The sequence below is a fragment of the Somniosus microcephalus genome, chromosome 12, assembly GCF_052327205.1.
Source record: "Somniosus microcephalus isolate GS21.2 chromosome 12, FLI_Smic_1.0, whole genome shotgun sequence".
Lineage (NCBI taxonomy): Eukaryota > Metazoa > Chordata > Chondrichthyes > Squaliformes > Somniosidae > Somniosus > Somniosus microcephalus.
In genome coordinates, this window is record NC_140998.1 from 133,843,029 (window position 1) to 133,987,207 (window position 144,179).

Genomic DNA, 144,179 nt, shown 5'->3' on the forward strand with positions numbered 1-144,179 from the left:
CCGGGTCCCTGGCGCTGTGAGGCAACAGTGCTAACCACTATGCCACCGTGCTGCCCACATGGTGGCATAGTGGTGTAGAAAGGACACGACGAGTGAAGGGCTTTTCGCTGTCTTCAACTTGGAAGGTAAAGGTATCCGTATTCAGGTCCCAACTGAGCCCAAGGCTGCGCTGTAGAGGAGGTAAGTCAACTCCAAGGTCCAGGTCCTTTAGGTCATTGGCGTGGTCTTCTGAGGCAAAGACTTTCTGCACGAATGAAATGAAGTGGTCCTTTGTATCCGGCTTTCTTTCCAGCGTGCGGCGGAGAGAGATGAGTCGATTGAGTGCCTGTCCTCGGTTGTTAGGAAGCCGTCGTCTTGGAGTTCTGAATGGTAGAGGAGCGACCCAGCTATTGCTACTGCCCATGAAGACCTCTTCACCCATGTTCTTTATAAAGAGTTTGTCTTCAATGGAAGGAGCTAACTTGTCATCGTCACTCATCCCTTTGAAGACTGCCTGGCCAAGATGATCCTCTTGCTTTCCGTGTTCTGGTTGCTCAGTAGGATCATCAGAGAGAGAGCTTGGAACCTGTATGCCGTATCTTTCTTTCACTTGAAAGCTGTTGGGGCACGGATCAAAGAGTGAGGGGCGACCATTCTCCAGCACATTTGTATGGAATGTGTTCACTTTGGCAGGTCTGTGGGCGTTTCCCAGACAAACATCACCGATGATGACCCACCCTAGGTCAAGTCTCTGAGCATAAGGTGAGTCGTGTGGACCATTTATCTGTTCGTGTACCTTGTGGATTCTCAATATGTCTCTGCCTAGTAGAAGCAGGATGGGAGCTTGAGGGTTCAACGGTGGAATCTGGTAAGCCACTGGTTTGAGATGAGCATGATGAAGCGCTGCTTCAGGTGTAGGGATCTCTGACCTGTTATCAGGCACCTGGTTACACTCTATTAGTGTGGGCAGAGGCAGGCTCGTCTTTCCATCAAGGGTCTCCACTACGAAACCACTGGCCCTCCTTCCTGATGTCTCCACTAGGCTGGCACAAGTTTTCAGTGAATATGGGGAGCTGTTTCCTTCTATGTTAAAGTGGTCAAAGAACTGAGACTTGGCGAGTGATCTGTTACTCTGATCATCCAGCATGGCGTATATCTTTATGGCTTTCTCTTGCTGTCCTTCAGGGTAGACCGTCACAAGACAGATTTTGGAACAGGATTTGCCGCTGATGTGTGCTCCGCAGACCTTGGTGCAATGTGAGGCTACTTCAGGTGTCAGAATGTCTTCCTCTTCCTCCCCGCCATGCTCTGCTGCGGCGGTAGAGGCCGTTGAGACCCAGGGGGCTGGACCTGGGTGGAGTGCTGTGTTGTGGCCTTCGCTATTGCATTCTGCACATTTGACGGCCGTGGTACAGTCCCGTGCCAGGTGAGTTGAAGAGGAACAGCATTTATAATAGATGCCACGTTCCTTTAAGAACGATTTGCGATCCTCCAAAGTCTGTTCTCTGAAGCTCCGACACCTCCTGAGTGGGTGCGGCTTGTTGTGAATGGGGCATTGCTTGACGGGGTCGTCCGTTTTCCCATCTGCATCGTCGCTGGAGGAGGTGGTGGACAGTGACATTTCAGTTTTATGAACTGACACTGGAGTTCTCTGGTTGTAGCTTGTAGCAGACTGTGCTGTCTTCGGTGGCCCAGGGCTTTGAGTGGAGAAGAAAAAGCTTGGGTCGTTTCTTATTTTAGCCTGCTGGCAGATAAACTTGGCAAAAAAGGAGAAAGGTGGGAAGGGAACGTTGTGATCTTCCTTATACTTTGATCCCTGAGTTATCATCTTTCCTGCAAGTTGAATGGTAACTTTTCAACAATGGGATTTATTCCACACGCCGTGTCAAGGTACAGAAGACCTGGCAGACATCCCTCAGTTTTGGCTGAGTCAATTTCCATTAGGACGTCACCTAACTCTCTGAGCTTCAGGCGGTCTCGATTGAGGATCTTGGGAAAGTTCTCCATCTTCTTAAACAGTGCATTCTCAACCACCTCCGGGGAGCCATAGCTCTTGTCCAGACGATCCCATATCCTCTTCAACCCCCTTTCCGGGAGGTTAATGTGCACAGCTCGAATTCTCTTGGCCTGCTCAGAGGATTCCTTACCCAGCCATTTAGCGAGTAGGTCGATTTCTTCGCTTGCTGACAGGTCTAACCCTCTTATGGTGTTCCAAAAAATAGACCTCCATGCTCTGTAGTCTTCAGATTGGTCGTTGAACTGTAGCAACCCGGTGGTGACGAGTTCACGACGTGCGAAGAACCTCATGAAATCTGACATGCCTTGGGTCTGTTCGTAGTGAGGTAGAGCAGCTGGACTGCGATAGGTCTGCAGATATTGTGAACGATAATGATGGGTTAGCCTTTGGTCTTCTGGTTGGAACTTGTGTTCATCCTCTTCCACAGTGTTTTTGTTGAGCTCACAACGGCACTGAGATGCATGGCCAGGCTCCTCCTGTTCATGTATTAACTCTGGAACAGGCTCTATGTCGGGCATTGAAGAGTTAACAGTTTGTGACCTGGAGTGGCTTTGTATGTATTCTGTGGTGCGTTGCACTGGATCTTGGTGAGGGAGATGAAGGTTAAGGTTGCTGCCTGTTGCTTCACCTTCAACAGCTGCTTCAAGGACTTCTGCCTCCGCTAGAGCTGCTGCTGCCTCTTTTTCCATATCCAATACGGCTAAGGTTGCTTCAATACGTGCCTTTTCCATTTTTATGTCCATTTCCCTTTGAGCAAAGGATATCTTTGCTTTGGCTGCTTCGGCCTTGGCTCTGGCCATCGCTGCTGCTGCACCAGTAACAGACCTACTTGAATGCCTGGAGGAGCCAGAACAGTGAGATCTGGTCTCCTCTGCTTGTTTCAATGGTGACTGTTCCTCCATTTCAGCTTTTGTGACTGGTGTCTGGAATGTGTGGCTTCGGAGATGCATTGAATCGTGTTGGTGTTGAGTATCTGTACCTTTAGTAGATTCGCCCATGGGAAAGGTGTCTTTTCACTGTTCTGTCCTCCTCACGACTATGATTCGACAGACAGCTAAACCCTCATCACCAAACAGGAGGCTTTGTTACTTTTAATCCAGTTTAATGACACAGGGTGAAACTACGAAGAGAGCAAGAAATTACAACATTAAATAAGGCCGATTGATATTACAATCACGATCTGAATACACAAAATAAACCTAGGATAGTAGAACGAAACATTACCACTATAACTCAACGGTTCTATTACAATTTGAGGTAAATCTGATACAACAATCAAAGGTCTAACGCATGAATGCCAGGAGAAAGACTAATAGCCAGCCACATGGAAACTCCACAAAGTGCAATATTTTAACTCATCTGGCCACAAATATCAAGAAATGGCGACATAGATCAAACATAAAGACATCTGATAAAAGGCTACTTACAGACAATGCCAGTCAAAGGGAGAAACTGGGAAGGATGGCGTTAGATACTGTATACATCGCCAGCCATGAATTCTGGGCTCCCTCGTGGTTGTGTTTTACTTTCACTTTCTCATCATGTCACATGACATAAATCAACAATAAGGAGGTAAGTAGTAAAACCACTAGGGGGAGACAAAACACAATACTAAAAGTCTCATGGGGACATAACAAGTTGATTAAAGAGGACATTGAGTCCATTCATATTTCTAAAGGTATTGAAACTTCACTTTATAGTCACAACAATTGTTTATTAGTATCTATCAATTAAATATAATCTGGGGCACACACTTTAATGTTTTACCAATCAGTAAGCACAGAGGTATGCAAGCTGGCTGGAGACAGCCTACTGGCACCCATTGTATGTCCTCCTCAGTACTCTGGAGAAATGTGGCCCACCAGAGCTAAGGGCCCTTTGGCTTCAACCAAGGTTCTCAAGGACATAGTTAATTTCTAGAACTGAACAAACTTACCAAAAATTTCTGAAGAAGAAAAGGAGAAAGGAAGGGAAGAGGCACTATGGAGCAGGCCTCCCATTCCAGGAATAGTCCAAGGTGTTAGCTTCTGCAGTTGTGTATGCTGCTAACTCAGCACATAATGCATTTGAGGAATACAGTGCAAGAATTGCTTCTTAGTTGGAGGGCCAACCGCCAGCACATGTAGGAACATGCAAGGATAATATTATTGACTTATTAGCGCTGTTTGCTATATTTTGCATTATTTCAGTTGTAGGGGGTGGTGTGTGCCCAGTCAGCTCTGCCCCTGACTGTCTCTGAGCGGTTCGAATCGCTCCCACACCCCTGGGTTCTAGACACCGGACTTAGGTACAGGCGACGATACAGAAAAAGAGTAGACAACTGGTTTGGTACAAGAAAACCGTAATTTTTACTAAAGGCACAATAAAATCACAACACTGAGAATTACTAGGATAATTATAGGCATATAAAATTACACTTATTCGGGAATGGGGAACACACGGCACATCGAGGGAACAAACACATTAAAAATCCCTCTAACCTTGTCCCACCCCCAATACCTAACTAGATTAAACTATGAGGGGCCAGGGATTTATGCTCACCAATGGGGTTTCCTTGACAATTCGAAACCTGTTGATTGAGCCGGTTGTGGTCTTGGGGTTCGCTCTTGTTGTCCTTTGGGGCCTGCCGTCATCACGTGGTCACAGGGCGCGGCGATGGAGTCGTCTGTGCAAAATACCCTCCTTTTCCTCCGTTAGAGAATAGGGAGTAAAGTCTTTCGTTGGGTACTTCACCTTGTAGGAATGGTTGTTCTTCTGGTGGTGGTTTGGTCGCCGATGGTTTTATTGCGGTTGGGGCTCGGTTGGCGGTTTATATTGTCACTTTGATCTTTCTACCCATGCTTCAAACACCAGCTTATAACTAGGCCGGGGTGTGTACCCGCTCGTCCCCAATGCTTCTTTTTCACTGCCCTTCTTTGCCTTATCGGTTTTACCGTTCGTCTCGTCTCATCTGCCCTTCTCTGCTTTATTGGTTTTGCCGTTCGTCTCGTCTCGTCTGCTCGTTTGTGGCCCCGTGTGTCCTGTATGCATTCGATTCGGGTCCCGTTCTCCTCCCGTGTTTGGCCCCCGGTGTAGTAATGGGTGTCCTCGGTGTCGAGCAGCGCGGGGAGGGAGAAGAGAGCCCGCGACGAGGCACAAGGCATGAGCAAGAAGCAAGAGAGAGCTTGGCTACCGGTGGGCCTACAATTATACCCGGTTCCTCACCCCTTATCTGTGCGCCAAATCAGGTCAGTTCTTTGTTTAATCTTTGGCGGGCTCGTCTAAAGTGATTACAGTCATCCACTTTAATGGCTTTTGGGGCGGTTGTCTCCTGGTTTAATGGCTTCAATATCCTGGCTGTTTGTTATTTATGAATTTTAATCGTCTTTTCCTGGCTTGGTGGCTGCGTTGCGCTGTTACCGATTATTTATGCAAAAAGTTAATGGCCTCAAGATTAGGTCCACCCTGACTTGATCTGTTCCAAGATGAAGAATGCATATTCTGTGTTTATCTAGCTGTCTGGCTTCACAAAGTCTTCCACAGATCCATGCATGTTAGGTTTCGTTTCAGGTTTTGAAAGGGCCTGCCTTTTGCAGGGCCTTGCTTTTAAAATCCTGTACGTTTTGGTCACACAAAAAAATTCAAACAGGTGTATCTCCCTCCACCTTAACATAATGTTCCTTCCAGGTCCTTTGGTTTCGGAATTCTAGTATTTGGCCTTTTCCCTTGCACTGAGTGCACACCAGGTACAATACTATTCCCAGCTGGCAAACCACGAGGATGTGGGAAGCCAGCCTAATCCACGAAGGGACCTCTATGTTTTCAAAAATGTCCCACCAGGGTGGAACTACAATGTCCAGTATCTTGGCCCCTATCTCTACTGTCTTCTGCTCCAGAGTGTAGAAATGTTTCTGGGAGAGTATTACTGCTTTGAGTATTTTGGTAAGATGTTCTGGGAGAGGGGGATTTCGTAGCTGAAATGCGCTACATACTTTTGCAGGTTGGTGAAATTCTCTTTTACAGTGAGGTGAACAGTGGAGGGTTCAGGAATGGGGACAATTCGTTCCTGGGCCACTTGAAGAACTTCTGCCTCGGGTTTAAAGCAGAAACTGCTGTCACTTACCAGACACCAGCTATGCTGTCCATGCTGGTAGTGGGGCGCACCTGTGGTGACACAATATGTCCCACCTCCTATATATGCTACCTGTGGGGGAACATGGTCTTGTGCCATTACCTCCATGGTACAGTTTATAGGTTTGGCGCCAGCAGCTTTAAACCCGCACTGTGGTTTAGAATAGGCGTTCAAGTGCTGGGGACACAGTATTATGTGTGCTCCCCGGCCCCGGCACCCCGAGAGGTCAGTACCTGTCATAGCGTGCTTCCACTTTATGACATGGGGTGGGACCGCTGTGAAACGGATGTGTGCACCCCCTTGAATGACTCCAATGTTCTCTACCCTGTATACCAGTGCGGGTCGGGCTGTCCCACCCATGACTAGCATCCTTACTACTATACCCATGATAGTATGGTTTGAACGTCCACAATCTACTGGGACTGGGTAGGCCTCAGAAGCTAGCCGGAGTTGGCACGGGCTCAATGCATTCTCAACGGATGGAGTGCTGCGAGGTGCTTGTTGCTGATCCAGGAGGGGACTAAACCCTGTTTTAAATCCTCCAGATTACTGCGGCCCTCGCCCAGCAACCATACCCCGTACAGTACGCACACCTCGTTCTGAGCAGCCTGGTCAGAAGCATTTCTGTCCCCTCTTATAAGGGCATTTACAGTCTTTGCATGCTTCTCCAGCTCAGCAATTATTTCTTTTAAATGGACTGTCATGGCCTGGTCCTCGTGTAACTCTGAGCCTACTACCTTGTTTTCATCCATCAAGATTTTCCTCAATTGTGTTTTTAAACCGTTTATCTGTGTCTGCAATTCTATGTCATCCAAGCTGTTGATGACAGAGGACCCTGTGTTAAACGTAGTAAAAACATCATTTCAGGCACCCCTTCTTTGTCTCCCCGCATTACCAAAAAACTCATTTTGTGTGGTGTATGTTAAGTATGTGTATTGTATTGAACAATTAACACAAAGACTTAAACGTATAACTCAAACAGGTCTTTACTGGTTGGAGGTAGGGACTACACGTAGGTCTTTACTTCATGCCCACAGGCGGGAACTGAGGGGAGATCAGTACCCACAGTACTATTTATACCCCTATGGCCAGGAGTGGTACTGCATATCACTACGCCCTACAAGTAGTGCAGTCCTGTCCATAGGTTTAAAGTAGCACACATGTTACATACACAACATTCCTCCCTTCTTAGCTTTACAGTCATCTCCCCATTTAACATAACGTAATAACATATATACATATATAACTTCAGGTTTACATAACAGAATAACATAGATACATAGATAACTTCATGTCAAAACAGATCACAGATTCAGTCTCTGCGGAAAACAGTTCACAGATTCAATCTCTGCGGAAAATAGTTCACAGATTCAGTCTCTGTGGTGTAGTCGGTTCACGTTGCTGGAGTGACTCATTCAATAGTCCTTCCATGGATTTAACAGCTTGAACTTCCGAACTGATTTGGCTCCGTTTGGAGGGACCACGTGTGTGATCTGGTAGGGGTGATAATGGTTCAGATGGTTATCATCTTCTGCTTCGTCTTTTCCTTTTCTGCTTCTTAGAGACTCTCTGGGCTCCCCTGTCAGCTGCCAGCTGTAGCGCCACCATCTCCCTATGTTCCTTAGACTTTAAGTGATTCATCCTGATTTCTGCACTTTGGGAGTTTTCATCACAAGCTGGGCAGACCAGGTCACTATAATATTCAGTGTCACTCAATAGGTCATGGTAATATTCGGTGTCGTCCTGATCTAGGCCAGCGAGAGGGTCTTCTATTTCCTCCATACCCAGCTGGGCGTTAGCCAGCTTTTGTTCCAAGTCCAGACATCTTTCCTGAAGAGACTTCTTCATGCGTACCTCTTCATCCAGCTTTTTCTGGGCTTTCAGCAAATCGTTTACTAATGACCTCATTTGAGATTTTACTACTTCAACTTCTTTTGGAGATTGATTGATCGGACTATTCAATCCCTCTACCGGAGCAGCTGTTTCAGCGGTCTGTTGTTCTACGTTGACGTGAGTCAGCGTACTTTTGGCATCCAAGGGCTGCTCTGTTGCAGTCATCTCAGTCTGTGTTGCCACCTCAGCTCTTCCAATAACCTTTGAGAGCTCCGAACCCCTTTCGTTTGAATATTGAAGTTCGTGTTCAAGTTTTTCCCATTTCAGAGTCCTGTCCTTCAGCATATGCAGGAGTTGGCTGATCGTTAACTCCTCTGACATCAGACGTTTTGTGTGCTCCTGCTCCATTTGCTCCAGCAGCTGCTTCTGTTGTCTTTCCAGATGTTCCCACTCTATATCAAAGAACTCTTTCGTCGCATTCATCTCTTGCTCAAAACGGCGAATCATTTGTTCTAATTGCTGTTGCAGTTTGAAATGGAGTTGAGTTCGAGCCCGGTGTCCCTCAGAAATGTGCATGTCAGTAGACTGGACAGACTCAGAATTCTCTATCTCAGTGGAATTCTGTGCTGAAACTTTGTCTTTTGCACACGGGTTGGTCTTACCATCATCAGTTTCAGAGTCTGGGTTGATTATGTTCACCGAGTTCTCACTCGTTATTGTTTGTAGGAAATGCCAGTCGATACTCATTTTCCTAATCCACTCCCGTCCTAGTAGTGGAGGACCTCCTTCAGATAGCACATATAAGTCCATTATTTGACTTTCTTCGCCCTTGTGGACCACTGTGACCTCAATTTTCCCGATGGGGTACACTCTTTGCCCCGTGTATGTTTTCAATATGAGCTCCGTATCCTGTAGGGGAATATGTTGGAATAACCTTCCATAATCTTTCTTATTTATGACCGTCAATGCCGATCCAGTGTCCAATTCCAGTTTTACTTGGACTCCTTCTATCTGAAGAGTGACCCAAATTGTCTGGAGGTCTGCACCCTTACCAACGTTGAGTACCCTTAAGCTAGCCAGTTCAATACTGCTTAAGCCAGCCAGTTCATTACTGCTAGCGTCTGAATCGGACTCCTGTTCGGCCACCTTGTGTACTTTTGCGTATTTTCCTTGCGGTGACTTCTTGTTGCTGGTCTTCTTCCCTGACCTGCATACTCTAGCTATGTGTCCAAGCCTACCACAAGTTCTACATTCTTGGTTTTTAAACCAACACTGGTTCTGATCATGCGTTGTCTTTCCACAACGATAACATTTGCCAGAACTCACACCCAATTTGTGTGCACTGAGCTCCGGTGACCGTAGCTGCATTACTGCCGTGCCTCTCGCTGCGGCTTCATGTGCTGCTGCCATAGTGGCCGCCTTCTCAAGCGTCAGCTCATTCTCCTCGAGCAGTCGCTTTTGTGTATCCTGTTTAAATAAACCACACACAAATTTGTCTCGTAGTGCATCTGTCAGTCCCGTTCCAAACTGGCAATATTTCGCTAATTTACGCAATTCCAGCAAATATTCAGCATTGCTTTCATGCTGTAGCTGCCTTCTGTCGTAAAATTTAAATCGTTCCGCTAGCATCAGCGGCGTGGGGTTTAGATGATCTTTCAGGACAGTAACAATCTCATCGAACGTCTTATCCGCCGGTTCATCTGGTGATAACAGGTGTTTCAATTGCCCGTATGTCTTCGCACCCATTAAATTTAATAATGTTAGAGCTTTATCTTGGTCACGAATTTTATTGGCCTTACAATAATTTTTTACTCTTTCAACATATATGGCCCAATCTTCGAGGTCACTATCAAAGGTGCTAATATTCCCGTGTTTAGGCATTGTAGATTTGCAATTTCTCAGATTTTATTTTCTTTACTTGTTATCAAAGATGGCGGCTTCCCGCTCTTGCCGTCGTCCTCCGCCCACAAAATGGCGGTTTTCCCGCGCTTGGCGGTCTTCACCCGTCCCCCGACGCCGTCTCCCTTCAGCCCCCGAGTGCGGCCCTTATCTTCGCCGCGATCGCCCGAGTGCGGCCCTTATCAGCGGATGCGATCGCTGGATCGCGAAGTGGCTCCCGACCGAAGTGGCTCTCGGCCCTTATCTTCTGTGCGATCGATAGCCCGCGCTGTGCACCGCGGCTCTCGCACCTTGAGCTTCTGCAGCCGCCGCGCCTTTCAGTCCGAGTGCGGCCCTTATCTTTGGTCCCGATCGCTGGCCCGCGCTGCGCCTCGCACTTGAAAGCGGCCCGGCCTTATCTCCGATCGCGATCGATGGCCCTTATCTCCTCCGACTTCCCCAGCCCTGTCTTTGCAGCCAATGCTGCACGGCTTACCCCACCACCTAGGTTGAACAAGGAAACTGCAGAAAGACTTCTGTCAGTCGCTGGAAGCTGTCAGGATGGCTGCTGCACTCCAGTGCTCAGTCGCTGATGGAGGCTTCAGAGTCCTAAAGCCTGTCGCTTCTAGTGGGGTGGTGAGGTTTGAAACCTCTCTTCAACTGCCGCAGGGTAAGAACCTGACTCGTCGCCAGTGTTAAGTATGTGTATTGTATTGAACAATTAACACAAAGACTTAAACGTATAACTCAAACAGGTCTTTACTGGTTGGAGGTAGGGACTACACGTAGGTCTTTACTTCATGCCCACAGGCGGGAACTGAGGGGAGATCAGTACCCACAGTACTATTTATACCCCTATGGCCAGGAGTGGTACTGCGTATCACTACGCCCTACAAGTAGTGCAGTCCTGTCCATAGGTTTAAAGTAGCACACATATTACATACACAACAGTGTACTGTTCCGTTTTGTCGACATTGGCAAAATCGAACTCGTAGAATTTCCTAAACATCTCTTTTAACAGGGCCTGCTATAGCTGTTCTGTCTCTTTGGGGCACCACTCCGGTAAGTGTACCTCGGTGAGGTTTAAAATCACGGAGGCTACCGCGTAGTGTACCCCTTGGTATAGCACCTGTTCCGTAGGCACTAGTACCAGCCCATTCCCTGGTCCCTTGGTGGTGGCAGGGCACCCCTACCTGTGTGGCCTTGCTGCCTGGGTCATGGGCAGGGGCTTTTGGGGGCGGGTTACAAGTTCAGTGGCATTCACTGGGATCGGGGAGTATGGAACCGCACACGTCTTCAGGCTGGAATCCCACTCCACCCTCTCCCTGGCATCCTGCCACTGCTGGTGGAAAATGATGGATATGCCTGAGGGACAGATCTTCTCTGACCCCCACATACAGACATAAATCCCCTGATCTGGTTCCCACCACTTGTCCCAGCACACACTCAATCCCCCGTGAGCCCCTGTAATTGTCCGGTGGATATTGTTCCCCAACCGTTCCCACCTGACTGCGGGGATTCCCATATCCTTGCTCAGTTTTCTGAGCCACCACCACCTATCCAAAGGAATTTGTCCCTTGCATGTTAAACATACACGTTTCCCTACGGTGACGCTGACCTTTGTGGTAATGACCTGTACCCTGGGGCACAGGAGGGAGGCCTCCCCATACGTGAACCCGGTCTGGCTGGAGTACTGAGTCGAATTGGACCCCAGCCACCCTGGCCACCTTCCCTCGTGGAAGTAAACGGCGAGCTCCTCCACATCCCGTTCGCCACTTCCATCGGTAACTATCGGTGCTCTCTCTCCTGAGCACCCATAGATGTGGGATTCCTCCACGTCACCTCGCTTTCCAATGCTCATTCCTATCAGGGTGAGTAGGAGTACGCCCCCCTTCATCTTGAAATCCTCTCTGCAAAGAGATACAAGAACATATAGCCAGGTCCCGAGGAGATTCTCTGGCTTGGGTGAAGCATAGTCGAGTCTTGCGACCTCGACTCAATATAAACACTCTTAAAACTACTACTATTTAAACTACCCATCACCTCGTTTAAACTTAAACCAAACACCCAACCTTAATAATACCAAACTTAAAATTACGTAAACTATGTACATCTGCCGCCCGTCTCTGGGCGGCCAGCCTAATTCCTGTTTGGGCTGCGGCACACCGCTCCCTTCGGTGTGGCCGCACTGTCCTGGACTTTCGATCCCTCGCAGCCTATGGCTGCTGGCTGGGGACCTCTGCCCTCAGACCGACCCCTGGCTCGGGAGGCTGACCTTTTAAAATGGGGAGCCGGTGACCACGGTTTCCTTGGCTGGGGCGTTCGTGGGGACCTTCTGGGGACTTTGGCGGGTGGGGTTTTCCTGGCTGGTGGTTCTTTAACCCGAGCCACTGCCCCCTCTGGTGCGGTCTGTGGACTTACCACTACTGCTGGCTGGGGATCTTCATCCTCAGGCTTTACCTCTTCTGAACCTGGGCTAGGGACAGGTAACTCTTCGCAGCCTGGCGCTGCGGGCTGAGGGTCTTCGCCCTCAGGTCCCAAATCTGGGTCGGGGCGGGGTCTTCGCCCTCAGGTCCCTCCTCCTCTAAACCTGGGTCAGGGGCGGGGTCTTTGCCCTCGGGTCCCTCCTCATCTGAATCCCAGAAGAGTGGGGGAGTGTCCCAAGCGGTGGGCGGGATGGCCCTCCCCTTAAACAAGCCACAGCGCCTGCCTGTGCAGTCTGTGAACTTGTTCCCGCTGCAGGCTGAGGATTTCTATCCTCAGACCTTGCCCCAACTGGCTGTTCCCTTTTCTCGGGCTTAAACAATTTGCATTGGTTAATGTAACTAGCAGCCTGCCTTAAAGTCTTGTCCGCTGCCCTGAACGGGCCTTCTATGGACTCCCCATTCTTTCTCCTTACCGGGACGGCCTTAAGGACTGGATCTTGGGCTTGGACCTGCTTTAGGTCCGCGGCCAAAGCTACCCCCTGTGTGCCTCCCTTGTCCCGGATTGCGGCTACCGAACCTGTCCGGTAGGGGTCCCAAGACTCTCCTTCCCTAGCCCTCTGCTTGGCCACCTCGTTGGTCCTTTGATTACCCTCCCACGTGGTAGGGAGGGATCCTAAATCTATGGCCAAAGGTTTGGCCATTTCCCAGCCTGCTCGTTCCTTGTAAATCCCATTAGGCTAAATGGGACCTTGTTAGACCTGGGTGGATTGGTCGGGTCTTCTGAATGGACCACCGTGCTGGAAGCTCCAGTGTCCACCGAATATCTCCCCTGCACCGTCTCCACCCGCATCTTAACACAGAGCCTGCTACCCTCGTCGTTTTCAAAGGGACACAGGTCGACAGGCTGCGCCGGTTCTAGTCAGGGCTATGGGTTGGATGGGGCGGATGGGGTCAGAGCACCGGTAGCGGCTGCTACTCTCCCTTGGCCAGCCATAGGGACCTCATGGTGTCCAAAAATGACTTGACCACGGCGGGAGGGATCCCTGCCTCTATCTTTTGGGCTGGGGCTGTGGAATTCTTTCCTTTGTTATCTTTCCAAGGGTTTTTATACTCCTTCCTCCAGTGTCCATCCTTCCCACACCCGTAGCAATTGAGCTTTGTGCTCGAAGGGTTATTCCCTTCCTGATGCCACTCCTCCCTGCCCTGTCCGGGTTTTACCTCATGCACCTTCCCCTTAGGTGGGTGTGCATCGGTTCCCCTACCGTTCTTATAGGCTAGGGTCAACTGTCTGATCACCGTAAGTTCGGTGGTCAGGGGATTCCATGGGTCGAACCAGACTTCTGCCTTGGCCCAGACCTGTGGCAAGCTGTTTGCCACCAGGCAGCGGAGCCAGTGGGCCAGGTGATCCCGGTCCAGGAACGCCCGGTTAGGTGCCCCTGTACAGGCACTCCTATATACCGGCCATAACCTGTCCGCGAAAGCCTGCGGGATTTCCCCTGCGAGCTGCACTGTCTTCTCCACACGGGAGAAAAGACTTCCCTCATTCATCCCCATGGCCTCCAGAACTTCATCCCTGAGCTCATCATACCCGCCCTGCCCCCTCTTACACTCGTCAGAGAGGGATTGGAGGAGCTTACTCTCCAAAGAGAACAGCAGCATTTTAGCCTGCTCAGCATCATCGCATTCGTTGATGCTGGCAACCTGTTCCACTTCCCTGAAGTGGACTGAGGGGTCCCCCTTTTCGGTGAGCTTTGGGATATGGCTCACCATAGCCCTAAGCTGTTGGGTGCTGTAGGGTAATATGAACTGGTTTTGGAGGGGTCCCTCTTTCTCGCCATTAACGGGTGGGCCGAACCTCCGATGCCGGGCTGGGCACATCGGACCTGTTTCCAGCCTCTTTTGCGGGGGTTGTTCCACCTCCGCTTCTACCCCTGACTTCACCCCCCCTTGCTGCCAGACCTCGCTAAAACCTGGCGCTACAGGTGGTAGTCGCGGGACCTCCTGTTCCTCAACCGGGTCGCCCCTTGGCACTACCTGTGGTGTCTGAACCGTTCTCCCCTCGTTCCCTGTGAAATCCGCCTGGCCTGCCTTTGGGCTTATGAGGCACACCATGCCCTTTACCTTCCTTAGAGCCAGGCTCAGATTCTCTATCTGCTCCTTGCAGGGGCCATGATCTGCATCTTCAAACCCCTGTTCGCTTGCCAACTTATAAGCTGCATTTACTCCTTTTACTTTCTCCTCCTGCTCTCTTACTTGTCTCACTAGGCGGGCGTTCTTTTCCCGCAACCTCAACTCATTACCCTTGGCTTCGGTGACTTGGCACTGTAGGTATTCTAACCTGGCCTTATGTTCTCCCATTAATTGTACCCTTTCCTGATTCAGGGCCTGCAATGCTACCAGTAACTTCTCCCCTGCTAGAGCCTTGTCCTGGACCTCCAGGGCTGACTCCCTTATCTCGGCTGCCTGTGCTGCAACGAGCCTGTCCAAAAGCTGGACCTGCTTTCTGAAGCACATCAGCCAGACTGCCTTCTCTAGGGATTTCTTGTGCTCCTTCCCTTCTGTCCACTTGGCTGCGGCATCTACCGGATGCTCAGCCTTTAACAGATTGGTGATCCACTTCTTTGTGATATTCACCTTGCTGAACACATAATCAGAAATCCTTTCCTCCATCATGGTTTGCTCTTCCGAACCATTGTCTACTGCATTGCACCCCTGTTGCCGGTGTCCTGCCGCAGTCGCCATTTCTGTAGGGGGTGGCGAGTGCCCAGTCAGCTCTGCCCCTGACTGTCTCTGAGTGGTTCGAATCGCTCCCACACCCCTGGGTTCTAGACACCGGACTTAGGTACAGGCGGTGATACAGAAAAAAGAGTAGACAACTGGTTTGGTACAAGAAAACCGTAATTTTTATTAAAGGCACAATAAAATCACAACACTGAGAATTACTAGCATAATTACAGGCATATAAAATTACACTTATTCGGGAATGGGGAACACACGGCACATCGAGGGAACAAACACATTAAAAATCCCCCTACCCTTGTCCCACCCCCAATACCTAACTAGATTAAGCTATGAGGGGCCAGGGATTTATGCTCACCAATGGGGTTTCCTTGACAATTCGAAACCTGGCGACCATGGCAGGACACAGGCAACAGGGGTGCAATGCAGTAGGCAATGGTTCGGAAGAGCAAACCGGTTGTGGTCTTGGCGTTCGTTCTTGTTGTCCTTTGGGGCCTGCCGTTGTCACGTGGCCACAGGGCGCGGCGATGGAGTCGTCTGTGCAAAATACCCTCCTTTTCCTCCGTTAGAGAATAGGGAGTAAAGTCTTTCGTTGGGTACTTCACCTTGCAGGAATAGTTGTTCTTCTGGTGGTGGTTTGGTCGCCGACGGTTTTGTTGCGGTTGGGGCTCGGTTGACGGTTTATATTGTCACTTTGATCTTTCTACCCATGCTTCAAACGCCAGCTTATAACTAGGCCGGGGTGTGTACCCGCTTGTCCCCAACAACAGATTCATCGTAACATTTCAGTAGCAACTTAAAGTAGAGCATTATAATTTCAGCCTTGGCTTAGTGGTAGCACTCTTGTCTCGGAAGGTTATGGATTCAAGTCCCACTCTAGAGACTTGAGTACAAAATCTAGGCTGACACTGGTGCAGTACTGAGGGAATGCTGAGGGATGTGCCATCTTTTGGATGGGAGGTTAAACCGAGGCCCCATTTGCCCTTTCAGGTTGGACATAAATGATCCCATGGCACCAAGGTTCCCGCGTGGCCATGTGGCCGTGCGGCGGTTTGGAGGTCCTGTGCAGGCCGCTCACTGACTTTTACATGGAAGAAACCATACATGCACGAAATTTGAATGGACTGCGCAGCCAGTTAAACGGGGGGGAAAAAGTTAGAGGGACCATGCATGGCCTCTATTTTGAAGAAGAACAGGGGAGTTCTCCCCAGTGTCCTGACCAATATTTATCCCTCAACCAACACTACTAATACAGATTACCTGATCATCATCACATCGCTGTTGTGGGAGCTTGCTGTGCACAAATTGGCTGCCACATATCCGACATTAGAACAGTGACTACGCTTCAAAAATACTTCATTGGCTGTAAAGCGCTTTGGGACGTCCTAAGGCGTGATATAACAATGACAACAACTTATATATTTATATAGCGCCTTTAACATAATAAATAATCCTTTTGATAATATTTAATCCAAATCTATTTTCGCCATCCTCTTTCATCCTACTATCAATGTATTTCAAATGGGAACAACTTGGGCTATAAAATCATCCAGCCTGGGATTGAGAGGCAGTGGGTGCCTTCGCCAACAAGCCACGAATCAATCAGGCCACAACAGCAACTTTCTTATTTTAACTGGCAAGTGAGTCCTTATACCACAGCAGTTAGTGAGAGCGCGACTTTGTTGCAGAGAGGCGCTAGACCTGCGACCCTGTCATCTCAATGATCAGAGCTTCCTGAACCTGCAGCCTATTTGGCCGGAAAGGGGTGGGGAGGGGCAACCATCTGCCAAACTCTGTTTGAGTCAGCAGGTATAACCCTGGATGATTGGGCTGGCCAAGACCAGAAGAGGCAGCACCTTCACCTGCACAGGGACCGAGGTAAGTGTAGTGTATGTGCTTTAAGTCAGAACTACATTTTACAGCTCCTGTATACTGTAGTACCGGCAGTAACCACACCGGTATATAAGCTGTGCGCATGCCTCTGTACCCCAGTCTAGAGATGACCCTCCTCCAGTAAAGACCTGTTGTTTGTTTATGTACAGCATCCGTGTAATTATTTATCCACTGAACCACGGATCTAACAGTGGCGACGAGTGTTGATGCAAATCTACCTGCAACATAAAAAAAAAGAAAAAAATAGTCGAGTCCAGGAACACGGGCGTCGACCGCGAGCAACCGCCCAGCAGTCAGGCAGAGATCCAACTTCGCTGGGGAGGCTGTGGAGAGCCGGGCTTGGTTCCCCAGCCACAACGAGCAGTAAGAGACCGACGACAGGTCCAGAGCAGACCCTTCCCGAGCAGCGGCGGCTGGAGCCGACCGACGGCAGAGAGAGAGAGCCGGGCAGCGTCGACGGGGTAAGAAAGAGGGTGAAGAGAGCAGGGCGCAGCCGGGGATTGATCACCGAGCGGCGTCGAGAAAAAAAAAATACTGCAAACCGGAGAGAGAGAGGGTAAGAAACAGCCAGGTTATAGACTGAGCGGCGTCGACAAATATCAAGAGAAGAACGCGCAGAGCACAGCCAGGGATCACGGGCTGATCAAGGTCCGCGGGGCGAAGCAAGGGGAGACGCCATTGAGCTGCGGAGAAGCAGGGAGAGCGCGGGAGACGCCATTGAGCCGCGGAGAAGCAGGGAGAGCGCGGGAGGCGCCATTGAGCCGCGGAGAAGAAGGAAGAGTGCGGGAGATGCCATTTTGCGAAGCTGCAGCGGAGAAGACGGGCGAGCGCGGGAAGGAAGGAAAGCGCGGGAGACGCCATTTTGTGCCAGCGGAGAAGAAGGGGAAGCGCGGGAGGCGCCATTGGTGATAGTTAACGCACAACCAAGGATGCCGAAGAGTGGCAGTATCTCTACGTTCGACAATGAAGTCGAAGATTGGGCGACATATGTGGAACGTATTGAGGTGTACTGCAGGGCGAATGAAGTGCCAGATGCTAATAAAGCACTGGTTCTGTTAAATTCCATGGGTGCAAAAACTTATGGGTTACTGCGAAATCTAATAACCCCAGAGAAGCCGGTAAACAAGGATTTTGGAAGCATAGTAGAAATCCTACAGGACCACTTAAGCCCCACACCGCTGCTGATAGCAGAACAATTTAAGTTCCATAAAAGGGACCAACACAAAGACGAAAGCAATGCTGAGTACCTAACGGAACTGCACAAGCTATCGAAATACTGCCAGTTTGGAGCGGGACTAGCAGACACGTTAAGGGACAAGTTTGTGTGTGGGCTACAAAGTGAAGGAACCCAGAAACGGCTTCTATCAGAAAAGGACCTTATGCTGGACAAAGCTTTCAATATGGCAGTATCACACGAAGCAGCCGCAAGGGGCGCTGCAGAGGTACAACGGAGACCGCAAGAATATGGCACCAACGAAATGACCTATGGAACAGGGAAGTGCTATCGCTGCGGCAGAACAACACATGACCAGAAAGATTGTTGGTTCAAGGACCAAGTGTGCAGACAGCGTGGGAAAGCAGGACACATAGCAAGAGTCTGCAGGTCTGGGAAGAAAACCAACAGTAAGAAATCTCCACAGGAGAAGTACAAAAAGGTACACCAGGTGATGGACAGTGGTTCAGACGAACAGAAAAGTGACACAGACTCCGGAAGCAAGGAGCTGGGTTGTCTGAAACTACATAATGTAACCGAAATAGAGGATCACCAGACTATCTGGGTTACACTCAAGATAGACGGAGTCCAAGTGGAAATGGAATTGGACACAGGGTCAGCTCTAACAGTCGTAAATCAAAGAGACTACAAGCGGCTATTTTCACACATACCCTTGAAAGCTACAGAGATTGTCTTGAAGACGTATACGGGGCAAAAAGTCTACCCCAAAGGAAAATTAAGGGTGAAAGTGACATATAAAGGTCAGGAAATACCTAAAATGGATATATATGTATTGCCAAATGGAGGACCACCACTGCTAGGACGTGAGTGGATCCGGAAGATACATTTAGATTGGCATTCCATACAGGCACTGAAGGTGGAGGCCAAAAAGGAATAACAGCAACAATTAAAATAGAGGATAATGCAAGCCCAAAGTTTCTGAAGGCCAGACCAGTGCCTTATGCGATCAGACCAGCGGTTGAAGCAGAGCTGGAAGGGTTGGAACGTTCAGGAGTACTGTCCAAAGTGGACTGGAGCGAGTGGGCTACACCCATCGTCCCTGTAATGAAGAGGTCGTTGAGTAATACGCCTGGGGAACCAAAGAAGGTCCGCATCTGTGGGGATTTTAAGGTGACAGTGAACCCAGTCCTTCACATGGTGCAATATCCGCTTCCACGAATTGAGGATATTTTCGCCTCGCTATCTGGTGGTAAACGCTTCACCAAAATTGATCTAGCCCAGGCTTACTTGCAAATGGAGGTAGAAGAAGCTTCGAAACATTACCTTACGATCAACACCCATAAAGGTCTCTATCAATACAACCGGCTGGTGTTTGGAGTAGCCTCGGCTCCGGCTATCTGGCAAAGGGCGATGGATCAGGTCCTGCAAGGGATTCCAGGGACCTAGTGTTATTTGGACGACATCTTGGTCACGGGCGAAAATGACGGTGATCACCTCGCTAACTTGGAGAAGGTGCTTGCCAGATTAAAGGAATATGGGCTACGAGCTAATCGCCACAAGTGCGAGTTTTTCCAGAAACAGATCTCGTATTGCGGCCACGTCATCGATGAAGAGGGGTTACATAAGTCCCCTGACAAGATTGAGGCAGTAGTCAAGGCTCCAGCACCGGAAAATGTGTCACAACTGAGGTCGTTCCTCGGGCTGGTAAACTATTACCACAAGTTCTTACCAAATTTGTCTACAGTACTACACCCGCTGAACACCCTACTGCAAACAGGGGTACCATGGAAGTGGGATGACGAACGTAGACGAGCTTTCCAGAAGTATAAAGAATTGATCACATCAAAAGAGGTGTTGGCCCATTTCAACCCAGCACTACCAATTCGTTTGGCATGTGATGCATCACCCTACGGCATTGGAGCGGTGCTGTCGCACAAATTCACAGACGGGTTGGAGAGGCCAGTGGCCTTTGCGCCTCGGTCACTAACCTCAGCCGAGCGCAACTACGCCCAGATTGACAGGGAGGCCCTCAGCCTAGTATGGGGAGTAAAAAAATTCAACCATTATCTGCATGGGCAGAAGTTAACCTTGCTGACTGACCACCAACCACTTGTCTCCATCTTTAATCCTAAGAAGGGCGTGCCAGTAATGACTGCACAGCGGTTACAAAGATGGTCCCTGTTTCTAGGGGCGAATCAATATGAAATCGAGTATAAAGGCACGAAACAGCATGGGAACGCTGATGGGCTATCGCACCTGCCACTGCCTATGGTGGAGGAAGCACCAGCAGTGGACCCTATTGAGATATTTTATTCGTCGATAATTGAACGATTGCCAGTAACAAATGCGGATATAGAGAAGGAGACCCGCAATGATCCGACGCTGTCACGGGTATATGAATTGACGGTGAGGGGATGGCCAACACATGGCGACTCACTGTTGCCAGCATTCTCATCCAGAAGAGAACAGCTGTCAGTGTGCCAGGGGACAGTGATGTGTGGATCCAGAGTGGTGATTCCACCCAAGTTAAGGGAGAGAGTGCTAAAGGAGCTACATGAAGGTCATCTGGGGGGAGTAAAAATGAAAAGCCTTGCTAGGGCTTATGTGTGGTGGCTGGGAATCGATCAACAAATCGAAGACCTAACTAAGAGCTGCTTAGGATGCCAGAAGGTCCAAAATGCACCACCACATGCCCCTCTACACCCATGAGAGTGGCCCTCCTCTCCATGGCAACAGGTGTACATTGATTTCGCTGGTCCATTCATGGACTCAATGTTCTTAATAGCAGTGGATGCTCATTCAAAGTGGCCTGAGGTGATAAAGATGTCTTCAACCACTACAGAGAAAACGATTGCAGTCCTACAGACCATATTTGCCAGAAACGGTTTGCCAGAGCAGATCTGCTCTGATAATGGACCACAGTTTGTGTCCGACGAGTTCCAAAAATTCATGAAAAGGAATGGGGTAAGGCATTACACATCCGCCCCGTATCATCCAGCCACCAATGGATTGGCTGAGAGGTTCGTACAAACCTTTAAGAAGGCGATAAAGGCCATGTGCGACGAGGAAATTCCACTACAGCATAAGATGGACAATTTCTTATTAGCCTACCGAAACGCGACACATGCAGTTACCAACCAGACCCCGGCCATGATGTTCTTTAACCGAAGGTTGAGATCTCGTCTGGACTTGCTCAGACCAAATGTGCAAAGAAATGTTGAGGACAAACAATTCCAGCACATCAACGAGAAGCCGACAAGGAGTTTCAATGTAGGGCAACCAGTCTTGGCCCGTGACTATCGAACAGAGAAGTGGCAACCCGGAACGATATGTACAAGGCAGGGGCCATTAATGTACACAGTGGATGTCGGGGAGAACATTGTGAGACGCCACGTCGATCAGATCTTAGCGTCACAGGAAGGCGTCAACCCCATGTCTCGAGTACCTGGGGATGAACCTGACATACCGGTAACATCTACTTCAGACCCAGTAGTAGTGGAACCCGATGAACTACCCGATGAAAAGGGGTCAGAATCGCCTCTGCACCAAGAACAAGAACCTCCGGAAAGGCGCTATCCCGAAAGGGTCAGGAAGCCGCCCCAAAGACTGAATCTATAAATGGACTTTTGTTATTAAATGTACATGTAAAAATGTAATTGTTATTTGAATATTAAGGGGGTATTATTAATCTAAAAAGGGAGGAATTGTAGTGTATGTGCTTTAAGTCAGAACTACTTTTTACAGCTCCTGTATACTGTAGTACCGGCAGTAACCACACCGGTATATAAGCTGTGCGCATGCCTCTGTACCCCAGTCTAGAGATGACCCTCCTCCAGTAAAGACCTGTTGTTTGTTTATGTACAGCATCCGTGTAATTATTTATCCACTGAACCACGGATCTAACAGTAAGAGTAACATTTTCTTTTATAAAGCTGACTCTTTTGATTTTTGAGGCATTTGAAAAGCCCATGAGGCCCAGATAATTAAAATTAACTTCTCCCCACCCGCCCCCCCACACCCCACACACACTCACAGTAGTGAATAAATAAAACAAACTCACAGCAAAAGAAGTTAAAGCAGTGTTAATTCAATCTTTTAAAAATATAACAAGATTGGAGGTCAGAAGGGTAAGTACATATAGAGATGCTCAGATAGTCTACGGAAGAAAATTGCTTATGTGCTGCTGCGACGATAGAACATTACACCAAGCTGAGTGACTGTCAGGGATGAATAATGTAGGATGTAAGGTTAGATAGATATTTTGGAGTTTCAATTGAATTAACTATGGGGGATGGGGAACAGGGAGAAATTTTGCACAACCCTTAATTTGAGGAGATTAAGTGGACTGGGCAGAGGTGAGCAGCAGAGAGTTTGCACGAGTTGTGGAAGAAATTGGCTTTGTGATCTGAATGGCCGGTTCTTGTTCTATGCTTTTACATTTCTTATATCACCAAATGAGACAACATCATCTTGCAATCGTCTTGGGTGTCCTGTGTCCAAATATTCTGTCGGGTTTCCAAGACCTTTTCCTGATCATGCAATGCTGTTGTTTCATTTTATGTGCCCTATATCCTGTTTAACACCAGTACCTGTTTCAGAGTAGTGCCAGCCAGCAGCATTGAGTTACAATGCTGGATCTGTACAAGGGCAGACTGGAGTTCTGTGTGCCCAGGCTTAAACATATGCGCAGGCCCCTGCTCTGAACATTGGTGAAATAAAAGTTAGGCCGACCGTTCAAGTGACTCCCCAGCAAATTTTCAACCCCTACCCATAGTAAGACATACTATAGAGCAGCATAGGTTTCCCTATGGAGATTCCTCGATATGCAATCTTAATGAACAAAAGGAGACCAGAAGGGAGCAAAAGAGAACGTGGCAGCATCAAAGAACGATGAGGCCAACCTGCTATTGCCCCCCATCATGAGCTTAAAGGCCCTGTAAATCTTACGAAGAAATGGGTGAGTGCAATGTACTATCACATGGTTTATCACATGGTTTAGTATGAGCATGTTCAGTTCGCTCTGGCCTAGTAAACAAGCACCTTGACTATCAACTCATCATGTCTCTGTCCTTCATTTGTTCTACTCACATATATTACATTTTTGGCAATGAGAATGGGATCCCAAAGCCATTTTTAGGGATCTTGGAAGGACACAGTGTTCAACCTTTGAGTGGAAAAGTTTAAGGTGAATTTGTGACACCTAAACTGAATTTTTTGTGATGCTTTACTGTTAATGCTGATCCAGAATTGTCTGTGCTTTGCCTTCGCGGGTATGTATACACAGCAACAGCGGCGTTGATTCTCACAGGTGAGTCACTGTTCAACGGGATCGGGACAACCATGGCCACGCCTACAGGATTCATCGGAAGCCTCGGCATGTATGACCGAGTCGCGAGCCATTCAGTTCTTACATTGAGTGGATGAAGATATTTTTTAAGGCCAATAACATTATTGAGACCGAAGGTGCAGATGAGAATGTTCAAGCTCAAAATAAAGTGATTTGTGAACGTAAAAAAGCAATTTTTCTAATGGAGATCGGGCCAGATGTCTACGGAACATTGACAAACCATATGACAAACCATGTGAGGAGCTGTGCCTTTGCAGACTTTGATTCAGAAAGGAAGCCCTGGAATGACCTGTGACAGCTCCTGCACACTGACCTGCAGCCCAGGTCAACTGCTGCCACCGACTGTCAATGTCACTACAGCTCTCAGCTGTTATGTTGTACTCCTTGCAAGCTGCAACATGGGACTTCTGCAACATGATCCATGCATCCAGACTTGCATTCGCCAGATCATTGAGACCATCTTCAGGAGAGCTGGAGAATTCACCCACTTTTGGGATGACTCCTTGGCAGCAGTATGACAGGGCCTTTCGGTTCTATCATGGTATTGGTTTCCTCAAAGTTCAGGATGCAATAGTTGGCACCCACATTACACTGCAGGCCCCCACTGTGAACTCATTGAATTTCTTGAATAGAAAAGGAATCTGCTCTCTCAATGTTTAAATTGTTTGTGACCATCTATAATGAATTCCCAAGGTCAACACCAAATTTGCGGGGAGTAAATCTGACGTATGTATAACGTGGCAGCAAATTGCTTGCACTAGTAGAGTAAGAACATTAATCAAGTTAATTATTGGGGGTATCCACTGAAGATTAGTAGTACTCCAGGTGGAGCTCCTACCTAACATTTTTACTAACACTGGTCTGTTTCATTTCAATGAAGCATTAGTTGGTAGGGTTTCATGGAGATGTCCTTTGACTACCAATTATTATCCACCGTTAAAAGTTTGTTCTATTAAAAATGAAAGGCTTTTGGACTTGTAAGAGGGTAAGTACTTTACATTAACAGTAGTTATCTATATAATATTGTTCTCCTTTAAAGATTTCAGCATGTATGCACAGAAGCCAGACAGTCCTGGATGTGAGAAGACTGAGCTGTCAGACTTGCTTCAGTGGTAGCACTCTCGCCTCTGAATCAGAGGGTCAAGTCCCACTTCAGTGCCGGGAGTACTGCACTATTGGAGGCGCCGTCTTTCAGAAAAGATGTTCAACTGAGGCCCCGCCTGTCCTCTCAGGTGGCTGTATAAGGCCCCATGGCACTTTTTGAAGTAGAGTAGGGGTGTTCTCCCCCGTGTCGTGGCCAATATTTATCCCTCAACCAACATTACTACAACAGATGATCTGATCATTACCTCTTTGCTGTTTGTGGAACATTGCTGTGCTAAAATTGGCTGACGTTTCCTACATTACAACAGTGACTTCACTTCAAAAGTACTTCATTGGCTGTAAAGCGCTTTGGGGTGTCCTGAGGTTGAGAAAGGCGCTATATGAAAGCAAGTTCTTTCCTTCCTAATAGCTTTGCCTGTTGCGTACTGTTCTTTTCTTGTGCAATCATTACCTCTAACATACCTGCCAGTTGTTGCCAGCACAGTTCACTAGCCAGGAATGTTACCTTTTTAAGAGCAATTAAACAGTTAATAAAGTGCTCAGTCCTGTCCTTCCTGCACTCACTTGTTGTCTATGATCCATACTATCTTCTCTGTTTTGTTGGCCAACAAACACTATTCCCTGTGACCATATGCATGGCCCCCCCCCATCCCGTGTGAAGGTTTGTTGCGCCACTCACAGTCACGTGAAAATTAAGTTAAACAAACTAAAAGCCTATTTCACAGTAGAGCTGAGAATAAGGCATTTGTTGAGGTTTTTAATGTAATACATTTGTATAATACAAATGGTAAGTGGTGCAATGCTTAAGGTGGCTCCAGTTTGGCAGAGAGTTAGTACGAGATCTCTGTCACCTGCTGGTAAGGGACCTGAAGCCTCCACCGCCCTTTCAGTGCCTGTAAAAATAACAATGGCACTCATTTTTTTTGCCACTGGAGGGTTTTAGAGGGCCTCAGGGTACATTGGCTGCATCAGCAAATTGGCAGTGCATAGATGCATCAACCAGGTCACTGATGCCCTTTTTGTCAGGTCCAATGACTAGATCATTTTTTCAGTGGAGCAAGCGTGTTCCTTGGTTATTATCATCTTGCTAGCTTGCCAAGGGTGCAGGTTGTAATTGACAGCACCCGTGAGAGTCTGTGAGCTCCAACAGATAGAAGGGTCCCTTACATGAATTGTAAGGGGTACTATTCAATCAAAATCAAATAGCGTGCGGATCACTGGCATGAAATAATGCAGGTGAATTCCAGGTTAACTGGCAGCTCACACACTGCTTTTATCTGTCGTCAACCCATGATCCCCCAAGGGCTAGGATACAAGGGCAGGTTGCTAGGGTTCCTTGGCTACCTATTGTTGCTGTGTCTCACGACTCCCCTAAATACACCATCGACTGCAGCAACGCTGCTTATGCTTCCACCAGAATCACCATGGAGAACAGCTTTGGCATCTTGACGTAGAGGTTCCGGTATTCGGATCATTCAGGGGGAGTCCTGCAGTGCAATCCTACAAAGGTCTCTAGGATCATCGTGGCCTACTGTGCTCTCCATAACCTGGCTATTGACAGGGGCATTTACCTGGAGGAGGCAGAAGTGGATTAGGCATAGGAGATTCAGGATGACTCACCAGATGAGGAGGTGGAGAGAGCAGAAGGCAATGAAGCTTATACTGATAGAGCCATCCTGAAAAACCTTATCATGGAGACAGTCTCTGGACCATTTCAACCATTTCATCGCTTCTTCCTTGTACAATAAAACATTCTTGAGAAGCCAAACCATTATCCATTTATAACTCTTCCGCCAACATTACACATACTGCAGAAACCTGATTGCTTGGATTTATAAAAATACTCTGCACGAAGCATCATCAGGATCCAAAACATTTATTTCACAGAATTCCAGTGTTTCACAATCATTCTAATTCCTTTCACTGTGATGTTTCCCCTGTCTAACAGTGGGTGTCTTTTGTGCTCGGTGAACTGATGTGGTGCTTTGTCTAAATGGTTTCCCGAGGCAGGAGGATGGGCAGCTGTGCATCACTATCAGGCTCCGAGGTCAAAAGTGGCTGTCGCTCTGTGAATTTGCACACCAGATGGGCTGGCTTCAGGCTTCAGCATGTCTGTTGATGCAGGGGTCGCTTGCTTTTGCTTGATGTTAGGCTCCTGCACTGTCATTGGTGGGGGAGGGGTGAGTGAATGATAGCTGTGGAAGTGGAGCCATCTAAGGAGAGAGTAGCAATGTCCACAGTCTGTTCCAACCATCTCTTTCTCCCAGCGCCTCTGCCACTCTGCCCATAGGTCTGCTCCATGACAGGATTGCCATGGTGCGTGCTGGGCATTATTTCCTCCTTGTGTGAGATACGTCTTCTGTGAACCTGTCCATACAGTCTGCCACAGTGCATCAGGGGGCCTGTATTTCAGCAGTCTGAGCTGACAACAAGACTCAGCTGCTGGGATGTGGGGTGAGAGGGGACGGGAAGGGGGCACAGCAGATGGCCATGTAGCTGCCTCTGGCTCCAAGGATATCTGCATGTTTTTAATACTGTAAATCAGCACCTCATACATGCGGGATGTGGACTCGCCACACTTGCCCCATGGTGTGAGGCTGCCAGGCACATCACTCAATCATTGCCACAGTCTATCAGGCACTGAAAGCATTCTTCACAAATGCAGGGTCATGAAGATCTGGCTCCACTGCTGGAGGAGGCTCCTTTGTACTCCAACGAGGGACCTCCCATTTTTCCACCTTCTCTTAATGTTCCTGTTCTTCAGTGTTCAATGATTCCAGCTTAGTGCTCCCCTCATACTCTTTATCTCCATCACCAACTGCTCACCTCCTCCTCGGGCTGTTGCATGCCAAATTTGACGGGGTGCCTGATGAGTTGCCCCTAGCAGGCTCCATGGAGGGTCTGGCCTCTGAATGTTCCAGGGAAGATCATAAAAAGGGACAAATATAAAGGTAAATTAATATTTAGGTGAATGTGTATTCAGGAGCTTCATCATCACTCATAATTGCATGGGAAGGTCCTGAAAGTTGACAATTTCAGTTGCATTAACCAGGACTGGGAAGGAAAGAGAACAATAAACCCTGAGTGGGAACTTGCCATTTCACCATCTCCTGCCATCTCTCTCATTGCGTTGATGAAACTCTACTAGTCTTTCCTCAGATGGAGTGACTTCCTGAACTGTAGCAGGTCCTCCTCCAGTAGCTGTGGCCTGCCTTGTCTTAAATGTCACCTTCTCCTGCCGAAACATATAACGACTTACTGCAGCATCATTACCCCCCACAACAATTGCAGTGCTTTTCCACATTCCATTCTGAAGTAGTTGTAGTTACTGTGCTGCTGCTTTACTGATCTTTGCTGTATTAGAGCCTTAGAACAGTAAGTAGTGCAGATGGAAGCAGGAAGTTACAAAGGGACATAGATAGATTAAGTGAGTAGCCAAAACTGTGGTAGATGGAGTTCAATGTGGGAAAGTGTGAGGTCATCCACTTTGGATCTGAGAAAGACAAATTTGGGTGTCCAGGTGCACAGATCACTAAAAACTAGTGCACAGATACAAAAAGACTAATGGAATGTTGGCCTTTATCTCAAGAGGGTTGGAATACAAAGGGCCGGAAGTTATGCTTGAGCCTTGGTCAGTCCGCATTTGGAGTACTGCGCTCAGTTCTGGGCACCGCACCTCAGAAAGGATATATTGGTCTTGGAGTGGGTATAGCTCATTTTTACCAAAATTATATCAGGGGTTAAAGGGATACATTTTGAGGACAAGTTGCATAAACTTGGGTTGTATTCCCTTGAGTTTAGAAGGTTGAGGGGATGATCTAATTTAGATGTTTAAAATGAAAAAAAAAAGATTGATTGAGTAGGCACAAAGGGCTGGATTTTGTCAATGGGGAGCTTTTGGAGGCGGGACTCCCACTTTTTGGGTTGTAGTCCCGCCTCCATCGACTTGTGGCCAACCCACACTATTTTCCCTTGATTGACCTTGTTAAGCCCGCCCAGCGGGCTCAGCAGGCCAATTAAGGGATACCTGGTTACTGGTGACGTCAGCGATTGACATTTCATCTGTCAAGAGCTTTTGACAGATGAAAAATCAGCGTTTGACAGCTCTGTGAATCTGTCAAACACTGACAATCTGTCTTCTAACTTGAGTCCTTCTACTCAGACTCAGTTAGAGAGCTCTCCAGACCAGAAAGCAGAGGCTGCAGCTTTTGACAGTTCAGCGGCCATTCTGCTTTCTGTGCCAGTGGGCTGAGGGACTCCTGAGAACTGAAGGAAGGAAGTCTGCAGGAGAAAGTAAAGGTAAGTAAAACTTATTAAAACACTTTACACTCACCTCACACACTTACCTCTGCACACATGCACCCATCACTCGCCTGCACAATGGACATCTCGACCCCTCCAACCCCTGCAGACCCACGGTCCGCCTCGCTAACTTGGCGTGGTTCGGAGCAGTCGGGAAGCCCACACTTCAGGGCTAAAAATAGGGATTAGGCAAAAAACTGCCTGTTAACTACCTGTTAACAGGCAGTTAATTGGCACTAATCCCCTTCCGGCTTCGGGGAGGCGGCTCCCAGCACAGGTCGGGTCCCAGCCTCCTGGGACATTGGCATGGAGGCGGGTTGGGGGCGGGATGGGTTCCTGCCCCCGATTCTGCAATTTTCCCTCCACTCCTGCCTCCAAACCCGCCTCCTCGGGGCTTGGAAAATCGAGCCCAGAGAAGCTATTTCCTCTGGTGGGGGAATCCAGAACAAGGGAGCACAATCTTAAAGTTAGAGATAGGCCAATCAGAGCCACACAAATTGTACCGGAAACATGTAATTCCCCCAAATGGCTGTGGATGCTGGGTCAATTTAAATTTTCAAGACTGAGATCAATAGATTTTTATTAGATAGGGGTATTTACGGATTATGGATCAAAAGCACTTAAATGGAGTTGAGGTACAGATCAGCCATGATCTAATTGAATGGCGGAACAGGCTCGAGGGGCTGAATGGCCCACTCCAGTTGCTATGTTCCTTGCAAATACTTGTTGCAGTGAGTTTGGTTTGTAACGACAGAGTCATTTCCTATTGTGTATGAGATTGCAACCATTACTACATGATGCTATTTTAACTGGCTCTTTACACTGAGTGATAGACAATACTAGGTAGTTGCCACATGGCCGACAAGGGGGCCATTTTCACCTTCACCCGTTGGGTGGTAAACTGGCAGAGGGGATCACCCGTCCATTATAGAACCCACCCAATTTTCATTTCCATTAGATCTGGTCTGCCAGTTAACCGCCCAAGTGGTAAAGGTGAAAATTACCCCTGGGCATTTTTAAATTAGTGTAAAGGTTCACATTTACTTTCCCCCTCCTGATGAGGTCATTCAACTTATTTCAGCACTGCGCCCATGTCCGTGGCACGGTGCTGCTGGTGTTTATGCCCTCGGCCACCTCTTGCCATGCCCTGTGTGCCTTTGCCTTCATGACTTTCCTTCCATGTCAAGGAAGTAGGGCAGCTCCCCCTCTGCTCTATTGCCTGCACCAGCTGCTCAATGGCCTTGGCATCAAAGCAGGGTCCTCTTATTGTGACTAACCCTCTTTGGATTGCAAACTGTTTTTTAAACTGTTGCCACAAAATCTTGCTGCTTTGCACTGCCACTTTAAAGAAGGATCTTCTGACAAAAATCCCTTCTGTCTGCAGCTGTAGGTTTCAACATGCACACCCAGGCTCAGGCTTTATGGCTCCCTCCACTGGCTCTCCCAAAGCTCCAAGAGTCTCCAGCCCCTTTTAAGTAACCATAGGCTTTTAAAGGCTGCAGCAGTGCTTTAATCTCTTATGCCCTCACGACTGTGCCCAGTGGAAGGCCTGAGCACCTGCCTATGTAACGCCCATGACATGCAAATTAGCCCTTAAGAGGAAATTAGGGTGCAGAGAAGTGATGTCAGGTGCATCGCAATTCGACTGCGTTGCCCACACCTCGGGCTGGTTTCTATGAGCCCCAGGAAAACCGGTCGTATTCAGTTAAGCAAAGTAACTGGTGCCTGCATTTCACTATTTACCATTCTACTTGGTTACAAATATGCCTTGTGGATAAGGCAAGTGGTTAGTTATGGAAAAAAAGTGCGCAACATTGTAGGGCAATAAATTGTTGATGTGATGTTGACAGTTCAGCTGTGCAAGATAATTCTAGCTGTTGGCAGGAACATTCAAATCCATCTGGCAGAAGTTTCATTGGCCTTTTCAGAGGCTTGAGCAGAAACCTCACACTCACATTGACATTTCATGAGCAGGTAGGGCCCGGAAAGCTGTGCACCGACAGATTGGGGACGATGGGGTGGGCAAAATGGATTTTTGGGAAATTGCACTCCCCAAGTGCCAACAAAAAAATTGAGGAACTCATCGTGGGATAACAAATCCCATGGCCGGTCTTAATTATAAAACTGTAGAATGGAAAAGGACCATTATGTATGTTGTGGCAGATATATAGAGTGGCCAACCCTCCAGGACTGAAGACTGAACTCCAGGGCACTGCTGCGATCAAACCTGGAGAAAAATCATCAGTACACTAAACAAATAGTAACTTTTTAAAAATACATTGGAGATTGGAATAAGGGCTGTTGACTGAAGTTGAGAATCATCTAATCAGGTAATGAAGAGTCTGTTCGCTTCTCAATTGGCGTTGGGAAGGTGCGCTGCGAGGATGGACATGTTGGTAGAGGCGGGACTGTGGAGCATGGGCGGTCATGTGATGAAACTTTCAGGAATATGTGCAACCAGAGTTGGCAACCCCAGTTATGTAAAGTAGGGTAGAAATGGCTGTCCCATTAAAGCACCTTCTGCTTTCCTTCAGTTGTATTAAAGAATTCAAAATATGATAATCTAGGGACATTCAAGCTGCCGCATACATAACATAAGAACATAAGAAGTAGGAGTAGGAGTAGACCATACGGCCCCTCGGGCCTGCTCCGCCATTCAATAGGATCATGGCTGATCCGAACTTAGACTCACGTCCACTTCCCTGCCCTCTCCCCGTAACCCCTTATTCCCTTATCAGCTAGGAAACTGTCTATCTCCGTTTTAAATTTATTTAATGTCGCAGCTTCCACAGCTCTCTGAGGTAGCAAATTCCGTAGATTTACTACCCTCTGAGTGAAGAAGTTTCTCCTCATCTCAGTATTGAAAGGGCAGCCCCTTATTCTAAGATTATGCCCCCTAGTTCTAGTCTCACCCATCAGTGGAAACATCCTCACCGCATCCACCCAGTCTTGAGATGTTCTTTGCACTTTTAAATTTGCACCCTGGCTGGCTAGAGGTTTTTGATCACCATTCACACTGATAACATGGACTCATGGAAAAGACAGTATGAAAACATTTGCATTAATATAGTGCCTTTTAGGCCCTCAGCACATCCCAAAATGCTTCACAGCCAATGAAGTACTTTTGAAGTGTAGTCCCCACTGTAACATATGCAGCAGCCAATTTAGTGCGTAGCAAGGCCCCACAAGCATCAGTGAGTTAAATGACCAGATCATGTTTTTTTTTAGTGATGTTGGTTGAAGGGTAAATATTGAGGAAAACACCAGGATAACTCTCCTGCTCTTCTTCAAATAGTGCCCAGGGATCTTTTATGTCCATATGAGAGAGCAGATGAGGCCTCATTTTAACATCTGAAAAGTTGGTACTCCTTCAGCCTCGATAATGTGCTCATCACTGGAGTGGGGCTTGAACCCACAACTTTCTGAGATAACAGAGCAACCACTGCGCCTCGCCTGACACCTAAAGTAAAGGGGAAATGTGGGAGAAAAAATACACTGTCAATTAAGAACATAAGAATTAGGAGCAGGAGTAGGCCATGTGGCCCTTCGAGCCTGCGCCACCATTCAACAAGATCATGGCTGATCTTCTACCTCATCTCCACTATCCCCATATCCCTTGATTCCCTTTGTTCCCAAAAATTGATCGACCTCTGTCTTGAATATACTCAACGACTGAGCATCCACAGCTCTCTGGGGTAGAGAATTCCAAAGATTCAGAACCCTTTGAGTGAAGAAATTTCTCCTCATCTCAGTCCTAAATGTCCTACCCTTTATTCTGTGACTGTGACCCCTTGTTCTAGATTCCCCAGCCAGGGGAAACATTTTTCCAGAACTAACCCTGTTAAGCCCCTTAAGAATTTTATATGTTTCAATTAGATCACCTCTCATTCTTGTAAACTCTAAGGAATATAGGCCTAGTCTACTCAATCTCTCCCCATAGGGCAATCCCCTATTCCTAGGAACCAGTCTAGTGAACCTTCGCTGCACTCCCTCTAAGGCAAGTATGTCTTTCCTGAGGTAAGGAGAGCAGAATTGTACACAGTACTCCAGGTGTGGCCTCACCAATGCTGTGTATAATTGTAGTAAAACTTCTTTACTCTTATTCTCTAATCCCTTTGTAACAAAAGCTAACATACCATTTACTTTCCTAATTGCTTGCTGTACCTGCATGTTAACTTTCTGTGATTCATGTACAAGGACACCCGGGTCCCTCTGAATGCAAACATTTCTCAGTCTGTCACCATTCAAAAAATATTCTGCTTTTTGTTTTTCCTACCAAAGTGGATAACTTCACACTTCCCCACATTGTATTCCATTTGCCATGTTCTTGCCCACTCAGTCAACCTGTCTATATCTCTCTGCAGCCTCTTTGCATCCTCCTCACAGCTTACTTGCCCACCTAACTTTGTATCATCGGCAAACTTGGCTATGTTACATTCAGTCCCTTCATCTAAGTAATTAATATAGATTGTAAATAGCTGAGGCCCAAGCACTGATCCTTGATGTACCCTCCCAGTCACAGCCTGCCAACCTGAAAGTTAACAACATAAATATCCTCAAACACTGTACAGGTCTGCAATATCTTCTGATTCAGTTCATTATCTTTCTAAATTTGACCACTTCAAAGTCAAGTCCGTGTTATATGACATAGGGAGTATATAAGAAAGTGACATTTTGTAAAAAACAGATAGTTGAAATGAATCTATGAACTTTTCATTGTTTTCTGTGCATCCTTATAGGGAAGACTCAATTTTACTGCTCTGGATGGTCACTGCAGGGTCACAAGCTTTCTCAAATTCAGGAAGTGTAAGGCGTTCCATCGTGTTCTCCACAGGCACGTAAATCATTTTGGCACCTAAAAAGAAACCAAAAATTATTCCTTCAGCAATTCCGTTTTAGCTAAAGTGCAACTGCGGCAAATTGACACTCTTGTGTGATCATATGTAACTGTGTGTTCTGGACTCATTTTGCACCGTTAAGATATTCATCAATACATGTAAAGACAACACCTGTCTTGCCGACATGGTGCCTGAAATCCCGTCACAAAGCCGGACATCGATTGATGAATTTGCCTAATTTATCAACAGATGTTTTCAGTTGACACATCTGACGTTTTCAGCATTGTGAACAAACTTTCAGATTTTTTCTTATTTATTTCCTGTTTCCTCCCATTACCATTGTCTGGGGGTCTGTTTTCTGGTTGCTGGTAGCCCTCCCTCACCTCACCAAAGTGGCCTTTATTCATGTGTGAGCCTCGCCAGTAAATGCCAAGAATGGGTACCGTATGATCTCTCATACAGGAGGAAGCAGCTGATTGGGTGAGTACGGCCAGGTGAGTATTTATACTACTCCATAGTTTGATAGTTAAGGTTCATAGTTTATAAAGTTTAGAAGATCTTAATTTTGTGGTTATAGTTTCTAAGGTCTCTGTTGTGTAGTGGGGAGTGCTAGGAAACAAGGGCCCTTGAGTAGATCATTTAATTGTAGTATAATTGGTGGTATTGATTTAATTAAAATTAATTAAAGGGTAAGTCATGGCAGCAAAGCTCGGCCTCGTGGCATGCTCCTCCTGCACTATGTGGGAAATCAGGGACACTTCCTGTGTCCCTGACGATCATGCGTGCGGGAAGTGTATCCAACTGTAGCTACTGGCAGACCGCATTGTGGCACTGGAGCTGTGAATGGATACATACTGGAGCATTCGCAATGCTGAGGAAGTCATGGATATCACGTTTAATCAGTTGGTCACACCGCAGGTAAAGGTTGCACAGGCAGGAAGGGAATGGGTGACCGCCAGGCAGAGTAGTAGGTGCAGGCAGGTAGTGCAGGGGTCCCCTGTGGCCATCCCCCTCTCAAACAGATATACCGCTTTGGATATTGTTGGGGAGGATGGCTTATCGGGGTAAGGCAGCAGCAACCAACTTCCTTTCTCATTACCACCCATTGAGCCAGGGAGCAAAGAGTTGGAATAAACGGGTCTTTTTCCGAGTGGAAGGCAGTGACTAGTGGGATACCGCAGGGATCGGTGCTAGGACCCCAGTTATTCACAATATATATTAATGATCTAGACGAGGGAACTAGATGTAACATCTCCAAGTTTGCAGACGACACAAAGCTGGGTGGGCGTGTGTGCTGTGAGGAGGATGCAGAGAAACTCCAGTACGATTTGGACAGGTTGGGTGATTGGGCAGATGCATGGCAGATGCAGTATAATGTGGATAAATGCGAGGTTATCCACTTTGGTGGCAAGAACAGGGAGGCAGATTATTATCTGAACAGCAATAGATTGGGAAAAGGGGAAGTGCAATGAAACCTGGGTGTCCTTGTGCACCAGTCGCTGAAGGTAAGCATGCAGGTGCAGCAGGCGGTTAAGAAGGCAAATGGTATGCTGGCCTTCATAGCGAGAGGATTCGAGTACAGGAGCAAGGATGTCTTGCTACAGTTGTACAGGGCCTTGGTGAGACCACACCTTGAGTATTATGTGCAGTTTTGGTTGCCTTATCTAAGGAAGGATGTTCTTGCCATGGAGGGAGTGCAGCGAAGATTCACCAGACTGATACCTGGAATGGCAGGAATGACGTATGAAGAGAGATTGGGTCGATTAGGCTTATATTCGCTAGAGTTTAGAAGAATGAGAGGGGATCTCATTGAAACTTATAAAATTCTAACAGGAGTAGACAGACTAGATGCAGGAAGGCTGTTCCCGATGGAGGGGGAGTCCAGAACCAGGGGTCACAGTCTAAAGATAAGGGGTAAGCCATTTAGGACTGAGATGAGGAAGAATTTCTTCACCCAGAGAGTGGTGAACCTGTGGAATTCTCTACCACAGAAGACAGTTGAGGCCAATTCATTAAATATATTCAAGAAGGAGTTAGATATATTTCTTAAGGCTAAGGGGATCAAGGGGTATGGGGAGAAAGCAGGGACAGGGTACTGAATTTGGATGATCAGCCATGATCGCATTGAATGGCGGAGCAGGCTCGAGGGGCCGAATGGCCTACACCTGCTCCTCTCTTATATGTTTCTCCCTAGAGATACCAGGCAGGCTGGCTCCTCTGATGGCCCATATTATAGGACCCTACTCAACATCGCTACAACAATGGTATAAACCAGCCTGAACAGAGTGAGTACAGAGCAACATCATTCTGCACCAAACCTTGAAAAGGACAGCACCCTGACTCAGTGTCATCCCCAAACACCCTCTCCTCCCTTGCCTGATTAATTGCGACACACTTTTAATCCCGAGTGTGCAGTGCTCTCCAGGTAAGTACAGCTATGATGACAACAAATGCCTGTCTCTGTAAGTACCATGTGAACAAAATGTAGAATGACTTAACAAAAAATCAAACTGAAAAAATGTAAAAAGAACTAAGGTCAAATGAATTGCCATTATTTACCAGGAATCTGCTTGCTATTTTGAGGAGGGAAAGAGACAAATAACATCAAAGTTTAAAATATTGCTACATCTCACATTCACCACATGTGCCTACATCCTGAATTTCTCTATCACAAACCAAATAGTGAGAAACGTACTTTGGTTGTTCTTGCCTGTAAATCTTAGGAAAGCTGTTTTATATCAAACTATCCCCTTCAATTTCCCCTTAATCCATAGTCTGTTACTTTCAAAGTCCTTTCTCAAAACCAGTTTGGGTATTTTCCATGTTTTAGTTCTGCTGTCAGCCCTGGTATGATCCTTATCTTGGCAATACAATCACGATTGCATCCTTTTTGTCTAAGGTCTGACAGCTCTTACTGCCAAGCAACCATTATAAGCTGTGCTTACCCATGGCATGTGCACTGACAATGGGAAGGGCTGGCCTCAATGAATTTTACGAAGTAGCTCTTCCCCCTACTTTCCATATGTTCCCTGCACATGGCTGGCTAATAGTGTGAAGATTTTAAAAGCTGGCTAGGCAGTAGCTCTTAAAGGGCTGCTGTTTGTCATTAAAGGGGGGAGGACTCTTTGTCAGCATTACATGGCAACAGGAGAAGCACAAGCATTGTTGTGAGGACAGGCAGGGAGCAAATTCATTGTCCAAATGTGTGCAATTAGGGCACTTTTGAGGAGTCATTGGACTTTTTGCTGCAGGAGGTGCTGCAAAGGAGGGTGATTCTCGGAAAGTCCCCCTCCTGTTAATGTACAGGTCCAAGCTGCATGGGTGGAGGTAGTACAGTGAGCTGATACAGGCCCAAAATAAGTCAATTTACTTCATGAGAACATAAGAACATAAGAAATATGAGCAGGAGTAGGCCATTGGGCCCCTCAAGCCTGCTCCGCCATTCAATAAAATCATGGCTGATCTGATCTTGGCCTCAACTCCACTTTCCTGCCCGCTACCCATAACCCTCGATTCCCCTGTAGTTCAAATATATGTCTATCTCCGCCTTGAATATATTCAATGACTCCGCCTCCACAGCTCTCTGGGGTAGAGAATTCCAAAGATTCACGACCCTCTGAGAGAAGAAATTCCTCCTCATCTCCATTTTAAATGGGCGAAGTGCAAAGGTAAATTTCACCCTTTGCTTACTTTATTACTACTGGGGTATGGAAGACATGGTACAAATGTAAATGTTCACCTGATTACTCTCAAGGAACTAGCATGCAAACCATGGAGATAACCTTTCCACCATTTCTGCATACACTTTTAATGCATTAAAGTTGCCGGACACAATTCTATTGGAGTACCTCAACAGTTCAAAGCGATGCTGTGAAGGAGTTCTGCCACCACAAATAGATTGTATTTTGCATTGCAGTGTGCTCACATGGAACAAGGTACACTGAACACGGGGGTGGGGGTGGGGGTGGGGGGGGGTTGGTGTTGGTGGTTAATGTTTGGAGTGCTCTGGCAATTTCTGGTCTTCATAATTTGAATTTGCTTCTATGCCAACGTTGCCCATAAGAGGGAGGACCAGGATAGTTGGTAGGGCAGCTAGGACTAGACAGACTAGATACAGGAAGGATGTTCCTGCTCCTATCTTCTATGTTTCTATGTTTCTATGTCAAACCAGCTTGTACAATTTCAGGAGATGGCCTTGGCTCTTTTTGGTTGTAAATCTCTGGAAGATATAGGCCAGGGCAAGTTTGAAGGGGTGGTGTCACGTCACAGCAAGTATTCTCCATTTATTACTACCATTCCCTTCCTCTGTCTCAATCATCACTGCAGGATCAAACTGTGAACAACAGGAGCATGATGCACAATATGATTTGCAACCTTGCCTCTCTTTGACGTTATTGCATCAGAGATGCTTACCAATTCTATTTTTCTTATAGGTTCTTCCCAAGATTATGACAGAAGACAAAGTGGCACCTTGGAACTGAGCACATCACAGCGTCAAACACTCCACCTGTCCAATGCACCTGCACAGAGTCCGGCCACCTGTGGAATCTAGATAGTGAGTTTGAAAAAGGAACAGCAGGAGATGCACCTCTCCCAAGTGAGGAGGAGCAGGTGGAAGTGGCAGGAGAACAGGAAACATCTGGCCAGGCCGCATTTCTCCACTGTATGAGCAAGGGGTGGTATCATACTGGGCCTGCCTTCAGGCAGGAGTTAAAGGAGAAGGAAAAGGGCTTTATGACATCCTTTAAATCCACCATCAGCAACTTGCGGCTGATAGTGAAGATTATATAGCACTGTACCTCCATATCACTGCAGTCATACGTAAAGGAATTACTCAAATGCAGAGTACCATGGAGCAAGTGATAGCTTTATGGATATCTACAGAGATGCCCCAAAGCACAGAACAATCAAATGCAGACCCAGTATCTCTCTCCAATGCAGTAATGGCTGCGATTGACAATTTGGGCATCCACTTACAGATTTGATAGGATGGCGGAATCACTGTTATGCAGATAATTTCAAGTCAGCTGGAAGAGGATGAGGAAGAACAAGAGGAGGAGGTCGATATGGAGGGATATGGTGCGCAGGCCACAAGATTTGCCCATTAATTTGTGATCAAGAATTACTTCCAGCAATGAATATATCTGTGCCCTCAGCAGTGTTGTCATTCCAATGAGAACATAAAAGTTGTTTGTCCTCAAAGAACATTCAGCACATTATCTGCTGTTGAAGCTCAAGGGCGATCTTTCAGCCTCCTCCCATCATTTGTTATCTTTCCAAAACCTTCCCCAACAAAGACTGCACTGAGCAATAAGATGATCATAGTTTATTTCATGATACTTACAGTAACGCAGTGCTCAAATTCCTATCACCGTGCTTCCCCTATAAGGGAAACCTATAATGTGTGCTTCTTCTACTGTGCAATCTTGTGCTTCATGAAGTGTTGTCTGAGTAGGAAGAGCGTATGTGGTGGCAGGTTGCTGTTGGTCATTGTGGGCCTTAAGAGATGGTAGTGGTGCTAAACCTCTGGATACAGAGTCTGAGATATATCCATTACTGGAAATAATTCTCAATTACAGATTGACAGACAAACCTCATGGCCTACACATCAGATACCTCCATGTTGACTTCTTCATTTTCTTCATCCTCTTCCTGCTGACCTACAGCCTACTCTTCATCCTGACTTCTCTTTTGATACAAAATTATGCAATATGTAGCAGATGGTTATTACTTTGGAAACCTTGGCTGGAACAATATGCCAGCTGAGCATTTCATATAACAGAATCGTTGCATCGGCATACCTATGGTGTGCACCACAGTTACTTGATTCATGGCATGGGCCTTATTATATCTGTGCTCTGTTGATGCGTGGCTATTTTTAAGTGTTAGATATTGGGAAGACTGAAGCCACTGTCTACAGTCCCTGCCTCAAACTCCATTCCCAAGCCACTGACTGTATCGTTCTCCCTGGCCACTGTCTGATGCTGAACCAGATCGTTTGCAATCTTGGCGTCCTATTTAACCCTGAGCTGAGCTTCTGACCCCACACCCTCTCCATCACCAAAACCGCCTACTTCCACCTCTGTAACATCGCCTGTCTCTGCCTTTGCCTCAGCTCATCTGCTGCTGAAACCCTCATCCATGCCTTTGCTACCTCTAGACACGACTATTCCAACGCTCTACCTCCCACCTTGCACCCTCCGTAAACTGTTCGGTCAATGCCACTGCAGTAAAGTGGAGGCAGCAAAGATGAGCCCCCTCTGACAGGTAGCACAGGTCCGGTCAATAAATATGGGTTCTTGGGCATTGACAGGTGCACACATACCACTTGAGGTGTCATTGAACCTGAAAATTTCACTCCCTCATGAAATCATCTTCTCATCTAATTATGTACCATTAGTGGAACAGCTAAAGGGATTCCCATCCTCAAAACTTTGTTAGTTGCAAGTTGTAATGCAACATCAATTAAAAAGACTGCAGGAGAGTCCAAAAAGCTATTCAAAAATGTAAAAGTGTAAAATACAAACAAATAACAACAATTTTCTACCAACTCCCATAGCGGCAGCCTTGCTTTAAGGATTATACTAAAGCAGGCCAGGACAGAGGTGGAGTGATGAGCCTATTTATATGGGAGAGCTGCGCAGTAGGTGCATAGCTTGGCAAAAACTCATGAAATATAAGCTTGTGCTTACTTGATGGGCTTGGCTGGCAAATTCCAAGGGCACGAAATCTGGAAGAGTGCAAATTAGGTACATGAAGACACGTGCCCAATATTGAATCCGTCCACTCACAGTAAGGTGCTAAAATCAGGGCTATTAAGAAAAGAACTGGTTTACAAAAAAGGACTGGATGGCACATTGAGCTAGAATACTATTCTTTCACCAATACACGGCCTGTAGAGACATAAAACATTTTTTCCCTCTCTAACAGCTGTGTAACAACACACTGCTAAGACATCATTTGTACAGTAAAGCACATATCTCATAGAATGGTGCAACTGAAGAGTCTCGATTGAATTGCTAATAGACATGAGTAGACAAAACTGTCCATAAATCTGGCAATGACCTCACTCAGCGGCGACAAGCATGGCTGGTGTGGAAATAGAATGATCAGGCCATGTAGCAAGCCAAATATGGAAGAGTTGAGAGGTCAATCATAGTTTCTGTGGTCTCTTAGATCTTTGCACAGGAGGGCTAGTTGTGGGAGCATGGTCACAACCAGTTCATCCTTGTGGCAGCAGCCCCTCCATCCGACAGAGCAGAATGGGAAGTGTAGGGTATTGCATGCTTGGCATATGATTCTGTATCACCCTGCTCCTATATGGTGAGGGTCAGCTTCCATTATTCTGCCTATTCTTTCTCTGTTGTCGAGTGGTCAAGGAGTTCCCAGAGTCTTGTTAGGATTTTAGTTGTTTTTATTTATTGGCGGTGTGTGTTTTTTATTATTGGGGTGGTGGTGAGAGATTTAAGTTGTGGAAATATAGCTCTAAGAAAATTGGTCTGGACTGGAATTTAACCAGTGCTGCTAGCTCCTTGTGATAAGCTTTGGATTTGAAAGCAGTTGAATAGGCCATGTGTCAGCGAGGTATTGATATATCATCATGCCACCCTTGTGGAATAGCTGGCTCACCCTGGTGACACCCATCTTAAGCCAGGGTCTGAAACTACTGAAGATATCTTCAGTGGAATCCATGCCTGTATGCACTATTATGGGGTGTGTCTGGGCCCCTGTCAATCTATTCTGCTGTTTTCCACAGAATTGGCAGAGAAAAGCCTCTGCCATTTAAATCTCTTGTATCATTATGATCTGACGCCCGCAATTACTCAGAGAGTTATCCGGCAAATAGCTGAGCCATAGAAAGGTCCCAGGTTTGATCCCCAGCCAGTGCTGAATTAGCTGCACTGAACCAGAGCAATAGTTAAGGTGGTGCAATCGATCTCAGTGCCCCTGAGTTGGAGATTGGAAAATGTTCCAGAGTTCCCACTCTCAATCTCTATCCAGTGGTGGCAATACATGCACTTGAGCACTGGGTGAGATCAGGATCAGCTTTGGCTGTCACGCTGTTTGTGGTCAAATACCCTTCAAACAGTCACTGTTGAGGCTCACACATTAATAATAGATGAGATCCTGGAGAGGAACTGGCACTTGTGGAACTGTGCTCAGTAAGGAGAGGAGAAAACTGGCAATCAGTTAATTCGTAAACCCTCAGTTGATTGGATTGGTTTTTCCAAAAAGTTTTCCTCCACCTTCCTCTGCTGCTCCTCCTCTGGAGTTGGTGACTCTTTTTGGGATCCAGTTCCACAGGCACCGGTACCCAACTAGCCATTCTTCATGTGAGAGCCAGACTGTGAGTATTGGCACATTATTTGAGCATGGGGGCATTAGAGTAGAGCCAGTTTCTGTACTCATCCAAAGTCCACACATGTGTAATTTCTAGCTAGGGTCACTGGATAACAATCAGGGGTGGCAACTCTGACTAACTTCTCAATTTCAGCACTCCCACCGCCGTCCAGCAGAGCTCATGTAACTCAACGCAGACCAGGCATCACACTTGGAGCCTTACTGGTCTCCATGGCTCAGTGTATTCATCCACTGGGTCATTGGGGAGCTGGTCAACTGGATTCTTGCATGAACTGTTAATTTATGAGGGACACTTTAGGAAGGGTCTTACAATGCCTTGGAGAGGGTGCAGAGGAGATTTGACAGAATGGTACCAGAGATGAGGGACTTCAGTTATATGAAACATAGAAACATAGAAGATAGGAGCAGGAGTAGGCCATTCGGCCCCTCGAGCCTGCTCCGCCATTCAATGAGATCATGGCTGATCATCCAAATTCAGTACCCTGTTCCTGCCTTCTCTCCATGTCCCTTGATCCCTTTAGCCTTAAGAAATATATACAACTCCTTCTTGAATATATTTAATGAATTGGCCTCTACTGCCTTCTTTGGCAGAGAATTCCATAGGTTCACCACTCTCTGGGTGAAGAAATTCCTCCTCATCTCTGTCCTAAATGGCTTACCCCTTATCCTTAGACTGTGACCCCTGGTTCTGGACTCCCCGACCATCGGGAACATCCTTCCAGCATCTAGTCTGCCTAGTTCTGTTAGAATTTTATAAGTTTCGATGAGATCCCCTCTCATTCTTCTAAACTCCAGCGAGTACAAGCCCAATCGACCGAATCTCTCCTCATACGTCATTCCTGCCATCCCAGGTATCAGCCTGGTGAATCTTCGCTGCACTCCTTCCATGGCAAGAACATCCTTCCTCAGATAAGGCGACCAAAACTGCACACAATACTCAAGGTGTGGCCTCACCAAGGCCCTGTACAACTGCAGCAAGACATCCTTGCTCCTGTACTCGAATCCTCTCGCTATGAAGGCCAGCATACCATTTGCCTTCTTAACCGCCTGCTGCACCTGCATGCTTACTTTCAGCGACTGGTGCACAAGGACACCCAGGTCTCGTTGCACTTCCCCTTCTCCCAATCTATAATAAACTGCCTTCCTGTTTTTGACACCAAAGTGGATAACCTCGCATTTATCCACATTATATTGCATCTGCCATGCTTCTGCCCAATCACCCAACCTGTCCAAATCATACTGGAGTTTCTCGGCATCCTCCTCACAGCACACACGCCCACCCAGCTTTGTGTCGTCTGCAAACTTGGCGATATTACATCTAGTTCCCTCGTCCAGATCATTAATATATATTGTGAATAGCTGGGGTCCAAGGACCGATCCCTGCGCTACCCCACTAGCCACTGCCTGCCACTCGGAAAAAGAGCCGTTTATTCCAACTCTTTGCTTTCTGGCTGCCAACCAGTTCTCTATCCAAGTCAATACCTTGCCCCCAATCCCATGTGCCTTAATTTTACACGCTAATCTCTTATGCGGGACCTTATCGAAAGCCTTTTGAAAATCCAAATACACCACATCCACTGGTTCTCCCTTATCTATTTTACCAGTTACATCCTCGAAAAATTCCAGTAGATTAGTCAAGCACGATTTAACTTTTGTAAAGCCATGTTGACTTTGTCCGATCCGGTCACTTTTTTCCAAGTGCTCTGCTATTACATCCTTTATAATGGACTCTAGCATTTTCCCCACTACCGATGTCAGGCTTACCGGTCTGTAATTCCCCGTTTTCTCTCTACCACCCTTTTTGTACAGTGGGGTAACATTAGCTACCCTCCAATCCATGGGTACTGTTCCAGAGTCTATAGAATTTTGGAAGATGACCAGCAATGCATCTACTATTTCTAGGGCCACTTCCTTAAGTACCCTAGGATATGGAGAGACTAGAGAAGCTGGGTTGTTCTCCTTAGAGCAGAGAATGGCCTCCTACACTGTTCCAATGAAGCTCAACGTAAGCTCGAGGAACAGCACCTCATCTTTCGATTAGGCACTTTACAGCCCTGCGGACTCAACATTGAGTTCAACAATTTCAGATCATAAGCTCTGCCCCCATTTTTTCGGACAGAAGGTCCTGATTCTGCTATTCCCATTTACACTTCTTCTAGACCCATCTTTTGTTTCTTTACTTGTCCCATTACCATCCCCTTTTGCCTTGCACCATCATCCCTTTTGTCATTTAATCCTGCCTGCCTTCCACCCTATCACAGACCTTCCTTTTTGTTCTTTCCTCCCACCAGCCCCCCTTTCCCTGCCTCTGTACTTGCTTAAAATCTGTTACATTTTCCAATTCTGATGAAAGGTCATCGACCCGAAACGTTAACTCAATTTCTCTCTCCACAGATGCTGCCTGACCTGCTGAGTATTTCCAGCATTTTCTGTTTTTATTTAAGGGTAAGGAGAGATTTAATAGAGGTGTTCAAAATGATGAGGGGTTTTGATAGAGTAAATAAGGCAAAACTGTTTCCACTGGTAGGAGGGTCGGTAATCAGAGGACACAGATTTAAGATAATTGGAAAAAGAACCAGAGGGGAGATAAGGAGAATTTTTTTTTTATGCACTGAGCTATTATGATCTGAAATGCATTGCCTGAAAAGGTGGTGGAAGCAGATTCAATAGTAACTTTTAAAAGGGAATTGGATATATAACTAAAAAGAAAAAAAATGTAGGACTATGGGAAAAGAGCAGGAGAGTGGGACTAATTGGAGAGATCTATGATTCTATGAAAAAAAATTGGTTACTTACTATGTTCCTTAGTTCTCTTTATCCTTTCATAACTTTGATAGATCACTACAAGAATGAGTGCTTCTGAAAGTTGAAACACCAAGAAAATTAATGGAAATAAGTAAAGAGCACCAATATCTTCTTGGCGGAAAGCAACTTTCAGGATGGTGGCACACAGCTGAATATTTTGGCATCCAGTTTCCATAGAAACTGTCCGTTTGCACCTGTAAAAAGAGAGGAAATTCGATGAAAGAGATTTTCTGGATAATGATCTTCAACGTGCTACTACAATTGGATCGGCCATTATGATGGTTCAGGGAACTGTGCTGATGAGGCTAGAGTTGCTTATATGAATAGACAGAGAATTTACAGCAAACAAAATAAGCCTAGCAGATTGAAGGCGGTACACTCTGTTCCATAAGTACTGGCTGGATTCAACAAAATGATAGCACACAAATTACTGTCGGTGATATTATCATACAAGTACTTATTGCGTTAACACCTCCATTTAAATAGCAGAGGGAGGAATTTGATAGGAGCATGTTAATGGTACATATGATAATATCACTGACTGATTTCCAGCTCTGGTCCTTTTTTCATAATTTTCCTCCAATTCTGACCATTCTTTTGGGCTTCTAAAAATGTCCCTGTCGTTTTGGAGACGTTGGGGTAGACCTTGACTTTGTGTGATAATGTAAAACGGGTGATAGCGAACCGGCAGCCCCTTTTACATCTTTCCCCATTTTTATTTTCATTGAAGTCAACTGACTCCAGATGGGGTCTGACCAAGTCTCTGTATAACTGAAGCAACACTTTCTTCCATTTCTATTCCAGACCCCTGAAGATAAAGGCCAATGTTCCATTCGTTGTTTTGATTACTTTTAGTACCTATGCACTAGTGATTTGTGTGCATGAACACCTAAATCCCTTTGCTCCGCCACAGCTCCTAGTCTGTCGCCATAAAGAAAATATTCCGATTTGTCTTTCTTGGATCCAAAGTTGATGGCCTCACACTTCCCCACATTGAATGACACCTGCCATAGTTTTGTCCACTCACTTAGTCTGTCTATTTCCCTTTGTAATGTTCTGCTCCCATCTACACAACTTACTATGCCTACTAACTGAGTGTCTTCTGCAAACATGGATATACAACTTTCTATTCCTTCTTCCAAGTCATTCCCCTCAGGGGTCAACTGACGCAGATATAAATCGATGTGTTTTATTTTAGAATTAGCTTCTACTTTTCTTGGAGTCAGGAATTTTCTCTGTCATGTGCTCCGAGCTCTCCTACTCCGATACTGCTGACAACCCCTACTGGATGCAGACATCCACCTTGACATACAGCTAGCGTCTATTTTACAACCAGGTGCTTGTTTCTGCTACATCTCAACCTGAAAGGTGTAGCTAAGCCTGTGGTGGCAGGTTGCTATTGGTCATTGTGGGCCTTAAGAGATGGTAGTGGGGCTACACCTCTGGATACAGAGTCTGAGATATATCCATTACTGGAAATAATTCTCAATTACAGATTGACAGACAAACCTCATGGCCTGCACATCCGATACCTCATTTTGACTTCCTCATTTTCTTCATCCTCTTCCTGCTGACCTACAGCCTACTCTTCATCCTGACTTCTCTTTTGATACAAAATTATGCAAATCAAAAATCAAATCAAATCAACTTTTATTGTCATTGTTAGTGCACAAGTGCAGTCCAACGAAATGTAGGCTTACGGCTCCCAAGAGTGTACATTTGGATTAAGACATTTAAACATTCAACATACATTTGGCTTCACAGAAATCACAGAAATCACAGAAACCCCACAGTGCAGATAGAGGCCATTTCGGCCCATCGAGCCTGCACCGACACCTATCCCACCCAATCCCCGTAACCCCTACACCAACACATATCCCACCCTATCCCCGTAACCCCACGTATTTAATCCCCCTAACACTAAGGGTCAATTAAATTTTTTTTTTTTTTTATCATAGCCAATCAACCTAACCCGCACATCTTTGGACTGTGGGAGGAAACCGGAGCACCCGGAGGAAACCCACGCAAACACGGGGAGAATGTGCAAACTCCACACAGACAGTCACCCGAGGCCAGATTCGAACCCGGGTCCCTGGTGCTGTGAGGCAACAGTGCTAACCACTATGCCACCGTGCTTGGAGTATATTAACATAAATATGACCATAATAAAGTGCATTGGCAGATGTGTAGGCTTTAGAGTTTATTTGTGGAGTTCAGTAGGATGACAGCCCTGGGAAAGAAGCTGTTCCTAAATCTGGTCGTACGGGTGCGAATGCATCTGTAGCGTCTCCCAGATGGTAGGAGGGCGAACAGACTGTGGCTGGGGTGGGTAGAGTCTTTGATGATGGACCGTGACCTCCGTAGACAGTGTTTCTGGTATATGTGCTCTATGGTCGGTGGCCGGGTGCCGGTAATACGTTGGGCAGTTTTGACTACCCGCTGCAGGGCTTTCCGGTCATAGTAGCTACAGCTGCCATACCATACTGTGATACAGTTTGTCAGGATGCTCTCTATAGTGCAGCGGTAAAAGTTAGAGAGGATCAGGGGTGACAGATTACATCCCTTCAGCCTCCTTAAGAAATATAGGCGCTGCTGGGCCTTCTTCACCAGAGAGGAGGTGTTGAGGGACCAGGAGAGGTCTTCCGTGATGTGGACTCCGAGGAACTTGAAGCTGTCCACCCTCTCCACCACAGCCCCATTGATGTGGATGGGGGTGTGACTTCCGCATTTGGACTTCCTGAAGTCCACAATGATTTCTTTTGTTTTCTTGGTGTTAAGGGCCAGGTTGTTATCGGCGCACCACTTCACGAGATGCTGGACCTCCTCCCTGTAGGCTGACTCATCATTGTTGGTGATCTGGCCTACTACCGTGGTGTCATCCGCAAACTTGATGATGGTGTTGGAACCATTAACAGCCACACAGTCGTGGGTGAAGAGGGAGTAGAGGAGGGGGCTCAGCACACATCCTTGTGGGGCCCCCGTGTTCAGGGTCAGTGGGGGGGAGGTGTGGTTACCTAATTTGACAGACTGGGGTCTGTTTGTTAGGAAGTCCAGGGTCCAATTGCAGAGGGAAGTGTTCAGGCCAAGAGTTTGGAGTTTGGTGGCCAGCTTGTTGGGGACGATAGTGTTGAATGCTGAGCTGTAGTCTATAAACAGCATTCTGATGTAGGTCTCCTTACCACCTAGGTGATTCAGTGCCGAGTGTAGAGCAGTTGTGATTGCATCCTCCGTTGATCTGTTTGCACGATAGGCAAACTGGTGTTGGTCAAGGGAGGCAGGAACACTGGCTTTGATGTGGGCTAAGACCAGTCTCTCGAAACACTTCATTATGATGGGTGTGAGTGCGACAGGTCGATAGTCATTCAGACACGTCACAGCCGTTTGTTTTGGCACAGGAATAATGGTAGCGGTCTTGAAGCATGTAGGGACTACTGCCTGGGCCAATGACAGATTGAAGATGGCGGTGAAGACATCAGCCAGCTGATCAGCACATTCCTTGAGTACCCGTCCAGGGATGCTATCCGGTCCAGCAGCCTTTCGTGTGTTCACTCCGCGTAGAACACCCCTTACGTCGGAGGTCGACAGAGTGAGCACCTGGTCTTCCGGGGGTGGCAAGGCTTTGGTAGCCGGCTCCATGTTGTCCCTGTCGAAGCGAGCGTAGAAGTTGTTAAGCTCCTCCGGAAGGGAGGCATCGCTAACCGGGGGACTGGTGTTTTTGCCCTTGTAGTCAGTGATGGACTGGATGCCTTGCCACATGCGCCGGGGGTCCAAGTTGTTGCGGAAGTGATCCTCTCCGCAGTGTCTGTTTCCTTTTGGCAGTCCTGATACCCTGTTTTAGGTTGGTCCTAGCTGCACTGTAAGCCGCCGCGTACATGTAGCAGATGGTTATTACTTTGGAAACCTTGGCTGGAACAATATGCCAGCTGAGCATTTCATATAACAGAATCGTTGCATCGGCATACCTATGGTGTGCACCACAGTAACTTGATTCATGGCATGGGCCTTATTATATCTGTGCTCTGTTGATGCGTGGCTATTTTTAAGTGGTAGATATTGGGAAGACTGAAGCCACTGTCTTCAGTCCCCGCCTCAAACTCCGTTCCCAAGCCACTGACTGTATCCTTCTCCCTGGCCACTGTCTGATGCTGAACCAGATCGTTTGCAATCTTGGCGTTGTGGCGACACGCCACCACTGGACATAATCCGCTCATGGCGGCACGGACAGTTTAAGCAGACGCCCCCAGCCGGGGGCCCTTTCCTCCAGCAACTTGTTTCCCGCAGGGACAGGCTGCCGGGAGCACTTCCTGTCTGGGGAGTATTTAAGTGGTTGCACGGGCTTTTCCAGTTTCTCTTTGCCATGAGGTTGATTAAAGCAGTTGTGTTTCACCAACTCTGGTCTCGACTCCCACGTTTGCCGTGGTATCTCAACACTGGTGACCCCGACGCTCAGGACGAATCCTAAGTTAGCATGGCGGATACAAACGCAGTCACGGTTAAACTACCGGACTTTTGGGAGAACCTGGTCGAGGCCTGGTTTGTTCAAGCCGAGTCCAGATTCTGGCTGAAAAACATTACAGTCGACGCCACGAAGTACGACTACCTCGTCGCCTCTCTCACCTACGCCACTGTCCCCAAGGTTTGGGCAGCGCTGCAGGATCCACCAGTGGAAGGCAAGTACGAACATCTGAAGGCCGCGCTCCTTAAAAAATTTCAAGAGTCCTCTTACCAGCGCAACTGCCAACTCCTCGACCTCCCCGGCCTTGGTGACACTTCACCGTCGGATCTGCTTTCCCACATGCTGTCCCTCTCGGACGACAAAAACCCCGGCGCCCTCTTTCGCACGCTTTTCATTCGGCAGCTCCCTGCCAGCATCCGCCCGCTCATTGTGGAGTCTGGCTCCACGGACCTGAATGAGATAGCCGCAAAGGCCGACCGGCTGCTCTCTGCGCAGACCGCCCGCGACATCGCGCCCAACCTCACGGCAACGACCACGTGGTCTCCCCGGCCCACTAGGCCCGATCGCCCTTCCACTCCGGGTCACTGCTACTACCACACCCGTTTTGGCACTAGGGCCCAATGCTGCACGCCACCGTGCACTTTCAACCCCCCCCCCGCACCGGCCCCCACGATGGCCGCGGGGCAAAAGGGGCCTCTACTGTACGTCACCGACGACAGCACCAACCGCCGATTTCTGTGTGACACAGGGGCCCAGCACAGCATCACCCCCGCCTCCGCCCTCAAAATCCAACACGGCGCACGGGGTATCACGCTGGCCGCAGCCAATGGCTCTGACATCCGCACATACGGCACCCGCATGGTCACGCTCGACCTCGCAGGCCGCTGCCAGCGCTGGGAGTTCCTCACAGCCAGGGTCCTCTGCCCACTCATCGGCGCCAACTTCCTACGCGCCCACGGCCTCCTTGTCGACATTCCGAGGCACCGCCTCATCGACATCAATACTATGGACCCCATCCCTGGCGCATTCACCCCGGCCCGTTCGGCCGGCCTGACGACCTACTGCCTCGCCAGAGCCACGGACGACTACTCGGCATTTCTAGCCGAGTTTCCCGCCCTCAATAACCCGACCTTTTCGGCCAAAGCCGCCAAACACGGTGTGGAGCACTATATCCCCACCACCGGCCCCCCGGTTTCTGCCCACGCCCGCAGACTCAACCCGGCCAAGCTGGAAATCGCGCGGGCCGAGTTCACCACCATGGAGCAACTCGGCATCATCCGCCGCTCCAGCAGCCCTTGGGCCTCGCCCCTCCACATCGCCCCCAAGCCCGGCGGAGGCTGGCGCCCCTGCGGGGACTACCGCCACCTCAACGATGCCACCACCCCCGACCGATACCCGGTGCCGCACATCCAGGACTTCTCGGCCCGACTGGCCGGACGAACCGTCTTTTCCAAGGTCGACCTGGTGTACCACCAAGTCCCCGTACACCCCGCGGACATCCCCAAAATGGCCATCATCACCCCATTCGGCCTGTTCGAGTTCCTGAGGATGCCCTTCGGCCTCAAGAATGCAGCCCAGGCTTTCCAGCGCCTTATGGACTCAGTCCTCTGGGACCTGAATTTCCTATTCGTCTATCTAGACGACATTCTCGTGGCCAGCTCCTCCCAACAGGAACACCTCAAACACATTCGCATCCTGTTCGGGCGCCTAGCCCAACACGAGCTCATCCTCAGCCCAGCGAAGTGCCAATTCGGCCTAGCCGAGATCGATTTTCTCGGTCACCACATCACCCCTGCTGGGGCCGTCCCCCTGCCCAACAAGGTGCAGGCCGTCCAGCAATTCCCCCGCCCCAAAACCATCAAGGGCCTCCAGGAGTTCCTCGGGATGGTGAACTTCTACAACAGGTTCATTCCCAGAGCTGCAGCCCTCATGAAGCCCCTATACGACTCCCTCCGAGGTAAATCCGGCAAGATGGCCGTAGCCTGGACCACTGACACGTCAGCCGCCTTCGACGCCACCAAAAACGCGCTCGCCGACGCCATCCTGCTCGCGCACCCGAGGGCCGATGCCCGGGTCGCGCTCACCACCGACGCCTCCGACCATGCGGTCGGAGCCGTGTTCGAGCAGTGGGTCAATGGCGCGTGGCAGCCACTTGCCTTCTACAGCCGCCAACTGCGCCCCCCGGAGGTCAAATACTCTACTTTCGACCGCGAGCTCCTCGCGCTCCACCTGTCGGTCCGCCATTTCAGGTTCCTCCTGGAGGGCCGCCCCTTCACCGCGTACGTGGACCACAAGCCGCTCACATACGCGATGGCCAAGCACACCAAACCCTGGTCCGCTAGGCAGCAACGCCAGCTCGCGGCCGTGTCCGAGTTTACTACGGACATCCAGCACGCCTCCGGTAGAGACAACGTTGTCACCGACTGCCTTTCCCATCCCGCCATCTGCGCGAATCACCTCGCGGTTGATTACGCGCAACTAGCAGCGGCCCAGCTCATGGACCCAGACCTCCTCTCGGTGGCTACCAGCCTGCCAGGGCTACGCCTAGCCAAGGTCGCGCACGGGCCCGAAGCCACGGCAGTCACTTGCGCCGTCTCACTCGGCCAACCCAGGCCGGTCGTCCCTGCAACCTGGCGCCGCCGCATCTTCGACGCGCTACACGGGCTCTCCCATCTGGGTTCCCGCGCATCCATCAAACTCCTCTCCCAGCGCTTCGTCTGGCGCAGCCTCAGCAAAGATGTTTGGACTTGGGCCACCTCCTGCCTCGCCTGCCAACGGGCTAAGGTACAGCTGCACACAAAAGCACCCCTGGGAGACTTCGAGGTACCCAGCCGCCGCTTCGACCACGTACACGTCGACATCTTCGGTCCTCTGCCGCCATCGCAAGGCCAAACTTATCTCCTCACGATGGTCGACCGCTACACACGCTGACCTGAGGCAGTGCCGCTGACCTCCACCACCACAGCCGACATCGCCAGGGCGTTCGTTAACACCTGGGTCGCAAGGTCCGGCGTACCAGCCGACATAACCTCCGACAGAGGCGCCCAGTTCACCTCTGAACTCTGGACGGCCACAGCACGCAACCTCGGGGTGACGCTCCACCGAACCACGGCGTACCACCCGCAGGCCAATGGGCTGTGTGAACGCTTCCACAGGTCACTCAAGGCCTCACTCCGCGCCGGCTTGCAGGACAGTACCTGGACTGACCGCCTACCGTGGGTGCTACTAGGCCTACGCACCGCGGTCAAGGAAGACCTCCAGTCCTCGGCAGCGGAGTTAGTCTACGGACAACCACTGCGCGTACCAGGCGAATTCCTCCCGGAGGCTACCACGCCTTGGTCGGCCGAACAGCAGCGGCTCAACTCTTTCTCTTCCGCTCAACAGTTCGCCCCACTTCCGGTCAACCGACACGGCGAACTCGCACCTCACGTCCCGCCAAACTTACAGCAGTCACGCTTCATTTTCGTGCGACACGACGCGCACCGCAGACCCCTGCGACCCCCGTACGATGGACCGTACGAGGTACTACAAACCAGGGACAAGGTCTTCAAGCTGCGACTCGGCGACAGGGTCGACACAGTCTCCATCGACCGGCTCAAACCAGCACACACAGAACCAGGGGAACAGGTCCCCGTGGCCCGACCTCCAACTAGAGGCCGTCCCGCCAGCAAGCCAGCACAGCCGGCGGCAAACCGCCCGGCCCCTCCAACTAGACCGGCGACCACTCAGAGCCGCTCCGGCAGAACCATTAGACCACCATCACGACTCGTCCACTCCTCCTAAGCGGATTCTGGGGGGAGCTCTGTGGCGACACGCCACCACTGGACATAATCCGCTCACGGCGGCATGGACAGTTTAAGCAGATGCCCCCAGCCGGGGGCCCTTTCCTCCAGCAACTTGTTTCCCGCAGGGACAGGCTGCCGGGAGCACTTCCTGTCTGGGGAGTATTTAAGTGGTTGCGCGGGCTTTTCCAGTTTCTCTTTGCCATGAGGTTGATTAAAGCAGTTGTGTTTCACCAACTCTGGTCTCGACTCCCACGTTTGCCGCGGTATCTCAACAGCGTCCTATTTAACCCTGAGCTGAGCTTCCGACTCCACACCCTCTCCATCACCAAAACCGCCTACTTCCACCGCTGTAACATTGCCTGTCTCTGCCTTTGCCTCAGTTCATCTGCTGCTGAAGCCCTCATCCATGCCTTTGCTACCTCTAGACATGACTATTCCAACGCTCTACCTCCCACCTTGCACCCTCCGTAAACTGTTCGGTCAATGCCACTGCAGTAAAGTGGAGGCAGCAAAGATGAGCCCCCTCTGACAGGTAGCACAGGTCCAGTCAATAAATATGGGTTCTTGGGCATTGACAGGTGCACACATACCACCTGAGGTGTCATTGAACCTGAAAATTTCACCACCTCATGAAATCATCTTCTCATCTAATTATGCACCATTAGTGGAACAGCTAAAGGGATTCCCATCCTCAAAACTTTGTTAGTTGTTAGTTGCAAGTTGTAATGCAACATCAATTAAAAAGACTGCAGGAGAGTCTGGCCTGCCAAAGTGAATTCACATTGAATGACATCTGCCATAGTTTTGTCCACTCACTTAGTCTGTCTATGTCCTTTTGTAATGTTCTGCTCCCATCTACACAACTTACTATGCATACTAACGGAGTGTCTTCTGCAAACATGGATATACAACTTTCTATTCCTTCTTCCAAGTCATTCCCCTCAAGGGTCACCTGACACAGATATAAATCAACAGCCTAGAAATTGGGTATAGCCCCGCTTGAGGCGTTAGAACTGGCGCTGCGCAAAGTTTATAGCCAGACGAAACTTATCGCCGCCTGACGCGATATTGGGTTGCATCGCCCCCAAAGGGGATTGAGGTGCTAATTCAGCCGTTGCACGGTGCTCTTAAGGTGCAAAAGTTCAGGCGCTACTCAATATCGACGCGGACGGGCGCAGCTCAGGTGATCTCAATTACAGGAAAGCACGAGACCTCCAGGCGCCGGCCGGCTCTTAAAGGGGTGGGTCAGTCAGCCTGAGCTTCAACACCCAATGCCCTGTAGGCCTCAGAATCGGCGCTCGCTCTTGTCTGGCGGTACAAACTTGTTCAGCATGGAGAAGGTTAGACAGAGAGCAGAGCGCTTCAGCACTGAGTCTCTGGACCACTTGGTGGCTGCAGTTGAACACCGTCGAGAGGTCCTGTATCTGGATAATGGCAAGAGGCCGAATCAGAAGGCTTACCGATGATCTTGGAGGGAGGTTGCTGTGAGGGTCAACTCCAGCAGCATGGTGACCAGGACCCCTGTTCAGTGCAGGAAGAAATTCAACGACCTCACACGGATCGTTAGGGTGAGTGATGGTTTAGCGAACTTGTGCTTCCCTCCATCTGCAGCTGACTTCGGGCACCCTGCTGCAATGATGCCCCAATGGCCATCTGTCAGCATGCACCCATGGCCCTTTCTGGGCACACACATGGACAGATGTCTCAAGGCCTCATGTAAGGGCTCTTGCACCATGGGGGGCATGCGATGAGGTCTCAAGGCCTCATGTAAGGGCTCTTGCACCATGGGGGGCATGCGATGAGGTCTCAAGGCATCATGTAAGGGCTCTTGCACCATGGGGGGTATGCGATGAGGTCTCAAGGCATCATGTTACAGAACCTCCCCTTCTTTCCCCTGCAGTCCAAGCTGGCGATGATTCGAAAGGAGCAGCGTCGAACCGGTGGCGGACCTCCACAAGTGGTCACTCTCACGGATCTGGAGGAGAGAGTGCACCAGATACTTGGAGGATGTCTGTCTGGTCCTGTGACCACTGCATCTGCCGACCCCATTACCGACAGCGAGGGTAAGACTCTCACCTTTTTCACCTGTTGCCTTCCACTTGGTCCCCCGCCAGCATGCATCCTCAGTGTGCAGCCATGTCAGAGCCTTGCCGCAATCTGGCATGCCTTTCAGCAAAGCTGTCCTTTTGCTAAAGCCACTCTTCCACCTCCCACTTTCAGATGAAGCAGCACCAACTTGGGCTCAACGCGCTGAAGCTGCCAGTGCGAGTGCCACCGGAGGCGAGGACCAGGAGGAATCCGGACCAGCCGTTGCAGAATCCGGGGAGCTGACACATCTACAGACTGGGGATAGTAGTCCCCTGGAGGGGAGGGGGGGGTGCTCTGAGGAGGATGAACCAGTTGCCGGACCAAGCGGCATGCAGCAACGCATGGGGGATAGGCAAGTTCGACCACCGTCTCCCCGGAGGGCAAGGCAGGTCATGATGACTGCTGCACAGAGTGCAGATGAGGTCCGTCGCCTGGCTGAGATGAGCAAACAGGCTCGGGTCAGACACACGGAGCTGATGGCTGCAGTGGAGAAGATGCCTGAGTCAATAGATTCATTGGCTAGGAGTATGTTGGACTTCGGGGCAACAATGGAGAGGACTCTCCAGGGCTTTGGGGCAACATTGGAGAGGACTCTCCAGGTGTTCGGGGAAACAGTGGACAGGTCTATCCAGGGCTTCGGGGCAACAATGGACAGGACTATCCAGGGCTTCGGCCCAACAATGGAGAGGACTGTCCATGGCTTTGCATCGGCTATGGAAAGGACTGTTCAGGGCTTCGGACAATCCCTGGAAAGGTCTGTGCAGGGCTTGTCCGAGGCAGGGGAGCAGTCGGCACCTGCCTTGTCCGAAGCAATGGGAAGAACTGTCCATGCCTTCTCCGAAGCACTGGCACCTGGCACACAGGTCCTCACTGTTGCCACGCGGTCACTTGCTGGGCTCCTCCACAGCCAGATTGACGCAACGCGATCTCTCACTGTAGCCACCCTCTCTGCATCAGTTAGGATCACCCCGGGCCCTTCCAGTCCCATACAAGGCCAGGAATCAGTGGAGCATGCGATTGTGGTGGATGAGCCGAGCCGCTCCCCTCAGATAGCCAGTGTGTCGTCCGACCATGGTGCAGGTGTCCTCTCTCGGCAGGAGACCATTGCACATGCCAGCGCTGGGACGCCTGCATTGCAGCTGCCACCACCTGCAGGCCACACTGCTTCCAGCCATGGTCACATCAAGCATCCTGCGTCCACACCCTCCAAGGCCAGAGGTCGGCCAGGCCGTCCCTCAGGGGCTTCTGCGCTTCCAGACAGTGAGCAGGCGTCCCCCAGCCTTCAGGCCGCCACTGGGGTCCAATTACGTAGGAGCAGCAGGGAGGGAAGGGGCCGGGCGCGAAAGAGAAGTCGTTCTCCCTCAAGGGGCCAGTTGTAGAGGGAGGTGCTGAGACGTTTGTTTGTCCAAATTCAAGGACACCCTCACCTGTTGTGATATTTGCAGAAGGTTTGTTGAGTTTTGCGGCTTTGCCGAACAGTTCACAGTTATTTTGAAAGTTATGATTTCTGTTGACATTATGTTGTTTAGCTGTAATGAAAGACTTTTGTGCCAATAAACAGAAGTTTCAATGTGGCATGGTGCATGTGACTACTTTCAGTGATGCTGGCATTCAGAGGCCCTCAAACATCCAAAGTGCGCATGAGTTAAGACTCTCATCATTCCGCCACAGGGGTGTCGACAGGAGTCCAGATGAGCCTCTGACGTATGGCCCTTCCACTTTCAGCAGCCCTTCCATCTTCCTCCTCCTCCTCCTCCTCCTCCGCCTGCTCTTCCTCCTCCTCCTGCTCCTCCTCCTCATACTCCTCCTCCTCCGCCTGCTTGTGCAGGGTCCGAGAGAAGGTAATGAATTGACGCCTTTGCCTATAAAGGGCATCTGTAACTTGCCAGATGCAACAGTGGACTGCAGCCTGAGCGACAGTCGCATTGTCCCCAATGGCTGACTGAAAGGATCTGTTGGCATAAAAATGGAGGCCATCAGTCAGTTTAGCGATCATGGACAGAGAGGTTCTGCAGCGTTCACGCGGCTGCAGATCCTGACCAAGCAGGTGGCACAGATCAGTAACAATGTCCCTCCAGAATCGGAGCCTTCCCAAACACTGCTCCTCCGACATGTCAAGGCTTGTCACCTGCTGCCTAAAGACCCTCGCAGCATCCCGTCGGATTGGCCGACCTCCATTGCCCCTCCTCCTTCTGGCCAATCCCGGTCCTCTCTCCCGCCATCTCTCTGCCCCTTCACAGTGTTGGGCGATGAGGCCGTCGCCCTCCAAACAAGCTCCCATTCCGATGCCAGTTGGTCAAAAGGCTTTTAGGTGTAGTGCTGCAAGTGCTTCGGACAGGGTTGAAGGTCCCAAGTACTGTAAAGCTAAATTCCCAGAACTCCGCTCCACATTAGCTCGCCAACTCTCTCTAGCAACGATCGCAATGAGCAGGCCAAGTGGCAGAAGATTCTGCACTAGAGCTGTCCCCTTTAAATAGCGCCCCCCTACTCCGAGAAGGGCCTGTTAGCCCTCCCTCGAACTGTCACTAATAGCGCTGGGCGCTAAGGCTCCGGGCGCCACCCAATATGCGCTCAGGCGCTCCTAAAAGGCGTTGCACACTGAAATGACGTCATGAGCTGCTTGCGCTCGCGGGCGCGCGCAAACACTTAACGCAGGCGCTAAATGTATAGTCAATATCTGAGTTGTCGCTATCTTCATAGCGTCCGCCCCAACATAGGGCATCGCCCCAATTCTAGGTCTCTTTAGGTGCTCAGCGCTGGCGCTACCAACCCAATTTCTAGGCCAACGTGTTTTATTTTAGAATTAGTTTCTACTTTTCTTGGAGTCAGGAATTTTCTCTGTCATGTGCTCCGAGCTCTCCTACTCCGATACTGCTGACAGCTCCTACTGGATGCAGACATCCACCTTGGCGTACAGCTAGCTTCTATTTTACAACCAGGTGTTTGTTACTTCTATATCTCAACCTGACAGGTGTAGCAAAGCCAATGATTGCACTTCCATTGTAATTAGTGCATAATTTAAATATATGCAATATAGCTTCTATTCCTCAGTTGGCGGATCCAAAACAGCGGCATAAAATAAGGGAGAAAAGACAACTATTCCGATTGTTAAGACAAAACTATTTGTACTGCAATTAATTACGCATGTTACCTTTCAGGTAACCTGCATAAACAGGAGAGGGCATATCCTAAAGTATATCCGATAGTGGGCATCAGTGCTGTGGTGGCAAGCAGGCGAGGGGAGAAGAGTATCCACAGAGTGTCCCCAATTGACATTCCTGACAAGATGCCAATTATTATTGCTGTGATGAGAAGAATAAACAGGCCAGTCTAAAAGAGAAACATGTGAGATTAATATAACAGAATACCTTCAACGAAACAATCTGTCAAAGGCTCAAACACCAACAGTGTGTCTCTAGTTGCTGTAGTGGCACAATCAGTCCCCAATTTTAACTCAAATGAATTCTGCAACTTCTCAGAAGCCACTTATGCCATTTCTGCAGTGGGTCACTATCTGGGGCCGTTTGCCGGAATGAAACATTAACCTGGCAATTGCTGCTGGTGATGTTAGTGGGTAAACACATATTGAGCTCAACAAGTTCTTCTGTCTGCTATTTTAGTCCATTTATTTTAAGTAGGTTAGTGCCGCCTTTAAAATAGTGGACAGGAATATGATACAAACACACTAAGTACTTGTCTGCTAATATTGCCAGCAGCAATTTGTAGGTTAGTGCATCTCTCAAGAGAGCAGCCTTATGTCTCATGGTGACTTTTGCATGTAATAAAATCATAGACCCTCAAAATCTTAACATTAAAAGTTATTAGAATATTGAGGTTCTTGCTCTTCCCTGTTACAAGAGGGATTGACACATTACACCTTACCACATATTCATTGTAGGAGGAAAGAAAAATAAAGAGAAATGTCTTTGACCAGGAGAATGGTCAGCACAGAATGTTCATGCGTATCTTCAAAAGAAGGCAGTGCTGGATCCTATTATTATTAATATGATTATTTACAATGATTTGAATGTGCAAAGGGCCTAACACCAGTTTGAAGCGTGGGCCTTGGATGCCAATTTACGTGCCTACACCAATTTTGCCTCCTGTCTCCTAATGAGCATGCACTTCCTGCCCACTGTATTGAAGGCTTAGTTGGCCATTTCGTGCTCAAAAAATGGGCGCTGCACAGTCAAATTTGTAGACCATTGTTATTTAAAAAAAATCTTGTCTAGAGGGAAAAGAAGCTGGGACGGCCTGTCCCATCCTGTGGTAGTGTACAGACAGGTAATTAAGGAGCATTGTTTAGGATGGCTGTGATGAATTCCACAAACCAGACTTTCACACCCTGGATACAAAAGATTTAAAAGGGAATCCGTCTCTCGTGCTGCTCTATTCCTTAGTACAAAGACCATCACATTTTGGAAGGCAGAAAGCACGGTAGCAAGTGATGACAGTGGAGGCCTAAAAGTAAAAAAAAAAGGCCAGATAAACACAACCAACTTCTTCCCCACAAAATAGAACAACTGAACCTTTCATTATTTTGTGAAGTATGCTGTCAAATAAATTATCGGCAGATGGTTAATGACTGAGATAAAGTGTATATCATGAAAGGACTGGACATCAATGTTATAAAAGCAAAAGGAAAAGTCTATGATAAACACTTAAAATACGATGGGGACAAGATCGACTGCAATTTGGGGAATGATCTGCTGTGATCTTACTGTGTGTAAAAACCAGTCCAAATTCCAGACATGGGAAGTGGGTGAGTTTTCTGCCTGCCAGCCTGGACAAAGCACAGCTTTGGGAAAGTGCCCGGTGGCTGGAATTCTGGCCAGCGCACCCTCATTATGTCCGGTTTAAGCTTTGCCTTCAACATTAACTGTGACTTTGTACTCACCCTTTCTTTAGAACACAGGAAGAATCAGATTTTGGGGGAAGGACACAGATGGGACAATGTTTCCTAAAGCCCTGCCCATCGAGAAATCTATGTCTGCGAAGAAGGTTTTCACTCCAGTTACTGAATCCAAGAATTTGATGCACTTGATTGATAAATTATAGTAGTCACGGTGATCCCATCATAATCTGTTTGACGTTCAAGGAATTTTAGATAAATTAGTTAATCTCAGGGAAGATAAAGTGCCAGGGGCTGATGGGATGCGTCCTCGGATTCTGTCGGAATTGAGGAAGAAGTTTGTAGAGGCCCTAGGAATTATATTTAAGGGCTCTATTGGGAGTGGATGCATGCCAGAGGATTGTAGAATGGCCAATGTAATACCCATTTTCAAAAAGGGAGACAGAGCTAAGCCAGGTAATTTACATCTGTGGTAAGTTTGCTGATGATAAAAAGCAAGGTGGGAAAGTAAGCTGTGAGGAGGACACAAAGAGCTTGCAAAGGGATATAGACAGGTTACGTGAGTGGGCAATAAGGTGGCAGATGGAGTATAATGTGGGGAAATGTGAGGTTATTCACTTTGGTAGGAAAAATAGAAAAACAGAATATTTTTAAAATGGTGAGAAACTATTAAATGTTGGTGTTCAGAGAGATTTAGGTGTCCTCATACAGGAAACACAGAGGGCTGGATTTTACCAGCCCTGAGGAGGTGGGTTTGGAGGCGGGACTGCTGGGAAAACTGCTCCCAACCTGCCTCCAACCAATCTTCCTGGGAGTCGGGTACCCGATTTGCACAGGGACCCGACTCCTTGTGGCGGGAAGAGGATTATAGCCACTTAATTGTCTGTTAACAGCTAGTTAACAGGCAGTTAAGAGGCTTTTTCCCATTTTGAGACTTCTGCTATGGGCTTCCCGACGTTGGAGAACCCTGCCAAGGTAAGTGAGGTGTGCTGTGGGTCTGTTGTAACGTTTGTGTATAGATGACAGCTGTAGAATTGGTGTGAAGGATGCAATGAGATACTGGTGAGTATCAGAGGTAAGGAAATGTTGGGAAAGTCATTTTTAATGTGTTTAGATTTTTCTGTCAGTGACAAGCTTTGAAGTGTTTGTGTGGCCTCACCTCAATGGGAGAAGTGACAGAACGCTTCTGTACCCTCACCTGCAGCTGTCATCTGTTTTATCCTAAGGAGAGAGTCATTGGAGAGCCTGGGTGAAAGGGCTCACCTTTGTACAGTGATTGTCAGTGTTTGACAGCACCTCAATGCTTTCAAACACTGTCAAATCATCTGTCAAAAATAAATGCTTCATGTCCCTTTAAGAAAACCAGCAGATGAAGCGTCATCAACTGACGTCATCTGACACTTGCTTTCCCTTAATTGGCCAGCAAGCCCGCAGGGCGGGCTTAACAAGGCCAACCAAGGGAAAATAGTGTCTGTGCGTCAGACATCACTGGGGGCGGGACTAGAACCCAGAAGGCAGCAGTCCCACCCCCAACTCATCTTGGCAGGTAAAATCCAGCCCAGAGAGTTAGCATGCAGGTACAGCAAGTCATTAGGAAGGCAAATGGCATACTGGCCTTTATTGCAAGGGGGTTGGAGTACAAGAATGAGGAAGTCTTGCTGCAATTGTACAGGGCCTTGGTGAGACCACATCTGGAGTACTGTGCACAGTTTTTATCTCCTTATCTAAGGAAGGATATACTTGCCTTGGAGGCAGTGCAATTAAGGTTCACTAGATTGATTCCTGGGATGAGAGGGTTGTCCTATGAGGAGAGCTTAAGTAGATTCGGCCTATACTCTCTGGAGTTTAGCAGAATGAGAGGTGATCTAATTGAAACATATAAATTCTGAGGGGGATTGACAGGGTAGATGCTGAGAGGTTTCCCCTGGCTGGAGAGTCTAGAACTAGGGGGCATAGTCTCAGGATAAGGGGTCGGCCATTTAAGACTGAGATGAGAAGGAATTTCTTCACTCAGAGAGTGGTGAATCTTTAGAATTCTCTACCCCAAAGGGCTGTGGATGCTGAATCATAGAATATAATCAAGGCTGAGATAGACAGATTTTTGGAGTCTAGGGGAATCAAGGGATATGGGGAGCGGATGGGAAACTGGAGTTGAGGTTGAAGATCAGCCATGATTTTATTGAATGCTCTTAATTCTTATGTTCTTAGGGAAAATGTTGGAGTCTTTAATTAAGGATGAAATTACCACATATGTATATAAAGAGAAAGTAATTAGAAGCAGCCAGCACAGATTTCAAAAGGGACAATCCTGCTTGACAAACCTCATAGAATTCCTTGCGGAGGTATTAGACATGGTAGATGGGAAAAGTGCAGTGGATGTAGTGTGCATGGACTTTAGAAAGGCCTTTGACAAGGTTTTTCACCAACACCACATGGGAGATTACTAAAGACGTTTAAGGTTATGAAATAAGGTGAGGAATAGCAAACTGGATTAAAAATTGGTTAGAAGGGAGAAAACAGAGAGCTAAGAGTAGTTTTTCAGTGTGTTTGGAAGTGGGTAGCATTGTACCTCAGGGTTCAGTTCTAGGACCCCTTCTGTTCACTGTGAATATCCATGATTTGGATATTGGCTTTGAGGGAGTGGTCTCGATATTTGCAGATGATACCAAAATTAGTAGGTATAGTTAATTACTTAGAAGACCAAAGCAAACTGCGAGAGGATATTGGTAAATTGGGAGAATGGGCTAAAAGGTGCCAGGTGGATTTCAATGACAGTAAGTGTGAGTTGATGCATTTTGGTAAAAAAATAACAGCAGTAATTCTACTCTGAATGGAAGTAGATTTGGTGCTGTGGACAAGCAGAGGGGCTTGTGCGTACAGATTCACAGGACATTAATGGCAGCACCTCAGGTTGATAGGCTGTAAAAAGAGGTATTCTAATTCTAGGTTTTATCTCAAGAGGTACAGAATACAAAAGTTAAGAAGTAATGGCGAGCCTATATAAAACCTTAATAAGACCTCAGATAGGGTACTGTGTGCAGTATTAAGGCTACAGAGAGGGTACAAGACAGATTCACTAGGATACCGCCTGGTATGCGGAGATACCAATTCAAAGAAAGAAAAATTGGGGGGGTGGTGGGTGGGATATTCGTGGCCGCCACGAGAGTTGCCGGTGTCACCGGCATCTTGGGTTAATGGCCGCCGAAAATAGGCGAAGCACGACTGGAGAAAAATTCGCACTGGGGGCTAAAGATTTTTAGCCCAGTGCTAACTTACTGTGTAATGCCCTCCTGGTGGCGTTAGTGTAGGCATGGGAGTCGAAGTTCCCGTCCTCGAGCGGCGTTCCAGCTTCCAACAGCCCCTGGAAGTGAGGCTATGGAGTTCGCAAGGAATTGTGGGTAATTAAAAGGGCTATGAATTAAAGGGGTAAAGCCTTCAGAACTAATAAAAATGAAAATGAAGTGAAAAAATGCAGTTTTCAGCCCTTACTGGCTTAAACAAAAATTAAATTAAAAAGAAGTCCCGAATAGGAGTTTTCAGCTGAATTCACTTCTGAAGCTCAAAAAATGGGAAAAGTGCTTCAGCACTAACACAAATGGCTCAGCAAGCCAGGGAAGGGGCACCCAGGGTCTCGCACACAGCACTCCAGCTTTGTACAGGGGGCCAACACTGCAAGAGAGGTCCTCTACCCACAGGGGCCAGGAGGCCCTCCAGAAAGAAGGATGTGGTACCAGATCATCGAGGCCGTCACTGCCAGCAGTGTCGCCCCCCCCACCATGACCTGGCTCGAGTGCCCAAAGAAGCTTCATAACCTCAGACCAATGGTCAAGGTCAGTGAATGCATCTTCAAAAGCCGTCTCCTACTAACTGCACTATTAGCCTTGCACACTGCACGACCCCGCCCCCTCCCCCTCCCCCTCCCGCCCCCCCCCCGCCCCCCCCCCCGCCCAATCATGCACCTACCAACAATCTGTACCAATCACGAGGCACATCTCCCATTCCTAGCCTCAACTCACCCCCTTGGAGGAGACGGTGCTGGCCATTCTCGGCAGGGGCATGGCTAAGCCCTTGTCCAGTGGCAGGGCTGAAAGGATACAAGATGTTGGTATCATCATACGTTATCCTCCTTCTGGCATGCACCTCTTGTTTTCCTGCCCTCCCCTCACCACAACTCCATCCTTGTGCCTTCCTCATTTCACACGCCCAAGAAATGCAGCCTGCCCAGCCAGTGGGTGACCAAGAAGAGGAAGAGGAGAGTGAAGAAGAAGAAGCAGAAGAAGAAACACCGTCACTTGATTTGATACTCCCAGCCACCAGCTCCTCAAGGTTGACAGCAAGGCCATTTGCAATGTCGCCCACTAGTCATGCTGCAGCCACTGGGGTAGCACTCCATGACATCACGAGGATAGGCAAAGGCACACACAAAACAGTCACTAAGAAAATGCATAAGGGTGATGAGTTGATTTTTTGATGTCATATTGGATGGATAGATGTATAAAGTTGGATTGGAAAGTTTGGTTTATGGTGGCTTTTATTTCAGCATTGTGACCAAGAGGATGCTGTGATGGTCAGTAACCGAGGGAAGGTAAGGTGTGGGACTAATGTTGAAAGGAGAATTGGGGTTGTGATCACTGGTACCGCAGGCGGATGATTCCATCCCGGATATCCTGGCCACAAAGGGGCTGTCGGGGTTGCATCCTTCCTTCAGCTTCCTCCTCTTCTGTTTCCACCTCTTCTGCTTCCCCCTTTTCTGCTTCCCCCTCTTCTTCCATTTTTTCCTCTTCTGCATCTTCCTCTTCCCTCTGCAAGCAGATGCTGCAAATCTGAAATTACAGCATAAAAGGATGGAAATACTCAGCAGGTCAGGCAGCATCTTGACCTGATACATGAACTCTGTTTCTCTCTCCATGGATGCTGCCTGACCTGCTGAGCATTTACAGCTTTTTCAGTCTTCTCAGAGGCCTTCCTTTACCATCCGAGGCCTTGCAAGCATCCAGCAGCATTCCCTGCACACTTAATTTTTTTTAACATCCATTGCAGCAAACCACTACTTCAGTAAAATAAAAAAAAAGTCCAAAAGCTTAAATGCAAACTTACCTGAAAGATGTATGTGTCCCTTTAAGAGGAGCTGACAGCACCTCTGTCAGTCTGCTGCACGCTGGGTTTACATGGTGAGCTTAGGACCCAGCGCTGAACTCAGCACAAAGGTCCAAGTTTGCTGTGGTGATGTTAAGTCAGTGTTGCACGTTGACTGACGTCACCACTCCCTCATTTTAATTTACAGGGCGATACATCTAACCGGCAGCGCTGCTGGGCCTGGGAAGATGGAGGATGCCGCAGGACCCACCACCAGCTGACAAAAGAGCGGCGGCCGCCCTGTTTTCGCCAGCTTTTGTCGGTAATGGGTGGTGTAAAGCTCCCGAATTTTTAGCCCTGGGTCTTTTTTTTAGAACAACACAAACTCGGGGTGATATAATGTAAGTGTTTAAAATTATAGAAGGATAGCATAGGCTAGATAGAAGAGACTGTTTCCAGTAGTTGAAGAGTCAAGAACAAGAGGCCACAGATTGAAGAAATTGGGCACGTGAAACGTCTTCACAAAGAGTTGTGAGGCTGTGGAATTCAGTTCCACAGTTAACTATGCCAACATTCAATTGGCCAATGAGGGAGATTGCCACAACATATACAATACATGTTATCATTAAAAGATGTCATTAGAATGAGGATTCATTTAATTTATGAACATTTTTGACAGAAAATAAACAGAAGTGATAGCATGTTGCAATACTGACAAGTATCTTACTTTAGTTATGGTCTTTGAGTACTTTGGATACTTGTGATTGAGGAAAATGCCAATGCCACAAGGAATGAGCGTTAAGACCAGGGTTATGGAAATCTCTCTGTATGGGACTTTATTTTCCAGCGATAGGCCTTTGCAATACAGATAAAGAAGAAGGGGCATCATGCCAAGTGCCAGCACTGTAGAACATGTGGTCATCACAATACTGCAAGGAGAATAAGGGAGACAATATTAGACAAAGCTTTAGCAAAGATCATGCAAAGACAATTTAGTTGCCACTTCTAAAAATACAATGTTACTGATTCTAACAGTGGTCGGTAATATTTATCTCTGCATTGATAGTGCAATCTGTACAGAGGGACTATTTCCTGTCATACCTAGCTAACATAAGTGAATGGATTTAATAGGAACATATATTTTGGGGGTGATTTTAACTCACCCCACCCGATGGAATGGGGCGTCCACGCAGTTCACATTATCTCCGAATATTTACCACCCCGTTCTTGCTCTATTCCCGCCCGCTGCCACTTTAACAGGTTCAGGTGGGACCCTCATTAGTACATGCAAATCAGGTACCTGCGATGTCATCGGACCCCAATGGCATTTTAACTGCTGATTGAGCAGGGCAGCCCTGCTCAGTAAAACCTATCGGCGAAGAAGCAGAGGCCCTAGAAGGTAAGTTATAAGCTTGTCTTTGTGAGGCCTGGAGAAGCAGGACCCACAAAGAAATTCTGGGCCTCTGCTGGCCCGGGCTCCCTCCCTTCCTGCCCATAAGACCTTGCTGAAACCCCCCTGCGATTTACCTGAGTGACAGCGGGTGACATCTGGGCTGGCCGATCTTTGCCTGCTGGCTGCCAGCCAGCTGCCACAGATAGCAGGATGTAAATGAAGCCCGAGGAACAGTGTATTAGGAGGCTTCGCTTCACCAAGTAGGTGGTCACAGAACTCTGCCACCTCCTGCAACTAGACCTTCAGCCACAGACCAGGGCGTCCACAACTATCCCAGTGGCAGTCAAAACATAGAAACATAGAAGAAACATAGAAGATAGGAGCAGGAGTAGGCCATTCGGCCCCTCAAGCCTGCTCCGCCATTCAATGCGATCATGGCTGATCATCCAAATTCAGTACCCTGTCCCTGCCTTCTCCCCATATCCCTTGATCCCCTTAGCCTTAATAAATATATCTAACTCCTTCTTGAATATATTTAATGAATTGGCCTCAACTGTCTTCTGTGGTAGAGAATTCCACAGGTTCACCACTCTCTGGGTGAAGAAATTTCTCCTCATCTCAGTCCTAAATGGCTTACCCCTTATCTTTAGACTGTGACCCCTGGTTCTGGACTCCCCTGCCATCGGGAACAGCCTTCCTGCATATAGTCTGTCTGGTCCTGTTAGAATTTTATGTTTCAATGAGATCCCCTCTCATTCTTCTAAACTCTAGCGAATATAAGCCTAATCGACGCAATCTCTCTTCATACGTCATTCCTGTCATCCCAGGTATCAGTCTGGTGAATGTTCGCTGCACTCCCTCCATGGCAAGAACATCCTTCCTCAGATAAGGCGACCAAAACTGCACACAATACTCAAGGTGTGGTCTCACCAAGGCCCTGTACAACTGCAGCAAGACATCCTTGCTCCTGTACTCGAATCCTCTCGCTATGAAGGCCAGCATACCATTTGCCTTCTTAACCGTCTGCTGCACCTGCATGCTTACCTTCAGCGACTGGTGCACAAGGACACCCAGGTCTCGTTGCACTTCCCCTTTTCCCAATCTATTGCTGTTCAGATAATAATCTGCCTTCCTGTTTTTGCCACCAAAGTGGATAACCTCGCATTTATCCACATTATACTGCATCTGCCATGCATCTGCCCAATCGCCCAACCTGTCCAAATCGTACTGGAGTTTCTCGGCATCCTCCTCACAGCACACACGCCCACCCAGCTTTGTGTCATCTGCAAACTTGGAGATATTACATCTAGTTCCCTTGTCTAGATCATTAATATATATTGTGGATAACTGGGGTCCTAGCACCGATCCCTGCGGTACCCCACTATTCACTGCCTTCCACTCGGAAAAAGACATGTTTATTCCAACTCTTTGCTTCCTGTCTGCCAACCAGTTTTCTATCCAAGTCAGTACTTTACCCCCAATCCGATGTGCTTTAACTTTGCATGCTAGTCTCTTATGCGGGACCTTATCGAAAGCCTTCTGAAAGTCCAAATACACCACATCTACTGGTTCTCCCTTATCTATTCTACCAGTTACATCCTCAAAAAACTCCAGTAGATTAGTCAAGCATGATTTACCTTTTGTAAATCCATGCTGACTTTGTCCGATCCTGGCGCTGTTTTCCAAGTGCTCTGCTATTACATCTTTTATAATGGACTCTAGCATTTTCCCCACTACCGATGTCAGGCTTACTGGTCTATAATTCCCCATTTTTTCTCTATCACCTTTTTTAAATAGTGGGGTTACATTAGCTACCCTCCAATCCATGGGAACTGTTCCAGAGTCTATAGAATTTTGGAAGATGACCAGCAATGCATCGACTATTTCTAGGGCCACTTCCTTAAGTACCCTAGGATGTAGATTATCAGGCCTTGGGGATTTATTGGCCTTCAATCCCGTCAATTTCCCTAACACCATTTCCCTACAAATACTGATTTCATTCAGTTCCTCCCTCTCATTAGAACCTGTGTTCCCCGACATCTCTGTGAGTTTATTTGTGTCCTCCTTTGTGAAGACAGAACCAAAGTATGTATTTAATTGTTCTTCCATGTCTTTGTTCCCCATTATAAATTCCCCTGTTTCTGACTGCAAGGGACCTACGCTTGACTTTTACCAATCTTTTTCTCTTCACATATCTATAGAAGCTTTTACAGCCAGTTTTTATGTTCCCTGAAAGCTTACTCTCATACTCTATTTTCCCCCTCTTAGTTAATCCTTTTGTCCTCCTTTGCTGAATCCTAAACTGCTCCCAATCGTCAGGTTTGCTGCTTTTTCTGGCCAATTTATATGTCCTCTCCTTGGATGTTATGCTATCCCTAATTTCCCTTGTTAGCCATGGTTGAGTCACCTTTTTTGTTTTATTTTTATGCCAAACGGATGAACAAATTCTGTAGTTCATCCATGCGATCTTTAAATGTTTGCCATTGCCTATTCAACGTCAACCCTTTAAGTAACATTCCCCAATCCATCCTAGCCAACTCGCACCTCATACCATTGTAGTTTCCTTTATTTAAATTCATTACCCAAGTCTCTGAATCAACTACTTCGCTCTCCATCTTAATGAAGAATTCTATCATATTATGATCGCTCCTCCCCAAGGGGCCTCGCACAACAAGATTGCTAATTAATCTTTTTCATTACATAATACCCAGTCTAAGATGGCCTGATCTCTAGTTGGTTCCTCGACATATTGGTCCAGGAAACCATCCCGGATACACTCTAGGAATTCCTTTTCCACAGAGTCAAGGTGACAGTGGCCCTCAATATCTTCGCCAATGAATCCTTCCCGTCTGCAGCAGGATACATAGCTAACATCTCACAGTTCGCTGCCCATCGCGAGGTTACTGAGGCTCTCTATAGCAGGAGAATGGATTACATTGGCTTCCCGATCACCAGAGAGAAGCAGGACGAACATGCATGCATACATAACCACAAAGGCTACTACTCACTTAATGTCCAGTTGGAGTGCAACCACACACAGCGAATCCGCAATGTGATTGCACGCTATCCTGGCAGCAGCCACGGTGCCTTCCTCCGGCGCCATACTCTTCCAGCCACCACGTCAAGCTCGCGTGTGGCCGGTCGGAGACAAGAGCTATCCGCTCTCTACCTGGCTCATGACTCCCCTCTGCAAACCCAACAATCGTGCCCAGCACTCATATAATGACAGCCATGCTGCCACCAGGAACATCATCGAGCAGACCATCGGCCTACTGAAGCAATAGTTCCACTGCCTTGATTGCTCAGGAGGAGCCCTGCAGTATTCGGTGGAGCGGGTGTCCCATTTTGGGTTGGTCTGCTGCATGCTCCACAACTTGGCCATCATGAGGGCACAGCGCTTGCCACCAGGAACTGTGGGACCACCTCAGGAGGACGATGAGGGAGAGGAGGAAGAGAACAAGGATAAGGATGAAGGGGAAGAAGATGAGGAGGAACAGGAGGGAGCGCGGAGACAGCAAGACAGTCGGCCTTCCGGACAGGCTGCTCATCAGACTCCGATTCACATGCATGAAACCCCAGATCCCTGCAGCTCACCACACCATCAGCTTCCAATGCTATTGTTTCTGAGGTAGATGTGACCTGTACGTCGGGTTCCTCACCAGGTACGTATGGCCGAGACATGAGGTTGACTCATTCCTGTGACTCTAGGATCTGGTCAACATGGCATCTCACAATGTTCTCCCCAACATCCACTGTGTACATTAATGGCCCCTGCCGTGTGCATATCATTCCTGGTTGCCATTTCTCTGTTACCCTACATTGAAGCTCCTTGTCGGCTTCTCATTGGTGTGCTGGAATTGCTTATTCTCAACATCTCTTCGTACATTTGGTCTGAGCAAATCCAGACGAGATCTCAACCTTCGGTTAAAGAACATCATGGCCGGGGCCTGGTTGGTGACTGCATGTGTCGCATTTCTGTAGGCTAACAGGAAATTGTCCACCTTATGCTGCAGTGGAATGTCGTCATCGCACATGGCCTTTACTGCTTTTTTAAAGGTTTGTACGAACCTCTCAGCCAATCCATTTGTGGCTGGATGATACGGGGCGGATGTGTAATGCCTTACCCCATTCCTTTTCATAAATTTCCAAAACTCTTCGGACACAAACTGTGGTCCGTTATCAGAGCAAATCTGCTCTGGCAAGCCGTTCCTGGCAAAAATGATCCGTAGGACTGCAATAGTTTTCTCCGTGGTGGTGGAGGACATTTTGATCACCTCAGGCCATTTGGAGTGTGCATCCACGGCTATTAAAAACATTGAGTCCATGAATGGACCAGCAAAATCAATATGCACCCATTGCCATGGAGATGAGGGCCACTCCCATGGGTGTAGAGGGGCATGTGGTGGTGCATTTTGGACCTTCTGGCATCCTGAGCAGCTTTTTGTCAGGTCCTCGATTTGCTGATCGATCCCTGGCTACCACACATAAGCCCTAGCAAGGCTTTTCATTTTCACCCCTCCCAGATGACCTTCGTGAAGCTCATTGAGCACTCTCTCCCTTAACTTGGGTGGAATTACCACTCGGGATCCACACATCAAGGTCCCCTGGCATACTGACAGCTGTTCTCTTCTGGATGAGAATGCTGGCAACAGTGAGTCGCCATGTGCTGGCCATCCGTAGCCCTTAATCCCCTTAGCCTTCAGAAATATATCCAATTCTCTCTTGAAAATATTTATTGAATTAGCCTTCACAGCCCTCTGTGGCAGGGAATTCCACAGGCTCACCACTCTTTGAGTGAAGAAATTCTTCCTCATCTCTGTTTTAAATGATTTGCCCGCTATTTTTAGACTGTGGCCCCTGGTTCTGTGCTCCCCTGCCATTGGAAACATTCTCTCTGAATTCAGCCTGTCCAGGCCTGCCATAATTTTATATGTTTCGATGAGATCCCCTCTCAATCTTCTAAACTCCAGTGGGCGGATCGCATAAGGTACCGGTCTGGCCTTAAAAAACTTTGGGCTTGCATTTTCCTCTATTTTGATCATCGCTGTTATGCCTTTTAGTGTTCCGAGTCCCTGCTGGAACACTTCTTGTGCGTCAGTTAGCATTTTTGACAGTCGTCCAGGTGTGACGTCTTCATCCTTTTTGGCATCTACAGTCAGTGCTTGTATGGAATGCCAATCTAGCTGTATCTTCCGGATCCATTCACGTCCTAGTAGTGGTGGTCCTCCATCTGGCAATACATATAGGTCCATTTTTGGTGTTTCTTTGCTGTTATATATAACGTTCACCCTTATTTTTCCTTTGGGGTAGACTTTTTGCCCCGTGTACATCTTCAAGACAATCTTTGTATCTCTCAAGGGTATATGTGAGAATAGCCGCTTGTAGTCCCTTCGGTTTATGACTGTTAGAGCTGATCCTGTGTCCAATTCCATTTTCACTTGGACTCCTGCTATCTTGAGCGTGACCCAAATAGTTTGGTGATCCTCCGTTTTGATCACATTATGTAGTTTCAGACAACCCAGCTCCTTGCTTCCGGAGTCTGTATCACTTTTCTGTTCGTCTGAACTGCTCTCCGTCACCTTATGTACCTTCTTGTACTTCTCCTGTGGAGATTTCTTGCTGCTGGTTTTCTTTCCCGACCTGCAGACTCTTGCTATGTGCCCTACTTTTCCACACTGTCTGCACACTTTGTCCTTGAACCAGCAATCCTTATGGTCGTGTGTTGTTCTGCCGCAGCGATAGCACGTCACTGTTCCGTATGACATTTCATTTGTGCCATATTCTTGCGGTCTCCGTTGTATCTCTGCAGCACCCCGTGCTGCTGCTTCGTGTGATACTGCAATGCTGAAAGCCTTGTCCAGCGTAAGATCCTTTTCTGATAGAAGCCGTTTCTGGGTTCCTTCACTTTGAAGCCCACACACAAACGTGTCCCTTAAAGTATCTGCTAGTCCCATTCCAAACTGGCAGTGTTTCGATAGCTTGCGCAGTTCCGTTAAATACTCAGCATTACTTTCATCTTTATGCTGGTTCCTTTTGTGAAACTTAAATCTTTCCGCTATCAGCAGCGGTGTGGGCTCTAAGTTGTCCTGTAGGATTGACACTATGTTTTCAAAATCCTTTTCCACTGGCTTCTCTGGGGTTACTAGGTTTCGCAGTAAGCCATACGTTTTTGCACCCATTGAATTCAACAATACCAGCGCTTTCTTGTCATCTGGCACTTCATTCGCCTTGCAGTACACTTCTATGCATTTGACATATGTCATCCAATCTTCGACTTCATTGTCGAACGCTGTGATACTGCCACTCTTCGGCATCCCTGGGTGTGGTTAGACTGGCTCAAAATGGCGTCTCCCGCGCTCTCCCTTCTTCCCCGCTGCGGCTCAAAATGGCGTCTCCCGTGCTTTCCTTTCTTCCCCGCTGATGCTGCACGGCCCTTGAACACTGGCTGCGCTCTGCGCGTTTTCCTGCGCGCCTCTCTTCCCCGTTGACGCTGCTCGGCCCTTGAACACCGGCTGCGCTCTGCTCTCTCTCGCCTCTCTCCCCCGTTGACGCCGCTCGGTCCTGAACACCGGCTGCGCCCTGTGCGCTCTACCCTCTCTCTCTCTCCCGTCGACGCTGCTCGGCCTTTTTCTGTGCTGTCGGTCGGCTCTAGCCGCCGCTGTCCGGGAAGGGCCTGCGCAGTACCTGTTGCCAGCCCGTTTCGCTGGACCACCGTGACTGGAAAGCCAAGCCTGGCTCTCGACAGCCTCCCCTGCGATGCTCAAATCTCCGCTGGATGACTGGGGGTTTCCCGTGGTCGACGCCCGTGCTGCTGGACTCCACCTCCTTCCACTGTTCTCCAGGAGCGAATCCCTGGGAGGTGATGCTGAGTTGCAGGTAGGTTTGAATCTGCTCGTCGCCAATGTTAGATCCTTGTATCTTGATGTTGTGTCCTTCAATAATTAGACAAGAGACTGCAGGGAACGATCAACAGGTGTTTACTGAATGAGGGTTACACTAGAACTAACTATACAGATCCCTACTCAGGGTTTATATACAGGTGTGGTTGCTGCCGGTACTACAGTATACAGGAGCTGTAAAAAGTAGTTCTCCCCTTAAAGGTACATACATTACACTCTCCATCTGTTGAAAGTTTGGAACGCCACAGAAAGCACAGCGCCGATTTTGAGGCCTACAAGGCGCAGAGTGTGGCAGCTGATCCTAATTGACCCGCCCCTTTAAGAGCTGGCCGGCGCCAGCATGTCTCGGGGAAATCGATTATTGACAGCACCTGCGCTGTGCCCGGCCGCCGAGAAATTGAGTAGCGCCGCCGGGTTAGCGCCTTAAGAGTCCCGTGCAGCGCCTGATTTTACGCCGCAATCACCTTGAGGGGCGCAGCAACCCAATATCGCTTGAGGTGGCGATAAGTTGCGCCTGGCGATAAAATTTGCGCAGCGCCAATTCTAGTGCCCCAAACGGGGCTATACCGAATTTCTCCCCCATGGGCTGAAAACCGAGGGGGTTGTACATCCTGGCATAAGTGTTGGGATATACACACTGGTGGTTGTGGGTGCTGTTCCTGTCCAGAGTTTGTGGAATCAGGGAGGTTGTGTAATTTGCATGGACCAGGCAGATGCCTGCATCATTAGGGGCACCCACTTTCCCCATTAACTGTGGCGATGGGCTGAGTGGAGATTCTGAGGGCCCTCCCAGACACATCATCAGTGTGCCTCGTCAGCTCCTTTATAAGGAGACTGGAATTTTTTGAATTCTACTTTATTCTTTGGAGTCCAGGCCGTATCCTTGGCCAGCAGCCTCAAGGTGGTCCTCACAACTGCAGATGGAATGGCTGGTACATCTCTTCCTCGGGAGTCCTTGTCCCTGGATCCATTCCATTCTGCCCTGATGGCCTTGTTTGGGGCGGGCAAAGTTCCTGCCCCTTACAAGGCCAACAGGGAACTTTGAAGTCAGGCTGAGACATAGCATTTCTGGGTCCTGACCTAATTTGCAGCTCGTCTGCCACACTCCATAAATATCGAAGCAACATTTGACTGAATATAGCACCAAGGCGTCTTCACAAAATTGAGATCAATGGGGGAGTCAATGGGAAATCCCTCCAGTGGATGGCGTCATAGCTGACATACAGGTCAATCATTGCAGCCCCAGGACATTGCTGCTAGAGTTCCTCAGGAAAGCATTTTCAGGCCAAGCATTTTCAACTGCTTCATCAAAGACCTTCTCTCATAAAGCCGAGAGCGAGGCCGTTTGCTGACAATTCCAAAGTGTCTAGCTCTATTAACAACTCTGCAGTAATGAAACAGCCATGCCAATCTCTGTAAGACCTGGACAACATTCAAGCTTGGGCTGAGAAGTGGCAGATAATATTCGCACCACATAAATGCACCAAGAAGAATTTGGTGATCAAAGCTCTGCTCCAAGATTCCCCCACCCACCCAAAACACTACTCCAAGATCCCCCCCACCCAAAACACTGCTCCTAGATCCCCCCTCACCCAAAACATCGCTCCTAGATTCCCCCCCACCCAAAATATTGCTCCTAGATTCCCCCCCACCCAAAACACTGCTCCTAGATTCCCCCCCACCCAAATCACTGCTCCTAGATTCCCCCCCACCCAAAACACTGCTCCTAGATTCCCCCCCCTGTTGTGTATGTACCTTTAAGGGAAGAACTGGTTTTAGACTGCAGTACCGGCAGTGACCACCCCTGTATAAAAGGCCCTAGCAGGCTTCTGTATTTCAGTCTGACGTTGCCCTCCTGTTCAGTAAAGTACCTGTTAAACCGTTCTCCCGAAGTCCGTGTATTATTGAGGCGCGGACTTTACACCCCCCACCCAAAACACTGCTCCTAGATTCGCCCCCACCCAAAACACTGCTCCTAGATTCCCCCCCACCCAAAACACTGCTCCTAGATTCCCCTTCACCCAAAACACTGCTCCTAGATTCCCCCCCACCCAAAACACTGCTCCTAGATTCCCCCACACCCAAAACACTGCTCCTAGATTCCCCCTCACCCAAAACACTGCTCCTAGATTCCCCCCCACCCAAAACACAGCTCCTAGATTCTCCCTATCCAAAACACTGCTCCTAGATTCCCCCTCACCCAAAACACTGCTCCTAGATTCCCCACCACCCAAAACACTGCTCCTAGATTCCCCCCACACAAAATACTACCCCAAGATCCCCCACCCAAAACATTGCTCCTAGATTCCCCCCACCGAAAATATTGCTCCTAGATTCCACCCCACCCAAAACACTGCTCCTAGATTCCCCCCCACCCAAAACATTGCTCCTAGATCCCCCCCCACCCAAAACACTACTCCTAGATTCCCCCCACCCGAAAACACTGCTCGTAGATTCCCCCCACCCTAAACACTGCTCCTAGATTCCCCCCACCCAAAACACTGCTCCTAGATTCCCCCCCACCCAAAACATTGCTCCTAGATTCCCCCCCACCCAAAACATTGCTCCTAGATTCCGCCCCAACCCAAAACACTGCTCCTAGATTCACCCCACCCCAAAACACTGCTCCTAGATTCCCCCCACCCCAAAACACTGCTCCTAGATTCCCCCACCCCAAAACATTGCTCCTAGATGCCCCCCCACCCAAAACATTGCTCCTAGATACCCCCCCACCCCAAAACACTACTCCTAGATTCCCCCCACCCAAAATACTGCTCCTAGATACCCCCCACCCCAAAACACTGCTCCTAGATTCCCCGCCACCCAAAACACTGCTCCTAGATACCCCCCACCCAAAACACTGCTCCTAGATTCCCCCCCACCCAAAACACTGCTCCTAGATTCCCCCCACCCAAAACATTGCTCCTAGATTCCCCCCAACCCAAAACACTGCTCTTAGACACCACCCCACCCAAAACACTGCTCCTAGATTCCCCCCGGCCCAAAACACTGCTCCTAGATTCCCCCCCACCCAAAACACTGCTCCTAGATTCCCCCCACCCAAAACACTACTCCAAGATCCCCCCCGCCCAAAACATTGCTACTAGATTCCCCCCCACCGAAAACATTGCTCCTAGATTCCTCCCACCCAAAACACTGCTCCTAGATTCCCCCCACCCAAAACATTGCTCCTAGATTCCCCCCCCACCCAAAACACTGCTCCTAGATTCCCCCCACCCCAAAACACTGCTCCTCGATTCCCCCCCACCCAAAACACTGCTCCTAGACTCCCCCACCGACCCAAAACACTGCTCCTAGATTCCACCCCGCCCAAAACATTGCTCCTAGATTCCCCCCCACCCAAAACATTGCTCCTAGATTCCCCCCACCCAAAACACTGCTCCAAGATTCCCCCCACCCCAAAACACAGCTCCTAGATTCCCCCCCACCCAAAACACTGCTCCTAGATACCCCCCACCCAAAACACTGCTCCTAGATTCCCCCCACCCAAAACACTGCTCCTAGATTCCCCCCCACCCAAAACATTGCTCCTAGATAACCCCCCCCACCCAAAACACTGCTCCAAGATTCCCCCCCCACCCAAAACACTGCTCCTAGATTCACCCCACCCCAAAACACTGCTCCTAGATTCCCCCCCCACCCAAAACACTGCTCCAAGATTCCCCCCACCCCAAAACACTGCTCCTAGATTCCCCCTACCCCAAAACACTGCTCCTAGATTCCCCCCCCACCCAAAACACTGCTCCTAGAAACCCCCCACCAAAACACTGCTCCTAGATTCCCCCCCACCCAAAACACTGCTCCTAGATACCCCCCACCCAAAACACTGCTCCTAGATTCCCCCTCACCCAAAACACTGCTCCTAGATATCCCCCCCACCCCAAAACACTGCTCCTATATTCCCCCCACCCAAAACACAGCTCCTAGATTCCCCCCCACCCAAAACACTGCTCCTAGATTCCACCCCACCCAAAACACTGCTCCTAGATTCCCCCCACCCAAAACACTGCTCCTAGATTCCCCCCACCCAAAACATTGCTACTAGATTCCCCCCCACCCAAAACACTGCTCCTAGATTCCCCCCCACCCAAAACACTGCTCCTAGATTCCCCCCGCCCAAAACACTGCTCCTAGATTCCCCCCCACCCAAAACATTGCTCCTAGATTCCCCCCACCCAAAACACTGCCCCTAGATTCCCCCCCACCCAAAACATTGCTCCTAGATTCCCCCCCACCCAAAACACTGCTCCTAGATTCCCCCCCACCCAAAACACTGCTCCTAGATTTCCCCTCACCCAAAACATTGCTCCTAGATTCCCCCCCACCCAAAACACTGCTCCTAGATTCCCCCCCACCCAAAACATTGCTCCTAGATTCCCCCCCACCCAAAACACTGCTCCTAGAGTCCCCCCCACCCAAAACATTGCGCCTAGATAGCCCCCCACCGAAAACACAGCTCCTCGATTCCCCCCCACCCAAAACACTGCTCCTAGATTCCCCCCTACCCAAAACATTGCTCCTAGATTCCCCCCACCCAAAACACTGCTCCTAGATTCCCCCCCACCCAAAACACTGCTCCTAGATTCCCCCCCGCCCAAAACACTGCTCCTAGATAACCCCACCCAAAACACTGCTCCTAGATTCCCCCCCACCCAAAACACTGCTCCTAGATACCCCCCACCCAAAACACTGCTCTAGATTCCCCCCACCCAAAACTCTGCTCCTAGATTCCCCCCCCACCCAAAACACTGCTCCTAGATTCCCCCCCACCCAAAACATCGCTCCTAGACTCCCCCCACCCAAAACACTGCTCCTAGATTCCCCCCACCCAAAACACTGCTCCTTGATTCCCCCCGCCCAAAACACTGCTCCTAGATTCCCCCCCACCCAAAACACTGCTCCTAGATTCCCCCCCACCCAAAACACTGCTCCTAGATTCCCCCCCACCCAAAACACTGCTCCTAGATACCCCCCACCCAAAACATCGCTCCGAGACTCCCCCCACCCAAAACACTGCTCCTAGATACCCCCCCACCCAAAACACTTCTCGTAGATTCTCCCCCACCCAAAGCACAGCTCCTAGACTCCCCCCCACCCAAAACATTGCTCCTAGATTCCCCCCCACCGAAAACATTGCTCCTAGATTCCCCCCACCCAAAACACTGCTCCTAGATTCCCCCCACCCAAAACATTGCTCCTAGATTCCCCCCCACCCAAAACACTGCTCCTAGATTCCCCCCACCCCAAAACACTGCTCCTCGATTCCCCCCCACCCAAAACACTGCTCCTAGACTCCCCCACCGACCCAAAACATTGCTCCTAGATTCCCCCCCACCCAAAACACTGCTCCAAGATTCCCCCCACCCCAAAACACTGCTCCTAGATTCCCCCCCCACCCAAAACACTGCTCCTAGAAACCCCCCACCAAAACACTGCTCCTAGATTCCCCCCCACCCAAAACACTGCTCCTAGATACCCCCTCACCCAAAACACTGCTCCTAGATTCCCCCCCACCCAAAACATTGCTCCTAGATTCCCCCCCCACCCAAAACACTGCTCCAAGATTCCCCCCCACCCAAAACACTGCTCCTAGATTCACCCCACCCCAAAACACTGCTCCTAGATTCCCCCCCCACCCAAAACACTGCTCCAAGATTCCCCCCACCCCAAAACACTGCTCCTAGATTCCCCCTACCCCAAAACACTGCTCCTAGATTCCCCCCCACCCAAAACACTGCTCCTAGATTCCCCCCCACCCAAAACACTGCTCCTAGATGCCCCCACCCAAAACACTGCTCCTAGATTCCCCCTCACCCAAAACACTGCTCCTAGATATCCCCCCACCCCAAAACACTGCTCCTAGATTCCCCCCACCCAAAACACAGCTCCTAGATTCCCCCCCACCCAAAACACTGCTCCTAGATTCCACCCCACCCAAAACACTGCTCCTAGATTCCCCCCACCCAAAACACTGCTCCTAGATTCCCCCCACCCAAAACATTGCTCCTAGATTCACCCCCACCCAAAACACTGCTCCTAGATTCCCCCCCACCCAAAACACTGCTCCTAGATTACCCCCGCCCAAAACACTGCTCCTAGATTCCACCCCACCCAAAACACTGCTCCTAGATTCCCCCCACCCAAAACACTGCTCCTAGATTCCACCCCACCCAAAACACTGCTCCTAGATTCCCCCCACCCAAAACACTGCTCCTAGATTCCCCCCACCCAAAACATTGCTCCTAGATTCACCCCCACCCAAAACACTGCTCCTAGATTCCCCCCACCCAAAACACTGCTCCTAGATTACCCCCACCCAAAACACTGCTCCTAGATTCCCCCCCACCCAAAACACTGCTCCTAGATTACCCCCGCCCAAAACACTGCTCCTAGATTCCCCCCCACCCAAAACATTGCTCCTAGATTCCCCCCACCCAAAACACTGCCCCTAGATTCCCCCCCACCCAAAACATTGCTCCTAGATTCCCCCCCACCCAAAACACTGCTCCTAGATTCCCCCCCACCCAAAACACTGCTCCTAGATTTCCCCTCACCCAAAACATTGCTCCTAGATTCCCCCCCACCCAAAACACTGCTCCTAGATTCCCCCCCACCCAAAACATTGCTCCTAGATTTCCCCTCACCCAAAACATTGCTCCTAGATAGCCCCCCACCGAAAACACAGCTCCTCGATTCCCCCCCACCCAAAACACTGCTCCTAGATTCCCCCCTACCCAAAACATTGCTCCTCGATTCCCCCCACCCAAAACACTGCTCCTAGATTCCCCCCCACCCAAAACACTGCTCCTAGATTCCCCCCGCCCAAAACACTGCTCCTAGATACCCCCCACCCAAAACACTGCTCCTAGATTCCCCCCCACCCAAAACACTGCTCCTCGATTCCCCCCACCCAAAACACTGCTCCTAGACTCTCCCCCACCCAAAACACTGCTCCTAGATTCCCCCCCGCCCAAAACACTGCTCCTAGATACCCCCCACCCAAAACACTGCTCCTAGATTCCCCCCCACCCAAAACACTGCTCTAGATTCCCCCCCACCCAAAACACTGCTCCTTGATTCCCCCCCGCCCAAAACACTGCTCCTAGATTCCCCCCCACCCAAAACACTGCTCCTAGATTCCCCCCCACCCAAAACACTGCTCCTAGATTCCCCCCCACCCAAAACACCGCTCCTAGATACCCCCCACCCAAAACATCGCTCCGAGACTCCCCCCACCCAAAACACTGCTCCTAGATACCCCCCCACCCAAAACACTTCTCGTAGATTCTCCCCCACCCAAAGCACAGCTCCTAGACTCCCCCCACCCAAAACACAGCTCCTAGACTCCCCCCACCCAAAACACTGCTCCTAGATTCCCCCCACCCAAAACACTGCTCCTAGATTCCCCCCCACCCAAAACACTGCTCCTAGATACCCCCCCAAACACTGCTCCTAGATTCCCCCCACCCAAAACATTGCTCCTAGATTCCCCCCCACCCAAAACACTGCTCCTAGATTCCCCCCACCCAAAACACAGCTCCTAGATTCCCCCCCACCCAAAACACTGCTCCTAGATTCGACCCCACCCAAAACACTGCTCCTAGATTCCCCCCACCCAAAACACTGCTCCTAGATTCCCCCCCTCCCAAAACATTGCTCCTAGATTCCCCCCCACCCAAAACACTGCTCCTAGATTCCCCCCCACCCAAAACACTGCTCCTAGATTCCCCCCCACCCAAAACACTGCTCCTAGATACCCCCCACCCAAAACATCGCTCCTAGATTCCCCCCCACCCAAAACACTGCTCCTAGATTCCCCCCCACCCAAAACACTGCTCCTAGATTCCCCCCCACCCAAAACACTGCTCCTAGATTCCCCCCACCCAAAACACTGCTCCTAGATTCCCCCTCACCCAAAACACTGCTCCTAGATACCCCCCCCTGTTGTGTATGTACCTTTAAGGGAAGAACTGGTTTTAGACTGCAGTACCGGCAGTGACCACCCCTGTATAAAAGGCCCTAGCAGGCTTCTGTATTTCAGTCTGACGTTGCCCTCCTGTTCAGTAAAGTACCTGTTAAACCGTTCTCCCGAAGTCCGTGTATTATTGAGGCGCGGACTTTACACCCCCCACCCAAAACACTGCTCCTAGATTCGCCCCCACCCAAAACACTGCTCCTAGATTCCCCCCCACCCAAAACACTGCTCCTAGATTCCCCTTCACCCAAAACACTGCTCCTAGATTCCCCCCCACCCAAAACACTGCTCCTAGATTCCCCCACACCCAAAACACTGCTCCTAGATTCCCCCTCACCCAAAACACTGCTCCTAGATTCCCCCCCACCCAAAACACAGCTCCTAGATTCTCCCTATCCAAAACACTGCTCCTAGATTCCCCCTCACCCAAAACACTGCTCCTAGATTCCCCACCACCCAAAACACTGCTCCTAGATTCCCCCCCACACAAAATACTACCCCAAGATCCCCCACCCAAAACACTGCTCCTAGATTCCCCCCCACCCAAAACATTGCTCCTAGATCCCCCCCCACCCAAAACACTACTCCTAGATTCCCCCCACCCGAAAACACTGCTCGTAGATTCCCCCCACCCTAAACACTGCTCCTAGATTCCCCCCACCCAAAACACTGCTCCTAGATTCCCCCCCACCCAAAACATTGCTCCTAGATTCCCCCCCACCCAAAACATTGCTCCTAGATTCCGCCCCAACCCAAAACACTGCTCCTAGATTCACCCCACCCCAAAACACTGCTCCTAGATTCCCCCCACCCCAAAACACTGCTCCTAGATTCCCCCACCCCAAAACATTGCTCCTAGATGCCCCCCCACCCAAAACATTGCTCCTAGATACCCCCCCACCCCAAAACACTACTCCTAGATTCCCCCCACCCAAAATACTGCTACTAGATACCCCCCACCCCAAAACACTGCTGCTAGATTCCCCGCCACCCAAAACACTGCTCCTAGATACCCCCCACCCAAAACACTGCTCCTAGATTCCCCCCCACCCAAAACACTGCTCCTAGATTCCCCCCACCCAAAACATTGCTCCTAGATTCCCCCCAACCCAAAACACTGCTCTTAGACACCACCCCACCCAAAACACTGCTCCTAGATTCCCCCCGGCCCAAAACACTGCTCCTAGATTCCCCCCCACCCAAAACACTGCTCCTAGATTCCCCCCACCCAAAACACTACTCCAAGATCCCCCCCGCCCAAAACATTGCTACTAGATTCCCCCCCACCGAAAACATTGCTCCTAGATTCCCCCCACCCAAAACACTGCTCCTAGATTCCCCCCACCCAAAACATTGCTCCTAGATTCCCCCCCCACCCAAAACACTGCTCCTAGATTCCCCCCACCCCAAAACACTGCTCCTCGATTCCCCCCCACCCAAAACACTGCTCCTAGACTCCCCCACCGACCCAAAACACTGCTCCTAGATTCCACCCCGCCCAAAACATTGCTCCTAGATTCCCCCCCACCCAAAACATTGCTCCTAGATTCCCCCCACCCAAAACACTGCTCCAAGATTCCCCCCACCCCAAAACACTGCTCCTAGATTCCCCCCCACCCAAAACACTGCTCCTAGATACCCCCCACCCAAAACACTGCTCCTAGATTCCCCCCACCCAAAACACTGCTCCTAGATTCCCCCCCACCCAAAACATTGCTCCTAGATACCCCCCCCACCCAAAACACTGCTCCAAGATTCCCCCCCCACCCAAAACACTGCTCCTAGATTCACCCCACCCCAAAACACTGCTCCTAGATTCCCCCCCCACCCAAAACACTGCTCCAAGATTCCCCCCACCCCAAAACACTGCTCCTAGATTCCCCCCCACCCAAAACACTGCTCCTAGATTTCCCCTCACCCAAAACATTGCTCCTAGATTCCCCCCCACCCAAAACACTGCTCCTAGATTCCCCCCCACCCAAAACATTGCTCCTAGATTTCCCCTCACCCAAAACATTGCTCCTAGATAGCCCCCCACCGAAAACACAGCTCCTCGATTCCCCCCCACCCAAAACACTGCTCCTAGATTCCCCCCTACCCAAAACATTGCTCCTCGATTCCCCCCACCCAAAACACTGCTCCTAGATTCCCCCCCACCCAAAACACTGCTCCTAGATTCCCCCCGCCCAAAACACTGCTCCTAGATACCCCCCACCCAAAACACTGCTCCTAGATTCCCCCCCACCCAAAACACTGCTCCTCGATTCCCCCCACCCAAAACACTGCTCCTAGACTCTCCCCCACCCAAAACACTGCTCCTAGATTCCCCCCCGCCCAAAACACTGCTCCTAGATACCCCCCACCCAAAACACTGCTCCTAGATTCCCCCCCACCCAAAACACTGCTCTAGATTCCCCCCCACCCAAAACACTGCTCCTTGATTCCCCCCCGCCCAAAACACTGCTCCTAGATTCCCCCCCACCCAAAACACTGCTCCTAGATTCCCCCCCACCCAAAACACTGCTCCTAGATTCCCCCCCACCCAAAACACCGCTCCTAGATACCCCCCACCCAAAACATCGCTCCGAGACTCCCCCCACCCAAAACACTGCTCCTAGATACCCCCCCACCCAAAACACTTCTCGTAGATTCTCCCCCACCCAAAGCACAGCTCCTAGACTCCCCCCACCCAAAACACAGCTCCTAGACTCCCCCCACCCAAAACACTGCTCCTAGATTCCCCCCACCCAAAACACTGCTCCTAGATTCCCCCCCACCCAAAACACTGCTCCTAGATACCCCCCCAAACACTGCTCCTAGATTCCCCCCACCCAAAACATTGCTCCTAGATTCCCCCCCACCCAAAACACTGCTCCTAGATTCCCCCCACCCAAAACACAGCTCCTAGATTCCCCCCCACCCAAAACACTGCTCCTAGATTCGACCCCACCCAAAACACTGCTCCTAGATTCCCCCCACCCAAAACACTGCTCCTAGATTCCCCCCCTCCCAAAACATTGCTCCTAGATTCCCCCCCACCCAAAACACTGCTCCTAGATTCCCCCCCACCCAAAACACTGCTCCTAGATTCCCCCCCACCCAAAACACTGCTCCTAGATACCCCCCACCCAAAACATCGCTCCTAGATTCCCCCCCACCCAAAACACTGCTCCTAGATTCCCCCCCACCCAAAACACTGCTCCTAGATTCCCCCCCACCCAAAACACTGCTCCTAGATTCCCCCCACCCAAAACACTGCTCCTAGATTCCCCCTCACCCAAAACACTGCTCCTAGATACCCCCCCCTGTTGTGTATGTACCTTTAAGGGAAGAACTGGTTTTAGACTGCAGTACCGGCAGTGACCACCCCTGTATAAAAGGCCCTAGCAGGCTTCTGTATTTCAGTCTGACGTTGCCCTCCTGTTCAGTAAAGTACCTGTTAAACCGTTCTCCCGAAGTCCGTGTATTATTGAGGCGCGGACTTTACACCCCCCACCCAAAACACTGCTCCTAGATTCGCCCCCACCCAAAACACTGCTCCTAGATTCCCCCCCACCCAAAACACTGCTCCTAGATTCCCCTTCACCCAAAACACTGCTCCTAGATTCCCCCCCACCCAAAACACTGCTCCTAGATTCCCCCACACCCAAAACACTGCTCCTAGATTCCCCCTCACCCAAAACACTGCTCCTAGATTCCCCCCCACCCAAAACACAGCTCCTAGATTCTCCCTATCCAAAACACTGCTCCTAGATTCCCCCTCACCCAAAACACTGCTCCTAGATTCCCCACCACCCAAAACACTGCTCCTAGATTCCCCCCCACACAAAATACTACCCCAAGATCCCCCACCCAAAACATTGCTCCTAGATTCCCCCCACCGAAAATATTGCTCCTAGATTCCACCCCACCCAAAACACTGCTCCTAGATTCCCCCCCACCCAAAACATTGCTCCTAGATCCCCCCCCACCCAAAACACTACTCCTAGATTCCCCCCACCCGAAAACACTGCTCGTAGATTCCCCCCACCCTAAACACTGCTCCTAGATTCCCCCCACCCAAAACACTGCTCCTAGATTCCCCCCCACCCAAAACATTGCTCCTAGATTCCCCCCCACCCAAAACATTGCTCCTAGATTCCGCCCCAACCCAAAACACTGCTCCTAGATTCACCCCACCCCAAAACACTGCTCCTAGATTCCCCCCACCCCAAAACACTGCTCCTAGATTCCCCCACCCCAAAACATTGCTCCTAGATGCCCCCCCACCCAAAACATTGCTCCTAGATACCCCCCCACCCCAAAACACTACTCCTAGATTCCCCCCACCCAAAATACTGCTACTAGATACCCCCCACCCCAAAACACTGCTGCTAGATTCCCCGCCACCCAAAACACTGCTCCTAGATACCCCCCACCCAAAACACTGCTCCTAGATTCCCCCCCACCCAAAACACTGCTCCTAGATTCCCCCCACCCAAAACATTGCTCCTAGATTCCCCCCAACCCAAAACACTGCTCTTAGACACCACCCCACCCAAAACACTGCTCCTAGATTCCCCCCGGCCCAAAACACTGCTCCTAGATTCCCCCCCACCCAAAACACTGCTCCTAGATTCCCCCCACCCAAAACACTACTCCAAGATCCCCCCCGCCCAAAACATTGCTACTAGATTCCCCCCCACCGAAAACATTGCTCCTAGATTCCCCCCACCCAAAACACTGCTCCTAGATTCCCCCCACCCAAAACATTGCTCCTAGATTCCCCCCCCACCCAAAACACTGCTCCTAGATTCCCCCCACCCCAAAACACTGCTCCTCGATTCCCCCCCACCCAAAACACTGCTCCTAGACTCCCCCACCGACCCAAAACACTGCTCCTAGATTCCACCCCGCCCAAAACATTGCTCCTAGATTCCCCCCCACCCAAAACATTGCTCCTAGATTCCCCCCACCCAAAACACTGCTCCAAGATTCCCCCCACCCCAAAACACTGCTCCTAGATTCCCCCCCACCCAAAACACTGCTCCTAGATACCCCCCACCCAAAACACTGCTCCTAGATTCCCCCCACCCAAAACACTGCTCCTAGATTCCCCCCCACCCAAAACATTGCTCCTAGATACCCCCCCCACCCAAAACACTGCTCCAAGATTCCCCCCCCACCCAAAACACTGCTCCTAGATTCACCCCACCCCAAAACACTGCTCCTAGATTCCCCCCCCACCCAAAACACTGCTCCAAGATTCCCCCCACCCCAAAACACTGCTCCTAGATTCCCCCTACCCCAAAACACTGCTCCTAGATTCCCCCCCCACCCAAAACACTGCTCCTAGAAACCCCCCACCAAAACACTGCTCCTAGATTCCCCCCCACCCAAAACACTGCTCCTAGATACCCCCCACCCAAAACACTGCTCCTAGATTCCCCCTCACCCAAAACACTGCTCCTAGATATCCCCCCCACCCCAAAACACTGCTCCTAGATTCCCCCCACCCAAAACACAGCTCCTAGATTCCCCCCCACCCAAAACACTGCTCCTAGATTCCACCCCACCCAAAACACTGCTCCTAGATTCCCCCCACCCAAAACACTGCTCCTAGATTCCCCCCACCCAAAACATTGCTACTAGATTCCCCCCCACCCAAAACACTGCTCCTAGATTCCCCCCCACCCAAAACACTGCTCCTAGATTCCCCCCGCCCAAAACACTGCTCCTAGATTCCCCCCCACCCAAAACATTGCTCCTAGATTCCCCCCACCCAAAACACTGCCCCTAGATTCCCCCCCACCCAAAACATTGCTCCTAGATTCCCCCCCACCCAAAACACTGCTCCTAGATTCCCCCCCACCCAAAACACTGCTCCTAGATTTCCCCTCACCCAAAACATTGCTCCTAGATTCCCCCCCACCCAAAACACTGCTCCTAGATTCCCCCCCACCCAAAACATTGCTCCTAGATTCCCCCCCACCCAAAACACTGCTCCTAGATTCCCCCCCACCCAAAACATTGCTCCTAGATAGCCCCCCACCGAAAACACAGCTCCTCGATTCCCCCCCACCCAAAACACTGCTCCTAGATTCCCCCCTACCCAAAACATTGCTCCTAGATTCCCCCCACCCAAAACACTGCTCCTAGATTCCCCCCCACCCAAAACACTGCTCCTAGATTCCCCCCCGCCCAAAACACTGCTCCTAGATAACCCCACCCAAAACACTGCTCCTAGATTCCCCCCCACCCAAAACACTGCTCCTAGATACCCCCCACCCAAAACACTGCTCTAGATTCCCCCCACCCAAAACTCTGCTCCTAGATTCCCCCCCCACCCAAAACACTGCTCCTAGATTCCGCCCCACCCAAAACATCGCTCCTAGACTCCCCCCACCCAAAACACTGCTCCTAGATTCCCCCCACCCAAAACACTGCTCCTTGATTCCCCCCGCCCAAAACACTGCTCCTAGATTCCCCCCCACTCAAAACACTGCTCCTAGATTCCCCCCCACCCAAAACACTGCTCCTAGATTCCCCCCCACCCAAAACACTGCTCCTAGATACCCCCCACCCAAAACATCGCTCCGAGACTCCCCCCACCCAAAACACTGCTCCTAGATACCCCCCCACCCAAAACACTTCTCGTAGATTCTCCCCCACCCAAAGCACAGCTCCTAGACTCCCCCCCACCCAAAACATTGCTCCTAGATTCCCCCCCACCGAAAACATTGCTCCTAGATTCCCCCCACCCAAAACACTGCTCCTAGATTCCCCCCACCCAAAACATTGCTCCTAGATTCCCCCCCACCCAAAACACTGCTCCTAGATTCCCCCCACCCCAAAACACTGCTCCTCGATTCCCCCCCACCCAAAACACTGCTCCTAGACTCCCCCACCGACCCAAAACACTGCTCCTAGATTCCACCCCGCCCAAAACATTGCTCCTAGATTCCCCCCCACCCAAAACATTGCTCCTAGATTCCCCCCCACCCAAAACACTGCTCCAAGATTCCCCCCACCCCAAAACACTGCTCCTAGATTCCCCCCCCACCCAAAACACTGCTCCTAGAAACCCCCCACCAAAACACTGCTCCTAGATTCCCCCCCACCCAAAACACTGCTCCTAGATACCCCCCACCCAAAACACTGCTCCTAGATTCCCCCTCACCCAAAACACTGCTCCTAGATTCCCCCCCACCCAAAACATTGCTCCTAGATTCCCCCCCCACCCAAAACACTGCTCCAAGATTCCCCCCCCACCCAAAACACTGCTCCTAGATTCACCCCACCCCAAAACACTGCTCCTAGATTCCCCCCCCACCCAAAACACTGCTCCAAGATTCCCCCCACCCCAAAACACTGCTCCTAGATTCCCCCTACCCCAAAACACTGCTCCTAGATTCCCCCCCACCCAAAACACTGCTCCTAGATTCCCCCCCACCCAAAACACTGCTCCTAGATACCCCCACCCAAAACACTGCTCCTAGATTCCCCCTCACCCAAAACACTGCTCCTAGATATCCCCCCACCCCAAAACACTGCTCCTAGATTCCCCCCACCCAAAACACAGCTCCTAGATTCCCCCCCACCCAAAACACTGCTCCTAGATTCCACCCCACCCAAAACACTGCTCCTAGATTCCCCCCACCCAAAACACTGCTCCTAGATTCCCCCCACCCAAAACATTGCTCCTAGATTCCCCCCCACCCAAAACACTGCTCCTAGATTCCCCCCCACCCAAAACACTGCTCCTAGATTACCCCCGCCCAAAACACTGCTCCTAGATTCCACCCCACCCAAAACACTGCTCCTAGATTCCCCCCACCCAAAACACTGCTCCTAGATTCCACCCCACCCAAAACACTGCTCCTAGATTCCCCCCACCCAAAACACTGCTCCTAGATTCCCCCCACCCAAAACATTGCTCCTAGATTCACCCCCACCCAAAACACTGCTCCTAGATTCCCCCCACCCAAAACACTGCTCCTAGATTACCCCCACCCAAAACACTGCTCCTAGATTCCCCCCCACCCAAAACACTGCTCCTAGATTACCCCCGCCCAAAACACTGCTCCTAGATTCCCCCCCACCCAAAACATTGCTCCTAGATTCCCCCCACCCAAAACACTGCCCCTAGATTCCCCCCCACCCAAAACATTGCTCCTAGATTCCCCCCCACCCAAAACACTGCTCCTAGATTCCCCCCCACCCAAAACACTGCTCCTAGATTTCCCATCACCCAAAACATTGCTCCTAGATTCCCCCCCACCCAAAACACTGCTCCTAGATTCCCCCCCACCCAAAACATTGCTCCTAGATTTCCCCTCACCCAAAACATTGCTCCTAGATAGCCCCCCACCGAAAACACAGCTCCTCGATTCCCCCCCACCCAAAACACTGCTCCTAGATTCCCCCCTACCCAAAACATTGCTCCTCGATTCCCCCCACCCAAAACACTGCTCCTAGATTCCCCCCCACCCAAAACACTGCTCCTAGATTCCCCCCGCCCAAAACACTGCTCCTAGATACCCCCCACCCAAAACACTGCTCCTAGATTCCCCCCCACCCAAAACACTGCTCCTCGATTCCCCCCACCCAAAACACTGCTCCTAGACTCCCCCCCCACCCAAAACACTGCTCCTAGATTCCCCCCCGCCCAAAACACTGCTCCTAGATACCCCCCACCCAAAACACTGCTCCTAGATTCCCCCCCACCCAAAACACTGCTCTAGATTCCCCCCCACCCAAAACACTGCTCCTTGATTCCCCCCCGCCCAAAACACTGCTCCTAGATTCCCCCCCACCCAAAACACTGCTCCTAGATTCCCCCCCACCCAAAACACTGCTCCTAGATTCCCCCCCACCCAAAACACCGCTCCTAGATACCCCCCACCCAAAACATCGCTCCGAGACTCCCCCCACCCAAAACACTGCTCCTAGATACCCCCCCACCCAAAACACTTCTCGTAGATTCTCCCCCACCCAAAGCACAGCTCCTAGACTCCCCCCCACCCAAAACACAGCTCCTAGACTCCCCCCACCCAAAACACTGCTCCTAGATTCCCCCCACCCAAAACACTGCTCCTAGATTCCCCCCCACCCAAAACACTGCTCCTAGATACCCCCCCAAACACTGCTCCTAGATTCCCCCCACCCAAAACATTGCTCCTAGATTCCCCCCCACCCAAAACACTGCTCCTAGATTCCCCCCACCCAAAACACAGCTCCTAGATTCCCCCCCACCCAAAACACTGCTCCTAGATTCCACCCCACCCAAAACACTGCTCCTAGATTCCACCCCACCCAAAACACTGCTCCTAGATTCCCCCCACCCAAAACACTGCTCCTAGATTCCCCCCCTCCCAAAACATTGCTCCTAGATTCCCCCCCACCCAAAACACTGCTCCTAGATTCCCCCCCACCCAAAACACTGCTCCTAGATTCCCCCCCACCCAAAACACTGCTCCTAGATACCCCCCACCCAAAACATCGCTCCTAGATTCCCCCCCACCCAAAACACTGCTCCTAGATTCCCCCCCACCCAAAACACTGCTCCTAGATTCCCCCCCACCCAAAACACTGCTCCTAGATTCCCCCCACCCAAAACACTGCTCCTAGATTCCCCCTCACCCAAAACACTGCTCCTAGATTCCCCCCACCCAAAACACAGCTCCTAGATTCCCCCCCACCCAAAACACTGCTCCTAGATTCCCCCCCACCCAAAACACTGCTCCTAGATACCCCCCACCCAAAACACTGCTCCTAGATTCCCCCCCACCCAAAACACTGCTCCTAGATTCCCCCCCACCCAAAACACTGCTCCTAGATACCCCCCCAAACACTGCTCCTAGATTCCCCCCACCCAAAACATCGCTCCTAGACTCCCCCCACCCAAAACACTGCTCTAGATTCCCCCCACCCAAAACACTGCTCTAGATTCCCCCCACCCAAAACATTGCTCCCAATTGCAAGTAGGCTCACAATGTGTTCACCATCACACTCATCTTTGTGGACCAGAAGGCTATGGGTTTAATTTACACCCAGAGAAATTGAGCTGACACTTAATATTGAAACCAAGACCCTCTGTCTTTCAGAGGTGATGTTATACCAAGTTATTACATTCCTGTAAGCTAGAAAGGTGATTTAGCACGATCATAGAATCATAGAATTGTTACAGCACAGAAGGGACCAGGGATCTGGGTTCGATTCTGGCCTCGGGCGACTGTCTGTGTGGAGTTTGCACATTCTCCCCGTGTTTGCGTGGGTTTCCTCCGGGTGCTCCGGTTTTCTCCCACAGTCCAAAGATGTGTGAGTTAGGTTGATTGGCTATGATAAATTGACCCTTAGTGTTAGGGGGATTAAATACGTGGAGTTACGGGGATAGGGTGGGATATGTGTTGGTGTAGGGGTTACGGGGATCGGGTGGGATATGTGTCGGTGCAGGCTCGATGGGCCGAAATGGCCTCTATCTGCACTGTGGGGTTTCTGTGATTCTGAAGGAGGCCATTTGGCCCGTCGAGCCTGTGCCAGCTCTCTGCAAGAGCACTTCAGCTAGTCCCACTCCCCTGCCTTTTCCCCGTGGCCCTGCTAATGTTTTTCCTTCAGGTACTTATCCAATTCCCTTTGGAAAGCCATGATTGAGTCTGCCTCCACCACCCTTTCAGGCAGTGCATTCCAGATCCTAACCACTCGCTGCATAAAAAGATGGCACCCATTCCCTGGCCAATATTTCTCACGGAAATACCCTGTGCAGAGCTGCACTGTGAATGAGATGTAAAATAAGTGCTTCTTGTTACAACATTTCAAATAAATAATCAAGTGTTAAGATGCTTGCAATGTGAAGTAAAACATATTTTAATGCTTGCAAACCTGGGGGAAAATCAACTGAAAGGAGTTTGCTTCAGCAGCAGATTAATATATCTATATAATACACTTCCTGTCAATTTGTTCTATTATAAATTCGTATATCCACATTTATAATGGAAACTGCTAACTTATCACCCTGTAATGACACCTCTGACCAATGGAGGAGCTGTTGGTGCCACCATTGCTGGGAGGGTGTAACTACAGTGTAACAAGTTTACATCGGCAGTTTCCATTATGAATGTGGGAATGTGGACATAGGAATTTATAGGGGAAATATAAAAATAAGGACAGAATAAATGACTTTAAAACGAGGACGGAATTATATCTGCACACCTGGACCAGTTATCCCCCGCCCTGTATTCCTGCTTCACCCAAGGACCACACTTGGGTTTGATTTTCTGTGCGCAACACTATGGGAGATGGACTGGTAAACAGAAAATATCTCAAAGCACTGATTGATAACGGAATGCTGTGCTACATAATGGAGGATTCTGATAACTGAGTAGTTAACTTGGCTATCACACAATGTTAAACGTTCACTTGAACTAAGGTTCCAAATTTAAAGGGGTATTGTCTTCTTGGGAAAAATATTGGCAAGCCTTTTTTGGCTTGGGGAGAAGAAAAAGCAAACATTTTATTTTTTAGCACAGTGATGGCACAATCAAGCAACACAAAAAAGCACTTTGAGGGCGACTACGTCATTACACGATACATTTGTAAACAAATACAAAAAAGGCTGCCTTTTTAAAAATGAAGACAGCACCCAATTAAAATTTAAGGGGGTGAAATTGGTCTTCATCGAAAGCATGAAATGAGCACTAGCAAATCGGCAGACCGTTTCACATGGCGCCCAATTTTCTTTTCCAAACATTTTGTGTTTTTGCCGAAGACCAATTACACCCTCTGAATCTCTAGAAAAGCCAAGCTTCAGTTGACCAGCTGTTTCATACCTGAGATTCATATCTCCATTCAGTGCCAGTGAGAAAATATTGGAGAGCGTCCCACCAGGGCAGCAGCCACAGATAAGGACAGACAGAGATTCGATGGAGGACAGTCTGAACATCTTGGCAAGGCTGAAGGCTGTTAAGGGCATAATCCCATATTGAGAAAACACTGCAATCAGCACACCCTTTGGTTTCAAAATGTGAACCTTGATCTTTGATAATTCCATCGTGCAGCCCAGCGAGATCATCGTGATGAACAAAACAATGACTGAAAAAACAGAGATGGTTTGATCTATTAGCTTTCCCGTTGGTCCGTCCATCCAACCCACAGTTATGTTTAAGATTGGTGTTGAGTTACCATCCAGGAGCACATTCCAAGCGTCTTTCAGCAAATATTCCTCACTGGTGGTGTTCATTTTGACTCCAAGATTTGTTGCTTTATCCCAAAACCTCTTCTGCTTTGCAGATAAGAATCAAACACACCCCAGAAATGAAACATTTACAGCATTATCAACATTGGGAGATGATTTTGCACAATATAAATCTGCAGTGTATCCTCTTCAAGTGTTTGCAGGCAGCAGAATGCTTCTACAAAATCTGGCAATTCTTCTGAAGTTACGACAGAACGAGTTCCCTCTGGCCAAGTTTGTTTTGAGTTCGGGCTGTGAGTATTAATGAGTGTCCTCACTGACTGTGTTCAGCCCAGCGTCTGAATGGTAACAAAGAACTAGTTATTCAGCTCTTTTTTGGACGCTACATAAAATCTTCTGTAATGGCTCTGATTTAATTGCTTGGAAAACGCAGAGAAAGCAAAAAATGTGACACATCACCAGTTTATTACTGCATGAATGCATTTCTTGAATTCCTGGAGCAGGAAGGTGAAGAAGATGTTCGTCATCAATGTTACAAATGAGTCTAACATGGTATTTTTTTCCGTTCCTGTTCCTTCAATTTTCTCCTCTCCCTTCCAGAAGGATGTGGTCCACACTGGACATGTCTCCCTGGGTACACACTGAGGCATGTCTCCTTGGGTCCACACTCGGGCATGTCTCCCTGGGACCACACTGGGACCTGTCTCCTTGGGTCCACACTGGGTATGTCCCCTTGGTCCACACTGGAGCATGTCTCCCTGAGTCCACACTAGGAATGTCTCCCTGAGTCCACACTGGAAATGTCTCCCTGGGTCCACACTGGGGCATGTCTCCCTGGGACCACACTGGGACCTGTCTCCTTGGGTCCACACTGGGTATGTCTCCTTGGTCCACACTGGAGCATGTCTCCCTGAGCCCACACAAGAAATGCCTCCCTGAGTCCACACTGGAAATGTCTCCCTGGGTCCACACTGGGGCATGTCTCCTTGAGTCCACACTGGGGAATGTCTCCTTTAGTCCACACTGGGCATGCTCCCTGGGTCCACATTGGGACATGTCTCCCTGGGTCCACACTGGGCATGTCTCCCTGGGTCCACACTGGGCATGTCTCCCTGGGTCCACACTGGGCATGTCTCCCTGGGTCCACACTGTGGCATGTCGCCTTTGGTCCACACTGGGGCATGTCTCCCTGGGTCCACACTGGGGCATGTCTCCCTGGGTCCACACTGGGGCATGTCTCCCTGGGTCCACACTGGGCATGTCTCCCTGGGTCCACACTGGGCATGTCTCCCTGGGTCCACACTGGGCATGTCTCCCTGGGTCCACACTGGGGCATGTCGCCTTTGGTCCACACTGGGGCATGTCTCCCTGGGTCCTCACTGGGGCATGTCTCCCTGGGTCCACACTGGGGCATGTCTCCCTGGGTCCACACTGGGGCATGTCTCCCTGGGTCCACACTGGGCATGTCTCCCTGGGTCCACACTGGGGCATGTCTCCCTGGGTCCACACTGGGCATGTCTCCCTGGGTCCACACTGGGGCATGTCTCCCTGAGTCCACACTGGGGCATGTCTCCCTGAGTCCACACTGGGGCATGTCTCCCTGGGTCCACACTGGGGAATGTCTCCTTTAGTCCACACTGGGCATGCCTCCCTGGGTCCACACTGGGACATGTCTCCCTGGGTCCACACTGGGCATGTCTCCCTGGGTCCACACTGGGCATGTCTCCCTGGGTCCACACTGGGCATGTCTCTCTGGGTCCAAACTGGGGCATGTCGCCTTTGGTCCACACTGGGGCATGTCTCCCTGGGTCCACACTGGGGCATGTCTCCCTGGGTCCACACTGGGGCATGTCTCCCTGGGTCCACACTGGGCATGTCTCCCTGGGTCCACACTGGGGCATGTCTCCCTGGGTCCACACTGGGCATGTCTCCCTGGGTCCACACTGGGGCATGTCTCCCTGAGTCCACACTGGGGCATGTCTCCCTGAGTCCACACTGGGGCATGTCTCCCTGGGTCCACACTGGAAATGTCTCCCTGGGTCCACACTGGGCATGTCTCCCTGGGTCCACACTGGGCATGTCTCCCTCGGTCCACACTGGGGCATGTCTCCCTGGGTCCACACTGGGCATGTCTCCCTGGGTCCACACTGGGGCATGTCTCCCTGGGTCCACACTGGGCATGTCTCCCTGGGTCCACACTGGGGCATGTCTCCCTGGGTCCACACTGGGCATGTCTCCCTGGGTCCACACTGGGCATGTCTCCCTGAGTCCACACTAGGAATGTCTCCCTGAGTCCACACTGGGACCTGTCTCCTTGGGTCCACACTGGGTATGTCTCCTTGGTCCACACTGGAGCATGTCTCCCTGAGTCCACACAAGAAATGTCTCCCTGAGTCCACACTGGAAATGTCTCCCTGGGTCCACACTGGGACCTGTCTCCCTGGGACCACACTGGGACCTGTCTCCTTGGGTCCACACTGGGTATGTCTCCTTGGTCCACACTGGGGCATGTCTCCCTGTGTCCACACTGGGGCATGTCTCCATGGGTCCACACTGGGGCATGTCTCCATGGTTCCACACTGAGGCATGTCTCCCTGGGTCCACACTGGGGCATGTCTCCCTGGGTCCACACTGGGGCATGTCTCCATGGGTCCACACTGGAGCATGTCTCCCTGGGCCCACACTGGGGCATGACTCCCTGGGTCCACACTGGGGCATGTCTCCTTTGGTCCACACTGGAGCATGTCTCCTTTGGTCCACACTGGGGAATGTCTCCCTGGGTCCACACTGGGGCATGTCTCCTTGGGTCCACACTGGGGCATGCCTCCCTGGGACCACACTGGGACCTGTCTCCTTGGGTCCACACTGGGTATGTCTCCTTGGTCCACACGGGAGCATGTCTCCCTGAGCCCACACAAGAAATGTCTCCCTGAGTCCACACTGGAAATGTCTCCCTGGGTCCACACTGGGGCATGTCTCCTTGAGTCCACACTGGGGAATGTCTCCTTTGGTCCACACTGGGCATTTCTCCCTGGGTCCACACTGGGACATGTCTCCCTGGGTCCACACTGGGCATGTCTCCCTGGGTCCACACTGGGCATGTCTCCCTGGGTCCACACTGGAAATGCCTCCCTGAGTCCACACTGGAAATGTCTCCTTGAGTCCACACTGGGCATGTCTCCCTGGGTCCACACTGGGCATGTCTCCCTGGGTCCACACTGGGCATGTCTCCCTGGGTCCACACTGGGGCATGTCGCCTTTGGTCCACACTGGGGCATGTCTCCCTGGGTCCACACAGGGGCTTGTCTCCCTGGGTCCACACTGGGGCATGTCTCCCTGGGTCCACACTGGGCATGTCTCCCTGGGTCCACACTGGGGCATGTCTCCCTGGGTCCACACTGGGCATGTCTCCCTGGGTCCACACTGGGGCATGTCTCCCTGAGTCCACACGAGGAATGTCTCCCTGAGTCCACACTGGGGCATGTCTCCCTGGGACCACACTGGGACCTGTCTCCTTGGGTCCACACTGGGCATGTCTCCTTGGTCCACACTGGGGCATGTCTCCCTGGGTCCACACTGGGGCATGTCTCCCTGGGTCCACACTGGGGCATGTCTCCATGGGTCCACACTGGGGCATGTCTCCATGGGTCCACACTGAGGCATGTCTCCCTGGGTCCACACTGGGGCATGTCTCCCTGGGTCCACACTGGGGCATGTCTCCCTGGGTCCACACTGGGGCATGTCTCCTTTGGTCCACACTGGGGCATGTCTCCTTTGGTCCACACTGGGGCATGTCTCCTTTGGTCCACACTGGGGAATGTCTCCCTGGGTCCACACTGGGGCATGTCTCCCTGGGTCCACACTGGGGCATGTCTCCCTGGGTCCACACTGGAGCATGTCTCCCTGGGTCCACACTGGGGCCTGTCTCCCTGAGTCCACACTAGGAATGTCTCCCTGAGTCCACACTGGGACCTGTCTCCTTGGGTCCACACTGGGCATGTCTCCTTTGGTCCACACTGGGCATTTCTCCCTGGGTCCACACTGGGAGATGTCTCCCTGGGTCCACACCGGGCATGTCTCCCTGGGTCCACACTGGGCATGTCTCCCTGGGTCCACACTGGGCATGTCTCCCTCGGTCCACACTGGGGCATGTCGCCTTTGGTCCACACTGGGGCATGTCTCCCTGGGTCCACACAGGGGCATGTCTCCCTGGGTCCACACTGGGGCATGTCTCCCTGGGTCCACACTGGGCATGTCTCCCTGGGTCCACACTGGGGCATGTCTCCCTGGGTCCACACTGGGCATGTCTCCCTGGGTCCACACTGGGGCATGTCTCCCTGAGTCCACACTAGGAATGTCTCCCTGAGTCCACACTGGAAATGTCTCCCTGGGTCCACACTGGGGCATGTCTCCCTGGGACCACACTGGGACCTGTCTCCTTGGGTCCACACTGGGCATGTCTCCTTGGTCCACACTGGGGCTTGTCTCCCTGGGTCCACACTGGGGCATGTCTCCCTGGGTCCACACTGGGGCATGTCTCCATGGGTCCACACTGGGGCATGTCTCCATGGGTCCACACTGAGGCATGCCTCCCTGGGTCCACACTGGGGCATGTCTCCCTGGGTCCACACTGGGGCATGTCTCCCTGGGTCCACACTGGGGCATGTCTCCCTGGGTCCACACTGTGGCATGTCTCCTTTGGTCCACACTGGGGCATGTCTCCTTTGGTCCACACTGGGGAATGTCTCCCTGGGTCCACACTGGGGCTTGTCTCCCTGGGTCCACAGTGGGGCATGTCTCCCTGGGTCCACACTGGGGCATGTCTCCCTGGGTCCACACTGGGGCATGTCTCCCTGGGTCCACACTGGGGCATGTCTCCCTGGGTCCACACTGGGGCATGTCTCCCTGAGTCCACACTAGGAATGTCTCTCTGAGTCCACACTGGAAATGTCTCCCTGGGTCCACACTGGGGCATGTCTCCCTGGAACCACACTGGGACCTGTCTCCTTGGGTCCACACTGGGCATGTCTCCTTGGTCCACACTGGTGCATGTCTCCCTGGGTCCACACTGGGGCATGTCTCCCTGGGTCCACACTGGGGCATGTCTCCATGGGTCCACACTGGGGCATGTCTCCATGGGTCCACACTGAGGCATGTCTCCCTGGGTCCACACTGGGGCATGTCTCCCTGGGTCCACACTGGGGCATGTCTCCCTGGGTCCACACTGGGGCATGTCTCCTTTGGTCCACACTGGGGCATGTCTCCTTTGGTCCACACTGGGGAATGTCTCCCTGGGTCCACACTGGGGCATGTCTCCCTGGGTCCACACTGGGACATGTCTCCTATGGTCCACACTGGGGCACGTCTCCCTGGGTCCACACTGGGGCATGTCTCCCTGGGTCCACACTGGGGCATGTCTCCCTGGGTCCACACTGGGACATGTCTCCTATGGTCCACACTGGGGCATGTCTCCCTGGGTCCACACTGGGCATGTCTCCCTGGGTCCACACTGGGGGATGTCTCCCTGAGTCCACACTAGGAATGTCTCCCTGAGTCCACACTGGAAATGTCTCCCTGGGTCCACACTGGGACCTGTCTCCTTGGGTCCACACTGGGCATGTCTCCCTTGGTCCACACTGGGGGATGTCTCCCTGAGTCCACACAAGGAATGTCTCCCTGAGTCCACACTGGGGCAAGTCTCCTTGAGTCCGCACTGGGGAATGTCTCCTTTGGTCCACACTGGCATGTCTCCCTGGGTCCACACTGGGACATATTTCCCTGAGTCCACACTGGAAATGTCTTCCTGGGTCCACACTGGGGCATGTCTCCTTTGGTCCACACTGGGGCATGTCTCCCTGGGTCCACACTGGGGCATGTCTCCCTGGGTCCACACTGGGGCATGTCTCCTTTGGTCCACACTGGGGCATGTCTCCTTTGGTCCACACTGGGGAATGTCTCCCTGGGTCCACACTGGGGCATGTCTCCCTGGGTCCACACTGGGGCATGTCTCCCTGGGTCCACACTGGGGCATGTCTCCCTGGGTCCACACTGGGGCATGTCTCCTTGAGTCCACACTGGGGCATGTCTCCCTGGGTCCACACTGGGGCATGTCTCCCTGGGTCCACACTGGGGCATGTCTCCCTGGGTCCACACTGGGGCATGTCTCCCTGGGCCCACACTGGGGCATGTCTCCCTGGGTCCACACTGGCGCATGTCTCCTTGCGTCCACACTGGGGCATGTCTCCCTGAGTCCACACTGGGGCATGTCTCCATGAGTCCTCACTGGGGCATGTCTCCCTGGGTCCACACTGGGGCATGTCTCCCTGGGTCCACACTGGGGCATGTCTCCTTTGGTCCACACTGGGGCATGTCTCCTTTGGTCCACACTGGGGAATGTCTCCCTGGGTCCACACTGGGGCATGTCTCCCTGGGTCCACACTGGGGCATGCCTCCCTGGGTCCACACTGGGGCATGTCTCCCTGCGTCCACACTGGGGCATGTCTCCTTGAGTCCACACTGGGGCATGTCTCCCTGGGTCCACACTGGGGCATGTCTCCCTGGGTCCACACTGGGGCATGTCTCCCTGGGTCCACACTGGGGCATGTCTCCCTGGGTCCACACTGGGGCATGTCTCCCTGGGTTCCCACTGAGGCATGCCTCCCTGGGTTCACACTGAGGCATGTCTCCCTGGGTTCACACTGGGGCATGTCTCCCTGGGTCCACACTGGGGCATGTCTCCCTGGGTCCACACTGAGGCATGTCTCCCTAGGTTCACACTGGGGCATGTCTCCCTGGGTCCACACTGAGGCATGTCTCCCTGGGTCCACACTGAGGCATGTCTCCCTGGGTTCACACTGGGGCATGTCTCCCTGGGTCCACACTGGGGCATGTCTCTCTGGGTCCACACTGGGACATGTGTACCTGGGTCCACAATGAGAAATATCTCCCTGGCTCCACACTGAGACATGGGTCCCTGGTTCCATACTGGGTATGTCTCGCTGGGCCTACACTGGGACATGTCTCTCTGGGTCCATACTGGGGCATGTCTCCTTTGGTCCACACTGGGGAATGTCTCCCTGGGTCCACACTGGGGCATGCCTCCCTGGGTCCACACTGGGGCATGTCTCCCTGGGTCCACACTGGGGCATGTCTCCCTGGGTCCACACTGGGGCATGTCTCCCTGGGTCCACACTTGGGCATGTCTCCCAAGGTCCACACTGGGGCATGTCTGCTTTGGTCCACACTGGGGCATATCTCCTTTGGTCCACACTGGGACATGTCTCCTATGGTCCACACTGGGGCATGTCTCCCTGGGTCCACACTGGGGCCTGTCTCCCTGGGTCCACATTGGGGAATGTCTCCTTTGGTCCACACTGGGGCATGTCTCCCTGGGTCCACACTGGGGCATGTCTCCCTGGGTCCACACTGAGGCATGTCTCCCTGGGTCCACACTGGGGCATATCTCCCTGGGTCCACCCTGGGGCATGTCTCCTTGGGTCCACATTGGGGCATGTCTCCTTTGGTCCACACTGGGGCATGTCTCCATGGGTCCACACTGGGGCATGTCTCCCTGGCTCTACACTGGGGCATGTCTCTCTGGTTCCACACTGGGGCATGTCTCTCTTGGTCCACACTGTGACATGTGTACCTGGGTCCACCATGAGAAATGTCTCCCTGGCTCCACACTGAGACATGGGTCCCTGGGTCCACACTGGGTATGTCTCGCTGGGTCCACACAGGGGCATGTGTACCTGGGGCCACAATGAGTCATGTCTCCCTGGGTCCACACTGGGGCATGGCTCCCTGGGTCCACACTGGGGCATGTCTCCCCGGGCCCACACTGGGGCATGTCTCCCTGGGTCCACACTGATGTATGCCTCCCCGGGTCCACACTGGTGCATGTCTCCCTGGGTCCACACTGGGGCATGTCTCCCTGGGTCCACACTGATGTATGCCTCCCCGGGTCCACACTGGGGCATGTCTCCCTGGGTCCACACTGGGCATGTCTCCCTGGGTCCACACTGGGACATGTCTCCCTGGGTCCACACTGATATATGTCTCCCCGGGTCCACACTGGGGCATGTCTCCCTGGGTCCACACTGGGGAATGCCTCCTTTGGTCCACACTGGGGCATGTCTCCCTGGGTCCACACTGGGGCATGTCTCCTTTGCTCCATGCTGAGGCATGTCTCCCTGTGTCCACACTGTGGCCTGTCTCCCTGTGTCATCACTGAGGTATGTCAGTCTGAGTCATCACTGAGGCATGTCTCCCTGGGTCATCGCTGAGGCATGTCTCCCTGGGTCATCGCTGAGGCATGTCTCCCTGGGTGCACACTGGGGCATGTCTCCCTGGGTCCACACTGGGGCATGTCTCCATGGGTCCACACTGGGGCATGTCTCCCTGGGTCCACACTGGGGCATGTCTCCCTGGGTCCATACTGGGGCATGTCTCCTTTGGTCCACACTGGGGCATGTCTCCTTTGGTCCACACTGGGGCATGTCTCCATGGGTCCACACTGGGGCATGTCTGCCTGGGTCCACACTGGGGCATGTCTCCCTGGGTCCATACTGGGGCATGTCTCCTTTGGTCCACACTGGGGCATGTCTCCTTGAGTCCACACTGGGGCATGTCTCCATGGGTCCACACTGGGGCATGTCTCCATGGGTCCACACTGGGGCATGTCTCCCTGGGTCCACACTGGGGCATGTCTCCCTGGGTCCACACTGGGGCATGTCTCCCTGGGTCCACACTGGGGCATGTCTCCCTGGGTCCACACTGGGGCATGTCTCCTTGAGTCCACACTGGGGCATGTCTCCCTGGATCCACACTGGGGCATGTCTCCCTGGATCCACACTGGGGCATGTCTCCCTGGGTCCTCATTGGGGCATGTCTCCCTGGGTCCACACTGGGGCATGCCTCCCTGGGTCCACACTGGCGCATGTCTCCTTGAGTCCACACTGGGGCATGTCTCCCTGGGTCCACACTGGGGCATGTCTCCATGAGTCCACACTTGGGCAAGTCTCCTTGAGTCCACACTGGGGCATGTCTTCCTGGGTCCACACTGGGGCATGTCTCCCTGGGTCCACACTGGGGCATTTCTCCCTGGGTCCACACTGGGGCATGTCTCCCTGGGTCCACACTGGGGCATGTCTCCCTGGGTCCACACTGGGGCATGTCTCCCTGGGTCCACACTGGGGCATGTCTCCTTTGGTCCACACTGGGGCATGTCTCCCTGGGTCCACACTGTGGCATGTCTCCCTGGGTCCACACTGGGGCATGTCTCCTTTGGTCCACACTGGGGCATGTCTCTCTGGGTCCACACTGGGGTATGTCTCCCTGGGTCCACATTGGGGCATGTCTCCCTGGGTCCACACTGGGGCATGTCTCCTTTGGTCCACACTGGGGCATGTCTCCCTGGGTCCACACTGGGGCATGTCTCCCTGGGTCCACACTGGGGCATGTCTCTCTGGGTCCACACTGGGGTATGTCTCCCTGGGTCCACACTGGGGCATGTCTCCTTTGGTCCACACTGGGGCATGTCTCCCTGGGTCCACACTGGGGCATGTCTCCTTTGGTCCACACTGGGGCATGTCTCCCTGGGTCCACACTGGGGCATGTCTCCCTGGGTCCACACTGGGGCATGTCTCTCTGGGTCCACACTGGGGTATGTCTCCCTGGGTCCACACTGGGGCATGTCTCCTTTGGTCCACACTGGGGCATGTCTCCCTGGGTCCACACTGGGGCATGTCTCCCTGGGTCCACGCTGAGGCATGTCTCCCTGGGTTCACACTGCGGCATGTCTCCCTGGGTCCACACTGGGCATGTCTCCCTGGGTCCACACTGAGGCATGTCTCCCTGGGTTCACACTGGGGCATGTCTCCCTGGGTCCACACTGGGGCATGTCTCCTTGGGCCCACACTGGGGCATGTCTCCCTGGGTCCACACTGGAGCATGTCTCCCTGAGTCCACACTTGGAATGTCTCCCTGAGTCCACACTGGAAATGTCTCCCTGGGTCCACACTGGGGCATGTCTCCCTGGGACCACACTGGGACCTGTCTCCTTGGGTCCACACTGGGTATGTCTCCTTGGTCCACACTGGAGCATGTCTCCCTGAGCACACACAAGAAATGTCTCCCTGAGTCCACACTGGAAATGTCTCCCTGGGTCCACACTGGGGCATGTCTCCTTTAGTCCACACTGGGGAATGTCTCCTTTAGTCCACACTGGGCATGCCTCCCTGCGTCCACACTGGGACATGTCTCCCTGGGTCCATACTGGGCATGTCTCCCTGGGTCCACACTGGGCATGTCTCCCTGGGTCCACACTGGGCATGTCTCACTGTGTCCACACTGGGGCATGTCGCCTTTGGTCCACATTGGGGCATATCTCCCTGGGTCCACACTGGGGCATGTCTCCCTGGGTCCACACTGGGGCATGTCTCCCTGGGTCCACACTGGGCATGTCTCCCTGGGTCCACACTGGGGCATGTCTCCCTGGGTCCACACTGGGCATGTCTACCTGGGTCCACACTGGGGCATGCTTCCCTGAGTCCACACTGGGGCATGTCTCCCTGAGTCCACACTGGGGCATGTCTCCCTGGGTCCACACTGGAAATGTCTCCCTGGGTCCACACTGGGCATGTCTCCCTGGGTCCACACTGGGCATGTCTCCCTGGGTCCACACTGGGGCATGTCTCCCTGGGTCCACACTGGGCATGTCTCCCTGGGTCCACACTGGGGCATGTCTCCCTGGGTCCACACTGGGCATGTCTCCCTGGGTCCACACTGGGGCATGTCTCCCTGGGTCCACACTGGGCATGTCTCCCTGGGTCCACACTGGGCATGTCTCCCTGAGTCCACACTTGGAATGTCTCCCTGAGTCCACACTGGGACCTGTCTCCTTGGGTCCACACTGGGTATGTCTCCTTGGTCCACACTGGAGCATGTCTCCCTGAGTCCACACAAGAAATGTCTCCCTGAGTCCACACTGGGAATGTCTCCCTGGGTCCACACTGGGACCTGTCTCCCTGGGACCACACTGGGACCTGTCTCCTTGGGTCCACACTGGGTATGTCTCCTTGGTCCACACTGGGGCATGTCTCCCTGTGTCCACACTGGGGCATGTCTCCATGGGTCCACACTGGGGCATGTCTCCATGGGTCCACACTGAGGCATGTCTCCCTGGGTCCACACTGGGGCATGTCTCCCTGGGTCCACACTGGAGCATGTCTCCATGGGTCCACACTGGGGCATGTCACCCTGGGTCCACACTGGGGCATGTCTCCCTGGGTCCACACTGGGGCATGTCTCCTTTGGTCCACACTGGGGCATGTCTCCTTTGGTCCACACTGGTCAATGTCTCCCTGGGTCCACACTGGGGCATGTCTCCTTGGGTCCACACTGGGGCATGTCTCCCTGGGACCACACTGGGACCTGTCTCCTTGGGTCCACACTGGGTATGTCTCCTTGGTCCACACGGGAGCATGTCTCCCTGAGTCCACACAAGAAATGTCTCCCTGAGTCCACACTGGAAATGTCTCCCTGGGTCCACACAAGAAATGTCTCCCTGAGTCCACACTGGAAATGTCTCCCTGGGACCACACTGGGACCTGTCTCCTTGGGTCCACACTGGGTATGTCTCCTTGGTCCACACGGGAGCATGTCTCCCTGAGTCCACACAAGAAATGTCTCCCTGAGTCCACACTGGAAATGTCTCCCTGGGTCCACACTGGGGCATGTATCCTTGAGTCCACACTGGGGAATGTCTCCTTTGGTCCACACTGGGCATTTCTCCCTGGGTCCACACTGGGACATGTCTCACTGGGTTCACACTGGGCATGTCTCCCTGGGTCCACACTGGGCATGTCTCCCTGGGTCCACACTGGAAATGTCTCCCTGAGTCCACATTGGAAATGTCTCCTTGAGTCCACACTGGGCATGTCTCCCTGGGTCCACAATGGGCATGTCTCCCTGGGTCCACACTGGGCATGTCTCCCTGGGTCCACACTGGGGCATGTCGCCTTTGGTCCACACTGGGGCATGTCTCCCTGGGTCCACACAGGGGCATGTCTCCCTGGGTCCACACTGGGGCATGTCTCCCTGGGTCCACACTGGGCATGTCTCCCTGGGTCCACACTGGGGCATGTCTCCCTGGGTCCACACTGGGCATGTCTCCCTGGGTCCACACTGGGGCATGTCTCCCTGAGTCCACACTAGGAATGTCTCCCTGAGTCCACACTGGGGATGTCTCCCTGGGACCACACTGGGACCTGTCTCCTTGGGTCCACACTGGGCATGTCTCCTTGGTCCACACTGGGGCATGTCTCCCTGGGTCCACACTGGGGCATGTCTGCCTGGGTCCACACTGGGGCATGTCTCCCTGGGTCCACACTGGGGCATGTCTCCATGGGTCCACACTGGGGCATGTCTCCATGGGTCCACACTGAGGCATGTCTCCCTGGGTCCACACTGGAGCATGTCTCCCTGGATCCACACTGGGGCATGTCTCCCTGGGGCCACACTGGGGCATGTCTCCCTGGGTCCACACTGGGGCATGTCTCCTTTGGTCCACACTGGGGCATGTCTCCTTTGGTCAACACTGGGGCATGTCTCCTTTGGTCCACACTGGGGAATGTCTCCCTGGGTCCACACTGGGGCATGTCTCCCTGGGTCCACACTGGGCATTTCTCCCTGGGTCCACACTGGGACATATCTCCCTGGGTCCACACCGGGCATGTCTCCCTGGGTCCACACTGGGCATGTCTCCCTGGGTCCACACTGGAAATGTCTCCCTGAGTCCGCACTGGAAATGTCTCCTTGAGTCCACACTGGGCATGTCTCCCTGGGTCCACACTGGGCATGTCTCCCTGGGTCCACACTGGGCATGTCTCCCTGGGTCCACACTGGGGCATGTCGCCTTTGGTCCACACTGGGGCATGTCTCCCTGGGTCCACACAGGGGCATGCCTCCCTGGGTCCACACTGGGGCATGTCTCCCTGGGTCCACACTGGGCATGTCTCCCTGGGTCCACACTGGGGCATGTCTCCCTGGGTCCACACTGGGCATGTCTCCCTGGGTCCACACTGGGGCATGTCTCCCTGAGTCCACACTAGGAATGTCTCCCTGAGTCCACACTGGAAATGTCTTCCTGGGTCCACACTGGGGCATGTCTCCCTGGGACCACACTGGGACCTGTCTCCTTGGGTCCACACTGGGCATGTCTCCTTGGTCCACACTGGGGCATGTCTCCCTGGGTCCACACTGGGGCATGTCTCCCTGGGTCCACACTGGGGCATGTCTCCATGGGTCCTCACTGGGGCATATCTCCATGGGTCCACACTGAGGCATGTCTCCCTGGGTCCACACTGGGGCATGTCTCCCTGGGTCCACACTGGGGCATGTCTCCCTGGGTCCACACTGGGGCATGTCTCCCTGGGTCCACACTGGGGCATGTCTCCTTTGGTCCACACTGGGGCATGTCTCCTTTGGTCCACACTGGGGAATTAATCCCTGGGTCCACACTGGGGCTTGTCTCCCTGGGTCCACAGTGGGGCATGTCTCCCTGGGTCCTCACTGGGGCATGTCTCCCTGGGTCCACACTGGGGCATGACTCCCTGGGTCCACACTGGGGCATGTCTCCCTGGGTCCACACTGGGGCATGTCTCCCTGAGTCCACACTAGGAATGTCTCCCTGAGTCCACACTGGAAATGTCTCCCTGGGTCCACACTGGGGCATGTCTCCCTGGGACCACACTGGGACCTATCTCCTTGGGTCCACACTGGGCATGTCTCCTTGGTCCACACTGGGGCATGTCTCCCTGGGTCCACACTGGGGCATGTCTCCCTGGGTCCACACTGGGGCATGTCTCCATGGGTCCAAACTGGGGCATGTCTCCATGGGTCCACACTGAGGCATGTCTCCCTGGGTCCACACTGGGGCATGTCTCCCTGGGTCCACACTGGGGCATGTCTCCCTGGGTCCACACTGGGGCATGTCTCCCTGGGTCCACACTGGGGCATGTCTCCTTTGGTCCACACTGGGGCATGTCTCCTTTGGTCCACACTGGGGAATGTCTCCCTGGGTCCACACTGGGGCATGTCTCCCTGGGTCCACACTGGGACATGTCTCCTATGGTCCACACTGGGGCATGTCTCCCTGGGTCCACACTGGGGCATGTCTCCCTGGGTCCACACTGGGGCATGTCTCCCTGGGTCCACACTGGGACATGTCTCCTCTGGTCCACACTGGGGCATGTCTCCCTGGGTCCACACTGGGCATGTCTCCCTGGGTCCACACTGGGGGATGTCTCCCTGAGTCCACACTAGGAATGTCTCCCTGAGTCCACATGGGAAATGTCTCCCTGGGTCCACACTGGGACCTGTCTCCTTGGGTCCACACTGGGCATGTCTCCCTGGGTCCACACTGGGGGATGTCTCCCTGAGTCGACACTAGGAATGTTTCCCTGAGACCACACTGGGGCAAGTCTCCTTGAGTCCACACTGGGGAATGTCTCCTTTGGTCCACACTGGCATGTCTCCCTGGGTCCACACTGGGACATATTTCCCTGAGTCCACACTGGAAATGTCTTCCTGGGTCCACACTGGGGCATGTCTCCTTTGGTCCACACTGGGGCATGTCTCCCTGGGTCCACACTGGGGCATGTCTCCCTGGGTCCACACTGGTGCATGTCTCCCTGGGTCCACACTGGGCATGTCTCCCTGGGTCCACACTGGGCATGTCTCCCTGGGTCCACACTGGGGCATGTCTCCCTGGGTCCACACTGTGGCATGTCTCCCTGGGTCCACACTGGGGCATGTCTCCATGGGTCCACACTGGGGCATGTCTCCCTGGGTCCACACTGGGGCATGTCTCCCAGGGTCCATACTGGGGCATGTCTCCTTTGGTCCACACTGGGGCATGTCTCCTTTGGTCCACACTGGGGAATGTCTCCCTGGGTCCACACTGGGGCATGTCTCCCTGGGTCCACACTGGGGCATGTCTCCCTGGGTCCACACTGGGGCATGTCTCCCTGGGTCCACAGTGGGGCATGTCCCCTTGAGTCCACACTGGGGCATGTCTCCCTGGGTCCACACTGGGCATGTCTCCTTGGTCCACACTGGGGCATGTCTCCCTGGGTCCACACTGTGGCATGTCTCCCTGGGTCCACACTGGGGCATGTCTCCCTGGGTCCACACTGGGGCATGTCTCCATGGATCCACACTGGGGCATGTCTCCATGGGTCCACACTGAGGCATGTCTCCCTGGCTCCACACTGGGGCATGTGTCCCTGGGTCCTCACTGGGGCATGTCTCCCTGGGTCCACACTGGGGCATGTCTCCCTGGGTCCACACTGGGGCATGTCTCCTTTGGTCCACACTGGGGCATGTCTCCTTTGGTCCACACTGGGGCATGTCTCCTTTGGTCCACACTGGGGAATGTCTCCCTGGGTCCACACTGGGGCATGTCTCCCTGGGTCCACACTGGGGCATGTCTCCCTGGGTCCACACTGGGGCATGTCTCCCTGGGTCCACTCTGGGCATGTCTCCTTTGGTCCACACTGGGCATTTCTCCCTGGGTCCACACTGGGATATGTCTCCCTGGGTCCACACCGGGCATGTCTCCCTGGGTCCACACTGGGCATGTCTCCCTGGGTCCACACTGGAAATGTCTCCCTGGGTCCACACTGGGGCATGTCTCCCTGGGTCCACACTGGGCATGTCTCCCTGGGTCCACACTGGGGCATGTCTCCCTGGGTCCACACTGGGCATGTCTCCCTGGGTCCACACTGGGGCATGTCTCCCTGAGTCCACACTCGGAATGTCTCCCTGAGTCCACACTGGAAATGTCTCCCTGGGTCCACACTGGGGCATGTCTCCCTGGGAACACACTGGGACCTGTCTCCTTGGGTCCACACTGGGCATGTCTCCTTGGTCCACACTGGGGCATGTCTCCCTGGGTCCACACTGGGGCATGTCTCCCTGGGTCCACACTGGGGCATGTCTCCATGGGTCCACACTGGGGCATGTCTCCATGGGTCCACACTGAGGCATGTCTCCCTGGGTCCACACTGGGGCATGTCTCCCTGGGTCCACACTGGGGCATGTCTCCGTGGGTCCACACTGGGGCATGTCTCCCTGGGTCCACACTGGGGCATGTCTCCTTTGGTCCACACTGGGGCATGTCTCCTTTGGTCCACACTGGGGAATTAATCCCTGGGTCCACACTGGGGCTTGTCTCCCTGGGTCCACAGTGGGGCATGTCTCCCTGGGTCCACACTGGGGCATGTCTCCCTGGGTCCACACTGGGGCATGTCTCCATGGGTCCACACTGAGGCATGTCTCCCTGGGTCCACACTGGGGCATGTCTCCCTGGGTCCACACTGGGGCATGTCTCCCTGGGTCCACACTGGGGCATGTCTCCCTGGGTCCACACTGGGGCATGTCTCCTTTGGTCCACACTGGGGCATGTCTCCTTTGGTCCACACTGGGGAATGTCTCCCTGGGTCCACACTGGGGCATGTCTCCCTGGGTCCACACTGGGACATGTCTCCTATGGTCCACACTGGGGCATGTCTCCCTGGGTCCACACTGGGGCATGTCTCCCTGGGTCCACACTGGGGCATGTCTCCCTGGGTCCACACTGGGACATGTCTCCTATGGTCCACACTGGGGCATGTCTCCCTGGGTCCACACTGGGCATGTCTCCCTGGGTCCACACTGGGGGATGTCTCCCTGAGTCCACACTTGGAATGTCTCCCTGAGTCCACACTGGAAATGTCTCCCTGGGTCCACACTGGGACCTGTCTCCTTGGGTCCACACTGGGCATGTCTCCCTGGGTCCACACTGGGGGATGTCTCCCTGGGTCCACACTGGGGCATGTCTCCATGGGTCCACACTGGGGCATGTCTCCATGGGTCCACACTGGGGCATGTCTCCCTGGGTCCACACTGGGGCATGTCTCCCTGGGTCCACACTGGGGCATGTCTCCATGGGTCCACACTGGGGCCTGTCTCCCTGGGTCCACACTGGGGCATGTCTCCCTGGGTCCATACTGGGGCATGTCTCCTTTGGTCCACACTGGGGCATGTCTCCTTTGGTCCACACTGGGGAATGTCTCCCTGGGTCCACACTGGGGCATGTCTCCCTGGGTCCACACTGGGGCATGTCTCCCTGGGTCCACACTGGGGCATGTCTCCCTGGGTCCACACTGGGGCATGTCTCCTTGAGTCCACACTGGGGCATGTCTCCCTGGGTCCACACTGGGGCATGTCTCCCTGGGTCCACACTGGGGCATGTCTCCCTGGGTCCACACTGGGGCATGTCTCCCTGGGCTCACACTGGGGCATGTCTCCCTGGGTCCACACTGGCGCATGTCTCCTTGAGTCCACACTGGGGCATGTCTCCCTGAGTCCACACTGGGGCATGTCTCCATGAGTCCACACTGGGGCATGTCTCCCTGGGTCCACACTGGGGCATGTCTCCCTGGGTCCATACTGGGGCATGTCTCCTTTGGTCCACACTGGGGCATGTCTCCTTTGGTCCACACTGGGGAATGTCTCCCTGGGTCCACACTGGGGCATGTCTCCCTGGGTCCACACTGGGGCATGCCTCCCTGGGTCCACATTGGGGCATGTCTCCCTGGGTCCACACTGGGGCATGTCTCCTTGAGTCCACACTGGGGCATGTCTCCCTGGGTCTACACTGGGGCATGTCTCCCTGGGTCCACACTGGGGCATGTCTCCCTGGGTCCACACTGGGGCATGTCTCCCTGGGTCCACACTGGGGCATGTCTCCCTGGGTCCACACTGGGGCATGTCTCCTTTGGTCCACACTGGGGCATGTCTCCCTGGGTCCTCACTGGGGCATGTCTCCCTGGGTTCACACTGAGGCATGTCTCCCTGGGTTCACACTGCGGCATGTCTCCCTGGGTCCACACTGGGCATGTCTCCCTGGGTCCACACTGAGGCATGTCTCCCTGGGTCCTCACTGAGGCATGTCTCCCTGGGTCCACACTGGGCATGTCTCCCTGGGTCCACACTGAGGCATGTCTCCCTGGGTCCACACTGGGGCAGGTCTCCCTGGGTCTACACTGGGGCATGTCTCCCTGGGTCCACACTGGGGCATGTCTCCCTGGGTCCACACTGAGGCATGTCTCCCTGGGTTCACACTGGGGCATGTCTCCCTGGGTCCTCACTGGGGCATGTCTCCCTGGGTCCACACTGAGGCATGTCTCCCTAGGTTCACACTGAGGCATGTCTCCCTAGGTTCACACTGGGGCATGTCTCCCTGGGTCCACACTGGGGCATGTCTCCCTGGGTCCACACCGAGGCATGTCTCCCTGGGTTCACACTGAGGCATGTCTCCCTAGGTTCACACTGAGGCATGTCTCCCTGGGTCCACACTGAGGCATGTCTCCCTGGGTTCACACTGGGGCATGTCTCTCTGGGTCCACACTGGGACATGTGTACCTGGGTCCACAATGAGAAATATCTCCCTGGCTCCACACTGAGACATGGGTCCCTGCTTCCATACTGGGTTTGTCTCGCTGGGCCTACACTGGGACATGTCTCTCTGGGTCCATACTGGGGCATGTCTCCTTTGGTCCACACTGGGGCATGTCTCCTTTGGTCCACACTGGGGAATGTCTCCCTGGGTCCACACTGGGGCATGCCTCCCTGGGTCCACACTGGGGCATGTCTCCCTGGGTCCACATTGGGGAATGTCTCCTTTGGTCCACACTGGGGCATGTCTCCTTTGGTCCACACTGGGGAATGTCTCCCTGGATCCACACTGGGGCATGTCTCCCTGGGTCCACACTTGGGCATGTCTCCCAAGGTCCACACTGGGGCATGTCTCCTTTGGTCCACACTGGGACATGTCTCCTATGGTCCACACTGGGGCATGTCTCCCTGGGTCCACACTGGGGCCTGTCTCCCTGGGTCCACATTGGGGAATGTCTCCTTTGGTCCACACTGGGGCATGTCTCCCTGGGTCCACACTGGGGCATGTCTCCCTGGGTCCACACTGGGGCCTGTCTCCCTGGGTCCACATTGGGGAATGTCTCCTTTGGTCCACACTGGGGCATGTCTCCCTGGGTCCACACTGGGGCATATCTCCCTGGGTCCACCCTGGGGCATGTCTCCTTGGTTCCACATTGGGGCATGTCTCCTTTGGTCCACACTGGGGCATGTCTCCATGGGTCCACACTGGGGCATGTCTCCCTGGCTCTACACTGGGGCATGTCTCTCTGGTTCCACACTGGGGCATGTCTCTCTTGGTCCACACTGTGACATGTGTACCTGGGTCCACCATGAGAAATGTCTCCCTGGCTCCACACTGAGACATGGGTCCCTGGGTCCACACTGGGTATGTCTCGCTGGGTCCACACAGGGGCATGTGTACCTGGGTCCACAATGAGTCATGTCTCCCTGGGTCCACACTGGGGCATGGCTCCCTGGGTCCACACTGGGGCATGTCTCCCCGGGTCCACACTGGGGCATGTCTCCCTGGGTCCGCACTGATGTATGCCTCCCCGGGTCCACACTGGGGCATGTCTCCCTGGGTCCACACTGGGGCATGTCTCACTGGGTCCACACTGATGTATGCCTCCCCGGGTCCACACTGGGGCATGTCTCCCTGGGTCCACACTGGGCATGTCTCCCTGGGTCCACACTGGGACATGTCTCCCTGGGTCCACACTGATATATGTCTCCCCGGGTCCACACTGGGGCATGTCTCCCTGGGTCCACACTGGGGCATGCCTCCTTTGGTCCACACTGGGGCATGTCTCCCTGGGTCCACACTGGGGCTTGTCTCCTTTGCTCCATGCTGAGGCATGTCTCCCTGTGTCCACACTGGGGCCTGTCTCCCTGTGTCATCACTGAGGTATGTCAGTCTGAGTCATCACTGAGGCATGTCTCCCTGGGTCATCGCTGAGGCATGTCTCCCTGGGTCATCGCTGAGGCATGTCTCCCTGGGTCCACACTGGGGCATGTCTCCCTGGGTCCACACTGGGGCATGTCTCCATGGGTCCACACTGGGGCATGTCTCCATGGGTCCACACTGGGGCATGTCTCCCTGGGTCCACACTGGGGGATGTCTCCTTTGGTCCACACTGGGGCATGTCTCCATGGGTCCACACTGGGGCATGTCTGCCTGGGTCCACACTGGGGCATGTCTCCCTGGGTCCATACTGGGGCATGTCTCCTTTGCTCCACACTGGGGCATGTCTCCTTGAGTCCACACTGGGGCATGTCTCCATGGGTCCACACTGGAGCATGTCTCCATGGGTCCACACTGGGGCATGTCTCCCTGGGTCCACACTGGGGCATGTCCTCCTGGGTCCACACTGGGGCATGTCTCCCTGGGTCCACACTGGGGCATGTCTCCATGGGTCCACACTGCGGCATGTCTCCCTGGGTCCACACTGGGGCATGTCTCTCTGGGTCCACACTGGGGCATGTCTCCCTGGGTCCACACTGGGGCATGTCTCCTTTGGTTCACACTGGGACATGTCTCCCTGGGTCCACACTGGGGCATGTCTCCATGGGTCCACACTGGGGCATGTCTCCTTTGGTCCACACTGGGGCATGTCTCCATGGGTCCACACTGGGGAATGTCTCCCTGGGTCCACACTGGGGCATGTCTCCCTGGGTCCACACTGGGGCATGTCTCCCTGGGTCCACACTGGGGCATGTCTCCCTGGGTCCACACTGGGGCTTGTCTCCCTGGGTCCACACTGGGGCATGTCTCCCTGGGTCCACACTGGGGCATGTCTCCTTGAGTCCACACTGGGGCATGTCTCCCTGGATCCACACTGGGGCATGTCTCCCTGGGTCCACACTGGGGCATGTCTCCCTGGGTCTACATTGGGGCATGTCTCCCTGGGTCCACACTGGGGCATGCCTCCCTGGGTCCACACTGGCGCATGTCTCCTTGAGTCCACACTGGGGCATGTCTCCCTGGGTCCACACTGGGGCATGTCTCCATGAGTCCACACTGGGGCATGTCTCCCTGGGTCCACACTGGGGCATGTCTCCCTGGGTCCACACTGGGGAATGTCTCCCTGGGACCACACTGGGGCATGTCTCCCTGGGTCCACACTGGGGCATGTCTCCCTGGGTCCACACTGGGGCATGTCTCCCTGGGTCCACACTGGGGCATGTCTCCTTTGGTCCACACTGGGGCATTTCTCCCTGGGTCCACACTGGGGCATGTCTCCCTGGGTCCACACTGGGGCATGTCTCTCTGGGTCCACACTGGGGTATGTCTCCCTGGGTCCACATTGGGGAATGTCTCCTTTGGTCCACACTGGGGCATGTCTCCCTGGGTCCACACTGGGGCATGTCACCCTGGATCCACACTGAGGCATGTCTCCCTGGGTTCACACTGCGGCATGTCTCCCTGGGTCCACACTGGGCATGTCTCCCTGGGTCCACACTGAGGCATGTCTCCCTGGGTTCACACTGGGGCATGTCTCCCTGGGTCCACACTGGGGCATGTCTCCTTGGGCCCACACTGGGGCATGTCTCCCTGGGTCCACACTGAGGCATGTCTCCCTGGGTTCACACTGGGGAATGTCTCCCTGGGTCCACACTGGGCATGTCTCCCTCGGTCCACACTGAGGCATGTCTCCCTGGGTTCACTCTGGGGCATGTCTCCCTGGGTCCACAATGGGGCATGCCTCTCCGGGTCCACACTGAGACATGGGTCCCTGGTTCCATACTGGGTATGTCTCGCTGGGCCTACACTGGGACATGTCTCTCTGGTCCACACTGGGGCATGTCTCCTTTGGTCCACACTGGGGCATGTCTCCTTTGGTCCACACTGGGGAATGTCTCCCTGGGTCCACACTGGGGCATGCCTCCCTGGGTCCACACTGGGGCATGTCTCCTTGGGTCCACACTGGGGCATGTCTCCCTGGGTCCACACTGGGGCATGTCTCCTTGAGTCCACACTGGGGCATGTCTTCCTGGGTCCACACTGGGGCATATCTCCCTGGGTCCACACTGGGGCATGTCTCCCTGGGTCCACACTGGGGCATGTCTCCCTGGGTCCACACTGGGGCATGTCTCCTTTGGTCCACACTGGGGCATGTCTCCCTGGGTCCACACTGGGGCATGTCTCCCTGGGTCCACACTGGGGCATGTCTCTCTGGGTCCACACTGGGGTATGTCTCCCTGGGTCCACATTGGGGAATGTCTCCTTTGGTCCACACTGGGGCATGTCTCCCTGGGTCCACACTGAGGCATGTCTCCCTGGGTTCACACTGCGGCATGTCTCCCTGGGTCCACACTGGGCATGTCTCCCTGGGTCCACACTGAGGCATGTCTCCCTGGGTCCACACTGAGGCATGTCCCCCTGGGTTCACACTGGGGCATGTCTCCCTGGGTCCACACTGGGGCATGTCTCCTTGGGCCCACACTGGGGCATGTCTCCCTGGGTCCACACTGAGGCATGTTTCCCTGGGTTCACACTGGGGAATGTCTCCCTGGGTCCACACTGGGCATGTCTCCCTGGGTCCACACTGAGGCATGTCTCCCTGGGTTCACACTGGGGCATGTCTCCCTGGGTCCACACTGGGGCATGTCTCTCTGGGTCCACACTGGGACATGTGTACCTGGGTCCACAATGAGAAATATCTCCCTGGCTCCACACTGAGACATGGGTCCCTGGTTCCATACTGGGTATGTCTCGCTGGGCCTACACTGGGACATGTCTCTCTGGGTCCACACTGGGGCAAGTCTCCTTTGGTCCACACTGGGGCATGTCTCCTTTGGTCCACACTGGGGAATGTCTCCCTGGGTCCCCACTGGGGCATGCCTCCCTGGGTCCACACTGGGGCATGTCTCCCTGGGTCCACACTGGGGCATGTCTCCCTGGGTCCACACTGGGGCATGTCTGCTTTGGTCCACACTGGGGCATATCTCCTTTGGTCCACACTGGGACATGTCTCCTATGGTCCACACTGGGGCATGTCTCCCTGGGTCCACACTGGGGCATGTCTCCCTGGGTCCACACTGAGGCATGTCTCCCTGGGTCCACACTGGGGCATATCTCCCTGGGTCCACCCTGGGGCATGTCTCCTTGGGTCCACATTGGGGCATGTCTCCATGGGTCCACACTGGGGCATGTCTCTCTGGTTCCACACTGGGGCATGTCTCTCTTGGTCCACACTGTGACATGTGTACCTGGGTCCACCATGAGAAATGTCTCCCTGGCTCCACACAGAGACATGGCTCCCTGGGTCCACACTGGGGCATGTCTCCCCGGGTCCACACTGGGGCATGTCTCCCTGGGTCCACACTGACGTATGCCACCCCGGGTCCACACTGGGGCATGTCTCCCTGGGTCCACACTGGGGCATGTCTCCCTGGGTCCACACTGATGTATGCCTCCCCGGGTCCACACTGGGGCATGTCTCCCTGGGTCCACACTGGGCATGTCTCCCTGGGTCCACACTGGGACATGTCTCCCTGGGTCCACACTGATATATGTCTCCCCGGGTCCACACTGGGGCATGTCTCCCTGGGTCCACACTGATGTCTGTCTCCCTAGGTCCACACTGGGGCATGCCTCCTTTGGTCCACACTGGGGCATGTCTCCCTGGGTCCACACTGGGGCATGTCTCCTTTGCTCCATGCTGAGGCATGTCTCCCTGTGTCCACACTGGGGCCTGTCTCCCTGTGTCATCACTGAGGTATGTCACCCTGAGTCATCGCTGAGGCATGTCTCCCTGGGTCATCGCTGAGGCATGTCTCCCTGGGTCATCGCTGAGGCATGTCTCCCTGGGTCCACACTGGGGCATGTCTCCCTGGGCCCACACTGAGGCAAGTCTCCTTGGATCCACACTGGGATATGTCTCCTTGATCCATACTGGGGCATGTCACCCTGAGTCATCACTGAGCCATGTCAACCTGAGACATCACTGAGGCAAGTCTCCTTGGATCCACACTGGGGCATGTCTCCCTGGGCCCACACTGAGGCAAGTCTCCTTGGATCCACACTGGGATATGTCTCCTTGATCCACACTGGGGCATGTCTCCCTGGGTCATCACTGAGGCATGTCTCCTTTGGTCCACACTGGGGCATGAGTCCCTGGGTCCACACTTGGACATGGAGAGTGCCTCAACTTCTACCCCAACTGAGATGAACTTTCTCAGCAAAGTCCAGGTATTAAATAAATTGCGTTATGAACTAGGGATCAAACCAATTCTATTATTTATTGAGGTGCCTAATATGTTTATTTTTTACCTTTCTGAGTTGTACTTCGATTCGCGTTACCTGGAGGTCCCTCAGAATAACACTTGTGAAGGAAGTACCTTGCTTTTCCCTGGTAACCACCGCTTCCACACATACATTTATCCCTAATTCATAAAACCTGTATTTTAGCATTTCACCCTCCCCCTATCAGATATTGGTGGGATACGGAAAGAGGCCCTGCCTGAAGACCTGCTACACCTGCCTCTTCTCCCTCCATACTATTGTTTGCCATTTTAGACTGGGTATTGTGCAATGAGAAGGGACTTATCACCAATCTTCTTGTACGAGGCCCCTTGGGTCAGAGCGATCATAATATGATCGAGCTCTCAGTCGAGATGGAGAGTGAGGAAATTGAATCAGAGACTAAGGTCCAGAACTTAAATAAAGGGAATTACGAGGGTATGAGACGGGAATTGGGTAAGATTGATTGGGTGGTGTTTCTGGGGGGATTGACAGTGGATAGACAATGGCAAGCATTCAAAGATAGAATGGAAGAATTCCAGAACATGTTTATACCGGTTTGGCATAAAAATAAACCTAAAAAGGTGACTCAACCGTGGATAACGAGGGAAATTAGGGACAGCATAAAATCAAAAAAAAGGGCATATCAACTGGCAAAAAAAAGCACCAGACCGGAAGATTGGGGGCAGTACAGGATACAGCAGAAGAGGACAAAGGGATTAATCAGGAAGGGGAAAATAGAATACGAAAGTAAACTTGCAGCAAAAATAAAGACAGACTGCAAAAGCTTTTATCGGTATATCAGGAGGAAAAGACTGGTAAAATCCCAAGTCGGTCCCCTGCAGTCCGATTCGGGAGAATATATAATGGAGAATAAGGAAATGGCAGACCAATTAAACTCATACTTTGGTTCTGTATTCACAAAGGAGGACACAAATAACCTCCCAGGAATATCGACAAACATAGGGACTAATGAGAGGGAGGAGCTGACAGAAATTAGTATCTCTAGGGATATGGTGTTGGGTAAGTTGAGGGGACTGAAGGCCGACAAATCCCCGGGGCCTGATAAACTACATCCTAGGGTACTTAAGGAGGTGGCCCTGGAGATAGCAGATGCTCTAAGGATCATCTTCCGGAACTCCATTGACTCGGGAACAGTACCCGTGGATTGGAGGGTAGCTAATGTTACCCCAATATTTAAAAAGGGGGGTAGAGAGAAAGCAGGGAATTATAGACCAGTAAGCCTTACATCGGTTGTGGGCAAAATGCTAGAGTCCATTATTAAGGATAAAATAGCGGAGCACTTGACAAATGGGGAAAGGATCGGACAGAGTCAACATGGATTTACAAAGGGTAAATCGTGTTTGACTAATCTGCTGGAATTTTTTGAGGAAGTAACTGGTAAAATAGATGGGGGAGAGCCAGTGGATGTGGTGTACCTTGACTTCCAGAAAGCCTTCGATAAGGTTCCACACAAAAGATTGTCATGCAAAATTAAGGCTCATGGGATTGGGGGCAAAGTATTAACGTGGATAGAGAACTGGCTGGCGGATAGAAAACAGAGAGTTGGAATAAACGGCTCGTTTTCAGAGTGGCAGGCAGTGACCAGCGGGGTGCCGCAAGGATCTGTCCTGGGACCCCAGCTGTTCACAATATATATAAATGATCTGGATCAGGGAATTGGATGCAATATTTCCAAATTCGCTGACGACACTAAACTAGGAGGAGGGGTGGGCTCTGATGAGGATGTCAGGAGGCTACAGTGCGATTTGGACAGGTTGGGGGAATGGGCGGATACGTGGCAGATGCACTATAATGTGGATAAATGCGAGGTTATCCACTTTGGGGGTAAAAACAGGAGGGTAGATTATTATCTAAATGGCAATAGATTGGGAGATGGGGAAGTGCAGAGGGACCTGGGTGTTCTTGTGCACCAGTCACTGAAGGAGAGCATGCAGGTGCAACAGGCGATTAAGAAGGCAAATGGTATGTTGGCCTTCATATCAAGGGGGTTCGAGTATAGGAATAGGGATACCTTACTACAGCTGTACAAGGTGCTGGTGAGACCGCATCTGGAGTATTGTGTACAGTTTTGGTCGCCCCATCTGCGGAAGGATGTTCTTGCCATGGAAAGAGTGCAACGGCGATTCACCAGGCTGATACCTGGAATGGCGGGAATGACCTACGAAGAGAGATTAAATAGTTTGGGCTTGTACTCACTGGAGTTTAGAAGATTGAGAGGGGATCTCATCGAAACATATAAAATTATGGCAGGCCTGGACAGGCTGAATTCAGAGAGAATGTTTCCAATGGCCAGGGAGCACAGAACCAGGGGCCACAGTCTAAAAATAGCGGGCAAATCATTTAAAACAGAGATGAGGAAGAATTTCTTCACTCAAAGAGTGGTGAGCCTGTGGAATTCCCTGCCACAGAGGGCTGTGAAGGCTAATTCAATAAATATTTTCAAGAGAGAATTGGATATATTTCTGAAGGCTAAGGGGATTAAGGGTTACGGAGAAAAGGCGGGGACGGGGTACTGAACTGGTAAGATCAGCTATGATCTCAGACGAGGATCAGCCATGATCTCATTGAATGGCGGAGCAGGCTCGAAGGGCCGAATGGCCTACTCCTGTTCCTATCTCTATGTTACTATGTTACTATGTTTGCCATTTCCTGTGATTTGTATCTCCTGCATGCCTGATATCCGCTTGTCTTCCCCAAATAATGCCCCCTCTTGTTGGACTGATCCTTCAGAGCTCTGGAAATCATGCCTATGACTTCTTACAGTTAATGCTCCATGATTTGCTGTCCTGGTCCAACCAACCCTGCCAATATTGGGCCTGCTATGGTCCTTCTTGGCTTAATCCTTGTCAAGACTCTCACGCTAACTTTTGTCTTAGTTTATACAATCTTTTGCCAGTACTGTTAATTAGTTAATCTTGCCTCAGGTGTATGACGATTCTGATTTTATACTTAAGTTGATGATTATTGCAAACTTGTCATCCTGCTGTATAGGATGTCCTATTGAGCTCTTCTTTTAACTGCGTATGGTTTTTTCCCTTCCTTTTGTTGTAAAATTCAAAAGTAAAAGTTTTAGAAAACACGTAATTGAATGCTAAGGAGTTTCATTTCATAATTAACAAGGCGATTTACGATGAGTACAGAGCAGTAATGGAAGAGGTGGTGGAGTTGACTGAATGGTCGCCTTATCTGAGGAAGGATGTTCTTGCCATGGAAGGAGTTCAGCGAAGATTCACCAGACTGATACCTGGGATGGCAGGAATGATGTATGAGGAGAGATTGGGTCGATTGGGCTTATATTCGCTGGAGTTTAGAAGAATGAGAGGGGATCTCATTGAAACTTATAAAATTCTAACAGGACTAGACAGACTAGATGCAGGAAGGATGTTCCCGATGGCGGGGGAGTCCAGAACCAGGGGACACAGTCTAAGGATAAGGGGTAAGCCATTTAGGACAGAGATGAGGAATTTCTTCACCCAGAGAGTGGTGAACCTGTGGAATTCTCTACCACAAAAGGCAGTTGAGGCCAATTCATTAAATATATTCAAGAAGGAGATAGATATATTTCTTAAGGCTAAAGGGATCAAGGGATATGGGGAGAAGGCAGGGACAGGGTACTGAATTTGGATGATCAGCCATGATCTCATTAAATGGCGGAGCAGGCTCGAGGGGCTGAATGGGCTACTCCTGCTCCTATCTTCTATGTTTCTATGAATGCATTGGTCAAAGATGTCGATCTTGAGGATGCTTTTGAAGGTGGGGAATAGAGGCGGCAAGGCAGAGTGGTGAGTCAGTCAGAGGCTCTGCAGTAGAAGTTCACCATGTCAGCAATTGTGTTTCAAGGACCAATTTTAGATTGAGGGTTAGCACAGTAGAAGTGCCTATGTGGTTAGATATTTTGAGGAGATTACTAAAGTTTGTAATTACTGTAAATATACTGTTTGTGCTAAATTCCGTCCATTTAATGTTAAATGAGATTTCCTGTTGGTATTAGCCTGAGCCACTGTGCTTCCATTTTTTGAAGATGAGCCGATTAAGTGGAGTCATGTGATATCTTCCAACAAGCAGGGGACCGCCATGCAGAACATTGCATTATGGGTTCCATTAAGCATTTATAGCTAAACTTTGTGAAGCACAATTTCAAGGTCTTAAGTGGCAGTTATAAATGTCGATATTTTTACTACACAACCGAGAACCTTACAACGCAACAATATCTACAAAAATATCTGAATGTAGTAACAATTTTAAGTGCCAAAGGCCTGCTGTACAAACCAGTGCAACAAGGTTGTCAGTTTGCTCATTTAAATGTTACTGTATAACTGTGAAGAAATAAGATATTGCTGAAGTCAGAATGCAACAATATTTTGTATATTTGTAGGAATTAACGGATTCCTACGAATAACTGAGATCGACACAGGAGAGCAATTAAACAGGTCTTTTCTCAACGGAGATGCCACAGTGACTGCCTGGGCAGCCCCGTGGTTTGCGACGTGACGTCATCACGTTTGCCCGCGCTCTTAAAGGGGCCACGCCCCGTACATGCAAACTCTATATACAAAACACAGTAATGCCTAACACAATGGTACAGGTTTAGGCTGGTGTTAGAACATCATTAAAGAGAATTATATACAGTTATCCAGAGTCATACAGTGGTTCTGCCACATGCGCCCCCCCAGAATTCGCTTTAATGGACAAAGTCAAACGGTGAGGGGGGTCTGACAAGCCTGTCAGAATGACTCCTGTACTCTCGAGGCGGAGGCTGCTGGGCGGCTGGCGGTTTGGCGGGCGGTCGCACTTGATCTGCCGTAACGACGATGGGTGGCTGACCCCGTCTTGGTGGTTGTGCTGTCTCGACGGGGCGGTCGAGGTCTAAATGCGCTGGCTTTAAGCAGTCGACCGAAATGTGGTCCGGTTTACCACCGACATCTACCATGAAGGTTTTGTCCCCTGCTTCCAACACGCGGAAGGGACCGGTATATGGGGCCTTGAGCGGATCCCTATGTGCGTCATGGCGAATAAAAACGTATTCTGCCTTGTGAAGCTCCGTGGGAACTTGTGACCTCTGCGGCCCATGGTGCAAAGTGGGCACCGGTGCGAAACATCTGGCCGCTTCTTGGTGACTAGCAAGCTGGGCAGACGCGGACCATGGCTCTGTCGATGTTGGTAGGAAGTCCCCTGGGACTCGCAGCGGCTGACCATAGACAAGCTCCGCTGATGAAGAGTGAAGGTCTTCTTTGGGGGCCGTGCGAAGGCCCAACAGGACCCATGCTAGCTTGTCTGCCCATCCCCTCAGGGCGGCTTTCATTGAACGGTGGAAGTGTTCGCAGAGGCCATTCGCCTGTGGGTGGTAGGCTGTGGTGCGGTGTAATTTGACACCGAGTCCTTGGGCCACTGCATTCCAGAGTTCGGAGGAGAACTGCGGTCCCCTGTCCGACGAAATATCTGCGGGCACTCCGAAACGGGCGATTCAGGAGGAAATGAACGCCCTGGCCATGTCCGCCGAAGTAGTGGATGACAGGGGGACCGCCTCTGGCCATCTGGTGGTGCGGTCAACCATGGTCAGGATGTGTGAAAAACCATGGGAGGGTGGGAGTGGTCCTACCAGGTCCACGTTGACATGGTCAAAACGTCGCTCCGGAACAGTGAAGGCGGCCAATGGGGCTTTGATGTGGCGCTGTACCTTAGCCTTTTGGCAGACTATGCAGGTGTTGGCCCAGTCGCGGACATTTTTGTGCATGCCATGCCATACGAATTTCACTGACATCAGTTTCTGAGAGGCCTTCATTCCAGGGTGTGACAACCCATGTATGGCGTCGAACACTTTGCGGCGCCAGACGACCGGCACGACAGGGCGAGGATCCTGTACGGAGACGTCACACAACAGCGTGGTACCTGCCGAATGGAACTTGACGTCGGCCAACTGGAGGCCAGTGATGGCCGTTCTGAAAGCCTGGACTTCCGGGTCTGAGGCTTGGTCCGCTGCCATGAGGGCGTAGTCGATGCCCAAATGAACCGTATTGACGATCGCGCGGGAGAGGCAGTCTGCCACCAGGTTGTCCTTACCGGCCACGTGCCGTATATCCATGGTGAATTCGGATATGTAGGTCAGTTGATGCTGCTGTCGGGCTGACCACGGTTCAGCGGTCTTGGACATGGCAAAGGTCAGCGGCTTATGGTCCACAAAGGCGGTGAAAGGACGTCCTTCCAGAAGGAACCAAAAATGGCGGATGGCCAGAAAAAGGGCGAGCAACTCCCGGTCGAACATGCTGTATGCTCTCGTGTTCTGCCGTAGTTGACGGCTGAAGAATGCCAACGGCTGCCACATCCCGTTCACCCACTGCTGTTGCACGGCACCGACTGTGTAGTCTGACACGTCGGTGGTGAGGGCGATGGTGGCTCCTGGCAGCGGGTGCGCCAGCATGGTGGCGTTGGCTAAGGCGCTTTTGATGTCGGCGAACGCTCAGGCCATGTCATCCGTCCAGTCTACCGGGTTCTTGCCAGTCTTGCCCTTGAGGGCCTCATACAGGGGCTGCATGAGTAGTGCTGCCTTAGGCACGAAACGGTGGTAAAAGTTTACCATGCCTAGGAATTCCTGCAGGGCCTTTATGTTCTGCGGGCGTGGAAAAGATGTCACTGCCTCTACCTTCGAAGGTAAAGGAACTGCTCCCTCTGAGGTGATGCGATGCCCCAGGAAATCAATTTGGTGCAGGCCAAACTGACACTTGGCCGGGTTGATAATCAGGCTGCGTTGGCTGAGGCGTCGAAAAAGGGTGCGTAGGTGACAGGTATGTTCCTCCTTGGTAGGACTGGCAATTAGAATATCGTCCAGGTAGACGAAGAGGAACTTGAGCTCCCGCAGCACGGAGTCCATCAGGCATTGGAAAGCCTGGGCTGCGTTCTTTAACCCAAACGGCATCCGTAAAAACTCGAAGAGGCCGAATGGGGTGATGACTGCGGTCTTCTGGATGTCTTGTGGATGAACTGGGACCTGGTGGTAGCCCCGGACAAGGTCAACTTTTGAGAACACGGTGTTCCCTGCCAAATGGGCAGAGAAATCCTGGATATGGGGGATCGGGTACCGATCAGGAGTGGTGGCATCGTTTAGCCGTCGATAGTCACCGCAGGTTCGCCATCCGCCGCCAGGCTTCAGGACGATATGGAGGGGCGAAGACCAGGGACTATTCGACCGGCAAATAATCCCTAACCGTTCCATGGTTGCGAACTCCGCCTTTGCGACCGCCAGCTTGCCAGGTTCCAGGCGCCGGGCCCGCGCGTAGACCGGGGGGGCCGTTGGTGGTGATGTGGTGTTCCACACCATGTTTCGTGGCTGTGGAGGAGAACGTGGGTCTTGTCAGGTCGGGGAATTCGCTGAGCAGGTGAGTGAACTCATCAGGAGTTGGGAACGCACAGGAGATGGTGCGTGACGTAGTGTTACTGTGGTAACACGGAAGAGAATTAAAAGTTGCTGCGTTGATCAGCCGCCGTTTCCTAACGTCGACCAGGAGGCTGTTGGCGCACAGGAAATCCGCGCCGAGGATGGGCTGGGAAACTTTGGCCGTAACAAACTCCCAGTGAAAACGTTGCCCCCCGAGTCACAACTCCACTCGCCGTCTGCTGAAGGTCCAAATAGTTCCGCCATTGGCCGCTTCAAGGGCGGGGCCGTGATTCCCCGTCTGCACATCGAGGGCGGACGCGGGTAAAATGCTGCACTGCGCTCCGGTGTCGCACAGAAAACGACGACCGGAGAGAGTATCAGTGATGAACAGCAATTTTCCCGCGTTGCCGACTGCCATCACGGCCGCGGGGTGCCCGTTAGAACCATTCCTCAGTGGTCGCAGTGTCAGTTGTCGTTTTTTGGGGGGAAAACTGCAGGGAGGGCGGCAACGTTTCGCCTTCGCGCCGAACTGCACATGGTAGAAACACAGCCCAGCAGGCTGACGAGCTGGGGCGGCATCTGCGGAGGATGGGTGCCTCGTGGCGGCGCAGTAATGCCGAGTTACAGCGAAAATTTTGTCAGCCTCCGCAGCGAGTGTTGCGCAGTCTTCTATTTCAGATCTGGCCAGGGCAGCTTGTACCTGTTCAGGCAGTTGGCTGAGGAAAATCTCGCGGAATAGGAAACATTCCCGTTCTGAGCCCAGGAGTGTGAGCATTTGGCTCATCAACTCTGAAGGCTTGGAGTCCCCGAGCCCGGGCATAGCGAGTAATCGACGGGCGCGCTCCGATTTTGTGAGCCCGAAAACCTGCAGTAACCGCGCTTTGAGGGTTTCATACTTGCGCTCTGTTGGGGGGTTTTCGAGGAGGCCGACGATCCGAGAGGCGGTAGAGCTGTCGAGTGCGGAGACCACATAAAGATATTTGGTCTGATCTGCATCGATGTTCCTCAGGGCAAACTGGGCCTCGACCTGAATAAACCACGAGGGCGCTTGCTGCTCCCAGAACTGCGGTAGCTTTAGTGAAACGACGTTTGCTTCCATGCTGTGCTCTTCCTTTGTGAAAACGTTCACAAAAACGGGGTCACCAATGTAGGAATTAACGAATTCCTACGAATAACTGAGATCGACACAGGAGAGCAATTAAACAGGTCTTTACTCAAAGGAGATGCCACAGGGACTGCCTGGGCAGCCCCGTGGTTTGCGACGTGACGTCATCGCGTTTGCCCGCGTTTTCCCGCGCTCTTAAAGGGGCCACGGCCCGTACATGCAAACTCTATATACAAAACACAGCAATGCCTAACACAATGGTACAGGTTTAGGCTGGTGTTAGAACATCGTTAAAGAGAATTATATACAGTTATCCAGAGTCATTCAGTGGTTCTGCCACATATTTTCTTTTTATCGGTTTGCCGTTTCATACATCCCTATCTGAGAGCTTGGGGAAGAATCTTCAGCTGAGGTGCCATCCGTTGGGTCACTCTCAGCAGGAATGGTACTTGGGTGATGCCCCAACATTCACCCAAGCGCTCTCCCGATGAGTCTATAAAGACCTGACTGGCATTTTCTGCTGTGCATTACTACCGACTGCTGCACACATTTCTATGGAGGTCCTGAAATATGTCCCTCTGAAAAAAATTTCAATTATTAATTTAAAAATTGTCCATTCTGACTCATTTAGACACTTTTTAATTTCAAAATCTAAAAGTGATGGGAAAATTAAGTGATATTTGGGTTTTTCCTTATTTAACAGAGCATCCAGCCCATCACTTCCCCAAAAGTTGCCTCAACAGTCACTCTCTCCAATTCACAAGACATTCCCCTCTCTCGACCATCATGAGGACAGTCTCTCCTTTTAACCAACTCCACCCAATTCACAGAGGCGCTCCCCCATGCGAACCTTCCGATGCCCCGCCCAGTTCATGTGAGTACTCTTCTCCCTCGGTTCACACCAGCACTCTCCTCCCCCTTCCAGTTGATACTGGCTCTCTGCCCCCTCAGTTTACATTGGCACTCTTCTACCCCTCAGTACCCACTGGCACCTTTCACCCCCACCTTCTCCTTCCATTCCTCTGCCCCCCTCAGTAAATGTCCTCTGATGGAGACAATTTCAAAGAATTAATGTGAACTTTACTGCAGGAGGCAAAACTAGAAGAAGCACTTTCAATACAATGTTTTCCTCTGCATGTTCACACATTGAAAAAATGAAGCCTGCATCTTTCAAAATAGTTAACTTTGATTTAGTGCCTCATTTTCTCTTTCACCAGTTTGGGTCTCCCTTTACATCCCAAGCTACTCCTACAGTGTATATTATTGCACTGGCCTTTGTTCATCCCCCAAATACTCCATTCATTCGTAAAATGCCAGTATTTCATTCCTTTACACCAGACTAGGTACCAATGAAGAGATGCCTGGACCAGGCTAATTAATATTGCAGTGTTGCGTAGTACAACAGTATTCAAGTGGCTTTCGGTACAAGAGGAGATGCTGAATAATAAGTCTCCACATGAAGACAAGTAACTTAGAAAAGCAAAGGTCTCGTGCAGGAAATACATTCATTTTTTATCATGTGCTCAGTTTTTAGTGATGTGATGGGCCAAATGGTGTGCTCCTGTGCTGTACCATCCTATGATTCGAAATGGAGGAGTGCTTGGTACGAATTAGACTTTTCTTATTCTTTAGAGGCATAGGGATATATTTTCAACTTGCTGCCCGGGCCTAAAATCCGCATTGTTGATTGGCCGCCGTTATAGAACCCACCTGACTTTCATTTCTATAACAATCTTTAACATAGTAAAACATCCCAAGGCTCTTCACAAGAGTGCAATCACACAATAATTGACACCGAGACAAAGAACAAGACAGGTGACCAAAAGCTTGGTCAGAGAAGTTTTAAGGAGCGTCTTAAATGAGGAGAGAGAGAGGCGGAGTGATTTAGGGAGGGCATTCCAGAACTTAAGGCTTAGATGGCTGAAGGCACAGTTGCCAATGGAAGGGCGAAAGAAGTGATGGGTTGGACAAGAGGTCAGTGCTAGAGGAACGCAGAGTTCTCGTAGGGTCGTAGGGCTGGAGGAGGTTACAGGGAAAGGGAGGCTGTATGAATATAAGGAGTGGCCGAACCACAAGTTGGTTTTATGCCTGAGCAGCAAGATGAAAATCTACTCCACACAATCTTCAGGAAAAGTACTGGTAAATGATAACGGATTATCAAACATTTGATGGAAATGGCAATGAAACGCATGGTGCACAGCGATATTGTGACAAAACAATGCATGATTCTTTTAAGCAAAATGCTTACCAGACCCTTTTATTTTGAAAGTAAAGTTCTGATGAAGGCTACACAGTCAAAGTACCTTAACCTATCTCTTATCTATGATCAAGCTCTTGTGTATTGCAAGCGTTTTCCACTTATATCGTGAAGACATTGGCCTAGAAATTCAGTATAGCCACTTTTGGGGCGGAAAAGTCGGGCGGCCGGTAAAGTTTGCGCCCGGCGCAAAGTCGAGGCCACTTCGCCGATATTCAGTAGCTTCGCCCTAAGAGTTTGCTCGAGCGCTAAAACTGGCGTTACACAACTATCTTTAGGCGCAAAGCCGGCGGTGCTGAGCTAAACCGCCGAGGCCGGGCGCAGCGCAGGTGCGGTCATTTCTTGATTGACAGCAGACACCCTGGCGCCGGCCAGCTCTTAAAGGGGGAAGGGTCGAGTTCGTCTGCTGCCACGCCCTGGACACTGCAGCCCTCCAGCTAGGCCTAAACACTGCTGCTGAACAGAAATAGCACTGGGAAAGATGCAGAAGGCCCGTGAACGAGCGCAGCGCTTCACTGGCCATGATTTGAGGGTGCTGGTTAGGGCTTTGGAGAGGAGACGCAAACTCTTGTTCCCGGACAGTGGCAAGAAGCCTGCCACCAGCGTCTACAGGAAAGCCTGGAGGGAGGTCGCCCACAGGGTCACATCCAACAGCGAGGTCCCCAGGACTGGTGTCCAATGCCGGAAAAAGTTCAATGACCTCACAAGGATTGTCAGGGTGAGTCCCCTTTCCAGTGTCCTCCTCATCCTTGCATGTGCACCTCACATTATGGGCAAAGGGACCTAAAAGCCCTAATGGCCAGCCCTCATCCAGCAGCTATGGGACTGGCATGAACATCAATTGCACATTCTGCACTTTACACACTGGCCAAGCTATTCGACCATGGGAGGCAGTGCACACAAGATCAGGGCACCACACTGGCCAAGCTATTCGACCATGGGAGGCAGTGCACACAAGATCAGGGCACCACACTGGCCAAGCTATTCGACCATGGGAGGCAGTGCACACAAGATCTGGGCACCACACTGTACTTAGAGGCTGTCCTTTCTCTTGCAGGCCAAGCTGGCACACAATCAGAAGAGCCGGACTGTGACCGGGGGAGGCCGTCCCCAGATCTAGCAGCTCAGTGACCTTGAAGAGCGCGTGGGTAGCCTCATGGGTGCCCGGGTGATTGGCCCCGTTGCATCTGGAGATGCCGACCCTGTTCTGGGCACCAATGGTAAGGACGTCACCTTTTGGACCTCTCTCGTCCCACTTGCGCTTCAGATCTACATCCTTTGCCACTGTCCGACCAATGCGCTGAATGCCACCACTCATGCCTCCCTCGCTGACGCCCTCTCCTCACTCTAAAGCTACTCTTGTGCCTTCCTGCTTTCAGATGGTGAGGAGGAGGTCCCTGAAGCTGCCAGTGACAGCCCCTTGGAAGAGGAGGAGGAGGAGGAGGAAGAGGAAGAGCAAGGCGGCCCATCAGGGGAACCCTCAGCCGCGCCAGGGGATGCCAATGGAGGGGACACGTCTTCCCTGGAGAACAGCCAGGGGGAAGTGTCACAGGGGAGTGTAGCTCCTGTGCCCAGTGGCGTGCAGCAACGCGGGAAGGGTCGGCCAGCTTGGCGGCCTTCTTCCCAGAGGGGGGAAGGGTCGCAGGGGAGAGTAGTTGCTGGGCCCAGTGGCATCCAGCAACGCGGGAAGGGTCGGCCAGCTCGGCGGCCTTCTCCCCAGAGGGAGAGTCCGGCCTCCAGTCCGGAGACGGTCCTCGCCAAGGAGGTTCGCCTCCTCGATCAAATGTCCGTGGACTCGGATCGCCGGCACACCGAGTTCATGGGGGTTGTGGCACGGTTGCCTGAGGCCATCGAGTCCCTGGCTCATAGTGTGGCCGATTTCGGCGCCTCACAGGCCAGGAGTTTCGAGCAATTCGAAGCAGCACAGGCCGCGAGTCGGGCCGAATTCGGGGCAGAACAGTCCGCGAGTCGGGCAGAATTCGGGGCAGAACAGTCCGCGAGTCGGTCCGATTTCGGGGCAGAGCAGTCCGCGAGTCGCCAGGTGATCAGTGGTGCCGTGCAGTCACTGGCTGGTCTGATGCGGGCACAGACCAGGGCAGTACGGGCACTCACTGCTGCCACACTCGCTGTGTCAGCCAGGCATCGCCAGGGCACCCGCCGCGCTGCAGCAGCACAGCGGTCTGTCCTTCAGCAGATTGCTGCACATGCTGCAGTGCAGGCCCGGGCGAGTGCCAGTGTCTCAGGCGAGCAGCGAGCACCTGCCATCAGCCAGCTTGCCCCCATTCCTGCAGCCGCCACTGCCACTCCCCCAGTGGAGCTGCGACGAGCTGCTGGAGAGACTGCTGCTGCCCAGCCACAGCTGCAGCAGTCACCAGCCGGCCCCTCGAGGGCCAGAGCTCGTCTAGGCCGACCCCCAAGGGCATCTCCCGTCATGCCATGTGCCCCTCAGGAGCCTTCCCCCAGCCTTGCAGCAGCCACTGGGCACACTTTGAGGAGGAGCAGCAGGGCGGCCAGGGGCCGCAAAAGGCTGGTCAAGGAATCGCCCTCGCGGGCCACAAAGTAGAGGGTGTGGGCAAATGTGTTTTTATATGGGGATGGTTGCTTTGTTTATGGGGATGGTTGTTTTTGTAAGGCCGAGGATGAAGGCCATTTTTGTGGAAATGTTTTGTTATTCCTCCCCAGGTTGTGGGAGTGAGTCATGTGTCTGACAGTTTTTTGGGTGTGTTGTCTGTTTTTGGGTTTCATGTGGGAAGGGCCCTGAGTTTGTTCAATAAAGCATTTTATTTATTCAGCTTGTCCATGTTTGATGTTTGAAGTGGTTGTTGCCTTAACCGGCTGAAGGCTTGCGGAGCGGCTGCATTCAGGTCCCTTCATTGCCACAAGCCATTCCCTGACAGGGGGCCTAGAAGTGACGTTCAATAAGCTGCCGACGGGCGGCCCTTGGACCTTTTGCCTCCCTCCTGGGCTGGTACTCCTCCTCCTCCTCCTCCTCCTCCTCATGCTCCTCCTGCTCCTCCTCCTGAGGTGGTGCTCCAACGCGAGGTGGCAGTGCCTGAGTCCTGCGGATAGCCAGGTTGTGCAGCATGCAGCAGACGACCACGACCTGGGAGACTCTCTCTGGCGAATACTGCAGAGATCCTCCGGAACGATCCAGGCAGCGGAACCGTTGCTTGAGGACGCCAATCGTTTGTTCTATGATGTTCCTAGTGGCTTGATGGCTTTCGTTGTATGCCTCCTCAGCAGGGGTCCTGGGCGCGTGGAGCGGGGTCATGAGCCAGGTACACAAAGGATAGCCTTTGTCCCCGATAAGCCATCCTCTTGGGGGAGGCTGTGCCTGGAACATGTCAGCCACAGTAGTCTGTCGCAGGATAAATGCACCGTGGCTGCTGCCTGGAAAGCGGGCATTGACAGCTAGGATGCGCTGCCTGTGGTCACACACCAGCTGTACATTGAGGGAATGGTAGCCCTTCCGGTTGCGGTAATCCTCGGCATTGTGGATAGGTGCCCGCAAAGCCACATGCATGCAGTCAATGGCGCCCTGCACCATGGGGAAGCCCGCTGTTCTCGCAAATCCCACTGCACGCTGCTGCTGCTTCTCCAGGGTCATGGGGAAGGAGATGAATTGGTGTCTCCTTCTGAAAAGGGCATTGGTCACCTGGCGGATGCAGCAATGCACGGCGAACTGGGATATGTTAGCAATGTCCCCAACAGCGGCTTGGAAGGAGCCGCTTGCATAGAAGTTCAGAGCCACCGTGACCTTCACTTCCACCAACAGAGACGTCCTGCACCTCAGCTGTGGACGCAGATATCTGTAAAGCAGCTGGCAGATCTCTGCAACCACCTCCCTTCTGAAGCGCAGCCTCCTAACACTGCGCGGCAGGCATGGTGAGATAGGACACCTGCTGGCGGTATTTCCTGAGTGGGTAAGGCCTAGGTTGCCGACGCCTGTTGCCCCCTCTGCGTCTAGCCAGGGCTGCCCCTCTCACACAGCGTCTGTGAGCCCTTCGCACATAATGCTGAAACTGAGGGTTGGCACCCCATGCAGCCCCCATAATATACTGGCAAACAATAACCTCACAATGAAGGCGAATTGCCAAGCTCTGGCCTGAAGCCAAAAATACCTCTCCTATGTTGGGCCAAAGCAGTAAGCTCTCTTCCTTGGTCTCTGTCCAGAAATCCGTTGCACAAGAGTGATTGCTGCGAAATGGCTGGCCTTTATAGTTCAGGGTAAGTGCCCTTTAATTAGCGTTCCCCGAGGCCCGCATGGCTTCTGCTGCGTTCCAGTTCACAGTTCTTAGGAGCGCCACGCCCACATTGGGCGGGCGCGACTGAAGTTCCGGATTGGGGCGCACAAAGGGCGTTGCACGAGGAAATGACGTCATAATCTGCGCGCGCAGCTGAGCGCGCGCAAACACTTTACACCGGCGCTAAATGTCTACTGAAGTTGGGCGTAGGCGCAGATCGCCCTGCGCCCGGCCGCTAAGTGCCTAGCGCTCGAGATCTACTCCTCCTAAGGCGCTAACGGCTGGCGCACGCAACTGAATTTCTAGGCCATTGTCCCTTTAAAGTCGGTTTTAATTCTTTGAAGCTGTTTGATTTTTAAAAGGGGTTCGTCCTGTTGGTGACAGTCTCTTTTTATCTAGAATGTGTTAGAGTCACAGAGTGCTGGAGCCCAGGCTGAATCTCGGCCCACCTTTTTGTTTCGAGATTTGTTGATAGTACATTGCTGTTCTCTCCCCTAGGGCGTGGGACAAGCATCCAAAACTGCTTTTCTTACAGGAAACAAAATAATGATTCTGGTGTGTGAAGTAGATGCACTGTTGTTTGGAAACCATCCAAACTCATGTCCTTTATGTGCTAGAATGCCTTCCAATTCTTCAGTAGCAAAATAATCACCAGTTATGTAACAAGTTGGATAAATCAAGTGGACTTTTCTGGGTTTTATACTTGCTGCGATGACTGTAAAAAAGTGTTGTTACCACTTTTTAATTACTCACGATAATGCTGCACCTTTCTAATATGGCAAACACCCTTAAGTATTAATGTAGACACAATCACGTGAATGTAAAATTCAAAGGCACATAAGCCCAATCACTAAACAGAATTCCTCTCTAATGGTTGGAATATTGCTGAGATTGAAATTAACAAAAAAATCAAAAATGACATTGGTAGTCAGAGGCTGCTAAATAATGTTCCCCTGTATGTGTTTGTGCACTAATACCTTCTCCAACGTCGCTACAGCATGATCAGACAGGGTGAACATGACTCCCATTGTCACAACGTGGAGTAGAGAAGTGACATGGAAATACAAGCAGCGTGACTTGAATTAAATATTAAAGTCAAGGCTTAGCAAAGATGGGACAAGATAAAGATTGGAACCTTGGAGGCCAGTGACCAAGACAGAACAGCTAAAACTGAACAACGAAAAACAGCTTGGAGAAAACAGACAATGTTGGGCATTCAATTAGATCATGGCTGATCTGTACCTCAGTCCCCTTTGTCCGGCTTTGTTAATCAGTTATTAAAAGACTGAAAGGTTACAAAGGATGCAATGAAAGTTGGTGTCGAGGAAATGAAGAAGGGTTCCGAACAAACCAGAAGTGTTAATACCAGCCTGTCACTTTAAGTTCAAAAGCACCTAAAATAAAAGAAGAACGAAATGGCAGCTTAGGAAGCAACCGAGCCAGGTTTTTATGGGGCAGTCTTTTCCTGATCCACACCCAGTGCTATTGCAGGAAATTTGAGTGCAGAATAGGGGAAAAAGAATTGGAGCCCATTTTCCTCTGTGTTGCACCCATTTTTTGGACACTATTTGTGAGTAGGGTAGAGTAAAATCAACAGTAATAGCCCTGTTTTTAACTCTAGGCGTGGGGCATGCGCAGAGCCGACTAGTCGATACGAGGCCAGGCCGTTTTAACTCCTGGGTTTCATTTCAATAAGTAATGCCCGACTCCCACCCAAATCCGGTGTCAATGATACGGCGTCAGCGGGCGGGAGCACGCGAGCATGGTAGGAGGACGCTGCCAGGCACCCACGGGAACAGTCCTTGTCCAAGGTAAGTTGGGAGGGGGTGTTGTCTGAGGAGATCGCGGGAAACCCCGGGCAGGAGAGGCCCAAGGAGTCCTTGTGGGGCCCAGCGGAGAACTCCCGCTCCTTCTGGCCCTCAAAGAAAGCTTTAATTAAGATAAAATTAACTTCAACCTTGTCGGTCCTCCTCTAGGCCTGCTGGGCCCTGGCACTGGATTTCCCTGGCAAGCCCAGCACCAGGTGCCAACCTCGGTGCAGTGGGTTAAAATGTCATCAGGCCCCAACTTTTGAATGTCAATGAGGCCCTCTCCTGCCTGGGGCACAGGGTGTGTGTGCAGCCTAGATCCTGTGAGTGCCCAGCGCCTGTACTTTAACCTCCTGCATGCCCCATTCTATAATGTTTCAAGTTGTATTCAACCCGAACATTGATTTTCTTTGCTCCCTCTCTTATTCAGTAAAAAAAAACCTGCTTCCTGACAATATTTCTGAGTCTGCATATCAAAATATTCTACATCTGATGTTCTTCCAATTCTTGCCCCCTTTATTCACTTGCCCTGCACATGCCTTTCAACCTATAAACCATCTCAAAACCGACCTATACAACAATTACTTTGACCGTTCTCCAACTCCCCCACTTGCAGCTAGTTTTACTCCTCTGTGAAGTATCTTGGGACGTTTTTCTAAATTAAAGTGCAAGTAGTGGTAGTTGTTGTTCCTTGTCCTGGGTCTGATTTACCCTATCCCCTTGGTCCCTTTCGGTTAGCTCCTGCCCTTCCATTCTTTGCTCTCCAGTTTTGATGTTGAAAAGTGCATGGCCTGCAAATCTTAACATTCCTCCCACCCATCTATTCAGCCTCGTCAGACCTGTGTGACGTTTTCGTGCTGGTAGCAGAACAATTTCAATTTGCATTGGCGCATGCAGGATGCGCCAAGGTTACCAATAAGCATAGAGCCGAGTGGGCCTTGTATCCCTCGGACGTACTGGAGAAATTTACTGATGGTCATCCAGAATCCCTCCTGTGGGACATTCACACAATGGGTGAAGGATGGTCCCCTTCATCCATTCACAGTGGCAGCAGAAGGTGAAGATCTGATGAGCAGCCAGTTGAGTGTGCTGATGTCATGAAGTAGGTGCCGAAAGTGTTGCAAGTCATTCTGTTTGGTGCTCTGCAGATGTCTCTCCGTCTGATTAAAGTGAACCCTGGTCTACATCCCTAGGAGTCCTTCACTCCATGACATGGTATTAGTTTGTTACAAATTGATAATATTTAAAGATGCATTTGTTTCTGACAAGGATGGAGGCTGCTGTTAGCACTCACATTTATCAGCCACGGCGACTTTAACAGGCTTGATGAGGATAGACTTAGTTGTTTATTATTGACAGCGTTTTCTCAAATCTACCTCATCTCATCTGATTCCTTGTGCAAACATCTAATTGCGTCATTACTGCTATCCCTGAAAAATGACCTGACGGACACCTGGCCTATTGCTGTTCTAATGTTTTTGTGCAACATGCAGCTGATTCCTATGGAGTGAATGGGCCAGATTCTCCTCCCAAACCTGATTTTAGATGGTGTTGAGTCTCTAAAAAGAGTAAGATGGGTGGTAAGGCCTAGTGCCTCAAAACCACTGCTAAAATGTTGTACCCGAATCCTCCTCGGCAGTGAAAATCCCAGAAATAGCAAGTGTGTCGGAAACCCGCTGCCTCGTGCATTTAACGCGGGCGGCTTTGAAGGCGTGACACGGACCCGATCAGCAGAGGCGGGCAATCTCATTGAAATTTTTTTTAAAATTCGTTTATGGGACCTGGGCATCGCTGGTAAGGCCAGCATTTATTGCCCATCCCTAGTTGCCCTAGAGAAGGTGGTGGTGATCTGCCTTCTTGAACCGCTGCAGTCCGTGTGGTGAAGGAACTCCCACAGTGCTGTTAGGGAGGGAGTTCCAGGATTTTGACCCAACGACGATGAAGGATCGCCGATATACTTCCAAGTCAGGGTGGTGTGTGACTTGGAGGGGAACTTGCAGGTGGTGGTGTTCTCATGCGCCCTCTGTCCTTGTCCTTCTAGGTGGAAGAGGTCACGGGTTTGGGAGGTGCTGCCGAAGAAGCCTTGGTGAGTTGCTGCAGTACATCTTGTAGATGGTACACACTGCAGCCATGGTACGTCGGTGGTGGAGGGAGTGAATGTTTTAGGTGGTGGATGGGGTGCCAATCAAGCGGGCTGCTTTGTCCTGGATGGTGTCGAGCTTCTTGAGTGTTGTTGGAGCTGCACTCATCCAGGCAAGTGGAGAGTGTTCCATCACATTCCTGACTTGTGCCTTGTAGATGGTGGAAAGGCTTTGGGGAGTCAGGAGGTGAGACACTTGATGTACCTCAATAAATCCGAGACTCGATGTTAGCGAAACAAAACAAGGCTTTTATTGACTTAGAAGGTAACACACAGAGGAGAGGTATCTTCCATCCAGAGGTCTGCCGTACTGGATGTGATGCAGGCTGGGCCAGCTTACATAGGGGCCAGGTATGGGCGGAGCCCTACACACAGTACAATACAATGGTGAGGAAACGGAACTGAGGTAAGGGAAATGAAACTGAAACCAACCACAGTCACAGGCAGAGAATACCAATGAGTGATGAATGGAATATTTCATCACATTCACCCCTTCTATAGATTTAGTCTGTTCGGGGGTTTGATAGTCCTCTGCGACCGACGTGGCTGTTGTGGTGCCGCGGGTGTCGGCTGGGTGTTCCCGGTGGCCTCCTGGGTCTCTGCCGGGGGTGCCGCCAGGGTTGTTGAAGGGGTAGTTGGTGGGGGTGCCGTTGGTCGATGTTCTTCCGGGGGTGATGAAAGAGTAGCGGGTGGGTAAGAGTTGCTGTGATCGTTGTTGCTGCTGTTGTCGTGGTTGTTGTCGTTGCCGGCTGGGGCGACGTCTTTTATGGACACGGTGTCCTCCCTTCCGTCGGCGTGCCGGACATACGCGTATTGGGGGTTGGCGTGGAGTAGGTGCACTGACTCCACGAGAGGGTCCGTCTTGTGGCCCCTCACATGCCTTCGCACGAATACCGGACCCGGGGTGGAGAGCCATGATGGCATGGATACGCCTGAGGTGGATTTCCGGGGAAAGACAAACATTCACTCATGAGGCGTGGCATTAGTGGCAGTACACAATAGCGACCGTATCGAATGGAGCACATCTGGGAGGACTTCCTGCCAGCGGGAGATAGGGAGGCCCTTGGTCCTTAGAGCTAGAGTGACTGCTTTCTATACTGTCCCGTTCTCTCGCTCCACTTGACCGTTACCCCGGGGGTTGTAGCTGGTGGTACGGCTTGTGGCGATCCCCCTGGACAGCATGTACTGGCGTAGCTCTTCACTCATGAAGGACGCCCCCCTATCCGTATGGATGTAGCTCGGCATACCGAACAGGCAGAACAGGCTGTTGAGGCTTTTAATGACCGTGGCGCTGGTCATGTCTGGGCAGGGGAGGGCGAATGGGAAACGGGAGTATTCGTCCACAATGTTCAGGAAGTAAACATTGCGGTCGACGGACGGGAGGGGGCCCTTGAAATCTAAGCTGAGCCGCTCAAAGGGCCGTGTAGCTTTGATTAAGTGGGCTCTATCTGGGCGGTAGAACCGAGGCTTGCACTCAGCGCAAGTGCGGCAGTTCCTGGTCAGAGACCGAACTTCCTCAATCGAGTAGGGTAAGTTGCGGGACTTTATGAAGTGGAACAGCCGCGTGACCCCTGGGTGGCAGAGGTTGTTGTGGAGGGTCTGTAGCTGATCCCCGGTGGCGCTGGCACACATCCCTCGTGAGAGGGTGTTGGGGGATTCGTTAAGGGCCCCTGGCCGGTAAATGATGTCATAATCGAAGGTGGAGAGCTCGATCCGCCACCTAAGAATCTTATCATTTTTAATCTTCCCCCTCTGTTTATTATTGAACATAAACGCTACCGACCGCTGGTTGGTAAGTAGGGTGAAGCGTTTGCCGGCTAGGTAGTGGCGCCAGTGGCGCACTGCCTCCACGATGGCTTGGGCCTCCTTTTCCACGGAGGAGTGTCTGATCTCGGGCCCTTGGAGGGTCCTCGAGAAGAAAGCTACGGGCCGCCCCGCCTGGTTGAGGGTGGCCGCCAAGGCAAAGTCAGACGCATCACTTTCCACTTGAAAGGGAGTGTTCTCGTCCACTGCCTGTAGCGTGGCCCGCTCAATATCCTGCTTAATGCTTTTGAAGGCGGCGTGGGCCTCGGCAGGGAGCGGAAAAGAGGATGCTTTCAAGAGGGGGCGGGCTTTGTCGGAGTAGTTGGGGACCCATTGGGAATAATAAGAAAATAACCCCAGGCACCTTTTCAGGGCTTTGGGAGTGTTGGGCAGGGGCAGCTCCCATAGGGGGCGCAATCGGTCGGGGTCTGGTCCGATTTCCCCATTCTCCACCACGCTGCCTAGTATGCAGAGGCGCGTGGTGTTGTAAACGCACTTGTCCTCATTGTAGGTGAGGTTGAGTTTTTGTGCGGTTTTCAGGAACCTCTCGAGGTTCGAGTCGTGATCCTGCTGGTTGTGACCACAGATGGTGACGTTGTCGAGGTAGGGGAAGGTTGCCTGCAAGTGGTGGTCATCGACCATGCGGTCCATCTCCCTCTAGAAGACCGAGACCCCATTTGTCACCCCAAAGGGGACTCTGAGGAATTGGTAGAGGCGTCCGTTCACCTCGAAGGCGGTGTACGGGCGGTCCTCTGGTCTGATAGGGAGCTGGTGGTACGCTGACTTGAGGTCGATGGTGGAGAACACCCGGTACTGGGCGATTTGGTTCACCATTTCTGATATGCGGGGTAGCGGGTAGGCATCTAGTTGGGTGTACCTGTTGATCGTTTGGCTATAGTCGATCACCATCCGTTTCTTCTCGCTACCCCTTACCACTACCACTTGGGCGCGCCACGGGCTGTTGCTGCGTTCAATAATGCGCTCTTTCAGGAGCCTGTCTACCTCGGTTGCGATAAACCGCCTGTCCTCCCAGCTGTACCTCCTGCTTTTGGTCGCTATTGGCCGGCAGTTAGGGGTAAGGTTCGTGAATAGCGAAGGCGGCTTTACCTTCAGGGTAGCCAGACCGCACACTGTGAGGGGCGGCTGGGACCCACCGTAATTGAGCGTGATGCTTTGGTGGTAGCACTGGAAATCCAGGCCCAAGATCACGCTCGCACATAGATTCTTCATGATTAGTACTTTAAAATTATCGTATACAGTTCCGTTAACAGACAATTGTACCGTGCAGTAACCCATAATGGTCGATGTCTGGGTTTTATCAGCCATAGAGATGGTACCCTGAGTAGGGACCACCTTTAGGGAGAGTTGTTGTGCCAGTTCAGGGTGGATAAAACTCTCCGTGCTTCCACTGTCAATTAAACATTTAACCCCGCACCCGTTTACCTCGATGTCCACCATTGATTTGGATAGCGGGTGTGGCCTGGTCTGGTCCACTGTGACCGATGCCACTGTAGGGCCCTGATCGAGACAAGATGGCGTCCACGCTGCCTGCTCACAAGATGGCGGACCCCACGAGGTCGGGCAAGATGGCGTCCAAGATGGCCGCTCCCACGGCGCACACGCGGCGGTGGCGGGTTTTCCGGCGGGGTTCCCTCTGCACACCTTCCCGAAGTGCCCCTTCTTACCGCACTTAAACCAGGTGGTGCCTTTCGCCGGGCACAGGTTTCTGGTGTGCTTCGGCTGCCCGCAGAAGTAGCAGTTGGGTCCCCGACGCGTCGCGGCTGTCGTAGGGCTTCTGGGGGGAGAGCGGGGCCCCGACGGTGTCGGGCTGCCGGGCGGGGAAGATGCCTTCCAAGATGGCGGCGCCCTTGGTGCACACGTGGCGGCGTGGACGGCGCGGGCTGAAGAGTAGGCGTCTGAGTTTCTCTGGGCCACATCCAGGGATCGCGCTGTGTCCGCCGCCTGTTTCAGGTCCAATCCCGTTTTTTCCAGCAGTCTCTGCCGGATGTAAGTGGAGCTGAGGCCTGTGATAAAGGCATCGTGAACAAGCTCGTCAGTGTACACTGCGGCTTTTACATCTTGGCACTTGCAGTCTTTGCCAAGCGTTTTCAGGGTGCCTAGGAACTCCTCCACCGATTCCCCAGGTCGCTGTGCGCGAGTAGCGAGCAGATGCCTAGCATACACCTCATTCGTAGGCTGTTGGTAATGCGCCTTTAAGATGTCGCAGGCGGCCGGGTACGTGTCGGCGTCTTGGATGAGGGGGTAAACCCAGTGGCTTACCCAATTCCGCAGAATTCCGAGTTTCATACTTGCAGCGTCCGTAGCGTCTGTGATGGCTGCGGAATTGTCCAGGAAGAATTCCATACACATAAACCAGTGTCCGAAGCGTGCCGATGCGTCCGAAGCATGCTGGTCCAAATCCAAACGTTCGGGTTTCAAGAGTTGATGCATTGTGTTGAAAATTAAGTCAATAAAATTGATGTGCCTCAATAAATCCGAGACTCGGTGTTAGCGAAACAGAACAAGGCTTTTATTGACTTAGAAGGTAACACACAGAGGAGAGGTATCTTCCATCCAGAGGTCTGCCGTACTGGATGTGATGCAGGCTGGGCCAGCTTACATAGGGGCCAGGTATGGGCGGAGCCCTACACACAGTACAATACAATGGTGAGGAAACGGAACTGAGGTAAGGGAAATGAAACTGAAACCAACCACAGTCACAGGCAGAGAATACCAATGAGTGATGAATGGAATATTTCATCACAACACTCACTGCAGAATACCTAGCCTCTGACCTGCTCTTGTTGCCACAGTATTTATGTGGCTGATCCAGTTAAGTTTCTGGTCAATGGTGACCCCCCAGGATGTTGATGGAGGGGGATTCGGTGATGGTAATGCCGTTGAATGTCAAGGGGTGGTGGTTAGACCCTCGCTTGTTGGAGATAGTCATTGCCTCGCACTTGTGTGGTGCGAATGTTACCTACCATTTGTCAGCCCAAGCCTGTGAAGGGACCCTTAAGAGTGTTTTAATGCAAGCTTTTGACTTTAACTGCAAGAGCACGGGATTCACGGAGCTTGGGTACCTCGCCTGTGAAGGGGAGGTGGAAGCTCAGTGGCCATCGATGAGTCCATTAATTGAGAGCTGGGAAAAGCACATAAATACTGCAACATTACACCTCATTATTTGCCTCATGGAAAAGTTCTTGCTAATTCCATTTTGTCCACAGATTTGGGTGTCAGCAGTTTGCAGGTCATTTTTGAAACCTCAGATAGCCACTCTCACCACATTGCTACTCATTATCACAACATTGAGGGATTGGCCTTCTGATCGCCACTTTACCTGCCATGTTACATCAGCATGGGTGCCGCTTATACTGTCTCACCTTGGTCTCAGAATCGGACCACGATGAGCACCACCACCAACAGCATCAGCCAAACCAGCAGCAGCAGCAACAACCACAACAGCAGCCTTTTCCCCAATGACCTGATGCTCCACAGGGCTGCACCACGCCAGAGGTGATAGCTCCAACACAGGGTATACACGCAGAGGATGAGCTTCCTCAACATGACTGAGCAGCAGTACTTTAGGAGGCTCAAGCCAGGTTGTTACATTTGTAACTTGCTGGAGGAAGGCCTGCTGCCCAGAGGTCCTGGTGGACAATCCTTACCAGTGGCTGTCAAAGTCACCACCACCAACTTCTTCGCCTCAGGCTCCTTCCAGGGATCTCGCAGTCGGCTGCCCACAAATGCATCACACAGGTGACCAATGCCATGTTTCACAAGTCAGCCAATTATATCAACTTTGCCAATGATGAGGCCAGTGTTACTGAGCGGTGCGCTCGGCTTTGCAGCTCTGGCTGACTTCCCACAGGTGTATTGACTGCACATATGTGGCCATGAAGGCACCTCATCATCATTTGTGAATCGCAAGGGCTTCCACTCCCTCAATGTGCAGTTCATCTGCAACCATAAAAAGATCATCATGTATGTGTGCGCCAGATTCCCTGGCAGCTGTCATAGCTCTTTCGTTCTGCGCCAGTCCAGCCTCCCTCAGCTCTTTGCACCCCAAACTTACCAGCTAGCTGCCTGGAGACAAGGGCTGTCCACTGAAGACATGGTTCATGACACCTTTGAGGATGCCAAGTACTGAGGCCGAGGAGTGTTATAATGAGAGCCACATCTTCACCAGATGTGTCATAGAGCAAACAATAGGCCTGCTGAAGATGTGCTTCAGATGCCTTGACAGATCTGGAGGAGCCCTTCAGTATGCACCAGCCAGGGGCTCCAGAATCATCGTCGTCATCTGCTGTGCGCTGCACAACACAGTGCAGCAGTGAGGACTGGAGCTGCAGGAGGAGCATGGCGCAGAGCGCACAGTCTCTTTAGAGGAGGAGGAGGAGGAGCAGGTGGAAAATGAGGAGGATGAACCTGAGGTGGAAATGGCACCAGCAGCAGCACACATTGCTGCGAGGGAGGCCCGGAATGGCATCATCATGGCCAGATTTAACTTGCTCCAATGCAGCCACATGGCTGACACATCCTGTACTAAGTCCCCCCCGCAACACCATAAAGTATCCCTACAATGACCAAGCCATTCCTGTCAACTAAAGCCCCAGTGTTCAAGGTTAAGTAATGTCTCACCATTCACAAAGCCACTTCCAAGGTTTGAGGCATAAATGGACAAGTCCGGAAAGTGGTGCAAAGGAAAACATCAAAATAACTGAAACTTAACACTTACATTTTTTGATATACCCATGTGCATACACATGTGCATCTACTTTTGTGTCATTTTTCTTTTCCGAGTGCTTCTACAAGATGCAACCCCTGTGGCTTCAGCAGAGGTAGAGGCAGGCTGCTTCCCTGCTGCGACTCGTTAGAGGCGGACGTCCTCTGGGTTTTGGAGCCTGTGATGGCCCCGCCAAAGTCTGCTCCTCCTGCGACTGTGCAGGGCCAGACTCGGCCATCGGGATCTGAGGAAGCATGTGGGGCTCTGACTCAGGGGTAGGCAATGGGGGAGAAGTGGGAGTGCTTTGAGAAGAGCCCCCACTTCCATGTCCCCTCTCACCATCAACCCTCTCATGGGCCACCTGCACTTCCCTGCTAGCAAGGAGCTGGAGAGCACCTTGCTGCACATCAGTTGGGCGATGAACACCCAAGTCTATGTTTATATCCCTCCTAGAGAGGAGGTCTATGAGCGTCTGCCATCTGTTGTCCACAGTTAGCATGTGCTCTTGTAACTGGCGCATTAGCTGCTCCATGCAGGTGGCCATCCTCTCCATGGAACAGCACATTGTCGCCATCGCCTGCGAGGTGATGGTGCTCATGTTGGAGATGGGCTCCTCCATTCTCTGAACATTTGCAGACATCGTGGCTACAAAAGATGCCATAGCTTCCTGCAATTGTTGCTGCCCCTCCAAGATCACCCTCTTTCTCGATGGCCCCCGAGGCTCAGCGTCTACATGCAGCTCAGCAGAGTTTGGAGTGTCCTGCGCCCTCCGGCGAGGAGTCTCCACTGCTGCCCCTGTCAACATCATCTGCTCTTGCTCACTTGTGAATTGTGAGACACTAGATGACAACTCTACTCTATGGCACACAGGACCCACCGAGGTGTGCGTATCTGCGCTGGTGCTGGCTGCACTTGGTTCTGCTGACGTTGCACCCTCAGAGGCTGGAGGCTCC

General features: G+C 51.5%; 1 protein-coding gene across 2 annotated transcripts; it reads right to left on the bottom strand.

Moving 5' to 3' along the window:
• Window positions 1–22,117: 22,117 nt before the first annotated feature.
• On the bottom strand, window positions 22,118–93,843 carry slc10a1 (solute carrier family 10 member 1). 2 transcript variants are annotated; one of them, XR_015080304.1, is made up of 6 exons: window positions 93,160–93,843; window positions 65,792–65,993; window positions 58,288–58,466; window positions 44,799–45,001; window positions 27,598–33,658; window positions 22,118–27,409 (listed from the first exon to the last, which is right to left on the bottom strand). XR_015080304.1 is itself a non-coding variant. In XM_086003598.1 (5 exons), the coding sequence occupies exons 1-5, from the start codon at window positions 93,567–93,569 to the stop codon at window positions 33,537–33,539; spliced, it is 1,116 nt and encodes a 371-aa protein (XP_085859724.1). In that variant the 5' UTR covers window positions 93,570–93,843; the 3' UTR covers window positions 22,118–33,536. The 2 variants fall into 2 exon arrangements, 1 of the variants encoding a protein (XP_085859724.1); XM_086003598.1 differs by having other exon boundaries at window positions 22,118–33,658.
• Window positions 93,844–144,179: the final 50,336 nt, after the last annotated feature.

Coding starts and splice junctions, on each gene's coding strand:
- slc10a1 (XM_086003598.1), bottom strand. CDS start 93,569: ATGAACACCACCAGTGAGGAATATTTGCTGAAAGACGCTTGGAATGTG. Junction 65,994..93,159: donor AATGGAGATATGAATCTCAG/GTATGAAACAGC, acceptor TTCTCCTTGCAG/TATTGTGATGACCACATGTT. Junction 33,659..44,798: donor AAAGAGAACTAAGGAACATA/GTAAGTAACCAA, acceptor GTTTCTTTTTAG/GTGCCAAAATGATTTACGTG.